Source organism: Spea bombifrons, chromosome 3, assembly GCF_027358695.1.
Source record: "Spea bombifrons isolate aSpeBom1 chromosome 3, aSpeBom1.2.pri, whole genome shotgun sequence".
NCBI classification, from domain to species: domain Eukaryota; kingdom Metazoa; phylum Chordata; class Amphibia; order Anura; family Pelobatidae; genus Spea; species Spea bombifrons.
This window is the reverse complement of record NC_071089.1, coordinates 122,453,940-122,595,634: the sequence shown is the minus strand read 5'-3', so window position 1 is coordinate 122,595,634 and position 141,695 is coordinate 122,453,940. Positions and strand designations below refer to the sequence as shown.

General features: G+C 50.5%; 9 protein-coding genes across 15 annotated transcripts in view; 6 read left to right on the top strand and 3 right to left on the bottom strand.

Annotated features, from left to right (window-relative positions):
• Positions 1 to 2,548, bottom strand: part of LOC128482648 (nuclear apoptosis-inducing factor 1-like) — a 6,917-nt gene extending 4,369 nt beyond the window's left edge. Inside the window, exons 1-2 of the mRNA XM_053458469.1 lie at positions 2,383 to 2,548; positions 2,129 to 2,233 (exon numbers count right to left, since the gene is read on the bottom strand). Of these exons, the coding sequence (XP_053314444.1) occupies positions 2,129 to 2,233; positions 2,383 to 2,503 (226 nt within the window). The 5' untranslated portion in view covers positions 2,504 to 2,548. The remainder of the gene's footprint in view (positions 1 to 2,128; positions 2,234 to 2,382) is intronic.
• Positions 2,549 to 11,014: 8,466 nt separating this feature from the next.
• On the top strand, positions 11,015 to 20,535 carry LOC128482647 (uncharacterized). The gene is made up of 6 exons (XM_053458467.1): positions 11,015 to 11,152; positions 14,097 to 14,158; positions 14,478 to 14,588; positions 14,857 to 14,991; positions 18,133 to 18,603; positions 19,173 to 20,535. The coding sequence occupies exons 2-6, from the start codon at positions 14,125 to 14,127 to the stop codon at positions 19,892 to 19,894; spliced, it is 1,473 nt and encodes a 490-aa protein (XP_053314442.1). The 5' UTR covers positions 11,015 to 11,152; positions 14,097 to 14,124; the 3' UTR covers positions 19,895 to 20,535.
• Positions 20,536 to 57,823: 37,288 nt separating this feature from the next.
• EMILIN1 (elastin microfibril interfacer 1) lies at positions 57,824 to 73,058 on the top strand. Its single transcript, XM_053458466.1, has 8 exons — positions 57,824 to 58,232; positions 66,121 to 66,246; positions 66,522 to 66,736; positions 67,508 to 69,688; positions 70,296 to 70,421; positions 70,886 to 70,903; positions 70,989 to 71,123; positions 72,023 to 73,058. Exons 1-8 carry the CDS (start codon positions 58,066 to 58,068, stop codon positions 72,352 to 72,354), a joined length of 3,300 nt encoding a protein of 1,099 aa, XP_053314441.1. The 5' UTR covers positions 57,824 to 58,065; the 3' UTR covers positions 72,355 to 73,058.
• A 2,930-nt stretch (positions 73,059 to 75,988) lies between these two features.
• On the top strand, positions 75,989 to 85,838 carry KHK (ketohexokinase). Of its 4 annotated transcripts, XM_053458472.1 has the most exons (9): positions 75,989 to 76,041; positions 76,798 to 76,962; positions 79,333 to 79,449; positions 82,533 to 82,667; positions 83,499 to 83,571; positions 83,966 to 84,112; positions 84,600 to 84,688; positions 85,006 to 85,163; positions 85,499 to 85,838. In XM_053458472.1, exons 2-9 carry the CDS (start codon positions 76,871 to 76,873, stop codon positions 85,582 to 85,584), a joined length of 897 nt encoding a protein of 298 aa, XP_053314447.1. In that variant the 5' UTR covers positions 75,989 to 76,041; positions 76,798 to 76,870; the 3' UTR covers positions 85,585 to 85,838. The 4 variants fall into 4 exon arrangements, with proteins under 4 accessions (XP_053314447.1, XP_053314449.1, XP_053314448.1 ...); XM_053458471.1 differs by lacking the exons at positions 75,989 to 76,041; positions 82,533 to 82,667 and adding an exon at positions 81,847 to 81,981 and having other exon boundaries at positions 76,674 to 76,962; XM_053458474.1 differs by lacking the exons at positions 75,989 to 76,041; positions 82,533 to 82,667; positions 83,966 to 84,112 and adding an exon at positions 81,847 to 81,981 and having other exon boundaries at positions 76,669 to 76,962.
• Positions 85,839 to 86,457: 619 nt separating this feature from the next.
• CGREF1 (cell growth regulator with EF-hand domain 1) lies at positions 86,458 to 94,390 on the bottom strand. Of its 2 annotated transcripts, none has more exons than XM_053458476.1 (6): positions 94,328 to 94,390; positions 90,051 to 90,136; positions 89,501 to 89,566; positions 88,830 to 88,900; positions 88,226 to 88,350; positions 86,458 to 87,332 (listed from the first exon to the last, which is right to left on the bottom strand). In XM_053458476.1, the coding sequence occupies exons 2-6, from the start codon at positions 90,128 to 90,130 to the stop codon at positions 86,901 to 86,903; spliced, it is 774 nt and encodes a 257-aa protein (XP_053314451.1). In that variant the 5' UTR covers positions 90,131 to 90,136; positions 94,328 to 94,390; the 3' UTR covers positions 86,458 to 86,900. The 2 variants fall into 2 exon arrangements, with proteins under 2 accessions (XP_053314451.1, XP_053314450.1); XM_053458475.1 differs by lacking the exon at positions 94,328 to 94,390 and adding an exon at positions 94,231 to 94,250.
• Positions 94,391 to 95,730: 1,340 nt separating this feature from the next.
• Positions 95,731 to 102,035, top strand: ABHD1 (abhydrolase domain containing 1). Its single transcript, XM_053459469.1, has 9 exons — positions 95,731 to 95,968; positions 96,280 to 96,440; positions 96,559 to 96,741; positions 96,836 to 96,881; positions 98,281 to 98,393; positions 99,124 to 99,297; positions 99,483 to 99,531; positions 100,192 to 100,357; positions 101,588 to 102,035. Exons 1-9 carry the CDS (start codon positions 95,864 to 95,866, stop codon positions 101,794 to 101,796), a joined length of 1,206 nt encoding a protein of 401 aa, XP_053315444.1. The 5' UTR covers positions 95,731 to 95,863; the 3' UTR covers positions 101,797 to 102,035.
• Positions 102,036 to 102,929: 894 nt separating this feature from the next.
• Positions 102,930 to 106,849, bottom strand: PREB (prolactin regulatory element binding). Of its 3 annotated transcripts, none has more exons than XM_053459123.1 (10): positions 106,779 to 106,849; positions 105,901 to 106,079; positions 105,425 to 105,620; positions 105,088 to 105,302; positions 104,607 to 104,687; positions 104,409 to 104,533; positions 104,155 to 104,328; positions 104,004 to 104,076; positions 103,271 to 103,430; positions 102,930 to 103,063 (listed from the first exon to the last, which is right to left on the bottom strand). In XM_053459123.1, exons 2-10 carry the CDS (start codon positions 106,033 to 106,035, stop codon positions 102,969 to 102,971), a joined length of 1,254 nt encoding a protein of 417 aa, XP_053315098.1. In that variant the 5' UTR covers positions 106,036 to 106,079; positions 106,779 to 106,849; the 3' UTR covers positions 102,930 to 102,968. The 3 variants fall into 3 exon arrangements, with proteins under 3 accessions (XP_053315098.1, XP_053315100.1, XP_053315099.1); XM_053459125.1 differs by having other exon boundaries at positions 105,901 to 106,046; positions 106,779 to 106,839; XM_053459124.1 differs by having other exon boundaries at positions 105,901 to 106,046; positions 106,747 to 106,819.
• A 4,651-nt stretch (positions 106,850 to 111,500) lies between these two features.
• SNX17 (sorting nexin 17) lies at positions 111,501 to 130,804 on the top strand. Its single transcript, XM_053459442.1, has 15 exons — positions 111,501 to 111,799; positions 120,515 to 120,589; positions 120,893 to 121,010; positions 121,339 to 121,403; positions 121,932 to 122,042; positions 124,292 to 124,382; positions 125,162 to 125,249; positions 125,344 to 125,413; positions 125,788 to 125,880; positions 126,240 to 126,443; positions 126,540 to 126,656; positions 127,509 to 127,586; positions 127,781 to 127,855; positions 129,825 to 129,866; positions 129,967 to 130,804. The coding sequence occupies exons 1-15, from the start codon at positions 111,740 to 111,742 to the stop codon at positions 130,084 to 130,086; spliced, it is 1,407 nt and encodes a 468-aa protein (XP_053315417.1). The 5' UTR covers positions 111,501 to 111,739; the 3' UTR covers positions 130,087 to 130,804.
• Positions 130,805 to 131,729: 925 nt separating this feature from the next.
• LOC128483122 (scavenger receptor cysteine-rich domain-containing group B protein-like) lies at positions 131,730 to 139,733 on the top strand. The gene is made up of 7 exons (XM_053459181.1): positions 131,730 to 131,850; positions 133,860 to 134,408; positions 134,574 to 134,891; positions 136,081 to 136,398; positions 138,274 to 138,591; positions 138,977 to 139,291; positions 139,562 to 139,733. The coding sequence occupies exons 1-7, from the start codon at positions 131,796 to 131,798 to the stop codon at positions 139,576 to 139,578; spliced, it is 1,890 nt and encodes a 629-aa protein (XP_053315156.1). The 5' UTR covers positions 131,730 to 131,795; the 3' UTR covers positions 139,579 to 139,733.
• The last annotated feature ends 1,962 nt before the right edge of the window (positions 139,734 to 141,695 follow it).

Genomic DNA, 141,695 nt, shown 5'->3' with positions numbered 1-141,695 from the left:
TCTCCCCCACCTCCCAGATTACTATTAACCCTCTCCCAAACATCCCAGATTACTATTAACCCTCTCCCTCACCTCCCGGATTACTATTAACCCTCTCCCTCATCACTATTAACCCTCTCCCCCACCTCCCGGATTACTATTAACCCTCTCCCTCACCTCCCAGATTACTATTAACCCTCTCCCCGACATCCCGGATTACTATTAACCCTCTCCCCGACATCCCATATTACTATTAACCCTCTCCCTCACCTCCCGGATTACTATTAACCCTCTCCCTCACCTCCCGGATTACTATTAACCCTCTCCCCCACCTCCCATATTACTATTAACCCTCTCCCTCACCTCCCGGATTACTATTAACCCTCTCCCCGACATCCCATATTACTATTAACCCTCTCCCTCACCTCCCAGATTACTATTAACCCTCTCCCTCACCTCCCAGATTACTATTAACCCTCTCCCCCACCTCCCGGATTACTATTAACCCTCTCCCAAACATCCCAGATTACTATTAACCCTCTCCCTCACCTCCCGGATTACTATTAACCCTCTCCCTCATCACTATTAACCCTCTCCCCCACCTCCCGGATTACTATTAACCCTCTCCCTCACCTCCCAGATTACTATTAACCCTCTCCCCGACATCCCGGATTACTATTAACCCTCTCCCCGACATCCCGGATTACTATTAACCCTCTCCCCGACATCCCATATTACTATTAACCCTCTCCCTCACCTCCCGGATTACTATTAACCCTCTCCCTCACCTCCCGGATTACTATTAACCCTCTCCCCCACCTCCCATATTACTATTAACCCTCTCCCTCACCTCCCGGATTACTATTAACCCTCTCCCTCATCTCCCGGATTACTATTAACCCTCTCCCCCATCTCCCAGATTACTATTAACCCTCTCCCCGACATCCCAGATTACTATTAACCCTCTCCCCGACATCCCATATTACTATTAACCCTCTCCCTCACCTCCCATATTACTATTAACCCTCTCCCCGACATCCCATATTACTATTAACCCTCTCCCCGACATCCCATATTACTATTAACCCTCTCCCCCACATCCTGGATTACTATTAAGCCTCTCCCGGACATCCCATATTACTATTAACCCTCTCCCTCACCTCCCAGATTACTATTAACCCTCTCCCCGACATCCCATATTACTATTAACCCTCTTCCCCACCTCCTGGATTACTATTAACCCTCTCCCCGACATCCCATATTACTATTAACCCTCTCCCTCACCTCCCAGATTACTATTAACCCTCTCCCCCACCTCCCGGATTACTATTAACCCTCTCCCCGACATCCCAGATTACTATTAACCCTCTCCCTCACCTCCCAGATTACTATTAACCCTCTCCCTCACCTCCCGGATTACTATTAATCCTCTCCCTCACCTCCCAGATTACTATTAACCCTTTCCCTCACCTCCCAAATTACTATTAACCCTCTCCCCCACCTCCCAGATTACTATTAACCCTCTCCCCGACATCCCAGATTACTATTAACCCTCTCCCCGACATCCCAGACTACTATTAACCCTCTCCCCGACATCCCAGATTATTATTAACCCTCTCCCTCACCTCCCAGATTACTATTAACCCTCTCCCCGACATCCCAGATTACTATTAACCCTCTCCCCGACATCCCAGATTACTATTAACCCTCTCCCCGACATCCCATATTATTATTAACCCTCTCCCTCACCTCCCAGATTACTATTAACCCTCTCCCCAACCTCCCAGATTACTATTAACCCTCTCCCTCACCTCCCAGATTACTATTAACCCTCTCCCTCACCTCCCAGATTACTATTAACCCTCTCCCTCACCTCCCAGATTACTATTAACCCTCTCCCTCACCTCCCAGATTACTATTAACCCTCTCCCCGACATCCAAGATTACTATTAACCCTCTCCCCGACATCCCAGATTACTATTTACCCTCTCCCTCACCTCCCAGATTACTATTAACCCTTTCCCCCACCTCCCAGATTACTATTTACCCTCTCCCCCACCTCCCAGATTACTATTTACCCCCCCGACCCCCCAGATTACTATTTACACTCTCCCCGACCCCCCAGATTACTATTAACCCTCTCCGTTACCTGAGTTTTGTGGGACTTTACATTCTCTCTTTATTTTCGGACACACGCCAGGTTCCCGCACAGATTCATTCTTCAACAGACCCTCTGGGGCAGCGGAATAATTCCCTGTTTATGACAGAAAGTGACTCTGAGACACGTCTGTGTGTCAACTACCCCCCCCAACATCACAGCTCCGTCACCAGGAACATACAATCATTCAGCGCGTCAGCTGCAAAGCACAGAGCGCACTGCAGGACACGTTTTCATCTCCTCACCCAAAGAGTCGAGGACCAAGAAACTTTTCTCCATGGTGGGAGATCCTCCGAGACGAAGCGAGAGAGGAGAGCCTGAAAAACAGGGAATTCTGTTACAATGCGGGCCGAGGTCCCCGGGCATCACCGACCGTGGGACAAGGTCCCGGCGCGTTACACACGTGATCGAGTCAGACGGGGGAGGACGGGGCCAGATGCGGCAGACGCTAAATGCCCCACGTCCGCATATAGTGGAGATGGATGTTGCCCACAATGCACATGGTCTGCTTCCACCAATGTCTCTACTGCCCAATGTTCCCGGAACCCCTGCAGGCGAGCGTGTCCTCACAGACACGTACCCAACCAGCTGAAACGTACCCCACTACTTACACCGCGTTTATCGCCTCCTCACCCGCATCACGTACTTTCACTCAACTGCTGCAACCAGACACCCTCAAATCAACTCCGTACCCCATCATCCAAACACAGCTCCCCAGGACCCCCCCATACCGCACAGGACCCCCTGAACCCCAAAGATTGTAACTCCTCCAATCACACAGACAAGGCTTGCTAGGAGCGTCTACCACGAGCAGAGCGAGACGCGGCCGGCCGGAGAGCTCGGTGACCAGAACATTCCGCGCGACACAAACATCTGGACACAGACCTGGGACAGACAGACCGGCAGAGGAGCCGGCGACGGACCGGGAGCCGTAGGGTCTCATGAGCCCTCTCCTCCGATCCCCCTCACACTCCGTTCGATTAGCAGAGAAGAGAAACATTCATCACGCACGGTTATCTCGCTGCGCTCTGCGGCAGGCTGGGGGCCGGAGGCGATCACAGCAGATGGATGCGTCTCTGGTAATGGATTCCCGTCGAGTCACCAGAGAGAAACGTATCTTTCGTTTACACAGAAATATCAACATAGAGCCACGAAGACCCTTTACCGGGGGGAGGAGGCGGCGGGGAGCCACCGAGACCCTTTACCGGGGGGGGGATAGTCGGCGAGAGCCACCGAGACCCTTTACCGGGGAGGCGGCGAGAGCCACCGAGACCCTTTACCGGGGGGGGGCGGGGTTTGCGGCGAGAGCCACCGAGACCCTTTACCGGGGCGAGGAGCCGCACCCCCAAACTTATATATATCTATACAGCGCGCATAAAGCTGGAACCACCAGCACCCCCTATATATTATGGACCCCCATATATATCCATACAACACGCGAACAGCCTGAACCCCACACACACACAGATATATCCATACAGCGCGCGTACAGCCGAACCCCCCGCACCCCCATACATCTATAATGCGCGTACAGCCGGAACCCCCCGCACCCCCCTATATATATATATATATATATATATATATATATATATATATATATATATATATGCACCCCCACACACACATATATATATCCATACACTGCGCGTACAGCCGGAACCCCCGCACCCCCATACATATATAATGCGCGTACAGCCGGAACCCCCCGCACCCCCTATATATTATATATTCATATATATATATGGACCCCCGCACACACATATATATATATCCATACAGTGCGCGTACAGCCGGAACCCCCGCACCCCCTATTATATTATATATATATATATGCACCCCCCCATATATATATATATATCCATACAGCGCGCGTACAGCCGGAACACCTGCACACCCATACATAATGCGCGTACAGCCAGAACCCCCCGCACCCCCTATATATTCATATTATATATATATATATATATATGGACCCCCCCCCCCCACACACACACACACACATATATATATATATATATATATATATATATATATATCCATACAGCGCGCGTACAGCCGGAACCCCCGCACCCCCTATATATTATATATATATATATATATATATATATATATATATATATATATATATATATATATATATATGGACCCCCACACACACACATATATATATATATCCATACAGTGCGCGTACAGCCCGGAACCCCCGCACCCCCATACATATTGTAACTGAATGTCCTTTAAAGCACAAGGAGTTAGTCAGAGAGCTTTCAGAATCACTTGTCTTCTAGGGTAATATAAAAGCCAATTCCAGATCCAGATAACATTTAAATATTTATTTTCTTCAAATCAGCAGCTAAACAAACAAAAATAAACCCTTGCTCACCTGAGCGCTACCTAAACACAGGGGTTTATTTCCTCTCTAGGTTGGGACGGCTTTCTCCCCCCCCCAAAAAAAAAACCTCCAACCAAACAAAATAAATCCAGCCAGGCTTTTCCCAGCAGCTCGCCCGCCCCGTCCCCAACTCTGTCTAAATCTTCCTGCAAAGAAGAAACATGCAGATTAGTCTGAATTACCCGGCCTCATTTTGTGTCATCAGCAAAACCTGTGACATGGCTCTCAATGCAGCCTGGGAGATCATTTATAAATAAATTAAAAAGAAGAGGACCGAGGAGAGACCCCTGAGGCCTCCACTTAATACCTGCGTACAGACTGAGAAACATCCATTCGCAACAACCCTCTGCATTCTATCTTTCAGCCGATTTCTGATCCACAGACAGACATTTGCCCCGAAGCCTATTTCTGTTCATTTATAGAGTAGCCTTTTATTATTATCTTTTATTTATATAACCTTTAGCAACCCTTGAAATAATTCCCCCACTACCGATGTTAGGCTTACTGGCCGGTAATTGCCCGGTTGAGATTTTGATCCCTTTTTAAATATGGGCACAACATCTGCCTTGCGCCAATCTAATGGAACTATGCCCGAGCTGAAAGAATCCCTAAAGATTAGTAAGAATGGTTGGGCCAGAGTTAGGCTTAACTCCTTCAGTACCCTTGGGTGTTTACCATCCGGCCCAGGGGCCTTGTCTACCTTAACATTATTTAATTGCTTGAGCACTTTTTCTTGTGTCAGCCAATCCCATGTTTGCTGCAACGGTTCCTTAAAATTAGCCAGCAGCGGCTCCGTCATCGGTTCTTCCTTGGTATAAACAGAAGGAAAAAAAGCATTTAAGATGTCGGCTTTCTCTCTGTCCTCACTAACCAAATTTCCAGTTTCAGATCATAAAGGACCAACATTCTCTACCTTTAACTTTTTTCCATTCACATACTTAAAACATTTCTTGGGATTGGTTTTACTTTTCCTGGCAATAAGTTTCTCATTTTCTAGTTTAGCCATTTTAATCTCCTTTTTGCATGCTTTGTATGCCATAAATGATACTACCGACCCCTCGCTTTTATAATGCTTAAACGCCAATTGTTTATTTCTTATTTCCCGTTTCATTTTTCAGGTAAGCCACATTGGTTTTGATTTGTTTCTTTTGTATTTGTTTCCCATAGGTATATATTGGGATGTGTAACTTTGCAATGTGTGCTTACAGGTATTCCATGTGTCCTCTGTGTTTAACCCAGAGAACAATCCATCCCAGTCTATACGTTCCATGGTGGACCTTAGCCTGTCAAAGTTTGCCCTTCTGAATTAAGTGTCATGGTAGAGCAGTTACCCATTTGCTTTTTGGAATTAATCTCAGATGAAGCCATGTTATGGTCACTATTCCCCGAGTGTTCTCTTACTTTAATGTTTGAGATAAGTTCCTCATTGTTAGTTATTACCAGATCCAGACAGGCATCCATTCTGGTTGGGGTCTATACTAATTGCGACATAAATTGGTCATTCAGCAGGTTCAGAAACTTGCTGCCTGTCGTGGAACTAGTTTCACTAATCCAATCTATATCTGGGTAATTAAAATCTCCCATGATTAAAACTTCATTCCTATTTGAAGCCTTTTCAGTTTGAAATAGCAGCTGATCTTCCCCCTCATTACTAATGTTTGGTGGCTTGTAGCATAACCCACAAGTAGTGTGTGACTCTTTCTACTATCTAGGTTAATCGCTACCCACAGCGTCTCCACATTACTACTGTCATCATGCGCAGCTTCCTTAATACTGGGCTTTAGTTTAGGGTTTGCATATAAACATATCCCTCCCCCTTTTCTATTTACTCTGTCCCTTCTAAAAAGTGAATATCCTTGTAAGTTTACTGACCAGTCATGTGTATCATCCCACCGCATTTCCGTGATACCGATCAAGTCATATTGTTCATTACTTACCAATATTTCCAGCTCACCCATTTTGTTTGACAAGCGTCTTTGCTAAAAGACATTTAAGGTTACTACCCATTTCTGGTGTAACAGTTGACAAATAATTCTTGACAGCAGGTTTTGTACTATGCAACACCATATTGTCTGTGCTAACCTCACCAATGCTCTCACCCCCTTTTCCCATAGCTAGACCCCCTTCCCAGTCTACTCTAGCTAGCACTTCATTTCTATCACCCCCCCCCCCCAGAACATAGTTTAAAAGATCCTCAATACCCCTAGCCATCCTCTCCCCTAGCACTGCAGCCCCCTCTTCATTGCGGTGCCGTCCATCCCTGCTGTAGAGTCTGTAGCCGACTGCAAAGTCTGCCCAGTTCTCCAAAAACCCAAATCCCTCTTTCTTACACCACGCTCTTAGCCGCACATTGATCTCCCTAAGCTCCCGCTGTCTCTCTGAAGTAGCGCGTGGTACTGGTAATCTTCCAGAGAACATTACCCTTGGAGGTCCTTTGCCTTAGTTTCTGACCTAGTGCCCTAAAATCATTTTTAAGGACCCCCCACCTGCCCTTAAACTATGTTGTTTGTACCAACATGTACTACGATTGCTGGATCATCTCCAGCCCCTATCTACCCTATCTAACAATCTATCTACCCGGTCCACAATATCTCGAACCCGAGCACCTGGGAGACCGCATTCAGGGTCCTGGCGACAGATTACCCTATCAACCTTCCTTATAATTGAATCCCCTACCACCAGCACCTGTCTAGCCTTCCTAGACTTCTGGCTCCACACTATGCTGGAGAGGCTACTCTCCTGGCTGCTAGGAGAGTCAGCCTGCCCCATATCCATACAGCGCGCGTACAGCCGGAAACCCCCCACACCCCCATACATCATGCGTACAGACAGAAACCCCTGCACTCCCATACATATATATCCATATAACACGCGTACAGCTGGGACACACAAACCTCACAAGAACCATCGCTACCCCAACACACACACAGACCTCACGAGAACCATCGCTACCCCCAACACACACACCTCACGAGAACCATCACATCCCCAACACACACACCTCACGAGAACCATCACACCCCCAACACACCTACACCTCACAAGAACCATCACACCCCCAACACACCTACATCTCACAAGAACCATCACACCCCCAACACACCTACATCTCACAAGAACCATCGCACCCCCAACACACACCTCACGAGAACCATCACACCCCCAACACACACCTCACGAGAACCATCACACCCCCAACACACCCAATCCCAGAATCCCCACATCCCTGCACAAGCCTCACACACTGACCTGCGGTCTGACCCACGGTGCATACCGGGAGCTGTAGTCCCTTGCACAGTCTGTAGCTGTAGGAATGAAAAAACTACAGTTCCCAGCAGCCCTTATACAGGAAACAGAGGGATCAGGAACTATTTCCTGCTATGGGGGAAGGGCTACTGAGACCTTCACTTATCAAGGGTCTCCTTAGGACAAATGCCTTTAACCCCTTCAAGTCAAATAGTATTTCAAATCCTAAAGCCCAGAGCTGCTTAACGTTCCCACCATATTTCTTGCTTTTTTCTGTTTGAAATGATAATCGTACATTTACAACCCAAAAAACTAGGGATGCACTGAAATGAAGATCAGGGACGGAAACCGAAATTTCAGGATTCACTTGGCCGAAACCAAAGATGACCGCCCAACCTTTTTTATAAAATAAAAAAATAAAAAGCCACACTTTTAATAAAAGTAACACACCAAAATTAGACTAAAAATAATAAAAATAATATATATATGGTTAACGGCAATCACACTCCTATCATGCCCAGGCATACCCAGATTCCAGCATGTACTGGCTGATTTGGCATAGGAGTGTGATTACTGTTAATCATATATATCAATATTGTTCTCAAATTTTTCTGTCCAATTTTGGTGTGTTACTTTTAATAAAAGTGTGGTTAACACACCAAAAGGGTCCTGGCTGTGCGAGCAGCTTCTCTGGCCCCGCCCCCAGTGGAAGAAGGAACGGGGCAGAGTCACGTGACGTGCATTCACATGACTCCACTGAGTTCCTGCTTTTCCTGGCTGGTACATTAGACGCTGCTCACACACTGCGCACCCATCGCACAAATAAGCAGCCCGGCCCCTGCGGACGATTATTTTCGGGCGTTTTTTTTTGTTTGTTTGTTTCGGCATTTTGCTGATAATGCCCTTTTCGGCCACCAATATATCGGTGCATCCCTACAAAAAACAAACACATTAAATAGAAACGCTCTACTTTACTCAGAATTTCTTCCAACGAAGAAGAAAACGGAGTCTTTAGTTGATAACATTTATTGGGACGGCATAAAAATATGTTTCCATAAACGTACGGGACCTCAGAGATCTCTTCTTCAGATGGAAAGACTCGACACGAACCGCCGCTTGGCCGGAATAACCCGGGGGGGGGGGGCAGGAATACCCCCCCATATACCGGTTCTCATTGTTACAGAGTTACATATAGTCCATCAAGTTTAACACTTCTACCCAACCTTCCTACTCTTGGTCCAAAAGGCGGCAAAAAAAACCCCTAGTTACGCTAAAAACCCCTAGTTACGCGACTTCGAACTCTGCCATCAGGGGAAAAAAAATTCCTTCTGGACTCCAAAAGGCAATCGGATTTCTCCTCGGATCAAGAAGCTCTAAAATTTTAATGTTATTCTATTTATATCCCTGTATATCGTGCCTTTCTAAGAAAATATCCAGGCCCCTTTAGAAGGCATCTAATGTATCTGATAACCACCTCCCTTGGCAGTGGATTCCGTACCTTTACTGCCCTCACTGTAAAGAATCCCTTCCTTTGTCATCTATGTACACACGTACCCCCCGACACACACTACATATACCACAGATCCACAAACCCCTCCTCCGACACACACACTACATATACCACAGATCCAAACCCCCCCCGACACACACACTACATATACCACAGATCCACAAACCCCCCGACACACACTACATATACCGCGGGTCCACACCCCCCACACACTACATATACCACAGATCCACACCCCACACTACATATACCACAGATCCACAAACACCCCAACACACACTACATATACCACAGATCCACAAGCCCCCCCGACACACACTACATATACCACAGATCCACACCCCCCACACACTACATATACCACAGATCCACAAACACCCCCGACACACACTACATATACCACAGATCCACAAACACCCCCGACACACACTACATATACCACAGATCCACAAACACCCCCGACACACACTACATATACCACAGATCCACAAACACCCCCGACACACACTACATATACCACAGATCCACACCACCCCCCACACACACTACATATACCACAGATCCACAACCCCCCCGACACACACTACATATACCACAGATCCACACCCCACACACACACTACATATACCACAGATCCACACCCCACACACACACTACATATACCACAGATCCACACCCCACACACACTACATATACCACAGATCCACACCCCACACACACACTACATATACCACAGATCCACACCCCACACACACACTACATATACCACAGATCCACACCCCACACACACACTACATATACCACAGATCCACACCACCCCCACACACTACATATACCACAGATCCACACCACCCCCCACACACACTACATATACCACAGATCCACACCCCACACACACACTACATATACCACAGATCCACACCCCACACACAGACACTACATATACCACAGATCCACACCCCACACACTACATATACCACAGATCCACACCCCACACACACACTACATATACCACAGATCCACACCACCCCCACACACTACATATACCACAGATCCACACCACCCCCCACACACACTACATATACCACAGATCCACACCCCACACACACACACACTACATATACCACAGATCCACACCCCACACACACACTACATATACCACAGATCCACACCACCCCCACACACTACATATACCACAGATCCACACCACCCCCACACACTACATATACCACAGATCCACACCACCCCCCACACACTACATATACCACAGATCCACAACCCCCCTCCCCGCACACACACTACATATACCACAGATCCACAAACCTCCCCCAACACACTACATATACCACAGATCCACAACCCCCCCATATACCACGGGGGCCACAGATCCACAGCGCACAGGGTCGCGCTGCGGCCCCCGGCAGACCACAGACTCCCGCCCGCTCCTGAATCAGTGAACCGAGGCCACGCGAAACAGAAAATTCAGCAGGAGGAAAGAAAAAAAAAACACTGTAGAACAAGCCAAAGTACGCGTCTAAACCACTATTATACCTCCTGACCCGAAAACAAGCGACCGCGGGGCCTGATGGGAGATGTAGTTTCTAACCTGGAAGTGATCAACAGCAGGGCATTATGGGAGATGTAGTTTCGGCTCCCTTGTGTTTTAGCTTCCGGTCATCGTGGGGTTTCTAAGCCGGAAGTGACGTTTTGCAAAATGTTGACGGGTCTTGTAGTTAGTTTGCGCGGTTTATAGAGGGCGATAACGAGGCCCGAACTACAAATCCCAGTTATCAGTGAGAGAAAAGCCAGGGACCAGGGTCTGAGCGGGGAGACAGGAGGAGGTGGCGGGGATCCGGCCTGAGGCCAGGTGAGGGGGAGGCACATGTCAGTCAGTCAGTGAGTACAAGTTGGGGGGCTGAGGCAGGGGCTGGTGAGAGGGAGGGGGGGGGCTGAGGCAGGGGCTGGTGAGAGGGAGGGGGGGGGCTGAGGCAGGGGCTGGTGAGAGGGAGGGGGGGGGCTGAGGCAGGGGCTGGTGAGAGGGAGGGGGGGGGCTGAGGCAGGGGCTGGTGAGAGGGAGGGGGGGGCTGAGGCAGGGGCTGGTGAGAGGGAGGGGGGGGCTGAGGCAGGGGCTGGTGAGAGGGAGGGGGGGGCTGAGGCAGGGGCTGGTGAGAGGGAGGGGGGGGGCTGAGGCAGGGGCTGGTGAGAGGGAGGGGGGGGCTGAGGCAGGGGCTGGTGAGAGGGAGGGGGGAGGCTGAGGCAGGGGCTGGTGAGAGGGAGGGGGGGGCTGAGGCAGGGGCTGGTGAGAGGGAGGGGGGGCTGAGGCAGGGGCTGGTGAGAGGGAGGGGGGGCTGAGGCAGGGGCTGGTGAGAGGGAGGGGGGGGCTGAGGCAGGGGCTGGTAAGAGGGGGGGGCTGAGGCAGGGGCTGGTGAGAGGGACGGGCTGGTGAGAGGGAGGGGGGGGCTGAGGCAGGGGCTGGTGAGAGGGGGGGCTGGTGAGAGGGAGGGGGGCTGAGGCGGGGGCTGGTGAGAGGGAGGGGGGGCTGAGGCAGGGGCTGGTGAGAGGGAGGGGGGCTGAGGCAGGGGCTGGTGAGAGGGAGGGGGGGCTGAGGCAGGGGCTGGTGAGAGGGAGGGGGGGGCTGAGGCAGGGGCTGGTGAGAGGCAGGAGGGGCTGAGGCAGGGGCTGGTGGGAGGGGGGCTGAGGCAGGGGCTGGTGAGAGGGAGGGGGGCTGAGGCAGGGGCTGGTGGGAGGGAGGGGGGCTGAGGCAGGGGCTGGTGGGAGGGAGGGGGGCTGAGGCAGGGGCTGGTGAGAGGGAGGGGGGGCTGAGGTAGGGGCTGGTGAGAGGGGGGGCTGAGGCAGGGGCTGGTGAGAGGGAGGGGGGCTGAGACAGGGGCTGGTGAGAGGGAGGGGGGCTGAGGCAGGGGCTGGTGAGAGGGAGGGGGGCTGAGGCAGGGGCTGGTGAGAGGCAGGGGCTGGTGAGAGGGAGGGGGGGGCTGAGGCAGGGGCTGGTGAGAGGGAGGGGGGCTGAGGCAGGGGCTGGTGAGAGGGAGGGGGGCTGAGGCAGGGGCTGGTGGGAGGGAAGGGACAGGGGATGAGGCAGGGGCTGGTGAGTGGGAGGAGGGGATGAGGCAGGGACTGGTGAGTGGGAGAAGGGGATGAGGCAGGGACTGGTGAGTGGGAGGAGAGGATGAGGCAGGGACTGTTGAGTGGGAGGAGAGGATGAGGCAGGGACTGTTGAGTGGGAGGAGGGGATGAGGCAGGGACTGGTGAGTGGGAGGAGAGGATGAGGCAGGGACTGTTGAGTGGGAGGAGGGGATGAGGCAGGGGCTGGTGAGTGGGAGGGGGGCTGAGGCAGGGGCTGGTGAGTGGGAGGAGGGGATGAGGCAGGGGCTGGTGAGTGGGAGGAGGGGATGAGGCAGGGGCAGGTGAGTGGAAGGGAACTGAGACAGAGGCTGGTGAGTGGGAGAGGGGCTGACGCAGGGGCTGGTGAGTGGGAGGGGTGCTGAGGCAGGGGCTGGTGAGTGGGATGGGGGGCTGGTGCGTGGAAGGAGGGGATGAGGCAGGGGCTGGTGAGTGGGAGGAGGGGCTGAGGCAGGCTGCTGGTGAGTGGGAGGGAGGCAAGGGCTGATGAGTGGGAGGAGGGGATGAGGCAGGTGAGTGGAAGGGGGATGAGGCAGGGGCTGGTGAGTGGGAGGAGGGGATGAGGCAGGGGCTGGTGAGTGGGAGGAGGGGATGAGGCAGGGGCTGGTGAGTGGGAGGAGGGGATGAGGCAGGGGCTTGTGAGTGGGAGGGGGCTGAGGCAGGCTGCTGGTGAGTGGGAGGGGGGCTGAGGCAGGGGCTGGTGAGTGGGAGGGGTGCTGAGGCAGGGGCTGGTGAGTGGGATGGAGGGATGAAGCAGAGGCTGGTGAGTGGGATGGGGGGCTGGTGAGTGGGAGGAGGGGATGTGGCAGGGGCTGGTGAGTGGGAGGAGGGGATGAGGCAGGGGCTGGTGAGTGAGAGGAGGGGATGAGGCAGGGGCTGGTGAGTGGGAGGAGGGGATGAGGCAGGGGCTGGTGAGTGGGAGGGGGGCTGAGGCAGGCTGCTGGTGAGTGGGAGGGGGGTTGAGGCAGGGGCTGGTGAGTGGGAGGGGGGCTGAGGCAGGCTGCTGGTGAGTGGGAGGGGGTCTGAGGCAGGGGCTGGTGAGTGGGAGGGGGGCTGAGGCAGGGGCTGGTGAGTGGGATGGGGGGCTGGTGAGTGGGAGGAGGGGATGGGGCAGGGGCTGGTGAGTGGGAGGAGGGGATGAGGCAGGGGCTGGTGAGTGGGAGGAGGGGATGAGGCAGGGGCTGGTGAGTGGGAGGAGTGGATGAGGCAGGGGCTGGTGAGTGGGAGGGGGGCTGAGGCAGGCTGCTGGTGAGTGGGAGGGGGGTTGAGGCAGGGGCTGGTGAGTGGGAGGGGGTCTGAGGCAGGGGCTGGTGAGTGGGAGGGGGCTGAGGCAGGCTGCTGTGAGTGGGAGGGGGGTTGAGGCAGGGGCTGGTGAGTGGGAGGAGGGGATGAGGCAGAGGCTGGTGAGTGGGAGGGGTGCTGAGGCAGGCTTCTGGTGAGTGCGAGGGGGGGTTGAGGCAGGGGCTGGTGAGTGGGAGGAGGGGATGAGGCAGGGGCTGGTGAGTGGGAGGGGGGCTGAGGCAGGCTGCTGGTGAGTGGGAGGGGGGTTGAGGCAGGTGTAATGTGATTACTAGAACCTCGCCGTTCCCGCGTGTAACGCCCCAGAACCTCGTCTCCCTGACGGTCACGCGTGTAATGTGGTCTCTAATGACATGGAATGCGATGTCTTTCAGGCTCTCGTCTCCCGCTTCGTCTCGGAGGATGGAGGACAACTTCCTGTTCCTCGACTCTCTGGGTGAGGAGATGAAAATGTGTTTTGCAGTGCGCTCTGTGCTTTGCCACGGATAGAACGTGGAGACAGTATCCATGTGCAGAGTGCTTCCTCAGGCGAGTGCCGGTACTGTGATCTGTGGAGCTAACTCATGGGCCCCGGTCTCAGGGGCCCCTCTCATATAAGCTGGGGACCCAAGTCTAAAGTGTAAAGGCTGTCCAGACTACCGGGCCCTGTACACTGAATGATTGCATGTCCCTGGTGACGGCACACGGGAGCTGGGATGGGGGGGGGATTAGTTGACACACAGACGTGTCTCAGGGTCACTTTCTGTCATAAACAGGGAATTATTCGGCCGCCCCGGAGGGTCTGGTGAAGAATGAATCTGTGAGGGGATTGGTTGGTTCAGGTCCAAAGACGAAGCGAGAAGTAACTGAGAAACGAGACACTCGAGGTGAGTGATGGGTGAGGCCTGCCTGCCTGGCGCCGTGTGACCCCCTTTGCTGCCTGCCTGGCGCCGTGTGACCCCCTTCGCTGCCTGCCTGGCGCCGTGTGACCCCCTTCGCTGCCTGCCTGGCGCCGTGTGACCCCCTTCGCTGCCTGCCTGGCGCCGTGTGACCCCCTTCGCTGCCTGCCTGGCGCCGTGTGACCCCCTTTCGCTGCCTGCCGCCGTGTGACCCCCTTTCGCTGCCTGCCGTCGTGACCACATGTGTGTCTCGCAGGGTACGAGGTGCTCAGGTCTGGCTATTCCAGTGCTTCCCCGGACATTATAGTGAAAATCGAACCGGAGGATGAACCCTGTGTGTGGGAACCCAAGCTGAACGGAGAGACGGGACTGGCTAGCGAGACCAACACGAGTGAGTTCCTGTCCGTGTATATTGCTGTCTGCGTGTGCCTGGCCTGTCTTCTGTATGTTGCTGTCAGATGAGACTTAACTACACGTTATAAAGGGCATCTCGCTGATTTAACTATACATTATACAGGGGCCGGTCACTGATTTATCTATACATTATACAGGGGTCGGCTCACTGATTAAACTATACATTATACAGGGGCCGGTCACTGATTAAACTATACATTATACAGGGGCCGGTCACTGATTTATCTATACATTATACAGGGGTCGGCTCACTGATTAAACTATACATTATAAAGGGGCCGGTCACTGATTTATCTATACATTATACAGGGGCCGGTCACTGATTTATCTATGCATTATACAGGGGCCGGCTCGCTGATTAAACTATACATTATACAGGGGCCAGTCACTGATTTATCTATACATTATACAGGGGCCGGTCACTGATTTATCTATACATTATACAGAGGCCGGTCACTGATTTATCTATACATTATACAGGGGCCGGTCACTGATTTATCTATACATTATACAGGGGGCCGGTCACTTATTTATCTATACATTATACAGGGGCCGGTCACTGATTTATCTATACATTATACAGGGGGCCGGCTCGCTGATTTATCTATACATTATACAGGGGCGGTTACTGATTAAACTATGCATTATACAGGGGCCGGCTCGCTGATTAAACTATACATTATACAGGGGCCAGTCACTGATTTATCTATGCATTATACAGGGGCCGGCTCACTGGTCTTGTGCTTTAGCTCACTTTAATCTCCTGTGTATATTTTCTCCTGTGTGGCCCCTGCCGATCTCGGTAGATTAACTTGGGGCGCCCTGGCCTCTGCTCTGGTCTGGTACGGTCTGTAAAAGACTTGGTGAGTAACATGCGCTGCTTGTATCTCTGGATCTGGTGACCCGTGGGGTAGTCCTAGGAATTCTGGGGCCTCGCTTCACATTCCTCCTTAAAATGTTGCCTGCTGCCGGCTCGCCCTGTCCGTTAGCCTGCTGCCGGCTCGCCCTGTCCGTTAGCCTGCTGCCGGCTCGCCCTGTCCGTTAGCCTGCTGCCGACTCTCCCTGTCCGTTGGCCTGCTGCCGGCTCGCCCTATCCGTTTAGAGTGTTTGGCGTGATATAAGCGGACTCCGTATAGAGCGTTTGGCGTGATATAAGCGGACTCCGTATAGAGCGTTTGGCGTGATATAAGCGGACTCCGTATAGAGTGTTTGGCGTGATATAAGCGGACTCCGTATAGAGTGTTTCCCGTGATATAAGCGGACTCCGTATAGAGTGTTTGGCGTGATATAAGCGGACTCTGTATAGAGCGTTTGGCGTGATATAAGCGGACTCTGTATAGAGTGTTTGGCGTGATATAAGCGGACTCTGTATAGAGCGTTTGGCGTGATATAAGCGCACTCGGTATAGAGTGTTTGGCGTGATATAAGCGGACTCCGTATAGAGTGTTTCCCGTGATATAAGCGGACTCCGTATAGAGTGGCGTGATATAAGCGGACTCCGTATAGAGTGTTTGGCGTGATATAAGCGGACTCCGTATAGAGTGTTTCCCGTGATATAAGCGGACTCTGTATAGAGTGTTTGGCGTGATATAAGCGGACTCCGTATAGAATGTTTGGCGTGATATAAGTGGACTCCGTATAGAGTGTTTCCCGTGATATAAGCGGACTCCATATAGAGTGTTTCCCGTGATATAAGCGGACTCCGTATAGAGTGTTTCCCGTGATATAAGCGGACTCCGTATAGAGTGTTTCCCGTGATATAAGCGGACTCCGTATAGAGTGTTTGGCGTGATATAAGCGGACTCCGTATAGAGTGTTTGGCGTGATATAAGCCGACTCCGTATAGAGTGTTTGGCGTGATATAAGCGGACTCCGTATAGAGCGTTTGGCGTGATATAAGCGGACTCTGTATAGAGCATTTGGTGTGATATAAGCGGACTCCGTATAGAGTGTTTGGCGTGATATAAGCGGACTCCGTATAGAGTGTTTGGCGTGATATAAGCAGACTCCGTATAGAGTGTTTCCCGTGATATAAGCGGACTCCTTATAGAGTGTTTGGCGTGATATAAGCGGACTCCGTATAGAGTGATATAAGTGGATTCGGTATAGAGCGTTTGGCGTGATATAAGCGGACTCCGTATAGAGCGTTTGGCGTGATATAAGCGGACTCCGTATAGAGCATTTGGCGTGATATAAGCGGACTCCGTATAGAGCGTTTGGCGTGATATAAGCGGACTCTGTATAGAGCGTTTGGCGTGATATAAGCGGACTCGGTATAGAGTGTTTGGCGCGATATAAGCGGACTCCGTATAGAGTGTTTGGCATGATATAAGCGGACTCTGTATAGAGCGTTTGGCGTGATATAAGCGGACTCCGTATAGAGCGTTTGGCGTGATATAAGCGGACTCCGTATAGAGCGTTTGGCGTGATATAAGCGGACTCGGTTTAGAGCCTTTGGCGTGATATAAGCGGACTCGGTATAGAGTGTTTGGCGTGATATAAGCGGACTCCGTATAGAGCGTTTGGCGTGATATAAGCGGAGTCCGTATAGAGTGGCGTGAAATAAGCGGACTCTGTATAGAGCGTTTGGCGTGATATAAGTGGACTCGGTATAGAGTGTTTGGCGTGATATAAGCGGACTCGGTATAGAGCGTTTGGTGTGATATAAGCGGACTCTGTATAGAGCGTTTGGCGTGATATAAGCGGACTCCGTATAGAGTGTTTGGCATGATATAAGGGGACTCCGTATAGAGTGTTTGGCGTGATATAAGCGGACTCCGTATAGAGTGTTTGGCGTGATATAAGTGGACTCCGTATAGAGTGTTTGCCGTGATATAAGTGGACTCCGTATAGAGTGTTTGCCGTGATATAAGTGGACTCCGTATAGAGTGTTTGGCATGATATAAGGGGACTCCGTATAGAGTGTTTCCCGTTAAATAAGGAGGCTCCGAGTGTTGCGCGTGATATATGTTTCGTGTCACGTCAGACCGGGGTGCTGTAGTGTGTGACTGCGCAGTGACTCGCATCGTGTGGCAGCTTGGGTTTGTTTTTTTTCTTTAAAGCCAAACTTTGATGGCGTAGTCTAGCAGTGATCCTGAGACCTAGACATCTTCTCCAGTTCTACAGCATCAGGTGGACGGCGATGACCTTCAGCTGGAGGACCCTTTGCAGGCGCAGCAGGCCGAGCGAGAGCGCCAGCGCAACATCCGCTTCTCCGAAGAGGAGAACGACGTCCTGGTCAATAGCATTATGCCGCATTACGACAGACTGTTCGGCAAACTGGCGGCACGCAACTCGACGGCCATGAAGAACGCTCTGTGGAGAGAGATTGTGTCCGCCGTAAATGCTGTTTCTGCCTACCCCAGGTCAGTGCAAAACTGTAAGAAAAGATACGCAGATATTAAGAGGAAAGTAAAAGACAAACTCAGCAAAATTGCAAAACATCGAAGGGCGACAGGTGGGGGAGCCCCTTTAAACATCTCTTTTTGGCCTTACGAGCGCGTGATGGAGAAGATGATTTCAGCTGACATTGTCGCTGGTGTTCCTGGAGCTACTGATTCCGGGAGGATGATGGATCAGTACTTTGCAGGCAAGTAATTTAAAAAAAAATACCAAGAATTTAAGAAAGTGGGGTAGTAGAGTAGAGGGTTTTGGCGAGGCACGGATGGAAGGGGGGTAATGGGACTGAGGTCAGCGTGTGCAGCCTTGGGGGGGGGGGGGGACGCAGGGCTTAATCGTTTATCTCCCTGTCATTTTTGGTCCAGTTACATTTTGGGAAATTAAATGTATATAGGGGGCGTTGATCCAGTATGAGACCTCCGCAGAGTGGTTGGACCCCCTGAGTCTGGGTGCAGAGAGGTGCCCAGGGCAGCTACCTGGAGGAGGGGGTGGTGATGATACAGTGGATCAGTATGGGATATGGGGGCATGGAGGGGTGGGTTAAACAGACTTACCTTTCATGCATCTCCATAGTGATATCACTGATAAAAATATTAAATCGACCTCTCCAGAACAGCAAAACCAGAAACCCCAACTTCTAAACCACACGAGGGCTGTTGAGCTGTCAGGGTTGAACCGAGACCCGTGCAGGCACAAGGAATGGGTGTAAAAAGGGGTTTCCTCTGCGAAAATCTGTTACTTACCTCATTTTCCTTGTAGGAGGACCATCGGATCATTACATGACTGATCTTCATGATAGCCAAGAGCTCGCCGATGACGATGAGACGGGTGAAGGTGAGGACCTCCAAATGGTCGGTCACGATGACACTAATGACCTGGAGTATGCAGAAGACAACCTTCCTGAAAATGAAGATGCAAGATCAATATTTCAAGAGGAAGCTTTAAGGGAGACAGGACCGGAAACATGTAGGCCGATTACTTCCCAAGAGCAAATGTCTCATGTCAGACGACAAACCCTGAGGGATCACACTACTTTGATTTACGCCGAGCAGAGTCATTTCAGGCGGACGATGGCCAAGAAGCTGGATATCCTGAATAATAACGTTAAAGCGTTAAACAGAAATGTCAAGGCTTTTCAGAGGTCGTTCAACCAAAGCATAGCAGCTCTGTCTCAGACCATGCAGCAGCAGAACAGTATCTTCGAGAAGCTGTCCTCCAATCTGTTGCTTCTTGCAGAGCAGCAGAAAGAGCACAACCAACAGTGCATGAGCAGCACGCAGCGCCTCCTGCGCAGTCTACAGTCTTCCAAGGAGTCTTCCGCTAGTGACAGTCTCAGCGAGACCTCACCGGCACTCACCACAGAGGGTTTGGACCCGTTCAACCCACCAGCACGAAGAGCTCGTAGACGCTGGAGGAGAAGCCGGAGAGGCGTCAGGCCTCAAGATTCATCAGAGCAAATGTCCAAAAAAAGCCGCCACTGACAATGTTTTAGCTACATACTGTTATTAAAGCACTGACTGGTTTAGTTTTGATACTTTTGGGGGAAATTTTTTTACCATTCCAGGATGAAGCTGGCTCTGTGGGGTCACTGGGTCCATGCGCTTTTGTATCTTCACTGTGGTCCTGTTCCTTGGGTGAGAACCATGGGTTCCTTCCCTGCTGCCGGTTGTTCATAGTTGGTGCATTACTGGTAAGCTCTGGCCTCTTTGCATCGTTGGTACATGCAAGTCCCCCACTTTCCAAGGTTTTCGGGATTTGCTCTAGCATCGCTGTGGGGGCACCGCTCTGAGGTACATTCACCCGGACCCCTCATCGCTATGAAATGTCCAGCTGGACGATGACAAAGTGACATTTCATCAGCGCCATATTTCTCTGAAGCTTTTTTGGCCTCACAGCACTGATGCTGCCTTAATGCCTCTTCTCCAATGAATGGCGCTGTTTCCCCCGGGAAGACCCCCTTTTGTTTCATTCTGTCGAATAACTCATCCCTGATTCGTTTGTTTTCATTTTGTTTCCACTCTCTGTTTCCAGAATTTCTTTCCCTGCCCGATTCTCCGTTCTTTTTATAGTCCTGTGCTATACTGTGTGAGTATTAAGCAATACAGTCCCGTTTTCCTGACCATCGATGAGTCCCTGATGATCGTGTGCTCCGTGTCCCTGGTTCCGGACTCCCCGTACTGCCGCTGGGCACACTTTGCAGTCGGCAGGGATGGACAGCGCCTGATGAGGGGGCTGCGGTTTTAGGAGAGATGATGGATAGAGGAATTTTCAAACTAGGTTCTGGGGAGGGCAGAGATGGAGACGTAGTCAAAGACAATTAGAAGGGGCTTCCAGCTTTGGGCAGTGGTGGGATTGGCACAGACTATAAGGAGGGACGTTAAATTAAAGCTGGGTTTGTCAAAGGATGAACAAAACACGGGGAGTGATCTTAAATGTGGGAGAGCTGGAGATGTTACATAGTTACATGGTACATAAGGTTGAAGAAAGTCTATCAAGTTCAACCCTTCTACCTAACCTTCCTACTCTTGATCCAAAAGAAGGCAAAAAACGCTAATTAAGCGACTTCGAATTCTGCCATCAGGGGAAAAAATTCCTGCTTGACTCCAAGAGGCAATCGGATTTCTCCTTGGATCAAGAAGCTCTAAAATATTAATGTTATTCTATTTACATCCCTGTATGTCATGCCTTTCTAAGATAATATTGAGGCCCCTTTAGAAGGCATCTAATGTATCTGATAACCACCTCCCTTGGCAGTGGATTCCGTACCTTTACTGCCCTCACTGTAAAGAATCCCTTCCTTTGTTGTCTGGTAAGTGAGGTTCAGTATGGCAGAAACCTGATGGAATGACTGGTCAGTGAGCTATCGAGGCTACTCACTTCTTAGAAGGGGTGGAGTGAGTGGGATTGTTTATATGCGAACCCTAAATGAATGATGACCCTTTTGTGGAGACACTTTGGCCGGAGATCAGCGCAGAAAGGGTCGCGTGTTAATCCGCTATAAGCCGCCAAACATTGGCGGTGATGCGGAGGATCAGCTCTGATGGCCAACGGAAAAGGCTGCGAATCCAGGTAAAGTTTTAATCACAGATTTTATTTTAACCCGAAATGGTAAAAAAACCCCAAGAAAACGACATTCAGACATTATAAAAGCAACCAAGAAACCAACAATGCCTGCAGAAAGGCGATTATAACGGGAAAATGAGAAACTGATTGCTACGGAGAGAAAAACGAATCCCAAAATGTATGCAAATGGGAAAAAAAATATTGGTTCTTCCCGGGATGGGAACAGAGGGAAAGCCGATAGATTTTTTCTTCTGATTACACCAACGAAGCCCCTCGAGCCCCTGCTAGCTGGTTTTAAGGAACTGTTGCCATCAATGTGGGATTGGCGGATACAGGAAAAAGCGCTTGAGCAATTAAACACCGTTAAGGTAGACAAGACCCCAGGGCCGGATGCTATACATCCAAGGCTACTTAACCCGTTCGTTACCCCGTGGACGTACTGGTAAGTCCATAAAAGTTGTGACAGGATTTCCCGTTGAAAATCACACCTGAGGCAGTCCCGTGAGAACCAATCAGATGATTGAACAGTCATGTGATCGTTGTGATGACCAATCCCAGGGAGCCCATGACTGTTTCATCAGCTTCTGTACCTCTCTCCGCCATCTTTAGTGTCTGGTGGTGAGACAGAGAGCATCAGTCTAAGATTCCTGCAGAAAAACCATCCAGCGCTACCCTCAAATATACCGTTTACCCCCCAACCCCGATCCTTCAAAAAATAGATATCATTTTTAGTGGGGTGTTAGATTGGTGGCTGGTTGGTGGGAATTGGGGTCAGACTAGGCTAGGGAGAGAGAAAATGTTCTTACTTATTTTAATGTTGAGGTAGTTTCATTGGCGGCCAGGCAAAGGTCTGACACCCCACTGACCCTTTCAGAATATATAAAAAATGGGGCGTTTAACCCTAATAATGGGTATTGTTAAAAAAAACCACCTTCTCACCCTGTTCTGTCTGCCCCTCTTTTCCCTTATCTTATCCTGATCTTATGGTTCCTGCTCCAATATCTCCATTTTGATGATAAGACCTGGTGCCTCCCTTGAGGTCACCTAAATTTTGACGGTTTATGTAAATTTAGGCCCATTATGATTTTTTTTGTGACAAATTTTCCCAAATATAACCCCCGAGCAGAATGTCTGTATTGAGGAATCCCTGCGTTTTGTACATTCCCACCAAGCGGTCTCGGCATGGGGCAAACTTTTCTGATCTTTGCGGAAGATGAATGGGATATAAGGTCTCATTTAGGATCTAGGAGGGGTAAGACAGCCATCACCCCACAGCCCCAAACCACGAGTACCGAGAAGGAAGACTTCCTGGCGCTGGGGTACGTCCATGTCCTCTCCCCCATACCCAACGAACACGCGGTGCCAGGGAATGTCGGGGGAGAGGGTGATGCACAGACCCTAAAACCAAAGTGCATCATAGATTATAATAAATACAGGAGGGGTGTCGAGCCTGACCCAGGTCGCACTGTGCTGTACGGGACATACGGACCCCGGAAAGACGTACAGCTTCCTGGGATAAGGATTCAAAGTGCTGCGGAATATCCTCCCCAAACATGGAAGGCGATAATGTCCTGCGTCTTACCGGCAGACATTTTCTTGCACAACCCCCCCACCACCACCACCACAGGTGGCAAACAGACACCTCAGAAAAGATGAGGGTATTAGGAGGGACTCCGGGTACCGCTGCCCCTCACTGCCCCTCTCTGCCAGGACTCTGCATCGATAAGCGTTACATTATAATTATATATGTATTTGTCTTTTATGTTGCGGGGTATTTCAGATTGACACATTCGCATGCGCGGTATTTCAGATTGACACATTCGCATGAGGGGTATTTCAGATTGACACATTCGCATGCGGGGTATTTCAGATTGACACATTCGCATGCGGGGTATTTCAGATTGACACATTCGCATGCGGGGTATTTCAGATTGACACATTCGCATGCGGGGTATTTCAGATTGACACATTCGCATGCGCGGTATTTCAGATTGACACATTCGCATGCGGGGTATTTCAGATTGACACATTCGCATGCGCGGTATTTCAGATTGACACATTCGCATGCGGGGTATTTCAGATTGACACATTCGCATGCGGGGTGTTTCAGATTGACACATTCGCATGCGGGGTATTTCAGATTGACACATTCGCATGCGCGGTATTTCAGATTGACACATTCGCATGCGGGGTATTACAGATTGACACATTCGCATGCGGGGTATTTCAGATTGACACATTCGCATGCGGGGTATTTCAGATTGACACATTCGCATGCGGGGTATTTCAGATTGACACATTCGCATGCGCGGTATTTCAGATTGACACATTCGCATGCGGGGTATTACAGATTGACACATTCGCATGCGGGGTATTTCAGATTGACACATTCGCATGCGGGGTGTTTCAGATTGACACATTCGCATGCGGGGTGTTTCAGATTGACACATTCGCATGCGGGGTATTTCAGATTGACACATTCGCATGCGGGGTATTTCAGATTGACACATTCGCATGCGGGGTATTACAGATTGACACATTCGCATGCGGGGTATTTCAGATTGACACATTCGCATGCGGGGTATTTCAGATTGACACATTCGCATGCGGGGTATTTCAGATTGACACATTCGCATGCGCGGTATTTCAGATTGACACATTCGCATGCGGGGTATTTCAGATTGACACATTCGCATGCGGGGTATTTCAGATTGACACATTCACATGCGCGGTATTTCAGATTGACACATTCGCATGCAGGGTATTTCAGATTGACACATTCGCATGCGGGGTGTTTCAGATTGACACATTCGCATGCGGGGTGTTTCAGATTGACACATTCGCATGCGGGGTATTTCAGATTGACACATTCGCATGCGGGGTATTTCAGATTGACACATTCGCATGCGGGGTGTTTCAGATTGACACATTCGCATGCGGGGTATTTCAGATTGACACATTCGCATGCGGGGTGTTTCAGATTGACACATTCGCATGCGGGGTGTTTCAGATTGACACATTCACATGCGGCTGAACAGGGCTGACAGACTGACAGACAGAGAGACGGACTGATGTATGTATGTATCTGTCTGACGGTTTCTTGGCGTGTCCCGCCGTCAGCGTCCTCCTCGGCATGTCCTGGCGGTTGCTGGTCTGTAATAAGTATCGGAACGTTTTATAAAACGTAGGTTAGAGTTTGACTTTTTTCTAAAGCTATAAAATATGTACAATTCCGACATATCTGACTTTGTCCACCAGGTGGCGCTGTGACCCCAGCTGACCCCGCCGTCCTCTCGCCTCCACGTCGCTCCTTTCATTATAGTTTGGGGGATTTTGGCTCAGAGGCGACCGTTTTACGGCTCTTGTGGCAGACGGCAGATTTTCTCCTTTTTATGTGTTTTTTAGCGTTTTGGCATGCAGGGAATTAGCGTCAGTGAGAGCCGTACGCAGAATAAATCATAAAATACCCGACAAAGTCCCTATACTGAGCCAATCACTGGCAGGGCAATGAGGAGACCGTGGGCCCGCGGGGACACAGGGAGGTCCGTTAAGGGCCAATCAGGCTGTTGCTTCACAAGTTAAAGTATGTTTTGACCGTGGCCCCTGCAGGAGCCACGCATGTTCACCCTCCCCCAGCGTCCTCCTCCGGTTTCTCTCCTAGTTTTATTTATACAGTTTCCCGGGTTGGCCTCGGGACGGGAGGAGGAAGCCATACCAGGGGTTTGTTGGCCGCTCGTTCTTTAGTCCTGAGTTATTTCAGGAAGACGGGTTCCTCAGCGATTCCTGGGATCTCATCCAGATGTTTCCAGGTTCATGTATCTGGGAGGATGATGATGTCATAGTTCAGAGGTTATTGCTCCGGTTGCTGTCATCTGCCAAACGCGTGTCCCCCTCCCCCGATGGGTGAAGCCACCGGTAACGGTGTCACAGAGAGTCTCACCGGTTCCTATAGAAAGGTTAAAGTCTCGCTTGGTGGCCGTGAGCGGGATGCCGGCGTCTCTCTAATCTGACTGCTCCGGGCTGCAGCTGTCTCGGCCCGAGATCCGCTGCCCGGAAAGGGTCGCTGAAAGGATCTGTCACAAAAACCACGAGAAGATCCAAATAGGAAACCCCTTCATGGCCAGAACTCTCACCAACACTCTCGGGGAAGGAAACCGGCTGCACGGAGCGGGGGATGTGCTGACGGACCGAGAATCTGCCCCACACGGACCGAGAATCTGCCCCACACGGACGGGAATCTGCCCCACACGGACGGGGAATCTGCCCCAGACGGACGGGGAATCTGCCCCAGACGGACGGGGAATCTGCCCCAGACGGACGGGGAATCTGCCCCAGACGGACAGACAATCTGCTCCAGACGGACGGGAATCTGCCCCAGACGGACGGGGAAATCTGCCCCAGACGGACGGAGAATCTGCCCCAGACAGACGGAGAATCTGCCCAGACGGATGAAGAATCTGCCCCAGACGGATGAAGAATCTGCCCCAGACAGACGAGGAATCTTCCCCAGACGGACGGGAATCTTCCCCAGACTAACGGGGAATCTGCCCCAGACTGACGGAGAATCTGCCCCAGACTGACGGGGAATCTGTCCGCGGTGCATTGTGGGTCGCTGGAGAGACTGGGGTAGAAGAGGGGTAAATGATGGAGCTGTGGATTCCTGCAGACTATTCCACCTCGTGCCCCACGCTTCTCGCTTCTGCCCCAAACCTTTTCCGAGGCCTCTGTTTTTCTTTCTCTTCCCCCAAATCCTTCTCTTTCTCCATAAAAGGTTGGCTGTCTCTGGCTGTCTCTGGCTGTCTCTGCTGTCAGCATTAATGCAAACCAGGTGCTCCTGGGGGTCTCGGGGGGGGGGGATCTGGGGCAGAACTGAAAGCCCCTGGGAGGGTATTATCAGGAGGTAAATGAACTGATGTCTGGAGAGACGTTCATCCATCTGGCGCCTCAGCCGTGGCCTTAACAATAGCCCCATGGTTCTCCGGACTGATTCAGGGGCATTTCTGGAGCTGAGGGGAATTTCTGGAGCTCGGAGTCCGCTTTGGGGTCCAGTGCTCGGTACCCACTGTCTCTGGATCTATAGCAGGACCTGTCTGTCACAGCGAGATCTCCCCTGAGAACCCACCCGAGCAGTCTCTCGCTGTCACAGAACGTTCAACCACCCCTGACAACCCACCGAGCAGTCTCTCACTGTCACAGAACATTCAACCACCCCTGAGAACCCACCGAGCAGTCTCTCACTGTCACAGAACATTCAACCACCCCTGAGAACCCACCGAGCAGTCTCTCGCTGTCACAGAACGTTCAACCACCCCTGAGAACCCACCGAGCAGTCTCTCACTGTCACAGAACGTTCAACCACCCCTGACAACCCACCCGAGCTGTCTCTCACTGTCACAGAACGTTCAACCACCCCTGAGAACCCACCGAGCAGTCTCTCACTGTCACAGAACGTTCAACCACCCCTGAGAACCCACCGAGCAGTCTCTCACTGTCACAGAACGTTCAACCACCCCTGAGAACCCACCGAGCAGTCTCTCACTGTCACAGAACGTTCAACCACCCCTGAGAACCCACCGAGCTGTCTCTCACTGTCACAGAACGTTCAACCACCCCTGACAACCCACCCGAGCAGTCTCTCACTGTCACAGAACGTTCAACCACCCCTGAGAACCCACCGAGCAGTCTCTCGCTGTCACTTTAAAGAATGCTCACTGCACCCCTGTGAAATCTCAAGCTCTGGCCCATGTTCAGTAAGGAGTTCACTTTCTGCCAAACGCCGACATTGTTAGCGCTCTGTGTTTGGGTTTCCATCCAATGGGATCGCTCGTTGGTCACTTAGCCGAGTTTTTGTTTAGAAAAATCTCCGGGGTCAGCAGCCGATTATCCCCCGAAAAACACATTCACCTTTCTCTCGGCAACCAATGGGTTTCTGTGTAAAGATGACCCCCCCTCCTCCCGGGACCCCCTCCTCCCGGACCCCCCTCCTCCCTAAAATCTGTAAGTATAATGTGTGGACCCCCCGGAGCCCCCCGTTATTGGAAGCTCTCGGAGGTTTCGCTGGAATCAGAGTCTCTACGAAGGAAGGAAGGAAAATGACGAATATTTTCCATAAACAGCGTCACTGAAATACGACGATAACAGACATTTCTATCTAATAACACCAGGTCCATTCAACATGCTGATCGGCCCCGTCCGGCCCCCAGCTAGGCGCCCGTCTCTCCCGCTGTAAAGACTCAAACCTTAATCAGTCGTTGGTCTCGTCTTAGATTCAGGAGCCGTATGTCTATCCCACGCATGTTTAATACCCTCACTGTATTACCCTCTACCACCTCTGCTGGGAGGCTGTTCCACCTATCCACCACCCTCTCAGTAAAGTAAAACGTCCTTCCATTCCGTCTCAGTCTCTGACCCTCTTCCCCATTTCAGATTTCTATCCCTCGCCGGTGACCCCTTGAATCTGCCTGTAGTTCATGAGGCTCCAGGTGACAGTGATGGTGAGTTTTAACCAACTCTGCTCGGCAGAGGCTCCATTTCCATGACAACATTCCTCGATTCACTGAAAGCCCCGATGATCTCCGGGGGGTATCCACCTCCTGCCCCATTCAGCCATAACTATCAAATCCCAGCGCAGACTGGGAGAGATGTGGAGCATAGAATGGATCCAGTCCGTTTGCGAGTGTTATACCCAGGTGGCTAAATGTGGAACTGCAATGAAAACATAAAAGTGGGAGTTCTTCTGGTAGTGGCCCCTCATCATACAGTCATACAGTAGGCAGGGGCCTCTTTGTCAACCATTAGCTGCTTGTTTCCCAGACCTCTGTATTCACAATAATAATAATTTCTGGAAGAGATTCCGACTGCCGGCAGAGGCCTCTGCCCCCCACACACTCCATTAACCGGGCCTTTGTTATTTATTGACTTGTATCGCCAGCATATTCCTGCCCGGTGTTATGGCGGGAGCCCCGGGGCCGCCGCCGGCCGGTAATGTAAACAGTGATTGGAAGCTCACGGGGAGAGTATTTTGGGATCTGTGCTGGAAGTCTCAGATTGGGCTCCTGCCAGCGGGATTTTGGCCCCCGCGTCCCTGGCGCCCGCACACATGATGTCATCGCTCCGACTTTCCTTTTTATGGTCATTTACTCATTCAGATGAGTTTAGTTTCAGATTGGGGATGAGATGTAAATGTTTGAGCCAAAGACTGCTGTGACGTGTGCTTCAGAGATATCGCCGCGGGGGTCTGCGTGAGGGATGCGAAGATCGACCCCCCGGTCAGTTCTCTGGGCTGGACCCATGTGTGTGTCCACGCGTGTGCTGGGGGTCTGGGGCTCCATGCAGGGGTATTTGTGGGGCTCGCCCGCAGTTCACTATTTGCCCCCACGTTCCTGTGATCCGGTGGGACGCGGGGCGGCCCTTCCCGCAGTGACTTATCGGCTTTATCGGGTTTTGTGACAAATCAAATGCTACGGGGCCCCTGAGCAGTCGGAGCGGCGCTCGGATTCGGCCCCCCTCGGACCCTGCGCTCTCCGTTACCCGCCGGCCGTCTCTCCAGCAGCTGGACAAGGAATTCAGAAAATGCGTCTTCGAGAAATAATGTGGAGACGACATGAAAGCGAGGAGAACGTAAATCACCCCCAGCAGGGGCAGAACGTAAATCACCCTCAGCCGGGGCAGAACGTAAATCACCCCCAGCCGGGGCGGCTGCGCATGGAGCAGATCGGGCCCCGCATTCAACACTATGAGGGCCTCAACATCATCCCATTCAGCTGCCTACCCCCTACCGAGCCCCCCCGGACAGCCTCACCCGCAAAACACTCAAACCGACAGCGAGAGCGCCAAACTGCGGCAAAAAAGAGACCCTCTCATCACATCTAAAGAGATCCTCTCACCAGATCTAAAGAGACCCTCTCACCAGATCTAAAGAGACCAGATCCACTCCCCGATCTAAAGAGACTGAATCTGGGATAGAGGATCTAGGATAGAGGATCTGGAATACGGGATCTGGGATAGAGGATCTGGGATAGAGGATCTAGGATAGAGGATCTGGAATACGGGATCTGGGATAGAGGATCTGGGATAGGGGATCTGGGATAGAGGATCTAGGATAGAGGATCTGGAATACGGGATCTGGGATAGAGGATCTGGGATAGAGGATCTAGGATAGAGGATCTGGAATACGGGATCTGGGATAGAGGATCTGGGATAGGGGATCTGGGATAGAGGATCTAGGATAGAGGATCTGGAATACGGGATCTGGGATAGAGGATCTGGGATAGGGGATCTGGGATAGGGGATCTGGGATAGAGGATCTGGAATAGGGGATCTGGGATAGAGGATCTGGGATAGAGGATCTGGGATAGGGGATCTGGGATAGAGGATCTAGGATAGAGGATCTGGAATATGGGATCTGGGATAGAGGATCTGGGATAGGGGATCTGGGATAGAGGATCTGGGATAGGGGATCTGGGATAGAGGATCTAGGATAGAGGATCTGGAATACGGGATCTGGGATAGAGGATCTGGGGTAGGGGATCTGGGATAGGGGATCTGGGATAGAGGATCTGGGATAGAGGATCTGGGATAGGGGATCTGGGATAGAGGATCTGGGATAGAGGATCTGGGATAGGGGATCTGGGATAGGGGATCTGGGATAGAGGATCTAGGATAGAGGATCTGGAATATGGCATCTGGGATAGAGGATCTGGGATAGGGGATCTGGGATAGAGGATCTGGGATAGGGGATCTGGGATAGGGGATCTGGGATAGAGGATCTGGGATAGGGGATCTGGGATAGAGGATCTGGGATAGAGGATCTGGGATAGGGGATCTGGGATCTGGGATAGAGGATCTGGGATAGGGGATCTGGGATAGGGGATCTGGGACAGGGGATCTGGGATAGAGGATCTGGGATAGGGAATCTGGGGTCTGGGATAGAGGATCTGGGATAGAGGATCTGGGATAGAGGATCTGGGATAGGGGATCTGGGATAGGGGATCTGGGACAGGGGATCTGGGATAGAGGATCTGGGATAGGGAATCTGGGATCTGGGATAGAGGATCTGGGATAAGGGATCTGGGATAGGGGATCTGGTGTCTCTGAATCCTTCTGACCTTGCAGTCACAGAGGAGCGCGTTACTTAATTCTGCTGTTATTGGATTCAATGGAATCTGCTTCTAAATCTATTGATAACGAGATTACCGAGACTCGCGGGTAGGAGAGGATCATGGGTAGGAGAGGATCGTGGTTAGGAGAGGATCATGGGTAGGAGAGGATCGTGGTTAGGAGAGGATTGTAGGTAAGAGAGGATCGCGATTAAGAAAGGGTCGCGGGTAGGAGAGGATCGTAGGTAGGAGATGATAGTAGGTAGGAGAGGATCGTGGGTAGGAGATGGTATTGGGTAGGAGATGGTATTGGGTAGGAGAGGATTGTGGGTAGGAGAGGTTTGTGGGTAGGAGAGGATCGCAGGTAGGAGATGATAGTAGGTAGGAGAGGATCGAGGGTAGGAGATGGTATTGGGTAGGAGATGGTATTGGGTAGGAGAGGATCGTGGGTAGGAGAGGATTGTGGGTAGGAGAGGATTGTTAGTTAATGCTCTATTATGAAATGCTTGCGCAGGTTGGTGTGAGGGCCCCTTTAGTAACCAGCGCATCCTATGTCTGAACACCTTGGTCTGTGGATGGGGAGCGTGGGAATCAGGGGCCGGCGGGGAGCTCTTCCCATCATTTTATCTTTTTCCTCCCCAAATCCTGGAAACATCCGTCAAATAAACGAACAGATCTCAGAGCGAGAACTTTCGGTCCTTTCCCTTCGACTCCCCCGCATCCCGTCTCACATTGGTGCCAAATGACATCATGGGCCGACCGGTGGTGATCGGCGGGGTGGGGGGGGTTCGGGGACTATTTTGGGCTTAAATAACTTTATCAGAGCTTTAACCCCGAATACGTCGTTTTGTGAGGAGAGGGCAGATGTTCCGGTGATTGCTTTATCTGCACCGGGGGGGGGGGGAGAGTCAGCGGGGGAGAGAGGGACGGACAGATTAGGATTCGAGCTTTAAACCAGGATGTGTGGCGCCTTTATGGAGTCATCCTGATGCTGGGCTTGTGGTCCGGCTCTGTGCAGATTCAGTGATCCTGTAAGAGAGCGAGCGAGTAAGAGAGCGAGAATTGGGGTAATTGGGGTAATTGATGGAGGGCAGGAATCGGGTGATCTGCAGCATCTGCCCCGTTACCCCTGTCTTATGACGACATGCATTGATGAAGAGGCCCACGTGGTTCGCGGTACCGGTTTATAGTAACGGGTCGTGTGCCGGAGGCCGGTCCCGGGTCAGAGGCGATTAGAGAGCAGATTTGCTGTCTATTACAGTCTCATCTCTCTTTGGCTGAGCCTTGGGGTTACACGGCCACCGAGAGGAGACCCGAGAGACCAAAACCAACGAAGACCCAGAGAACCAACGGGTCGGGTCAGGGAGAGTAAAGAACAAAGTGGGGTCAACTCCTGGAGAACCTGATCACACGGGGAGGAAAAAGGAGCAAACGCGGTAACAGGGTGACAACCTGTTGGGACAGTCTGCTGTCTGGCGGTCTCGCTGCTGGGACAGTCTGCTGTCTGGCGGTCTCGCTGCTGGGACAGTCTGCTGTCTGACGGTCTCGCTGCTGGGACAGTCTGCTGTCTGGCGGTCTCGCTGCTGGGACAGTCTGCTGTCTGACGGTCTCGCTGCTGGGACAGTCTGCTGTCTGACGGTCTCGCTGCTGGGACAGTCTGCTGTCTGGTGGTCTCGCTGTTGGGACAGTCTGCTGTCTGACGGTCTCGCTGCTGGGACAGTCTGCTGTGTGGTGGTCTCGCTGCTGGGACAGTCTGCTGTCTGACGGTCTCGCTGCTGGGACAGTCTGCTGTCTGGGGGTCTCGCTGCTGGGACAGTCTGCTGTCTGACGTTCTCGCTGCTGGGACAGTCTGCTGTCTGGCGGTCTCGCTGCTGGGACAGTCTGCTGTCTGGCGGTCTCGCTGCTGGGACAGTCTGCTGTCTGACGGTCTCGCTGCTGGGACAGTTTGCCGTCTGACGGTCTCGCTGCTGGGACAGTCTGCTGTGTGGTGGTCTCGCTGCTGGGACAGTCTGCTGTCTGGCGGTCTCGCTGCTGGGACAGTTTGCTATCTGGCGGTCTCGCTGCTGGGACAGTCTGCTGTCTGGTGGTCTCGCTGCTGGGACAGTCTGCCGTCTGGCGGTCTCGCTGCTGGGACAGTCTGCTGTCTGGCGGTCTCGCTGCTGGGACAGTCTGCTGTCTGACGTTCTCGCTGCTGGGACAGTTTGCCGTCTGACGGTCTCGCTGCTGGGACAGTCTGCTGTCTGGCGGTCTCGCTGCTGGGACAGTCTGCTGTCTGACGGTCTCGCTGCTGGGACAGTTTGCTGTCTGGCGGTCTCGCTGCTGGGACAGTCTGCTGTCTGGCGGTCTCGCTGCTGGGACAGTCTGCCGTCTGGCGGTCTCGCTGCTGGGACAGTTTGCTGTCTGACGGTCTCGCTGCTGGGACAGTTTGTTGTGTGACGGTCTCGCTGCTGGGACAGTTTGTTGTGTGACGGTCTCGCTGCTGGGACAGTCTGCTGTGTGGTGGTCTCGCTGCTGGGACAGTCTGCTGTCTGGCGGTCTCGCTGCTGGGACAGTTTGCTATCTGGCGGTCTCGCTGCTGGGACAGTCTGCTGTCTGGCGGTCTCGCTGCTGGGACAGTCTGCCGTCTGGCGGTCTCGCTGCTGGGACAGTCTGCTGTCTGGCGGTCTCGCTGTTGGGACAGTCTGCTGTCTGACGTTCTCGCTGCTGGGACAGTTTGCCGTCTGACGGTCTCGCTGCTGGGACAGTCTGCTGTCTGGCGGTCTCGCTGCTGGGACAGTCTGCTGTCTGACGGTCTCGCTGCTGGGACAGTCTGCTGTCTGACGGTCTCGCTGCTGGGACAGTCTGCTGTCTGACGGTCTCGCTGCTGGGACAGTCTGCTGTGTGGTGGTCTCGCTGCTGGGACAGTCTGCTGTGTGGTGGTCTCGCTGCTGGGACAGTCTGCTGTCTGACGGTCTCGCTGCTGGGACAGTCTGCTGTCTGGCGGTCTCGCTGCTGGGACAGTCCGCTGTCTGGCGGTCTCGCTGCTGGGACAGTTTGCTGTGTGGTGGTCTCGCTGCTGGGACAGTTTGTTGTGTGACGGTCTCGCTGCTGGGACAGTCTGCTGTGTGGTGGTCTCGCTGCTGGGACAGTCTGCTGTGTGGTGGTCTCGCTGCCGGGACAGTCTGCTGTGTGGTGGTCTCGCTGCCGGGACACTCCTGTATCACTGTCTAAAAGATTACTTCCATTCCTGCCCCCCCCCCCCTTTGTTTGAAGCCTAAACAGAAACAGAAAAGCAACAAAGAATCCTTGTGAGACAGGGGGTCTCTGCGCGTGCACAGGGGGTCTCTGCGCGTGCACAGTGGGTCTCTGCGCGTGCACAGGGGGTCTCTGCGCGTGCACAGTGGGTCTCTGCGCGTGCACAGTGGGTCTCTGCGCGTGCACAGGGGGTCTCTGCGCGTGCACAGGGGGTCTCTGCGCGTGCACAGGGGGTCTCTGCGCGTGCACAGGGGGTCTTCGTCTCTGTGTGTGCACAGGGGGTCTCGCTCTCCGCACACGTACTGTACCGCACATGCACGGTGAGTCTCGTTGGCGTGCCCCTAGTGGGAGTCCTGGAGGAAGAGACCGATGTGGCCTGGGTTCGTGCCATGACTTGACGTCGGTGGGTTTTTGCCTCCGTTGCCCGGGTCGTAGCGTCGGTTCTTTAGTGTTTATTCCCCCCCCTCAGCTTTCGCCCCCCCCGCCCCCACCTCGTGAGACAGTGGGTCTCTGCGCGTGCACAGGGGGTCTCGGTCTCTGGAGAAAGAGACCGCTGTGGCCTGGGTTCATGCCATGACTTGACGTCAGTGGGTTTTTGCCTCCGTTGCCCGGGTCGTAGCGTCGGTTCTTTAGTGTTTATTCCCCCCCTCAGCTTTCACACCCCCCGCCCCCACCTCGTGAGACAGTGGGTCTCTGCGCGTGCACAGGGGGTCTCGGTCTCTGGAGGAAGAGACCGCTGTGGCCTGGGTTCATGCCATGACTTGACGTCAGTGGGTTTTTGCCTCCGTTGCCCGGGTCGTAGCGTCGGTTCTTTAGTGTTTATTCCCCCCCCTCAGCTTTCGCCCCCCCCACCTCGTGAGACAGTGGGTCTCTGCGCGTGCACAGGGGGTCTCGGTCTCTGGAGGAAGAGACCGCTGTGGCCTGGGTTCGTGCCATGACTTGACATCGGTGGGTTTTTGCCTCCGTTGCCCGGGTCGTAGCGTCGGTTCTTTAGTGTTTATTCCCCGGCCCCCCCGGCCTCCCCCCGCCCCCACCTGGTGCCCACAAACAGATGTTCCGCTGATTTACGGCGCCGGCCCCCTCCGCAGAACGTTTCAATAAAGGTGGGGGATGGGCCCTGGAATAATGCTCTCTATTCACTTGGCGGCCACGCAGACAGTCCACGGACACGACCCACATGCGTGTAAATCATATCGCAGCTTCACCCCAAAGAGAAACCCCCTACACGTGATTCAGGACACGCGTGGCTTACACGTCACTCAGGCTCAGGACACGCGTGGCTCACATGTCATTCAGGTTGTGGACACGCGTGGCCTAAACGTCATTCAGGCTCAGAACACGCGTGTGGGTGATTGTTTCCTGAATACGGGCCGCCTGCGTAGTCTGCGTGTTACACGCGTGTCTCCTGCACAGTGAACGGGACCTCTTGTAACCCGGCGGGTTTAGTGGATAAAGCGGCTGAAACTTCATCTGCGATAATATTTCTTTCCGGATAAAATCTAAATATACACGGAGGGTCAGCGCATTCCTGGGGCGGAATTAGTGGCCCAGCTGTGATCACAAGCGCTTTACACGCTCATTCTCCACTGCCCAGCATAAACCCAGAGGAAAGAAACCACCAAAAGCGCGATAACAAGAGTCCCCCGGGGGCCCCTGATCACTGCGGGGGGGCCCTGATCACTGCGGGGGTCCCTGATCACTAAGGGGGCCCCATGATCACTAAGGGGGCCCCATGATCACTGCGGGGGGCCCTGATGACTGCGGGGGCCCCTGATCACTGCGGGGACCCCATGATCACTGTGGGGGCCCCATGATCACTGCGGGGGGGCCCTGATCACTGCGGGGGGCCCTGATCACTGCAGCTGACCCAATACCACTGCTGCTACATGGCTAGTAACAAGAAAATCGCCGTAACATCATTGGCTGAATAGCAAACAGCCAATGGGAGAGAAGCACACGATCTGCGAGGAGATCATTGGCAGCATGCAGCCCCAGGGGCAAAACCCAGCATTAAACCCCCCCAAACATTAGCAACACAGAACGAGGTGAACACACATCGGCTGGGGCCCCCAACCCAGATCAGAAAAACCCATAGAAGGAGCCCACAAAGGTGACCGTAGTACAACTGGGCCTTGTGTGGTTTATACGCCCCCCCCTTGTGTCCGCGTGTGGAATTGCAGGTTAAAAGTCAGACGCTACGGATCCAGCAGAGGGGGTGATGCCTCCACCCCGTGTTTATATCTTTATTATTAACCACCACCCAGGGGCCCCGTTCTAATCTTATTCACTATTAAGGAGCCGGCCACTGAGAACCTGCCCATCCCCCCAGGGCTTTCAGATGATGATGTGAAGCACTGGGATATGATGTCATAGCCAGGAACACCCTTTGGCATGTTTAGCTCCCCCTCCAGTGTATCTGCCCCCCCTCCAGTGTATCTGCCCCCCTCCAGTGTATCTGCCCCCCCTCAAGTGTATCTGCCCCCCCTCCAGTGTATCTGCCCCCCCCATTCCCTCCCTCGCTGCTCCTGTACTCTGCGATTCCCTCCCTCGCTCCGTCAGGCTCTCCCCTACTTAACCTTAAACCCTCACTAAACCCCCTGTTCCGAGGAGCTTACAATCTATCCTCCTAATATCCTCAGCCAGCATCCTTCCTCCTCACCTTCCAGATCTCCGGCCGCTGACTTCTCCCCATCCCCATCATCCTCAGCCAAGCAGCCCCTCCCCTTCTGTCTCACCCCCCAGTCTCCTAATAGATTGTAAGCTCCTAGGGGCAGCGCCCTGTCGCCCTGTCGCTGTGGATAGGAATCTCAGTGTCTGATTATTACGGCAGAGTTACCGCCGCCATTGTACGGCGCTACGGCGTATGCTCTGTTAACGGGCAGAAAGAAGCCGGGGATTTAAGGTTTATTCCTCCCCTGGGCCGGGTCTCCAGGCTGCGCATGGACTCCGGGGCACAGAGGGCTCTTTGTTGGGATGCGGGAGGAATTCTCCTCGTTCCCCAGGTTTCCAGTCCTTACATCTCCAGACCGACCTGAGAGGGGGTGGGGAGAGGAAAAGGGAGGCCAGGGGAAGGAGGGAGAATGATTGGGGCAAAAAGAGACAGCCGGAGGGGGGCAGAAAGAGGAAGAGTGCCGGAGGGGGCAGAAAGGGACAGCCGGAGGGGGCACAAAGAGACAGCCGGAGGGGGCACAAAGAGACCGAGAGCCGGAGGGGGCAGAAAAAGGCAGAGAGCGGGAGGGGGTGCAGAAAGAGACACGGGCAGAGAGAGAGAGAGTAGAAAGAGACGGAGAGGAAGAGAGGGTTCAGAAAGAGACTCAGGCAGAGAGAGAGAAGAAAGAGACGGAGAGGAAGAGAGGGTTCAGAAAGAGACGGAGAGAGAGAGAGAGAGAGAGAGAGAGAGAGCAGAAAGAGACAGAGAGAGAGAGAGAGCAGAAAGAGACGGAGAGGAAGAGAGGGTTCAGAAAGAGACAGAGAGAGAGAGAGGGTTCAGAAAGAGACAGAGAGAGAGAGAGCAGAAAGAGACAGAGAGAGAGAGAGAGCAGAAAGAGACGGAGAGGAAGAGAGGGTTCAGAAAGAGACGGAGAGAGAGAGAGAGAGAGAGAGAGAGAGAGCAGAAAGAGACAGAGAGAGAGAGAGAGCAGAAAGAGACGGAGAGGAAGAGAGGGTTCAGAAAGAGACAGAGAGAGAGAGAGGGTTCAGAAAGAGACAGAGAGAGAGAGAGCAGAAAGAGACAGAGAGAGAGAGAGCAGAAAGAGACAGAGAGGAAGAGAGGGTTCAGAAAGAGACAGAGAGAGAGAGAGAGAGAGAGAGAGAGAGAGGGATCAGAAAGAGACGGAGAGAGAGAGAGAGAGAGCAGAAAGAGACAGAGAGAGAGAGAGCAGAAAGAGACAGAGAGAGAGAGAGGGTTCAGAAAGAGACAGAGAGAGAGAGAGAGAGAGAGAGAGAGGGATCAGAAAGAGACAGAGAGAGAGAGAGAGTAGAAAGAGACAGAGAGGAAGAGAGGGTTCAGAAAGAGACAGAGAGCTGCCCTGGAATGTTTCTGTAATCATTTCCTTCTGTCTCTTACACAACAATGAACACTTTTAGCCTCGTGGGAAAAAGTGATTATTATTATTATTATTATTATTATTAATTGTTATTATTTATCAATACAACTATCATCATCATCATCATCACCATCATCATCATCATCATCATCATCATCATTATTATTGATGTAATTATTATTATCCCATTGTACAGCGCTACGGAATATGATTGAGCTAAAAAACATTATTATTATTATTATTATTACTATTATTATTACTATTATTATTGTTATTATCTTTTATTTATATAGCGCTTAATACAATCCATATATTCAAGGGGTCTGACAAGACGAGAAGACAAACCGATACATTAGGTGGAGAGACTCGGCTCGCAGGCTTACAATCTAGAGGGAACGGGGTGACAAACATAAGGCACGGGTGAGAGGTAGTGTGGGGGGTATCAGTGACGGGTGAGAGGTAGTGTGGGGGGTATCAGTGACGGGTGAGAGGTAGTGTGGGGGGTATCAGTGACGGGTGAGAGGTAGTGTGGGGGGTATCAGTGACGGGTGAGAGGTAGTGTGGGGGGTATCAGTGACGGGTGAGAGGTAGTGTGGGGGGTATCAGTGACGGGTGAGAGGTAGTGTGGGGGGGTTTCAGTGATGGGTGAGAGGTAGTATGTGGGGGTATCAGTGACGGGTGAGAGGTAGTGTGGGGGGGTATCAGTGATGGGTGAGAGGTAGTGTGGGGGGTATCAGTGACGGGTGAGAGGTAGTGTGGGGGGTATCAGTGACGGGTGAGAGGTAGTGTGGGGGGGTATCAGTGATGGGTGAGAGGTAGTGTGGGGGGTATCAGTGACGGGTGAGAGGTAGTGGGGGGTATCAGTGACGGGTGAGAGGTAGTGTGGGGGGTATCAGTGACGAGTGAGAGGTAGTGTGGGGGGTATCAGTGACGGGTGAGAGGTAGTGTGGGGGGTATCAGTGATGGGTGAGAGGTAGTGTGGGGGGTATCAGTGACGGGTGAGAGGTAGTGGGGGGGTATCAGTGATGGGTGAGAGGTAGGGTGGGGAGTAGCAGTGACGGGGTGAGAGGTAGTGTGGGGGGTATCAGTGACGGGTGAGAGGTAGTGGGGGGTATCAGTGATGGGGTGAGAGGTAGTGTGGGGGGTATCAGTGACGGGGTGAGAGGTAGTGTGGGGGGTATCAGTGACGGGTGAGAGGTAGTGGGGGGTATCAGTGATGGGGTGAGAGGTATTGTGGGGGGTATCAGTGACGGGGTGAGAGGTAGTGTGGGGGGTATCAGTGACGGGGTGAGAGGTGGTGTGGGAGGTATCAGTGACGGGTGAGAGGTAGTATGGGGGGGTATCAGTGAGGGGTGAGAGGTAGTGTGGGGGGTATCAGTGACGGGTGAGAGGTAGTGTGGGGGGTATCAGTGATGGGTGAGAGGTAGTGTGGGGGGTATCAGTGACGGGTGAGAGGTAGTGTGGGGGGTATCAGTGACGGGGTGAGAGGTAGTGTGGGGGGTATCAGTGACGGGTGAGAGGTAGTGTGGGGGGTATCAGTGACGGGTGAGAGGTAGTGTGGGGGGTATCAGTGACGGGTGAGAGGTAGTGTGGGGGGTATCAGTGACGGGTGAGAGGTAGTGTGGGGGGTATCAGTGACGGGTGAGAGGTAGTGCGTCTGGAGCCGCTGCGCACTCTGATGGGGTTATTGTAGTAGATGGTCCGGGGGCTGCTTGTAGCCCCAATACCCAGTTCCTTGTCTTAGAGCAGCCCCTCCATGACTGAAAGAGTTAATTTGCGGTCTCCTACTGTTTATCGCATGTGCTAATATTAGCTCTCCGATAAAGGGGGTCCGCAGGGATCTGGGGTGGGCCGGACTGAAAGATGAAGTCATGTCTGTGGTGGGAGCGCATGTAACCCTTTCCCTGCCAGACCACCTGCCCCCTAATCTTGTTTCTGTGTAGTAAGCGTCCAGAGAACTGTTACCGGATCTGGAGCGAGCGAGCATCCATAACTCTACACATACACACGGTGACACGTCTGCGCACGCACAGGCCAGGATTAGCTCTCCTCTCCAGCTCACCTCTCCAGCTCTCCTCTCCAGTTCCAAATCCCCTCTCCAGCTCCAGATCTCCTGCCCAGTTTCAATCCACAAGTAAGCAAATACCCCAGTTTCTGGATTTCTGAGAATCACGGGATCCGCCACACGTTTCTCCAAACTTAGACGTGAGGATGAGAACGAGACAGAAGTGATCGAGCTGCCAAATAATGTTAAAGTTCATAAAACCTCAATAGTATAAATCCTTAGAGTATATAATATATATATATTATGATTTAATGGGTTATACTGGGCGGAGAGGATATAATATATAATATGAGGAATATACAGGATATAACGGGTTATAAGGACGGGATTAGTTATACGGCCGGAGAGTATATAATATATAATATGAGGAATATACAGGATATAACGGGTTATAAGGACGGGATTAGTTATACGGGGAGGAGAGTATATAATATGAGTAATATACAGGATATAACAGGTTATAAGGACGGGATTAGTTATACGGTCGGAGAATATATAATATATAATATGAGGAATATACAGGATATAACGGGTTATAAGGACGAGATTAGTTATACGGCCGGAGAGTATATAATATATAATATGAGGAATATACAGGATATAACGGGTTATAAGGACGGGATTAGTTATACGGCCAGAGAGTATATAATATATAATATATAATATGAGGAATATACAGGGATATAACGGGTTATAAGGACGGGATTAGTTATACGGTATGGAGAGTATATAATATATAATATGAGGAATATACAGGGATATAACGGGATATAAGGACGGGATTAGTTATACGGCCGGAGAGTATATAATATATAATATGAGGAATATACAGGGATATATTGGGTTATAAGGACGGGATTAGTTATACGGCCGGAGACTATATAATATGAGGAATATACAGGGATATAACGGGTTATAAGGACGGGATTAGTTATACGGGGGGAGAGTATATAATATATCATATGAGGAATATACAGGATATAACGGGTTATAAGGACGGGATTAGTTATACGGCCGGAGAGTATATAATAAATAATATGAGGAATATACAGGGATATAACGGGTTATAAGGACGGGATTAGTTATACGGGGGGAGAGTATATAATATATAATATGAGGAATATACAGGGATATAACGGGTTATAAGGACGGGATTAGTTATACGGTCGGAGAGTATATTATATATAATATGAGGAATATACAGGATATAACGGGTTATAAGGACGGGATTAGTTATACGGGGGGAGAGTATATAATATATAATATGAGGAATATACAGGGATATAACGGGTTATAAGGAAGGGATTAGTTATACGGCCGGAGAGTATATAATATATAATATGAGGAATATACAGGGATATAACGGGTTATAAGGACGGGATTAGTTATACGGCCGGAGAGTGTATAATATATAATATGAGGAATATACAGGGATATAACGGGTTATAAGGACGGGATTAGTTATACGGGGGGGAGAGTATATAATATATAATATGAGGAATATACAGGATATAACGGGTTATAAGGACGGGATTAGTTATACGGCCGGAGAGTATATAATATATAATATGAGGAATATACAGGATATAACGGGTTATAAGGACGGGATTAGTTATACGGCCAGAGAGTATATAATATATAATATGAGGAATATACAGGATATAACGGGTTATAAGAACGGGATTAGTTATACGGGGGGAGAGTATATAATATATAATATGAGGAATATACAGGGATATAACGGGTTATAAGGACGGGATTAGTTATACGGCCGGAGAGTATATAATATATAATATGAGGAATATACAGGGATATAACGGGTTATAAGGATGGGATTAGTTATACGGCCGGAGAGTATATAATATATAATATGAGGAATATACAGGGATATAACGGGTTATAAGGAAGGGATTAGTTATACGGCCGGAGAGTATATAATATATAATATGAGGAATATACAGGATATAACGGGTTATAAGGACGGGATTAGTTATACGGCCAGAGAGTATATAATATATAATATGAGGAATATACAGGATATAACGGGTTATAAGGACGGGATTAGTTATACGGGGGGAGAGTATATAATATATAATATGAGGAATATACAGGGATATAACAGGTTATAAGGACAGGATTAGTTATACGGCCGGAGAGTATATAATATATAATATGAGGAATATACAGGGATATAACGGGTTATAAGGACGGGATTAGTTATACGGCCGGAGAGTATATAATATATAATATGAGGAATATACAGAGATATACTGGGTTATAAGGACGGGATTAGTTATACGGCCGGAGAGAATATAATATATAATATGAGGAATATACAGGATATAACGGGTTATAAGGACGGGGTTAGTTATACGGGGGGAGAGTATATAATATATAATATGAGGAATATACAGGGATATAACAGGTTATAAGGACAGGATTAGTTATACGGCCGGAGAGTATATAATATATAATATGAGGAATATACATGTAACGGGTTATAAGGTCGGGATTAGTTATACGGCCGGAGAGTATATAATATGAGGAATATACAGGATATAACGGGTTATAAGGACAGGATTAGTTATATGGGGGGGAGAGTATATAATATATAATATGAGGAATATACAGGGATATAACGGGTTATAAGGACGGGATTCGTTATACGGCCGGAGAGTATATAATATATAATATGAGGAATATACAGGGATATAACGGGTTATAAAGACGGGATTAGTTATACGGGGAGAGAGTATATAATATATAATATGAGGAATATACAGGATATAACGGGTTATAAGGATGGGATTAGTTATATGGCCGGAAAGTGTATAATATATAATATGAGGAATATACAGGATATAACGGGTTATAAGGATGGGATTAGTTATACGGGGGGAGTATATAATATATAATATGAGGAATATACAGGGATATAACGGGTTATAAGGACGGAATTAGTTATACGGGGGGAGAGTATATAATATATAATATGAGGAATATACAGGATATAACGGGTTATAAGGACGGGATTAGTTATACGGGGGGGAGAGTATATAATATATAATATGAGGAATATACAGGGATATAACGGGTTATAAGGACGGGATTAGTTATACGGGGGGGAGAGTATATAATATATAATATGAGGAATATACAGGGATATAACGGGTTATAAGGACGGGATTAGTTATACGGTTGGAGAGTTTATAATATATAATATGAGGAATATATAGGGATATAACGGGTTATAAGGACGGAATTAGTTATACGGGGGAGAGTATATAATATATAATATGAGGAATATACAGGACATAACCGGGTTATAAGGATGGGATTAGTTATACGGGGGGGAGAGTATATAATATATAATATGAGGAATATACAGGATATAATGGGTTATAAGGACAGGATTAGTTATACGGGGGGGAGAGTATATAATATATAATATGAGGAATATACAGGGATATAACGGGTTATAAGGACGGGATTAGTTATACGGGGGGGAGAGTATATAATATATAATATGAGGAATATACAGGGATATAACGGGTTATAAGGACGGGATTAGTTGTACTGTTGGAGAGTATATAATATATAATATGAGGAATATACAGGGATATAACGGGTTATAAGGACGGGATTAGTTATACGGGGGAGAGTATATAATATATAATATGAGGAATATACAGGATATAACGGGTTATAAGGACGGGATTAGTTATACGGGGGGGAGAGTATATAATAAATAATATGAGGAATTTACAGGATATAACGGGTTATAAGGACGGGATTAGTTATACGGGCCGGAGAGTATATAATATATAATATGAGGAATACACGGGATATAACGGGTTATAAGGACGGGATTAGTTATACGGCCGGAGAGTATATAACATATAATATGAGGAATATACAGGGATATAATGGGTTATAAGGACGGGATTAGTTGTACTGTTGGAGAGTATATAATATATAATATGAGGAATATACAGGGATATAACGGGTTATAAGGACGGGATTAGTTATACGGGGGAGAGTATATAATATATAATATGAGGAATATACAGGATATAACGGGTTATAAGGACGGGATTAGTAATACGGCCGGAGAGTATATAATATATAATATGAGGAATATACAGGATATAACGTGTTATAAAGACGGATTAGTTATACGGGGGGAGAGTATATAATATATAATATGAGGAATACACGGGATATAACGGGTTATAAGGACGGGATTAGTTATACGGGGGGGAGAGTATATAATATATAATATGAGGAATATACAGGATATAACGGGTTATAAGGATGGGATTAGTTATACGGGGGGGAGAGTATATAATATATAATATGAGGAATATACAGGATATAACGGGTTATAAGGACGGGATTAGTTATACGGGCCGGAGAGTATATAATATATAATATGAGGAATACACGGGATATAACGGGTTATAAGGACGGGATTAGTTATACGGCCGGAGAGTATATAATATATAATATGAGGAATATACAGGATATAACGGGTTATAAGGACGGGATTAGTTATACGGCCAGAGAGTGTATAATATATAATATGAGGAATATACAGGGATATAATGGGTTATAAGGACGGGATTAGTTATACGGGCCGGAGAGTATATAATATATAATATGAGGAATACACGGGATATAACGGGTTATAAGGACGGGATTAGTTATACGGCCGGAGAGTATATAACATATAATATGAGGAATATACAGGATATAACGGGTTATAAGGACGGGATTAGTTATACGGCCGGAGAGTATATAATATATAATATGAGGAATATACAGGGATATAACGTGTTATAAGGACGGGATTAGTTATACGGCTGGAGAGTATATAATATATAATATGAGGAATATAAAGGATATAACGGGTTATAAGGACGGGATTAGTTATACGGCCGGAGAGTATATAATATATAATATGAGGAATATACAGGATATAACGGGTTATAAGGACGGGATTAGTTATACGGCCGGAGAGTATATAATAAATAATATGAGGAATATACAGGATATAACGGGTTATAAGGACGGGATTAGTTATACGGCCGGAGAGTATATAATATATAATATGAGGAATATACAGGATATAACGGGTTATAAGGACGGGATTAGTTATACGGGGGGAGAGTATATAATATATAATATGAGGAATATACAGGATATAACGGGTTATAAGGATGGGATTAGTTATACGGGGGAGAGTATGTAATATATAATATGAGGAATATACAGGGATATAACGGGTTATAAGGACGGGATTAGTTATACGGCCGGAGAATATATAATATATAATATGAGGAATATACAGGATATAACGGGTTATAAGGACGGGATTAGTTATACGGCCGGAGAGTATATAATAAATAATATGAGGAATATACAGGATATAACGGGTTATAAGGACGGGATTAGTTATACGGCCGGAGAGTATATAATATATAATATGAGGAATATACAGGATATAACGGGTTATAAGGACGGGATTAGTTATACGGGGGGAGAGTATATAATATATAATATGGGGAATATACAGGGATATAACGGGTTATAAGGACGGGATTAGTTATACGGCCGGAGAGTATATAATATATAATATGAGGAATATACAGGATATAACGGGTTATAAGGACGGGATTAGTTATACGGCCGGAGAGTATATAATATATAATATGAGGAATATACAGGGATATAACGGGTTATAAGGACAGGATTAGTTATACGGCCGGAGAGTATATAATATATAATATGAGGAATATACAGGATATAACGGGTTATAAGGACGGAGTTAGTTATACGGGGGGAGAGTATATAATATATAATATGAGGAATATACAGGATATAACAGGTTATAAGGACGGGGTTAGTTATATGGCCGGAGAGTATATAATATATAATATGAGGAATATACAGGGATATAACGGGTTATAAGGACAGGATTAGTTATACGGCCGGAGAGTATATAATATATAATATGAGGAATATGCAGGGATATAACGGGTTATAAGGACGGGATTAGTTATACGGCCGGAGAGTATATAATAAATAATATGAGGAATATACAGGATATAACGGGTTATAAGGACAGGATTAGTTATACGGCCGGAGAGTATATAATATATAATATGAGGAATATACAGGATATAACGGGTTATAAGGACGGGATTAGTTATACGGCCGGAGAGTATATAATATATAATATGAGGAATATACAGGATATAACGGGTTATATGGACGGGATTAGTTATACGGGGGGAGAGTATATAATATATAATATGAGGAATATACAGGATATAACGGGTTATAAGGAAGGGATTAGTTATACGGGGGGAGAGTATATAATATATAATATGAGGAATATACAGGATATAACGGGTTATAAGGACGGGATTAGTTATACGGCCGGAGAGTATATAATATATAATATGAGGAATATACAGGATATAACGGGTTATAAGGACGGGATTAGTTATACGGGGGGAGAGTATATAATATATAATATGGGGAATATACAGGGATATAATTTGTTATAAGGACGGGATTAGTTATACGGCCGGAGAGTATATAATATATAATATGAGGAATATACAGGATATAACGGGTTATAAGGACGGGATTAGTTATACGGGGGAGAGTATATAATATATAATATGAGGAATATACAGGATATAACGGGTTATAAGGACGGGATTAGTTATACGGCCGGAGAGTTTATAATATTTAATATGAGGAATATACAGGGATATAACGGGTTATAAGGACGGGATTAGTTATACGGCCGGAGAGTATATAATATATAATATGAGGAATATACAGGGATATAACGGGTTATAAGGACGGGATTAGTTATACGGCCGGAGAGTATATAATATATAATATGAGGAATATACAGGATATAACGGGTTATAAGGACGGAGTTAGTTATACGGGGGGAGAGTATATAATATATAATATGAGGAATATACAGGATATAACAGGTTATAAGGACGGGGTTAGTTATATGGCCGGAGAGTATATAATATATAATATGAGGAATATACAGGGATATAACGGGTTATAAGGGCAGGATTAGTTATACGGCCGGAGAGTATATAATATATAATATGAGGAATATACAGGGATATAACGGGTTATAAGGACGGGATTAGTTATACGGCCGGAGAGTATATAATAAATAATATGAGGAATATACAGGATATAACGGGTTATAAGGACAGGATTAGTTATACGGCCGGAGAGTATATAATATATAATATGAGGAATATACAGGATATAACGGGTTATATGGACGGGATTAATTATACGGCCGGAGATTATATAATATATAATATGAGGAATATACAGGATATAACGGGTTATAAGGACGGGATTAGTTATACGGGGGGAGAGTATATAATATATAATATGAGGAATATACAGGATATAACGGGTTATAAGGAAGGGATTAGTTATACGGGGGGAGAGTATATAATATATAATATGAGGAATATACAGGATATAACGGGTTATAAGGACGGGATTAGTTATACGGCCGGAGAGTATATAATATATAATATGAGGAATATACAGGGATATAACGGGTTATAAGGACGGGATTAGTTATACGGGGGAGAGTATATAATATATAATATGAGGAATATACAGGATATAACGGGTTATAAGGAAGGGATTAGTTATACGGGGGGAGAGTATATAATATATAATATGAGGAATATACAGGATATAACGGGTTATAAGGACGGGATTAGTTATACGGCCGGAGAGTATATAATATATAATATGAGGAATATACAGGGATATAACGGGTTATAAGGACGGGATTAGTTATACGGCCGGAGAGTATATAATATATAATATGAGGAATATACAGGGATATAACGGGTTATAAGGACGGGATTAGTTATACGGCCGGAGAGTATATAATAAATAATATGAGGAATATACAGGGATATAATGGGTTATAAGAACGGGATTAGTTATACGGGGGGGGAGAGTATATAATATATAATATGAGGAATATACAGGATATAACGGGTTATAAGGACAGGATTAGTTATACGGCCGGAGAGTATATAATATATAATATGAGGAATATACAGGATATAACGGGTTATAAGGACGGGATTAGTTATACGGCAGGAGAGTATATAATATATAATATGAGGAATATACAGGATATAACGGGTTATAAGGACGGGATTAGTTATACGGCCGGAGAGTATATAATATATAATATGAGGAATATACAGGATATAACGGGTTATAAGGACGGGATTAGTTATACGGGGGAGAGTATATAATATATAATATGAGGAATATACAGGATATAACGGGTTATAAGGACGGGATTAGTTATACGGCCGGAGAGTATATAATATATAATATGAGGAATATACAGGATATAACGGGTTATAAGGACGGGATTAGTTATACGGGGGAGAGTATATAATATATAATATGAGGAATATACAGGATATAACGGGTTATAAGGACAGGATTAGTTATACGGCCGGAGAGTATATAATATATAATATGAGGAATATACAGGGATATAACGGGTTATAAGGACGGGATTAGTTATACGGCCGGAGAGTATATAATATATAATATGAGGAATATACAGGATATAATGGGTTATAAAGACGGGATTAGTTATAGTCTGTTGATCCGGTGAGAAATCAGAGGACATTTTGGAGTCAGGAGTAGATATCCCAATAGAATTGGAAATCACATAAATGTGGGATTTCTGCCTGAACCTAAATACCTGCACCACGGAAAGAAGCTGCATCCGGGGGGGGGTCGCGTAACATGAAGAAAGTGCCCCATGTAGCTGTCGTTATTCGCTCATCGCTGGGACATATTTAGACTACGGCGAGAGTTTAAGTCTTCCCAACACTTTTTCTCCGGGGCTCTTAATAACGTCTTCTACGATTAAATATTTACCTTGTAGACCTGACAGCAGTTCTGGAGTCTGCGGGGAATTTGTGCGATTTGTATAAACTGACGCATAAATCTCTTCAGAAAAATGTATAAGCTTATTAGGTCAAAATCCCGGCTGCCGTTCCCCTCCGCCCAGCCCCATTTTCCATTAAACGTGAGGATCGGATCTTCGTGATGACAATGAGGGCAACGAGACGCGTTCAGCTAGAAAACCTTCCTTAAAGAGGCTGATTTATATCGCCATCATACGCCGCAGCGCTGTACAATGTGTGTTATTATTATTAATATATCGCCGTCATACGCCGCAGCGCTGTACAATGTGTGTTATTATTTATATATCGCCGTCATACTCCGCAGCGCTGTACAATGTGTTATTATTATTTATATATCACCGTCATACTCCGCAGCGCTGTACAATGTGTGTTATTATTATTTATATATCGCCGTCATACTCCGCAGCGCTGTACAATGTGTTATTATTATTTATATATCACCGTCATACTCCGCAGCGCTGTACAATGTGTTATTATTATTTATATATCGCCGTCATACTCCGCAGTGCTGTACAATGTGTGTTATTATTATTATTTATATATCGCCGTCATACTCCGCAGCGCTGTACAATGTGTGTTATTATTTATATATCGCCGTCATACTCCGCAGCGCTGTACAATGTGTTATTATTATTATTTATATATCGCCGTCATACTCCGCAGCGCTGTACAATGTGTTATTATTATTATTTATATATCGCCGTCATACTCCGCAGCGCTGTACAATGTGTGTTATTATTATTTATATATCGCCGTCATACTCCGCAGCGCTGTACAATGTGTTATTATTATTTATATATCGCCGTCATACTCCGCAGCGCTGTACAATGTGTTATTATTATTTATATATCGCCGTCATACTCCGCAGCGCTGTACAATGTGTGTTATTATTATTTATATATCGCCGTCTTACTCCGCAGCGCTGTACAATGTGTTATTATTATTTATATATCGCCGTCATACTCCGCAGCGCTGTACAATGTGTTATTATTATTTATATATCGCCGTCATACTCCGCAGCGCTGTACAATGTGTGTTATTATTATTTATATATCACCGTCATACTCCGCAGCGCTGTATAATGTGTGTTATTATTATTATTTATATATCGCCGTCATACTCCGCAGCGCTGTACAATGTGTTATTATTTATATATCGCCGTCATACTCCGCAGCGCTGTACAATGTGTTATTATTATTTATATATCGCCGTCATACTCCGCAGCGCTGTACAATGTGTGTTATTATTATTTATATATCGCCGTCATACTCCGCAGCGCTGTACAATGTGTGTTATTATTATTTATATATCGCCGTCATACTCCGCAGCGCTGTACAATGTGTGTTATTATTATTATTTATATATCGCCGTCATACTCCGCAGCGCTGTACAATGTGTTATTATTATTTATATATCGCCGCCATACTCCGCAGCGCTGTACAATGTGTGTTATTATTATTTATATATCGCCGTCATACTCCGCAGCGCTGTACAATGTGTGTTATTATTATTTATATATCGCCGTCATACTCCGCAGCGCTGTACAATGTGTGTTATTATTATTATTTATATATCGCCGTCATACTCCGCAGCGCTGTACAATGTGTGTTATTATTATTATTTATATATCGCCGTCATACTCCGCAGCGCTGTACAATGTGTGTTATTATTAATTATATATCGCCGTCATACTCCGCAGCGCTGTACAATGTGTGTTATTATTATTATTTATATATCGCCGTCATACTCCGCAGCGCTGTACAGTGTGTGTTATTATTATTGTTTATATATCGCTGTCATACTCCGCAGCGCTGTACAATGTGTTATTATTATTTATATATCGCCGTCATACTCCGCAGCGCTGTACAATGTGTTATTATTATTTATATATCGCCGTCATACTCCGCAGCGCTGTACAATGTGTTATTATTATTTATATATCACCGTCATACTCCGCAGCGCTGTACAATGTGTGTTATTATTAATTATATATCGCCGTCATACTCCGCAGCGCTGTACAATGTGTGTTATTATTATTATTTATATATCGCCGTCATACTCCGCAGCGCTGTACAGTGTGTGTTATTATTATTGTTTATATATCGCTGTCATACTCCGCAGCGCTGTACAATGTGTGTTATTATTATTAGTTACTTTGAGGGAATTCCAAAATTCCGTTTTTATGTTTGTTCCCAAATCACCCAAATTCCAAGGCGACGTCTTTATTGCCACTTGCAGGGTAACCAACACTGGCTTGTGTGTTAAGGATTGTAGCACTTTGTTATTAACTCTTTAATGATCTAATTACCCCAGAGGCAAACACTTTTCCTGTGTCGGCTTGTATGTCAGCAGCATGTGAAATGTATGTAACTTCCACATTAACCATTTCCCCCCGGGGCAGCTCGTGTCTGCTGTGGCACAGCGTGACCTGCGCGACTTCTGCAGGCCGGGTCGGACTGGACCTTATTATTATTATATAAGTAATAATAACACACATTGTACAGCGCTGCGGAGTATGACGGCGATATATAAATAATAATAACACATTGTACAGCGCCGCGGAGTATGACGGTGATATATAAGTAATAATAACACGCATTGTACAGCGCTGTGGAGTATGACGGCGATATATAAATAATAATAACACACATTGTACAGCGCTGCGGAGTATGACGGTGATATATAAATAATAACACACATTGTACAGCGCTGCGGAGTATGACGGCGATATATAAATAATAATAATAACACATTGTACAGCGCTGTGGAGTATGACGGCGATATATAAATAATAATAACACACATTGTACAGCGCTGCGGAGTATGACGGCGATATATAAATAATAATAACACATTGTACAGCGCTGCGGAGTATGACGGCGATATATAAATAATAATAATAACACACATTGTACAGCGCTGCGGAGTATGACGGCGATATATAAATAATAATAACACACATTGTACAGCGCTGCGGAGTATGACGGCGATATATAAATAATAATAATAACACACATTGTACAGCGCTGCGGAGTATGACGGCGATATATAAATAATAATAATAACACACATTGTACAGCGCTGCGGAGTATGACGGCGATATATAAATAATAATAATAACACACATTGTACAGCGCTGCGGAGTATGACGGCGATATATAAATAATAATAACACACATTGTACAGCGCTGCGGAGTATGACGGCGATATATAAATAATAATAATAACACATTGTACAGCGCTGCGGAGTATGACGGCGATATATAAATAATAATAACACACATTGTACAGCGCTGCGGAGTATGACGGCGATATATAAATAATAACACACATTGTACAGCGCTGCGGAGTATGACGGCGATATATAAATAATAATAACACATTGTACAGCGCTGCGGAGTATGACGGCGATATATAAATAATAATAACACATTGTACAGCGCTGCGGAGTATGACGGCGATATATAAATAATAATAACACATTGTACAGCGCTGCGGAGTATGACGGTGATATATAAATAATAATAACACATTGTACAGCGCTGCGGAGTATGACGGTGATATATAAATAATAATAATAACACACATTGTACAGCGCTGCGGAGTATGACGGCGATATATAAATAATAATAATAACACATTGTACAGCGCTGCGGAGTATGACGGTGATATATAAATAATAATAACACACATTGTACAGCGCTGCGGAGTATGACGGTGATATATAAATAATAATAATAATAACACATTGTACAGCGCTGCGGAGTATGACGGTGATATATAAATAATAATAACACACGTTGTACAGCACTGCGGAGTATGACGGCGATATATAAATAATAATAACACACATTGTACAGCGCTGCGGAGTATGACGGCGATATATAAATAATAATAACACACATTGTACAGCGCTGCGGAGTATGACGGCGATATATAAATAATAATAACACATTGCACAGCGCTGCGGAGTATGACGGTGATATATAAATAATAATAACACACATTGTACAGCGCTGCGGAGTATGACGGCGATATATAAATAATAATAACACATTGTACAGCGCTGCGGAGTATGACGGCGATATATAAATAATAATAACACATTGTACAGCGCTGCGGAGTATGACGGCGATATATAAATAATAATAACACATTGTACAGCGCTGCGGAGTATGACGGCGATATATAAATAATAATAACACACATTGTACAGCGCTGCGGAGTATGACGGTGATATATAAATAATAATAACACATTGTACAGCGCTGCGGAGTATGACAGCGATATATAAATAATAATAACACATTGTACAGCGCTGCGGAGTATGACAGCGATACATTACTAATGATAATATTAACACATTGTCAAAGCCCTTCACTGCCATGTAACCCCTTCACTGCCAGGCTTTGCTTCCTGGGGCGGAATTTTCCTTTCATGTAGATGAAATCTTTCCACCCCTTGATCTGCCCAAACTGGGTCCTTTCATGTTGGATGCTGCCCCATCCCTTTATCTTTGTTTTGCTTTCAACTCAAGGGTCCTTGTGACTTCAGTGAAGGGCGATGCCTGCAGGGGGGGGTCCTAAAGTCCCTTTATACACCGCGTGTCTTAGTGAATGAATGAACAGTTACATTATACAGTGCGTGTCTCTGTGAATGAATGGGCAGTCACATTATACAGTGCGTGTCTCTGTGAATGAATGGCAGTCACATTATACAGTGCGTGTCTCTGTGAATGAATGGGCAGTCACATTATACAGTGTGTGTCTCTGCGAGTGAATGGGCTGTCACATTATATATAGTGTGTCTCTGCGAGTGAACGGACAGTCACATTATATGGTATGTCTGCGAGTGAACGGACAGTCACATTATATGGTATGTCTGCGAGTGAACGGACAGTCACATTATATGGTATGTCTGCGAGTGAATGGACTGTCACATTATACAAAGTGTGTCTCTGCAAGTGAATGGACGGTCACATTATACAAAGTGTGTCTCTGCAAGTGAATGGACGGTCACATTATATATAGTGTGTCTCTGCCAGTGAACGGACGGTCACATTATACAGTGTGTGTCTCTGCGAGTGAATGGACGGCCATATTATGTAGTGTGTGTCTCTGCGAATGAATGGACGGTCACATTATACAAAGTGTGTCTCTGCAAGTGAATGGACGGTCACATTACATATAGTGTGTCTCTGCCAGTGAATGGGCTGTCACATTATATATAGTGTGTCTCTGCGAGTGAACGAACAGTCGCATTATATGGTATGTCTGCGAGTGAACGGACAGTCACAATATATGGTATGTCTGCGAGTTAATGGACGGTCACATTATACAAAGTGTGTCTCTGCAAGTGAATGGACTGTCACATTATATATAGTGTGTCTCTGCCAGTGACTGGACGGTCACATTATACAGTGTGTGTCTCTGCGAGGGAATGGACGGCCATATTATGTAGTGTGTGTCTCTGCGAATGAATGGACGGTCACATTATACAAAGTGTGTCGTTGCAAGTGAATGGACTGTCACATTATATATAGTGTGTCTCTGCGAGTGAATGGACGGTCACATTATATGGTATGTCTGCGAGTGAATGGACGGTCACATTATATATAGTGTGTCTCTGCGAGTGAATGGACGGTCACATTATATGGTATGTCTGCGAGTGAATGGACGGTCACATTATATATAGTGTGTCTCTGCGAGTGAATGGACGGTCACATTATATGGTATGTCTGCGAGTGAATGGACGGTCACATTATATATAGTGTGTCTCTGCGAGTGAATGGACGGTCACATTATTGGGTGTCTCTGTGCTGGAGTTGGAGCGGTCTCATTCCAGCTGTCATGCCTCCTGCTTGTGATTATAATGAATGGTTTGTTAGTGCTCTGGGCCACAGAGCTTCCTCTCTCAGGTCTCAGGAAGATTTAACCGTTTTGATGCTGGAGGGAAGTATGATCCCTGGCGCTGGAGGCAGCAGATCCCTGGCGCTGGAGGCAGCAGATCCCTGGCGCTGGAGGCAGCAGATCCCTGGCGCTGGAGGCAGCAGATCCCTGGCGCTGGAGGCAGCAGATCCCTGGCAGCGGAGGCAGCAGATCCCTGGCGCTGGAGGCAGCAGATCCCTGGCGCTGGAGGCAGCAGATCCCTGGCAGCGGAGGCAGCAGATCCCTGGCAGCGGAGGCCGCAGATCCCTGGCGCTGGAGGCAGCAGATCCCTGGCGCTGGAGGCAGCAGATCCCTGGCAGCGGAGGCAGCAGATCCCTGGCAGCGGAGGCAGCAGATCTCTGGCGCTGGAGACAGCAGATCCCTGGCGCTGGAGACAGCAGATCCCTGGCAGCGGAGACAGCAGATCCCTGGCGCTGGAGGCAGCAGATCCCTGGCAGCGGAGGCAGCAGATCCCTGGCAGCGGAGGCAGCAGATCCCTGGCAGCGGAGGCAGCAGATCCCTGGCAGTGGAGGCCGCAGATCCCTGGCGCTGGAAGCCGCAGATCCCCGGCAGCGGAGGCAGTATATCCCTGGCGCTGGAGGCAGCAGATCCCTGGCAGTGGAGGCCGCAGATCCCTGGCGCTGGAGGCAGCAGATCCCCGGCAGCGGAGGCAGCAGATCCCTGGCACTGGAGAAATCCACCTTCCAGCAGAGACGTGTCTGTGGCCCAGCAGCACGTGGTGTGGAGACGTGGCCTTTTCCTCCCGCTTACTACCGCGCCCCCCCGCCAGCTTGGCCAGAACTGCCCTTTAATTTTACTAAATCCCCTTCACAGGACGATCCAAGGCCAGAGAATCGCCTCCCAGCGAGTCCAGAACAAGAATCACTGCAAAGAAAACATTTCGGGAGACACATTACACCTGTGCTCAAGGAGTATTTTCTGAACACTACACTTTAGAACCCGGATGCGGCTTTTACCCGGAAAAGAACATAAATATTCTTCACCCCCCGCACCACCTCTCACGGTCACTTAACCCTTCTGTGATACCCCTTTCCTTATAACCAGGTGTCATTCCTGCCGTCACCCCACAAGTGTTACACCCCCGGAACGGTTTCAGTTTTTCCTTTTCCTAATACGTCACACACCAATGTACAAATGTGGCTCAAATACTTTACAGTAGATACTTGGAACGTCCTCCCAGCAGAAAAGGTAGAAGCTAATACAGCGAGGGAATTTAAACATACATGGGATTAGAAGTTGTACATTACTGGGATGGTAGTAGATAAGTGGAACAGTCTCCCAGCAGAAGTGGTAGAGGGTAATACAGTGAGGGTATTAAACATGCATGGGATAGACATACGGCTCCTGAATCTAAGACGAGACCAACGACTGATAAAGGTTTGAGTCTTTACAGCAGGAGAAACGGGCGACTAGCCGGGGGCCGGATGGGGCCGATCTGCCGGCGGGTTCTGGGTTTCTAATCTGGATCATGCGCTCGGCGCTGCACACACGCTCTCAGGGAACCAGATCATGCGCTCGGCGCTGCACACACGCCCCCAGGGAACCGGATCATGCGCTCGGCGCTGCACACACACTCTCAGGGAACCGGATCATGCGCTCGGCGCTGCACACACGCTCTCAGGGAACCGGATCATGCGCTCGGCGCTGCACACACACTCTCAGGGAACCGGATCATGCGCTCGGCGCTGCACACACACTCTCAGGGAACCGGATCATGCGCTCGGCGCTGCACACACGCCCCCAGGGAACCGGATCATGCGCTCGGCGCTGCACACACGCCCCCAGGGAACCGGATCATGCGCTCGGCGCTGCACACACGCCCCCAGGGAACCGGATCATGCGCTCGGCGCTGCACACACCCTGTGTACTGGATCATGTTCTCGACACCAATATCTATTGCATCCTCTGTACGCGGCTCTGTACGGCGTGTATGTGGAGACTTAAATATACAGCGAGAGACGTGAACACGCGTTTAACCTATTTATGGGTAATCTGACTCCAAGAGCTTACACTCTGTGCAGGAAGAGCTTAATCAGGACGCGGGACATTTAGGAGGAGAGGAATGAGATCCCTCTGATGCCATTTACCCCCTCGATTACCCCTCTTCCCTCTCTCATCCCCATTCCTCTCTTTCTATGCCTCTCTCCTTCTCTCTCTCCTTCCCTACCCTCTTCCCTCCCCCTCCTTTCCTCTCCCTCTCCTCCCCACCCAGGGTCAGTTTTTTTTGCTGCAGGGGATTCTTTCTTCCCCCATTTCCTTTGGTTGATGGGGCAGCAGTGGGCTGTCCAAGGAGCTTTAAAGGAGGTGATATTTCGCAGAGAAACTGAAAAAAGAGCAGAAGAAAGAAGGGAGTTTGTGCTGCAGGGGGGCAGAAGGAGAGCTGCAGGAGGCAGAGTAGAACCGCCACCTCCGCACGCGGTGTAGATTCCCCCGGGGGACACTAGGAAGGATCCACACAGAGGAGATTCTGTAAGGTTTAGCCCTGATATCGAATCGCCGGCCGGCGGTCAGGCAGACGGGTATTAAAGCTCCTGGGTTGACACGTTTTGTCTTTGTGAATGAGGTCTGAGCAGCTGGACCAACATCTGGAGGAGCTCATCTGGAAAGGGTCTCCGCTTTGACTCTGGACACGGATCCACGGCGTGGAGGACGCCGGCTTCACCGCTGGAGTAACACTTGGAGTTTCCTGTTTGGAAGGGGTTTGGGTCTATTGGGCAATAACTGTGACCGTTCCGACCATCGCGGAGAAACCCTGGGGTCCCCACCGGGCAGACATCTGGGGCAAACTGTCGGGAGAAGGGCTGAAGGTCTGGAAGTTTAACAGCTCAGAGCGTGGAACGCACACGGAAAGCCCCTGGATCCCCGCGGGTGTAACGGTCGGGGAATCTCGCCTGTGACGGTCAGTTCAGAGGAGTCCGGCAGTCGGCATCTGACATAACTCCGGAGAGTCTAATATCTCCGCAGGTCAGGGAGCAGTCTAAACATATCTTTGGCCAGGGAGGCCGCCGCCGCTGCCATTGATCGGAGGATTAGCCGGCTCCAGCTGCCGGGGATTAGGGGTAATTGCGGCAGAATTAGTGACCCTGGGCAATGTCCCAGTGACGAGCTCCAGGCGCTGAATTTCACCCCAGTCTATATTTCTTCTTCTCCCTGAATCCGGATTAAGATGGCCATGACGGTGTGGCTCATTCTCACTAGCCTGCTCTCCGTATATTTGGGGGGTTCAAATGCCACGAATTACCCATCTCGGTACAGCCTGTACACCGGAGGATCCCCCCAGGGCCAGGGGGTGACACAGCCTCAGAATGGGCTCCGAGCCGCCAGCAGACACAGGTAGGCACCCAAAATATCAGCAATCGAGCTGGAGCACAGCTTAAAGTTCAGAGGGTCAGCCATACGGGGGCTCAACATGTCACAGTCAGCACTGGCAGTGTGCCCCGGGATGGAGGGAATCTAATACGGAGGCAGCACATAGTACAGAGGCTACAGTGTATGGAATGAGGAGCAATACAGAGGCTGCAGCAATATCAAGACAGTATGGAGGCTGCAGTGGTTGGGATGACGTACAGTATGGGGGATGCAGTGGTTGGGATGATGTACAGTATGGGGGATGCAGTGGTTGGGATGATGTACAGTATGGAGGCTGCAGTGGTTGGGATGATGTACAGTATGTAGGCTGCAGTGGTTGAGATGATGTACAGTATGGAGGCTGCAGTGGTTGGGATGATGTACAGTATGTAGGCTGCAGTGGTTGGGATGATGTACAGTATGGAGGCTGCAGTGGTTGAGATGATGTACAGTATGGAGGCTGCAGTGGTTGGGATGATGTACAGTATGGGGGATGCAGTGGTTGGGATGATGTACAGTATGGGGGATGCAGTGGTTGGGATGATGTACAGTATGGGGGATGCAGTGGTTGGGATGATGTACAGTATGGGGGATGCAGTGGTTGGGATGATGTACAGTATGGGGGATGCAGTGGTTGGGATGATGTACAGTATGTGGGATGCAGTGGTTGGGATGATGTACAGTATGGGGGATGCAGTGGTTGGGATGATGTACAGTATGGGGGATGCAGTGGTTGGGATGATGTACAGTATGGAGGCTGCAGTGGTTGGGAGGATAGGTTGTGGAGTGGGTCAGGGAGGGGACAAGTTGTGGAGAGGGTTAGGGAGGGGATAGGTTGTGGAGTGGGTCAGGTTGTGGAGTGGGTCAGGGAGGGGACAAGTTGTGGAGAGGGTTAGGGAGGGGATAGGTTGTGGAGTGGGTCAGGTTGTGGAGAGGGTCAGGGAGGGGATAGGTTGTTGAGGTTGTGGAGTAGGTCAGGGTGGGGAGAGGTTGTGGAGTGGGTCATGGAGGGGATAGGTCATGAAGTGGGTCAGGGAGGGGATAGCTTGTGGAGGTTGTGGAGTGGGTCAGGGAGGGGATAGGTTGTGGAGAGGGTCAGGGAGGGGATAGGTTGTTGAGGTTGTGGAGTGGGTCAGGGAGGGGAGAGATTGTGGAGTGGGTCAGGGAGGGGAGTGGTTGTGGATTGGGTCAGGGTGGGCGATAGATTGTGGAGTGGGTCAGAGAGGGGATAGGTCATGGAGTGGGTCAGGGAGGGGATAGCTTGTGGAGGTTGTGGAGTGGGTCAGGGAAGGGATAAATTGTGGAGTGGGTCAGGGAGGGGATAGGTTGTGGAGGTCATGGAGTCGGTCAGGGAGGGGATAGGTTGTGGAGTGGGTCAGAGAAGGGATAGATTGTGGAAGTTGTGGCATGGGTCAGGGGGGTAGGTTGTGGGGGTTGTGGAGTGGGTTATCTCTTCCTGAGTTCCTAAAACATTGAATAACCCCCTAAAGCTAAAGCGGCAAGACCCCTATACACAGAATACTGCCCATGAGGCAGAGCCCCTATACACAGAATACTGCCCATGAGGCAGAGCCCCTATACACAGTATACCTCCCATGAGGCAGAGCCCCTATACACAGAACACCTCCCATGAGGCAGAGCCCCAATACACAGTATACCTCCCATGAGGCAGAACCCCTATACACAGTATACTGCCCATGAGGCAGAGCCCCTATACACAGTATACTGCCCATGAGGCAGAGCCCCTATACACAGAATACTGCCCATGAGGCAGAGCCCCTATACACAGTATACCTCCCATGAGGCAGAGCCCCTATACACAGTATACTACCCATAAGGCAGAGCCCCTATACACAGTATACTGCCCATGAGGCAGAGCCCCTATACACAGTATACCTCCCATGAGGCAGAGCCCCTATACACAGAATACTGCCCATGAGGCAGAGCCCCTATACACAGTATACCTCCCATGAGGCAGAGCCCCTATACACAGAATACTGCCCATGAGGCAGAGCCCCTATACACAGTATACCTCCCATGAGGCAGAGCCCCTATACACAGAACACCTCCCATGACTCACAAACCATGCGCTGTGCGTGGTTAGAAGTATTGATTTGTGGAATTGTGTCCCCCAGGCTGTGTTCCTGCAGCAGGAGAAATATCTTCATTTAGAGTTCCTATGTTCCATTTACAGATCCGTAATACAATCATCTTATCTCTCGGGTCACTCTATATAAGGGGAGGTCATACATGTCACACACATGTAGAATGAGCTGGTATTATCACACGCGGTTACGCCGGCTTTTGCTGCCATCTAGTGGATCATTTAAAAAATGCACCCAGTAGATTTATTTAGGGAACGTTTCAGGGAAAGTTTAACATCCTTCACCCCTCTTTTTAATACACATACAATTTCCCAGTGCTGAAAGGGTTACGCTGCGAATAAACCCCGGCTTATTCCTCCTGGGGTATTTGGAGCAGCTGTTTAGAGATCTTCGTGCAGCCACGGCCCTTCATTCTCACGACATCCGTGACGTGGCTCTCTTTGCTCGATCCGACCTCTCTCACCCTACCATTAGTGTCTCCCCATCTGTCACTTCTCTCCCAGATCGCTCTGTCTCTTTCTCCTCTCCCCGATCTCTCTCTGCCGCTTGTTCCTCTCCCCGATCTCTCTCTGTCGCTTGTTCCTCTCCCCGATCTCTCCCTGTCGCTTGTTCCTCCCCCCGAGCTCTCTCTGCCGCTTGTTCCTCTCCCCGAGCTCTCTCTGCCGCTTGTTCCTCTCCCCGAGCTCTCTCTGCCGCTTGTTCCTCTCCCGATCTCTCTCTGCCGCTTGTTCCTCTCCCCGATCTCTCTCTGCCGCTTGTTCCTCTCCCCGGTCACTTTCTGTCTCTTGTTCCTCTCCCCGAGCTCTCTCTGCCGCTTGTTCCTCTCCCCGATCTCTCTCTGCCGCTTGTTCCTCTCCCCGATCTCTCTCTGCCGCTTGTTCCTCTCCCCAATCTCTCTCTGTCGCTTGTTCCTCTCCCCGATCACTTTCTGTCTCTTGTTTCTCTCCCTGATCTCTCTCTGTCGCTTGTTCCTCTCCCGATCTCTCTCTGTCGCTTGTTCCTCTTCCGAACTCTCTCTGCCGCTTGTTCCTCTCCCCGATCACTTTCTGTCGCTTGTTCCTCTCCCCGATCTCTCTCTGCCGCTTGTTCCTCTCCCCAAGCTCTCTCTGCCGCTTGTTCCTCTCCCCGATCACTTTCTGTCTCTTGTTTCTCTCCCCGATCGCTCTCTCTGTCGCTTGTTCCTCTCCCGATCTCTCTCTGTCGCTTGTTCCTCTCCCCGATCTCTCTCTGCCGCTTGTTCCTCTCCCCGATCTCTCTCTGTCGCTTGTTCCTCTCCCCGATCTCTCTCTGCCGCTTGTTCCTCTCCCCGATCTCTCTCTGCCGCTTGTTCCTCTCCCCGATCTCTCTCTGCCGCTTGTTCCTCTCCCCGAGCTCTCTCTGTCGCTTGTTCCTCTCCCCGATCTCTCTCTGCCGCTTGTTCCTCTCCCCGAGCTCTCTCTGCCGATTGTTCCTCTCCCCGATCTCTCTCTGCCGATTGTTCCTCTCCCCGATCTCTCTCTGCCGCTTGTTCCTCTCCCCAATCTCTCTCTGCCGCTTGTTCCTCTCCCCGAGCTCTCTCTGTCGCTTGTTCCTCTCCCCGATCTCTCTCTGTCGCTTGTTCCTCTCCCCGTTCTCTCTCTGCCGCTTGTTCCTCTCCCCGATCTCTCTCTGCCGCTTGTTCCTCTCCCCGATCTCTCTCTGTCGCTTGTTCCTCTCCCCGATCACTTTCTGTCTCTTGTTTCTCTCCCTGATCTCTCTCTGTCGCTTGTTCCTCTCCCGATCTCTCTCTGTCGCTTGTTCCTCTTCCGAACTCTCTCTGCCGCTTGTTCCTCTCCCCGATCACTTTCTGTCGCTTGTTCCTCTCCCCGATCTCTCTCTGCCGCTTGTTCCTCTCCCCAAGCTCTCTCTGCCGCTTGTTCCTCTCCCCGATCACTTTCTGTCTCTTGTTTCTCTCCCCGATCGCTCTCTCTGTCGCTTGTTCCTCTCCCGATCTCTCTCTGTCGCTTGTTCCTCTCCCCGATCTCTCTCTGCCGCTTGTTCCTCTCCCCGATCTCTCTCTGTCGCTTGTTCCTCTCCCCGATCTCTCTCTGCCGCTTGTTCCTCTCCCCGATCTCTCTCTGCCGCTTGTTCCTCTCCCCGATCTCTCTCTGCCGCTTGTTCCTCTCCCCGAGCTCTCTCTGTCGCTTGTTCCTCTCCCCGATCTCTCTCTGCCGCTTGTTCCTCTCCCCGAGCTCTCTCTGCCGATTGTTCCTCTCCCCGATCTCTCTCTGCCGATTGTTCCTCTCCCCGATCTCTCTCTGCCGCTTGTTCCTCTCCCCAATCTCTCTCTGCCGCTTGTTCCTCTCCCCGAGCTCTCTCTGTCGCTTGTTCCTCTCCCCGATCTCTCTCTGTCGCTTGTTCCTCTCCCCGTTCTCTCTCTGCCGCTTGTTCCTCTCCCCGAGCTCTCTCTGCCGCTTGTTCCTCTCCCCGAGCTCTCTCTGCCGCTTGTTCCTCTCCCCGATCTCTCTCTGCCGCTTGTTCCTCTCCCCGATCTCTCTCTGCCGCTTGTTCCTCTCCCCGAGCTCTCTCTGTCGCTTGTTCCTCTCCCCGAGCTCTCTCTGCCGCTTGTTCCTCTCCCCGAGCTGTCTCTGTCGCTTGTTCCTCTCCCCAATCTCTCTCTGCCGCTTGTTCCTCTCCCCGAGCTCTCTCTGCCGCTTGTTCCTCTCCCCGATCTCTCTCTGCCGCTTGTTCCTCTCCCGATCTATCTCTGTCGCTTGTTCCTCTCCCGATCTTTCTCTGTCGCTTGTTCCTCTCCCCGATCTCTCTCTGCCGCTTGTTCCTCTCCCGATCTCTCTCTGTCGCTTGTTCCTCTCCCGATCTCTCTCTGCCGCTTGTTCCTCTCCCCGATCTCTCTCTGTCGCTTGTTCCTCTCCCCGATCTCTCTCTGTCGCTTGTTCCTCTCCCCGAGCTCTCTCTGCCGCTTGTTCCTCTCCCCGATCTCTCTCTGCCGCTTGTTCCTCTACCCGATCTCTCTCTGCAGCTTGTTCCTCTCCCCGATCTCTCTCTGTCGCTTGTTCCTCTCCCCGATCTCTCTCTGTCGCTTGTTCCTCTCCCCGATCTCTCTCTGTCGCTTGTTCCTCTCCCCGATCTTTCTCTGCCGCTTGTTCCTCTCCCCGAGCTCTCTCTGCCGCTTGTTCCTCTCCCCGATCTCTCTCTGCCGCTTGTTCCTCTCCCCGATCTCTCTCTGCCGCTTGTTCCTCTACCCGATCTCTCTCTGCAGCTTGTTCCTCTACCCGATCTCTCTCTGCAGCTTGTTCCTCTCCCCGATCTCTCTCTGCCGCTTGTTCCTCTCCCCGATCTCTCTCTGTCGCTTGTTCCTCTCCCCGAGCTCTCTCTGTCGCTTGTTCCTCTCACCGATCTCTCTCTGCCGCTTGTTCCTCTCCCGATCTATCTCTGTCGCTTGTTCCTCTCCCGATCTCTCTCTGTCGCTTGTTCCTCTCCCCGATCTCTCTCTGCCGCTTGTTCCTCTCCCCGATCTCTCTCTGCTGCTTGTTCCTCTCCCCGATCGCTCTCTGTCGCTTGTTCCTCTCCCCGATCTCTCTCTGCCGCTTGTTCCTCTCCCCGATCTCTCTCTGCCGCTTGTTCCTCTCCCCGATCGCTCTCTGTCGCTTGTTCCTCTCCCCGATCTCTCTCTGTCGCTTATTCCTCTCCCCGATCTCTCTCTGTCGCTTGTTCCTCTCCCCGATCTCTCTCTGTCGCTTGTTCCTCTCCCCGATCTCTCTCTGCCGCTTGTTCCTCTCCCCGATCACTTTCTGTCTCTTGTTCCTCTCCCTGAGCTCTCTCTGATGCTTTTTCCTCTCCCTTATCTCTCTCTGCCGCATGTTTCTCTCCCCGATCTCTCTCTGCCGCTTGTTCCTCTCCCCGGTCACTTTCTGTCTCTTGTTTCTCTCCCCGATCTCTCTCTGTCGCTTGTTCCTCTCCCCGATCTCTCTCTGCCGCTTGTTCCTCTCCCCGATCTCTCTCTGCCGCTTGTTCCTCTCCCGATCTCTCTCTGCCGCTTGTTCCTCTCCCCGATCTCTCTCTGTCGCTTGTTCCTCTCCCCGATCTCTCTCTGTCGCTTGTTCCTCTCCCCGAGCTCTCTCTGTCGCTTGTTCCTCTCACCGATCTCTCTCTGCCGCTTGTTCCTCTCCCGATCTATCTCTGTCGCTTGTTCCTCTCCCGATCTCTCTCTGTCGCTTGTTCCTCTCCCCGATCTCTCTCTGCCGCTTGTTCCTCTCCCCGATCTCTCTCTGTCGCTTGTTCCTCTCCCCGATCTCTCTCTGCCGCTTGTTCCTCTCCCCGATCTCTCTCTGTCGCTTGTTCCTCTCCCCGATCTCTCTCTGTCGCTTGTTCCTCTCCCCGAGCTCTCTCTGTCGCTTGTTCCTCTCACCGATCTCTCTCTGCCGCTTGTTCCTCTCCCGATCTATCTCTGTTGCTTGTTCCTCTCCCGATCTCTCTCTGTCGCTTGTTCCTCTCCCCGATCTCTCTCTGCCGCTTGTTCCTCTCCCCGATCTCTCTCTGCCGCTTGTTCCTCTCCCCGATCGCTCTCTGCCGCTTGTTCCTCTCCCCGATCTCTCTCTGCCGCTTGTTCCTCTCCCCGATCGCTCTCTGTCGCTTGTTCCTCTCCCCGATCTCTCTCTGTCGCTTGTTCCTCTCCCCGATCGCTCTCTGTCGCTTATTCCTCTCCCCGATCTCTCTCTGTCGCTTGTTCCTCTCCCCGATCTCTGTCGCTTGTTCCTCTCCCCGATCTCTCTCTGCCGCTTGTTCCTCTCCCCGATCACTTTCTGTCTCTTGTTCCTCTCCCCGAGCTCTCTCTGCCGCTTGTTCCTCTACCCGATCTCTCTCTGCCGCTTGTTCCTCTCCCCGATCTCTCTCTGTCGCTTGTTCCTCTCCCCGATCTCTCTCTGCCGCTTGTTCCTCTCCCCGATCTCTCTCTGCCGCTTGTTCCTCTCCCCGAGCTCTCTCTGACGCTTTTTCCTCTCCCTGATCTCTCTCTGCCGCATGTTTCTCTCCCCGATCTCTCTCTGCCGCTTGTTCCTCTCCCCGGTCACTTTCTGTCTCTTGTTTCTCTCCCCGATCTCTCTCTGTCGCTTGTTCCTCTCCCCGATCACTCTCTGTCCCATATTTCTCGCACAGATTGCTCTCTGTCACTTGTTCCTTTCCCCAACCGCTGCCTGTCACTTTCTCTTCTCCCCGATTGCTGTCACTTTCTCCTCTCCCCGATCTCTCTCTGCCGCTTGTTCCTCTCCCTGCTCGCTCTCTGTCCCTTATTCCTCTCATAGATCGCTCTATGTAACTACTCTATCAGTCTGCTGTGGCATATTTACCTCTGTGCCGTTAGGCCTAGGGCAGCGCCGTCTGCAGCCCCTCTGAGCCACAGCCGGAAAGTCCGGTCCATCTTCACGCTCCTTAATCTCTCCCACTCACTGCCCCCACTGTAGCAGTGGTACGGGAGGGCGGCGGATCACACACCTAGCACAGGGGGGGATTTAAACATGCACAGGGCAGGCGTATGGCTTCTGAATCTTCTGCAACAGCCTCCCAGCAGAAGTGGTAGAGGGTAATACAGTGAGGGTATTAAACATGCATGGGATAAACATACGGCTCCTGAATCTAAGACGAGACCAACGACTGATTGAGGTCTTTACAGACTAGAATGCCGGATGGGCCGATCTGCCGGCTGGTTCTGGGTTTCTGTGAGGCTGTCACCGTGATGGGGGATCTTCTTTCATTGAATTGCCCTTCCTCCCTTATCCTTTCACCCTCTGTAGGAACTGGTGCGCGTACGCGGTGACCCGGACGGTCAGCTGTATAGTAGAAGACGGCGCAGAGACGTACGTGAAGCCAGAGTATCAGCCATGTATCTGGGGGCAGATCCAGTGCCCACGAAATCTGGTGTGAGTGTCAGCAGCAACCAAACAGACATTATCCTACAGCCGGGTATTATCACATACAGAGGGGTATTATCACATACAGAGGGGTATTATCATACAGTGGGTTATTATGACATACAACAAGTTATTATCACTCAGAAGGGTATCACTCGGTGAGGTATTATCACATACAATGGGGTATTACCACATTCAGCGAGGTAACATCACATATAGTAGGGTATTATCACATAACAGGACTTTTTCATGCAGTGGCCCCTGGCCCCTTTTCCGTCTCTCAGATACCGCAGCTTTGTGAGGCCCCGTTACAAAGTTTCCTACAAGACGGTGTCAGACATGGAGTGGAAGTGCTGCCAGGGCTACTCAGGGGATGACTGCATGGAAGGGCCGGCCGGAGGGGCTCAAATCACCACTACCAGGCCGAGGCCTAAACCCGGAAGACCCGGCCTGTCAGGATCCAGTGGGGGCAGCAACCTGAGCGGCACCGGCGGAGAAGGTGGGTCTGCGAGGTGCCCATCGGGGTAACAAATACGCAGCTAATGTTACTGGATACAGCCAATAGGCTGCATGCTTGCCTCCCATTGGTTGACCTCAGGATTCTAATATAGAAGATTCGGGTGGAAACACATAAGACCTCAAGGGCAACAAACCGACGGAACATGTAATCTCATCTAACCCCCACCTGGGGTTCCCAGGACACAAATACGGTTCCTTTCCAGTCATTTGCTGTCATTTGGAGGTAAAATCTGCCCCCGTCTCCATACCCCCCCTCTGTATTCTCTATGTTTCTTAGTAACATCTCTTCTGTTTAGAGTCTGCTCTGTTTGTGCACCAAAGGTCTGGGATGCCACCTCTGGGGTATCTTCTGGCACCTGCCTCCTTCCCCCCTACTGAACGCCGCTTCTCGCATCTTCTGGCTCTTGCCCGCTCCGTTTCTTCTCTGACTTGCGTCTCTTGGGCCTCCTCAGCTTCTTCTCTGGCTATCGCTGGCAAAACGTGTCATCTGGATCTATTCTGATCAATAGTCAAGGACTCCATCGACCAAACAGAGAGGTTTGCAGTTAGGAAACTCCCCCCTCCCCCAATACATGTTCAAATATTTCATGAGATATATTAATCATATGTCTCTTCTGTCCATCTCTGATGATGTAAATCCTGAATAATTTGTCTACTCTGACTGTCAACATCAGGTTTTAATATTAATGCAGAAAAGTTGTAATAACCTAAATCACAAATCTTCGGCTAAACTCCCCACTCACCCCCGCAGGTCAAGAAGAATCGGAAAAGGTAAAACAGCTGGAAGACAAGGTGCAGCATTTGACCAAAGAGCTGCAAAACCTGCAAAGTACGATGCAGGGCATGAGCGAGAAGTTCCAGACTGAGATCCAACTCGTCCTGAATGGGAAACAACCTGCGGATTCCGCCAACAACCAACCGGAAATGAAGGAAACCCTCAATGAGATCCAGAGTCGATTGATAGAGCTCGATAATAGGATCACTTTTCACGATGATCAACTGGGCAAAATCAACAATGCCAACGACAAGCAGACGAGCAGCTCAGACAACACAACGAGCCAAAAGATTTCCGAAATACGGGGAGATATTCTGAGAGAGGTGGAAAGGAGGATGCAGCAGTCGTGTTCGGCCTGCCTTTCAGGAGTCGAAGGATTCCGAAACGAGCAGAATGAGGAAAGGGATCGAATCCGAGGGCTTGAAAAGCTGATCAGCTCTGTAGACCAGAGGAACCGGGAGGCCGTGCAGAACATCCAGGCCCACGTGGTCGAGTTGACAACGCGCATGCCTAAGGACTGCTGCTCTGAACTAAATGACCTTCGCAAGCGGGTGAGCGAGACAGAAAGGAAAGCAGATACGCTCTCCGGATCTGTTGTTGCCCTTACAGTTCGTCTGGATGGCAAACTGGATGACAGTGATAAGGACACCATCACCCAGATAGATCAAAATCTCAACAGCCGTCTGGAACACATTGAAGGTAGGATGAACATCACACAGAGGAGTCTAGAAGATCACTATTATCATTATCGGGATGGCATTCAGGATGAGATCAACAAGCTAAAGAATGATTTGGAGGATCGCATCAAAGGCAATGAGGAGAAGGTAAATATGCTCCTGACTGAGCTGGGAAACAGCTCTGGGATTGATGACTCAATCTTTCACACAATTGCCAGCTTTGGCCTGGATGTTAACTCTTTAAAGAACCTGGTGGGTAAAAATGAAGAGGTCCTTGGGACTGTTGTCCAGGACATCGAGAGCCTCAAGAGACAGGTGACCAGCACGATAAACAGTTGCACTGACCAATGCACCACAAGCAGCTTGGAGATGAAGGACACATTCTCTGACCTGGACAGACGGGTGAAATGGAACGAAGACAAGATCCGCATTATCAGCTCAGACATCAATGGCCTTCGATTATCAGGGAACTCTTTGCAAAATACCCTCGGAGGCCTTGAGGGTGAATTAACAAACATTAAGGTGCTGGTGGAGGCTAACGGGGAGTCTTTGACTAAGATGTCTACTGACATGGATGACCTGGAAGGCAGGCTGGCTACCACCATTCTCACAGGGGTGGACACATACGATTCCACAAGTAAAGACATTCAACGTTACCAGAATGAGACCAACAGGAAGATGCTTGATTTGGAAAACGGTATAAGATCACTCACTACCATGATACAGTTTGATTACAAAAGCTGCGGGCAGGTTTGCTCCAATTTACAGGAAGAGGTGGGCAAGTTAAAGGAGCAGGTAGAGGAATGTAAGGGCAGCTGCCAACACGTTCAGAAAAAAGAGGAGGAGGGCAAGGATCACATTGGCTCTAGCAAACCACTGGATGGCTTCAGTGTCTTTGGAGGGAGCTCCAACATAGACTTGAAGTCTATGCAAGGAGAGCTGTCCAACATTATTGTGACCTTCAGCTCCTTGAACGACACCATCAAAGACCTTCAAGAGACTGTTGGAAAACACCAGACAGACATCATTGAGCTAGGAACCACCAAGGACAAAATAATCTCTGAGATCAATAAGATCCAGGAAGAAGTGACAGAGCACATCGAAGACAACTCGGAAAAGTTTGAAAATGTAGAGAAGGAGATCAGAAGATTTGGTAGCACGGTCCTGGAGGAGACACAGGATTGTAGACGTTCTGCTGGAGGGCTGGACGACAGAGTGTCTAAGCTTGAAAATGTCTGCCTTAAACTGGACTCAGTGTCGGGGAGTCTGCACAAGATCAAGGAGAATTTGGGTAAACACGTGTCAGGCCTGTGGAACTGTGTCCAGGAGATGAACAGCACGGTCAGGACGCACAGCGCGTGGTTTGATAAGCTTCACAACAGCCAATTGAACGGGATAAACAAGAGACTGAACAGCCTGAACAGCTCCGTGTTGGTCCTGTCTTCTGAGTTCCAGAACTTCACCGTGCAGGACTTTATGGGTGAGTCCAGGACAGACCTTCTGCTCACGACAGGTGGTGTCTTAGTAAGATGGAAGCAATAAGTGAACGTAGTTAGCAGAAAACGAGAGATAACCAGGGAGCTGAGGGATACTGAACCATTCGGCGAAATGATTGCAAATATTTTATCATGCACCTGCTGCCCATTATATACCCAATTTCAGTTTGATGCATTATTTGTTTCTCACAATATAGTCGGCAAAGTATAGTTAAGTAAAGTTTTAGTTTACTTTAGTAAAGTTTCTATCGTTATAATTAGTAAAGTTTAGTAAAGTTTTTAACCTTTATAATTAGTAAAGTTTAGTAAAGTTTTTAACTTTTATAATTAGTAAAGTTAAGTAAAGTTTCTAACGTTTATAATTAGTAAAGTTAAGTTTAGTAAAGGTTTAGTTTAGTAAAGTTTCTTACGTTTATCATTAGTAAAGTTTAGTTTAGTAAAGTTTTTAACTTTTATAATAAGTAAAGTTAAGTAAAGTTTCTAACGTTTATAATTAGTAAAGTTTAGTTTAGAAAAGGTTTAGTTTAGTAAAGTTTCTAACGTAATAAGTTTAGAGATCAGCAGTGCTCATTGTTCTGATTGCTGTTCTAGGACCCCCAGGTCTTCCTGGCCCACCAGGTCCTATAGGGAAACAAGGACCACCCGGCCCACAAGGTCCACCCGGCCCAGCGGGGAAAGATGGAGCCACAGGAAAGCAGGGACCCGTTGGACCACCTGGTGAGTGTTATAGTTATACTGTAGTGTTATATGGGAGTAACGTAAGGGGAATAAGAGAGAGGGTCAGAGTTTTACAGAGGAAATGAGAAGAAGACCCAGTATTATACAGGACTAATGAGGGAGAGAGATTATTCAGGAATAATGTGAGACACGGGTAACAAGAGGGAGAGCCAGCATCATACGGGGGTAACAACATTTAGTGTCAGCTTTATATAGAAGTAATGAGAGGGTCAGTGTAAACAGCAGTAATGAGAGGGAAAGCCATTATTATACAGGGATAACAAGAATTAGAGTCACTCTAATACAGGGGTAACGAGAGGGTCAGTGTTATACAAGGATAATTATAGGGAAAAGCAGAGATACAGAGGTAATAAAAGGGAGGGTGAGTGTTATACAGGGTAATGAGAGGGGCTGTTACTAGAGGTAACTTTATAGTCAACTCTTCTCTTTTTTTTCTCTTTCAGGGCTGCGAGGGGAACAAGGTAAGTGGAATTTTTGGCCTAAAGTGTCCAATTTTCATGGTTTTTGGAGATGTTTAATGGATGTTACATTCCTTTTCGTCTCCAGGTCCTACAGGTGAGGCTTCCTTAGTGCCACAAATCTCCTTCTCTGCTGCCCTCACCATCCCCCAGGTGGACCCTGGTACCATCACCTTTGACAAGGTTCTGGTGAATGATGGCAACGCTTATGACCCATCAAGTGGTGAGTTTTTTCTCAGCAATAGAGACTTATAATTATATATATTTTCTGTATATAATAATAATTAACCGTGTGGCACGTGTTACATACAAAACACACCATACTAATACCCCTTTTGGTATTTGGTAACACTGCAGCCTAGCATTATGTCTCCAAAATGAGCCCACACCAAGCCCAGTGCTCCACCGGTGGGCAACCACTGCTGTAGTTTGGTACGGATGAGTGCGACACTGTGAATGAGGGAACACGTAAATTCCCCTTTTGTGCCCCTGTTGCAACACAGAACCTTTATGGCTTGACAGTGGCAATGGAAGAGCCATATATTACCCCTGTGGTGGGGTCTGGCCTGAAGGTTGCCTCTAGATGAGATCTCTGGAACACCCATTGACCACAGCTGTGGGTCAAGATACCCTTAGTCTGAGCATAATCTACTTCAGGCTACACAAGAGGCAACAGAAGAAGTCTCTCTAGTTAAGCTGAAGTAGTGAAAGAAGTCATGATGCTTTTCTGCAGAGTGAAAAGAATAAATGGTCAAAGAAGTGAAGGCTATTTCATCAATAATCTCCTGAGATGGGTTAGAGAAGGACCAACTGCCATCTGAGAGATGGTGGACCAAGGCTGAGCTGATAAAAGAGTTCTTGGAGATCCGGGAGAGTTCTTGGACTGTTTGGAGGCTCCCACCTTCTAGGTCCAAGACAAACTGCTGGTGGGTGGCTATGGTACCCCCAGGAAATGCCAGCCAAGGGCAGATTGTCCCCCCAGTCAATGCTACACAAAGAAAAGATGTCCCCCTAAGGGAATGCCAGCCACGGCTAGAGGGTCCCCCCATTGGAACAAATTTGTTTTTACTTCAGATTGTTGTAAAACTGTGTTGATTATTCTCTGCAACCTTCTCTCTCCAGGGATATTCACGGCTCCTGTGGAAGGACGTTATTTTATTAGCGCCATCCTTACCGGCTACAAGGATGAGAAGATGGAAGCAGTGCTCTCCAAATCCAATTACGGCATCGCCCGAGTAGATTCTGCCGGCTATCAGCCCGAGGGCCTGGAGAAAAAGCCTCTGGTGGAGAATAAGACCAGCGCCGGGTCTCTGGGGGTGTTCAACCTTATTCTGCAGCTGGATGCCGGGGACACGGTCTGTATCGACCTGGTGATGGGACGACTGGCGCACTCGGATGAGCCACTCACCATATTCAGCGGGATTTTACTCTACGAAGGGGAGGTGGACATATAGCGGACCTCCTCTGGCCCCTTCAGAACCGTTTATTGAAACAATCTATCTACTTCACCTGCTAATGGAAAGGCGACTTATGTTGAGGATGAGTTTATAAAGGATTTTGTTCACTGCTTTACGGTGGGATGGAGCCCAGATGGAAATGTGGTTCATGTGATTTTACTTTCAGGAGTCTCAACCAGCTGAGGTCACAAAACAATGATTATTCTCTACGTGGAGAACTACTACCACTCAACAGAGCCACATATATTTATTAACAGGGGGGTTATTATTTTTTATTACTATGCCAAAATACTTAAGCTGCGCCAACGTTTCAGGGAAACCCACGATATTTTGGGACTAATGGTTGTCTTTCCAAAGGCTCAGTCTAAAGCTATTTCTGTATTAGAGCGCAGTACGGCGCACTTGGGAGCTGAGCAGCCGCGTGGCCTCAAAGTAACCCCTCTGGGGTGGACCGTGTCAAATGATAAAGGGGTACGGGAAGATGGGGGGCAGATGCTCTGTGGTACTGGGACGGAGATTGAAATGATGAGATAGAAGGAGAGGAAATATCCCCCGGTGAGGGTTGAGACCACCGTGGACAGAGCGGCCGGACTGCGGCACTAAATCGCAGGGCATGCTCACTGCATGGAGTCCATTTAAACACCGCAGGGAAATCCTACATATTACTGTACAGAATTCCTAATAAACCTGTGTAAAGCCGCGTTCAGACTGCAATGATCCATATTAGAGGCCCACTTTACACGCCGTGGTCTGTCCACGGGAGCCGCCATCCCCCGGAGTTACAGCCGCTTTACGGAAGGCTGGTCGTTATATACATTTTATCAACATTTAATTATTAGAAAATATCACTTTTTGCTACTTATAATTAAACCACATAAAAGAAAAAAGACATTTCAAATATTTTAAAGAAGAAGCTGGAGTAGGTGGGGCGCGGTGCTGTGAAATGCGTCGGCCTGTTCAGGGAGGTCAGAGACGCGGCGGAAATTCAATCTGTCCCCAACGAGGCAATGCTTAGTGGCCACGATATTACACTCTTACTTCCCTTATGTGGAATATAACACGTATGTATCACTGAAAACTGTGACTGCCGGTATCGAGTGATGGCTCGTGGCTTCATCGTGGAAAACGAATGATGTGGGTCAAACAGAGACCGCCATGTGCTGTATAATTACCAATATGGAGGAAAACCAGAGCAAAATTACAGATCTTCATCACGGAAATTAAACGCTATAGGCACCAGCCGACTAACAACCCCTAGGTCCTGCCGGCCAGACCTGGACTATCAGAATCAAGATTTACTAGAACCACAACTCAAAGAACTATAACAACTTAGAGATTCGTCATAGAGTACTGTCAGGTACAGGAGATTCAACACAGAGTACCGCCGGGTACTGGAGATCCACAGAAGACTGGCGGGTACTGGAGATCCACAGAAGACTGGGGGGTACTGGAGATCCACCACAGAGTAATGCCAGGGACAGGAGATCCACCACAGAAGACTGCCGGGTACTGGAAATCCACCAAAGAGTACTACTGGATAGTGGAGATCCACCACAGAGTATTGCCAGCAACAGGAGATCCACCACAGAGGACTGCTGGGTACTGGAGATCTACCACGAGGTACTGCCAGGTCCTGGAGATCCTCCACAGAAGACTGCCAAGTACATAAGATCCACCACAGAATACCGCTTTGCACTGAAGATCCACCATTACTTCTAGAAAAACTTGGACAATTACCACTAAATTTCACCGGTTGTTAGAGACCCCGCAGTGCACCGGCAGAGACACTTATCAGGTCCAAACCCGCGATAGAGAAACCCCACAGAGCGGCACCAGGGCTCAGATAATAGCTTATTAGCAGATAGAAGCTGCGCAGGGTGCTGGCAGACGACAGGTTTAATACATACTGATGATCAGAGCAGGTCGGTGACAGATAGGGCCCCAGGCAAGAAGCCCGAGTGACCTCACACACGCAGAACCGCAGAAAAACTTTTTTCCAGGACTTCCAAACAAGAATTATCTGCGAAGTCTGAGGTAAAGAGAGGAAGGTCCAGACGTGTCGTTCTCTGTCATCTGTACAATGTCTCACGTAATGAGAGTGCTCGGTCAGTCCCGTGATCTCCACACGGACCTCCAGCTAGGAGCCGGACTCTTCAAACCCCAAGGTCTGGAACCAGGATCCCAACATAAGGCAGATTACAATGATTATTATTGTGAAATCCCCGGCGGCCAGTAACGCGGCCAGTAACGCAGCCTGTAACGCGGCCAGTAACGCGGCCTGTAACGCGGCCTGTAACGCGGCCAGTAACGCGGCCTGTAACGCAGCCTGTAACGCGGCCAGTAACGCGGCCTGTAACGCGGCCTGTAACGCGGCCTGTCGCTTCCAGCGTGTAAAATGCCTTTATAATGAATAAACAATCACTGTGTTTACGGAACTCTGAGAAACGTTTCTATTTTCGTCCCATTAAGGACCGATAAGTGTTTTTTTTGCTGAATTTCTGCCAAACACCATGTTGTAGAGACAGCTTAGGACTTAGGGGTTCTATAGGAGAACGGCACCCTGCTGAGGTGCGCTGCCAGTACAGAGCGCTATGTCAGCTGTGCCACAGGGGTGTAGTTAGAAACCACAGGGCCCTGATGAGAAAGAGTTATAAGAAGCCCGTCGGGGTCATATACACGCGTAACGCGGTAGGGGGATCATATACACGCGTTACGCGGTACGGAGACATATACACGCGTAACGCGGTACGGAGATCAGATACACGCGTAACGCGGTACGGAGATCAGATACACGCGTAACGCGGTATAAGGATTATAAGAAGCCCGTCGGGGTCATATACACGCGTAACGCGGTAGGGGGATCATATACACGCGTAACGCGGTATAAGGATTATAAGAAGCCTGTTGGGGTCATATACACGCGTAACGCGGTATAAGGATTATAAGAAGCCTGTTGGGGTCATATACACGCGTAACGCGGTAGGGGGATCATATACACGCGTAACGCGGTATAAGGATTATAAGAAGCCCGTCGGGATCATACACACGTGTAACGCGGTAGGCGGTTCGTATACACGCGTAACGCGGTATAAGGATTATACATCATATTATGTGTATATTTCTTACATCGTATGGAAAGCTCTATGTGTTTGTGTTTTATCTCTCTTTCATGTGAAAAGCTGCGACTTTGGTCAAGCCATGGACCTGAATTGGGAAGAAAAGCCCTTTATATTCACTCCATCCGACTGCATAGAAATACCAATAACAGTAAAGAGCCAGCGCGGTAACTCTACCAATTACTTTATAACGCAAATAAAGGCCTCAAACACGCAGCATACGAGCGGCTTAAACAATAACCGAAACAAACCGAAGGAACGAATGAAAGTCACGAATCTCTTGGCCGACTTAACATCGCTGCGGGGGGAGAGAATGTCACTGACGTCACCAGGAGCTTCCCCTCAACATCAGCTCCCATTGTCTGCTTTGCTGTTTGTCAATAAAGTTTCGGAAGTTATAAACTCTGGAGCCTCGGGCCTTTCCTTGCGCTCGCAGCTCGGGTACCGCTCGGTTGTGTCTCTTGCGTTTGAAGCTCTGATAGGTCATAGCGTCACATGTCCCGTGGAAGGGGGTGTGTTCAGTGTCACATGACTAAGGAAGCGCCGGTCGGAGTCACGTGAGTCCCTGGTATGTTGCAGTCTTGCAGAGTCGTATAGAAGCTGAGGGTACCTACCAACTGCCTTCCTTTTGTTTGCCAAGTCTCTCCTGTGGACCCATATCTAAGTCATGTAAACTTCTTTTTAAAACCCCGCCCCCTAGTCACACCTAGAGCCACACCCCTAAAGCAGAAGTTCCCCCTTTGGGGCAGGTTTGGTTTAGTGTAGGGTTATTGCGCTGCCCCCGGCTGCTGGGGGTATTTTGCGGTAACTGTAGGGCGACCCACCAGCCATGCTTTTCTGGATGTTCACATATTTCTGCCCCCAAGTGAAGTGCTGCCCCCAAGTGAAGTGCTGCCCCTGCAGGGTGTGGGGGTATAAACCAGTTATACCCCCACAGTTAACCTGCCGTTACCTGGCTGTGCTGAGCCGGACCCCAACGTTCTGTACGTGATCTTGGGCTGATTTGTGTGTGTAGTAGGTACCGGCTCCGTGATCTCAGCTGCCGCTATTACATTATGAAACGAGGGGAACTTTCTGCAGAGCTGTGAGCTGTGGCCCCCAGACGGGGAGTGAGGGCCTGCGGCTGTTTTGGGGTCTCATAGGATCTATTACCACCTCCCAGGCCCCCATAAATATGTAGACGGAGTACAGGGTGCGGGGCCTTTTCTGTACCGCTGCACCCCCCTGTGGGTCCTTCAGATAAGTGCTTGTCTCTCGCGGGTTGTTTGGGGGGCCCGGGGCCCTCACGGCGTCCCCTTTAACCTGTTACGTTCTGATTACTCAGCGAGATCACGGAGCAAAGTTCACATTCCAGCAGCGAGCGAGGCGTGAAGTCCGTGCTCCCGCAGGCAGGCGTCATGGAGGAGAAGCGCATCCTGTGCATCGGCCTCGTCTGTCTGGATATCATCAGCGTGGTGGATAAATACCCGCAGGAGGACTCCGATACCAGGTACTTACCCCCTGGGGTGTGAGCAAGGGGCAGGAAGACTCCGATACCAGGTACTTACCCCCTGGGGTGTGAGCGAGGGGCAGGAAGACCCCCAATACCAGGTACTTACCCCCTGGGGTGTGAGCCAGGGTCAGGAAGACTCCGATACCAGGTACTTACCCCCTGGGGTGTGAGCGAGGGGCAGGAAGACTCCGATACCAGCTACTTACCCCCTGGGGTGTGAGCGAGGGGCAGGAAGACCCCGATACCAGCTACTTACCCCCTGGGGTGTGAGCGAGGGGCAGGAAGGGTCCGGTACCAGGTACTTACCCCCTGGGGTGTGAGCGAGGGGCAGGAAGACTCCCATACCAGGTACTTACCCCCTGGGGTGTGAGCGAGGGGCAGGAAGACCCCGATACCAGATACTTACCCCTTGGGGTGTGAGCGAGGGGCAGGAAGACTCCAATACCTATCCTGTCTCTGTGTGTTTGCTGCGGTTCTAGATACTTTCTCTTGTCTCTCTGTGTGTTTGCTGCGGTTCTAGATACTTTCTCTTGTCTCTGTCTGTTTCCGGCAGTTCTAGATACTTTCTCCTGTCTCTGTGTGTTTCCTACGGTTCTAGATACTTTCTCCTGTCTCTCTGTGTGTTTGCTGCGGTTCTAGATACTTTCTCCTGTCTCTCTGCGTGTTTGCTGCGGTTCTAGATACTTTCTCCTGTCTCTCTGCGTGTTTGCTGCGGTTCTATATACTTTCTCCTGTATCTGTGTGTTTGCTGTGGTTCTAGATACTTTCTCCTGTCTCTCTGTGTGTTTGCCGCGGTTCTAGATAATTTCTCCTGTCTCTCTGTGTGTTTGCCGTGGCTCTAGATACTTTCTCCTGTCTCTCTGTGTGTTTGCTGTGGTTCTAGATACTTTCTCCTGTCTCTCTGTGTGTTTGCCGCGGTTCTAGATAATTTCTCCTGTCTCTCTGTGTGTTTGCCGTGGCTCTAGATACTTTCTCCTGTCTCTCTGTGTGTTTGCTGTGGTTCTAGATACTTTCTCCTGTCTCTCTGTGTGTTTGCCGCGGTTCTAGATAATTTCTCCTGTCTCTCTGTGTGTTTGCCGTGGCTCTAGATACTTTCTCCTGTCTCTCTGTGTGTTTGCTGTGGTTCTAGATACTTTCTCCTGTCTCGCTGTGTTTCCCGTGGTTCTAGACTCTTTCTCCTGTCTTTGTGTGGTTGCTGCGGTTCTAGATTCTTTCTCCTGTCTCTCTGTGTTTGCCGCGGTTCTAGATACTTTCTCCCGTCTCTCTGTGTGTTTGCTGCGGTTCTAGATACTTTCTCCTGTCTCTGTGTGTTTGCTGCGGTTCTAGATACTTTCTCCTGTCTCTCTGTGTGTTTGCCGCGGTTCTAGATAATTTCTCCTGTCTCTCTGTGTGTTTGCCGTGGCTCTAGATACTTTCTCCTGTCTCTCTGTGTGTTTTCTGTGGTTCTAGATACTTTCTCCTGTCTCTCTGTGTGTTTCCCGCAGCTCTAGATACTTTCTCCTGTCTCTGTGTGTTTGCCGCGATTCTAGATACTTTCTCCTGTCTCTGTGTGTTTGTTGCAGTTCTAGATACTTTCTCCTGTCTCTCTGTGTGTTTGCCGTGGCTCTAGATACTTTCTCCTGTCTCTCTGTGTGTTTGCTGTGGTTCTAGATACTTTCTCCTGTCTCTCTGTGTGTTTCCCGCAGCTCTAGATACTTTCTCCTGTCTCTGTGTGTTTGCCGCGATTCTAGATACTTTCTCCTGTCTCTGTGTGTTTGTTGCGGTTCTAGATACTTTCTCTTGTCTCTCTGTGTGTTTGCCGTGGTTCTAGATTCTTTCTCCTGTCTCTCTGTGTGTTTGCCGCGGTTCTAGATTCTTTCTCCTGTCTCTCTGCGTGTTTGCCGCAGTTCTAGATACTTTCTCTTGTCTCTCTGCGTGTTTCCCACGGTTCTAGATACTTTCTCCTGTCTCTGTCTGTTTCCTGTGGTTCTAGATTCTTTCTCCTGTCTTTGTGTGTTTGCTGCGGTTCTATATTCTTTCTCCCTGTGTGTTTGCCGCGGTTCTAGATACTTTCTCCTGTCTCTCTGTGCGTTTGCCACGGCTCTAGATACTTTCTCCTGTCTCTCTGTGTGTTTGCTGCAGCTCTAGATACTTTCTCCTGTCTCTCTGTGTGTTTGCTGCGGTTCTAGATACTTTCTCCTGTCTCTGTGTGTTTGCCGCAGCTCTAGATACTTTCTCCTGTCTCTCTGTGTGTTTGCCACGGCTCTAGATACTTTCTCCTGTCTCTCTGTGTGTTTGCCACGGCTCTAGACACGCTCCCCGTGTCTCTGTGTGTTTCCTGCGGTTCTAGACACTCTCCTCGTCACACCGTTTGTTCTGCCCTTGCAGGTGTCTGTCTCAGCGCTGGCAGCGAGGGGGAAATGCCTCCAATTCCTGCACGGTTCTGGCTTTACTGGGGGCCCCGTCTGCATTTATGGGATCTCTGGCCCCGGGACACATAGCAGAGTGAGTACCGAACCGTGACCGGCCCCGAAAGAGTTCTAGCAAGTAGGGATGCACCGAAATGAAAATTCTGGACTGAAAATTCAGGATTCACTTGGCCGAAACAGAAACCGACGCCCCACCCCCCACCTTTAAAAATAAACACAACCACACTTTTATTACAAGTAACCCACCGGAACTGGACAAAAGAATTCAATAACATAATATATATATGATTAACAGCAATCACACTCCTATCATGCCATGTCAGCCAATACATGCTGGAACCTGGCTAGCTGCCCCTCTCGTGTATTGATGCTGCCAGCAGTATGGGGTCTGCACATCACTCACAGCCTCCCGGTGCCAAGCTCCCACACACTCTCATTCATTTACTCATTCACAAACATTCATTCACAACTACTAATCATTCACACATACTCATTCATTCCCTCATTCACACATACTCATTCATTCCCTCATTCACACATACTCATTCATTCCCTCATTCACACATAATCGTTCATTCACACATACTCGTTGATTCCCTCATTCACACATACTCGTTGATTCCCTCATTCACACATACTCGTTGATTCCCTCATTCACACATATTCCCTCATTCACACATACTCATTCATTCCCTCATTCACACATACTCATTCCTTCCCTCATTCACACATACTCGTTCATACACCCTCCCCCACCCCTTTACCTAAACTGCAGATTTCCTGGTGCCACTTGCAGACTTCTGCAGGGGCCGCTGCTTCCCTCTGTGTTGCTCGCACTTCTCTTGCCCCACCCAGGGGAAGCAGGAAAGGTGCAGAGTCATGTGACCTGACGTTAATGCACGTGACTCCGATGGGTTCTTGTTTCCCCTGGCCGGTACAAGAGACGCTGCTCTCACAGAGCAGTACACAGGTAAGCAGCAGGGCCCCTGCAGACGATAGTTTTCGGACGTTTTTTTTATTTTGCCGATAATGCCCTTTTTGGCTGATCTATTTCGGCCACCGGTATATCGGTGCATCCCTACTAGCAAGAGGTATTACTGGTGAGGCAGATGCAGGGGGTATTAGTACTGGTGGGGGGATGCAGGGTGTGTTAGTACTGGTGGGGGGATGCAGGGTGTGTTAGTACTGGTGGGAGGGAGATGCAGGGGTTATCGTACTGGTTGGGGGGATGCAGGGAGTATTAGAACTGGTTTGGGGAGATGCAGGGGGTATTAGTACTGGTGGGGGGGAGATGCAAGGGGTATTAGTACTGGTGGGGGGGTATGCAGGGGGTATTAGTACTGGTGGGGGGGTATGCAGGGGGTATTAGTACTGGTGGGGGAAGATGCAGGGGGTGTTAGTACTGGTGGGGGGAGATGCAGGGGGTGTTAGTACTGGTGGGGGGAGATGCAGGGGGTGTTAGTACTGGTGGGGGGAGATGCAGGGGGTGTTAGTACTGGTGGGGGGAGATGCAGGGGGTGTTAGTACTGGTGGGGGGAGATGCAGGGGGTGTTAGTACTGGTGGGGGGAGATGCAGGGGGTGTTAGTACTGGTGGGGGGGAGATGCAGGGGGTATTAGTACTGGTGGGGGGATGCAGGGGGTGTTAGTACTGGTGGGAGGGAGATGCAGGGGGTCTTAGTACTGGTGGGGGGGAGATGCAGGGGGTGTTAGTACTGGTGGGAGGGAGATGCAGGGGGTGTTAGTACTGGTGAGGGGGTTTGCAGGGGGTCTTAGTAGTGGTGGGGGGGAGATGCAGGGGGTGTTAGTACTGGTGGGGGGGAGATGCAGGGGGTGTTAGTACTGGTGGGGGGGAGATGCAGGGGGTGTTAGTACTGGTGGGGGGGAGATGCAGGGGGTATTAGTACTGGTGGGGGGATGCAGGGGGTGTTAGTACTGGTGGGAGGGAGATGCAGGGGGTGTTAGTACTGGTGGGAGGGAGATGCAGGGGGTGTTAGTACTGGTGGGAGGGAGATGCAGGGGGTGTTAGTACTGGTGGGGGGGGTATGCAGGGGGTCTTAGTACTGGTGGGGGGGAGATGCAGGGGGTGTTAGTACTAGTGAGTAATGTACTGTCAATACTATTGATGGTTTGTAATGAAGAGAGGAAGCTGAGTGTGACCAGGGGCTTTATTTACCCCAAGTACCCCCGGCCTGCTAGGGGGTAATAACCCTTCTCCTGCGGTGCTCTGTTGTCCTGAGAGGCTGTTCATTGCATGCAGCCAACGAGTGATGACCGCTGCTCCACCAATGAAACTCTAATGTGTGACGCCTCCTTGCATGGCAGTCTCTTGCCGTGCGCTCTCTCTTCTCCGTCCTCCATTCCTGCCCTCCTCTCGCTCCCGCTTCTTCCTGTTTATTTTACGCTTGCTGTCTATGTTTCTGCTCTGTAATTAAACATTAATTGCCCCGTTCTGCCCCTCCCTCTCTCTGGAAGTTTCACGCTGGGTGACTTGCGCAGTTATGGAATAGATGTGAGTCACGTGATCCCCCGGACAGGATGTTCCTTCCCGGCCTCCATAGTCATCAGCAACGTGACCAACGGAAGCCGCACCATTCTGCACATGAACAGGTCAGGTGTGTGTCGTGTGCAGGACGGGCGTGAGTGGCGTGTGCCCGTGAGGGGCACGTGAGCGTGGGAGGACAGGCGTGAGCATGAGTGGACTGTCCCCCCCCCGGTGCTGCCCTCTGATGCCCTGTCTGGGAGTGGCACATTGGGCCCCAGGAGACCCGTCTCTATGACCCGTCGTCCCCTGGGCTTCACTCTGTGCTCAGCAGCAGGGCTCACTCAGAATGATAGAGCGCATCCCACCCCGGGCTTCACTCTGTGCTCAGCAGCAAGGCTCACTCAGGATGATAGAGCGCATCCCACCCCGGGCTTCACTCTGTGCTCAGCAGCAAGGCTCACTCAGGATGGTAGAGCCCCCCCCCAGGCTTCACTCTGTGCTCAGCAGCAAGGCTCACTCAGGATGATGGAGCGAAGCCAAAGCCCCCCCCCCCCCCGGCTTCACTCTGTGCTCAGCAGCAAGGCACGCATTCAGCTTCCTTCTCCGTCCTGTGATTGGAGGATCTCCGCTCTCACGCCATTTGTTTATCCTGCACCGCCCTCCATTCCACTCCCAGTTTCATCGTATCAGACTTTAGGAAGAGGGGCATCGACGCTTCCACCGTGAGCTGGCAGTCCTGGGGGGACACGCCGTGCGCCTGCTGCCTGGTCAACATCTCCAACGGCTCAAGGACGGTGACTCTGTATGACACGTAAGAACCGGGGACTCTCCTGGTACCGTCGCTGTGTGACATGTAAGGGACGGGCTGCTCCCCCCAGTACCCTCTCTGACATGTAAGGAACGGGTCACTCCCCCCGGTACCCTCTCTATGATATGTAAGGAACGGGTCACTCCCCCCGGTACCCTCTCTATGACATGTAAGGAATGGGTCACTCCCCCCGGTACCCTCTCTATGATATGTAAGGAACGGGTCACTCCCCCCGGTACCCTCTCTATGACATGTAAGGAATGGGTCACTCCCCCCGGTACCCTCTCTATGACATGTAAGGAATAGGTCACTCCCCCCGGTACCCTCTCTATGACATGTAAGGAATAGGTCACTCCCCCCGGTACCCTCTCTATGACATGTAAGGAATGGGTCACTCCCCCCGGTACCCTCTCTATGACATTTAAGGAATGGGTCACTCCACCCGGTACCCTCTCTATGATATGTAAGTAACGAGTCCCTCCCCCCGGTACCCCCCTATGTTGGGCATCGCTCAGGTGGGGAGGCTGTTTCCCCGCTCATGGGCCGCGTCGCTGTCGGAATGCGTCCAGTCCAGTTTGTTAAATGGGGGAAGCCTTTAATAAAGTGATGGACGCATATCTTTTTTCAGCCTAAATAACTATTTAACTATGTAACTATGATCTGTTGGCCCTGAAGGGCCATTTCTTATTGTTTGGGCGGTAATTATAGACAATGGCCAAGGTTTGCCCGTCTCTAAGAAGAGCTGTGCAGAGTATTTCACATAGAAATGCTCTGCAGGGCAGGAGGAGCTGCCACCTACTAACTAGTTACACCAGCCCTGTGTTAACCCTGTAGGAACCTTCCTGATGTGACAGCCGAGGACTTTCAGAAAGTGGACCTGGCCCAATATAAATGGATCCACTGGGAGGTAAGATCTGGAGTGGCCCCTATGGCCATAGAGTGAAGAGACCTCTTGGCTGAGGGTTGTTCGTGCGCAGGTTGCAGCTTTCCGAGTGTACAGCGCTACGGAATTTGATGGCGCTATATAAAACAATAAATAATAATAATGGACCAGTGGCTGGTAGCCATTCAGTGGCCTGGCGTGTGGATTGGTGGCTGCCATTGAAACCAGCAGATGTCCGGCTGAGCATTATGGGAGTTGTAGTTCACTGTAAATTTCTTGATATATGTGCGTGCCAGTAACTAAATGGGGCAGTTAATCAGGGATCTGATTAAATATTTTCCCCCGATGCAGCCGTTTAATAGACAAGCGCCCAGAGAGATTTGATCGAAGCCCCCTGCCCCCTGCTGTTTGTTTCTAGGGCAGGAACGCCGAGGAGCAGGTGAAGATGATCTTAAGAGTGGAGGAACATAACAGGAGCTCCCCGAAGGAGCAGCAGATCACCATCTCCGTGGAGATTGAGAAGGAGAGAGAGGACCTCTACCAGCTCTTCCCGCTCGGTGATCTGGTGAGACAGCGATATCATCTAATTTTTTTTAAAGTGACACGCCCCCTGTCAGCAATCTGGGCACGCCCCCCCTGTCAGCGATCGGGGCACGCCCCCCCCTGTCAGCGATCGGGGCACGCCCCCCCTGTCAGCGATCGGGGCACGCCCCCCCTGTCAGCGATCGGGGCACGCCCCCCCCTGTCAGCGATCGGGGCACGCCCCCCCCTGTCAGCGATCGGGGCACGCCCCCCCTGTCAGCGATCGGGGCACGCCCCCCCTGTCAGCGATCGGGGCACGCCCCCCCCTGTCAGCGATCGGGGCATGCCCCCCCTGTCAGCGATCGGGGAATGCCCCCCCTGTCAGCGATCGGGGCACGCCCCCTCTGTCAGCGATCGGGGCACACTTCCTCATCATGCTCAGAACACATCCCCTCTGTCAGAGATCAGGACACGCCTCCCCATGATGCTCAGGACACGCCTCCTCACTAAAGGTCTATTTTTCCTGGTAGGTCTTTGTCAGTAAAGACGTGGCCAGGAGTTTGGGTTTCTCCTCGGCAGCCGAGGCTGTGGTCGGACTCTATCCTCGCGTGAAGAAAGGGTGAGACTCCTCGTTTCTTCTTATTTCTACCAAAACCTTAAATATAGTTATTTCTGGAACCGGAGCCCTCCGCGCCGGGGGGTCTACGGCCTGGATTTGTAGTCCTCCGCACCGGGGGTCTCCAGCTTGACTCGCTAAACAGCGGTTTCTGAGGCGTCTAACGCTTTGTAAATTGGAAAATATAAAAAATATAAGTTATTTTCCAAACTCTCACGAAATAAAGAGACGCGGGCCTTAGGGGCAGTCTCCGCAGTTGTCAGGGAATTTTTGTGCCGTGTAGTGATGTAACGGGTGTGACTTCCTGCTGTTTCGTTTAGGGCCCATATAGTGTGTGCCTGGGCGGAGGAAGGCGCCGACGCGCTGGGGCCCGATGAGACGGTCGTTCATTCCGACTCCTTTCCACCAGAAACCGTCGTGGACACCCTGGGAGCCGGAGATACCTTCAACGCCTCAGTGATATTCTCACTGTCCAGAGGTATATGATCCAGAGGGGTATTTATGCACTAGGAGTAGGAGAGGTATTGGGGGTATTTATGCGCTAGGAGTAGGAGAGGTACGGGGTTAATTATGCTCTAGGATTAAGAGAGGTACGGGTTAATTATGCGCTAGGAGTAGGAGAGGTACTGGGTTATTTATACTCTAGGATTAAGGGAGGTACGGGGTTAATTATGCGCTCCTCCATCAGTGTCTGGCTCCTCCGCCCCCGCGGCCCCCGTCTGGCTCCTCCGCCCCGCGCCTGTATTTTCCATGGCGTGGCTGCGTGGAAAGTCTGCCTCGGAGCTCTGAATGAAGTCTCTGCTCCCTTCCCAGGTCAGACCATGCAGGAAGCGCTCACATTTGGCTGTCGCGTGGCTGGGAAAAAGTGTGGAATTCAAGGATATGATGGGATCATCTAAGGACTTATCTCTGCATCCGGGGCCAACGGTGACAGCCAAGAGACCTCAGATCCCTGCCGAGATCACCCCAGGGGGCCACCGGTGGCATCGTTTCACTCTTATTCCCATAACTTTAGTAGGAGACACAGAGCAACGAATCGCCAGCAGAGAGATCCCCAGATCTTACACGCTTTACACGACACATATTAGGACCAAACGTGTGATACAAGCTTAATCCGCGCAAGCTCACTGCGTGAATAAACCTCGGCCAACCATCAGAGCTCCTTGTAATCTCATCGTGATTCGGGAAAAAATAACGCCCCAGGGAGGGGCAGTGGATATCTGCTATCCGGGTTCAGTAAGAAATAATACCCCAGGGAGGAGCAGTGGATATCTGCTATCCGGGTTCAGTAAGAAATAATACCCCAGGGAGGGGCAGTGGATATCTGCTATCCGGGTTCAGTAAGAAATAATACCCCAGGGAGGGGCAGTGGATATCTCCTATCCGGGTTCAGTAACAAATAATACCCCAGGGAGGGGCAGTGGATATCTCCTATCCAGATTCGGTAAGAAATAATACCCCAGGGAGGGCAGTAGATATCTCCTATCCGGGTTCAGTAACAAATAATACCCCAGGGAGGAGCAGTGGATATCTGCTATCCGGGTTCAGTAAGAAATAATACCCCAGGGAGGGGCAGTAGATATCTCTTATCCGGGTTCAGTAAGAAATAATACCCCAGGAAGGGGCAGTAGATATCTCCTATCCAGGTTCAGTAAGAAATAATACCCCAGGGAGGGGCAGTGGATATCTCCTATCCACGTCACGGAACGATCCCCACCGGGCGATCCTACAAACTGCACAACAAGAAGAAACGAGAACCCCAACTTAACAGAGACGAAAAGACTTTATTCCAGAAAAGCCAGAGACACGCCTGTAGTGGTTGTGAAGCGGGGGATGGTGGAACGTGTCCCTGATCCATACGTGGTTTTCGATGATTGGTTGCCCCGTGTAGGGTCTATATACTGTGTATAATACCCCGGATGGAGGTCTAGTGGTCCGGTTTTTATACTCGGATAATCTCAGGCGGTCAGAGTCTTTCCTCGTTTCATTGTGATTAAGCGGAGTGAGAGGACAGGAGGCTCTGCTTGAAGCACAGGGAGTGTAACCGGGATCAGGAAAAGTCTCGGCGCCGGGCCATCGACCCAGCTCCACTGAGAAGGGGTATAGCGAGAGCTCCTTAGTAACGCCGCAGGGTGTCCGCTCCATTTCACCGGGCCGGGCGCAGGCGGGCTCCTGGATGCAGAAGACGGGAGCAGCGCTTTCCGGGATACATCCGTTACACGTCGTCCTCGGTCACAACCGCTTCATGGATTTCCTCTTCTCCCTGTTCTTCCTCCTCTTCTACCTTCTCGGGGAGGGTCTCATCATTCAGTTCTTCGTTCTCTTCTGCTCCAGGCTCCTTCGGAGTGTCCCCGTTGGCTTCTGCAGGTGAGGGAGTCCGATCATCACTTTGGCCGTTGGTATCCTGTGGCGGGCTGTCCTGGTCTCCAGCCTGTAGGACCTCCACCAGATTCTCCTGAGCCTCCAGCGTCCCATCTTCCAAGGTGCCTTGAGGAGGGGGTATGGCCACATGGATAGTGTCTGTTGATGGATCTTCAGTTAGGGATTGAGAGGCGTAAACAGGGGGCACCAGGAGCTCGGGGGCACTCAGTAGGCCGTCTCTGTTTAGATCTTGTTTCTCTAAGACTTCGTCAACCAGAAAAATGACCTGGATAGAAAGAGGCAGGATAGATTGTAAGCTCACGCGAGCAACGTCCTCTTCTCCTTCTCTATCATTATGTCTTAACGGGTGCTGATCTTATCGAAAAGAAATCCACCAAGCGAGAGGAAGTGATGCTGCCTGACGGAACTTCACTTACTTAAATAGTTTCTATGGCGATCTCTCCAAATGTACTTCTTGGCCCTCAAAATCTCATATTTTTCCCCATGGTCCAAACTGGAAGGAGACTGAAACAAACCATGCGGGAGAGCACAACCCCCCAGGTCCCCGCCACGTCTATTCACTAAAGAATGGAGTCAGGGAGGTGAAAGTCACCTGCGGCCTCCTCCTCTGTCACGCATATCCTGATCCGTTTAACCATTTACACACCACACTTTAGATCTGATCCCTATCAGGCACCCCTCAAACTACATCGAATCTGTATCAGGCACCCCTCAAATTAGATTGACTCTATGTCAGACACCTCTACTCTAGATTGAATCCATATCAGGCACCCCTCAAACTAGATCGAATCCGTATCAGACTCCCCTCAAACTAGATCGAGTCTGTATCAGACACCCTTTACTTTACATCAAATATGTATCATGCATCCCTCAAACGAGATTGAATCCAATCTAGATCTGATTCTTATCAGGCACCCCTTACTCCAGATCGAATCCATACCAGAAACCCCCAACTTGAGACTGAATCCGTCTCAGGCACCCCTCAAACTAGATCACATCCTTATGAGCCGCCCCTTACTCTAGATTGAATCCGTATCAGACGCTCCCTCACTCTAGATTGAATCCGTATCAGCCGCCCCTCACTCTAGATTGAATCCGTATCAGACGCTCCCTCACTCTAGATCCTATTACCCCCCCCATAGGGCTTTAGACATTTACAGATTTAGAAGGCGGTCGGCCGCGTTCACGTTCAGACAGGATCCCGCTCAGCAGCTGCATGAGCTCCAAGCCGTCGAGGTGTCCGCTCTTGTCGTAATCGTGGAGAAGGAAGATATGGAGGATCGCTGGAAGCAGAACACAGAGTGGGGTCAGAGCCGGCGGATTTACCCCTGGCCAAACGGATTGCAGAATTCCTTGCTCCTGCGCAGACACGGCTCCTGCACACACTCAGACACACGCTGCAAACTCATTCATTCGCATTTATAGATGATTTGGCCGTTCTGTACCTTCCCTGCGGTGATCAACCTCCACATATCAGTTTAAAGATGAAGAATGTAAAATCTTTTTTACTTTACTGAGCGGGTGGTAGATAAACGGAGCAGCCTCCCAGCAGAAGTGGTAGAGGGTGATACAGTGAGGGTATTAAACATGCATGGGATAGGAGTATGGCTCCTAAATCGAAGACGAGACCAACATCTGATTAAGGTTTGAGTCTTTACAGCAGAAGAAACATGGTAATTTCTCTTGTGAGACGTCTCTCAGTCTATGACATGCGCTCTCGGTATCCACTCATCAGTTTTAGGCTGAAAAAGAGATGGGGTACCTGTCTCTCTCTTGAGGCTCGATGCGTTTTCCTGGCTCAAGTCGCTGTGTTTCAGATATTGTTGTAAAATCCTGCAGACAGAAACAAGAACACAATGATGACATCTCGTGGAGCGGAGACCATGCGCGCGGAGGACATGCGCATCTATATCTGCAACTAGATCAAGAAATACCAGGCCAGGTGTCAGAAGGTGAGAGAAAAGGGCTAATCCGTATGGAGCGTGGAGGAACGAGGAGGAGCGCGGGGCAATGGGGTTTAATGAGGAGGAGTGCGGGGCAATGGGGTGTAACGAGGAGGAGCGCGGGGCAATGGGGTTTAATGAGGAGGAGCGCGGGGCAATGGGGTGTAACGAGGAGGAGCGCGGGGCAATGGGGTGTAACAAGGAGGAGCGTGGGGCAATGGGGTGTAACGAGGAGGAGCGTGGGGCAATGGGGTGTAACGAGGAGGAGCGTGGGGCAATGGGGTGTAACGAGGAGGAGCGTGGGGAAATGGGGTGTAACGAGGAGGAGCGTGGGGTAATGGGGTGTAACGAGGAGGAGCGTGGGGAAATGGGGTGTAACAGGGAGGAACGCAGGGGAATGGAGAGGAGCGTGGAGGAACAGGAAGGAAGGCAGGGGAGGCGCAGAGGTCGTCTTCATATTAAATGGGACAAGGCGAGAATAAGCTCTCACTTCAGCTGTTCCGGGCCTGAAGAGAAGGGGTTCTGGGTCTCACCATCATCATCAGATTCTCCTGATCTGGAAAAGAAACATGAATGATTAGAAGATACAGCTCCCCCAGCCATGGGCAGAGGCCCCCGGGCCCCGCTCCTGCGCATCACCTCACGTGTCACATAACGTCATTAATGGAGGACGTTTCCTTTACTTCCCTTTTTATAATGTAGTGAAACAAGCCCAGCGGTGGGCCAACCAGAACCTCCTGAGGACTCGCCAATAGGCTGGCAGATTTAACCATGTACCCGCCGCCTGCATGCGTGGCTGTTACTGGGGGTGGGCAACTGGTGTCTGGTTGGAAACATGGGGGAAACGCTTAAGAAGTGTTTGTGGTGCAAATGTTTAAACAGGTTGTTATCACTATGACAACCAATGCAATATTCCTACAGGTTGGATCATTGAACCGACCATTAGTTGGGTTGTTATGGTTACCAGATGACATGATGAGTGCCACTTTTTCTCCATTATCCCCAAAGTACAGAACGGGGTCTTGAACGTCATCACTTACCTGCCCCTGTGGGCCGAGCTGGGAGCCCCCAGAGACTGACATAGAAACAGCAGGAGCAGAAACTGCACGGAGACCAACATGGCCGTCTGGGAGAGAGAACACGCGTCATATTTAACTGAATTGCACAACAGCCACGCCGGAGTATATAACACAACAGCCACACAGGGGTATATAACACAATCACACAACAGCCACACAGGAGTATATAACACAACAGCCACACAGGAGTGTATAACACAACAGCCACACAGGAGTATATAACACAACAGCCACACAGGAGTGTATAACACAACAGCCACACAGGAGTGTATAGCACAACAGCCACACAGGAGTGTATAACACAACCACCCAGGGGTAAATATAACACAACAGCCACACAGGGGTATATAACACAATCACACAACAGCCACACAGGAGTATATAACACAACAGCCACACAGGAGTGTATAACACAACAGCCACACAGGAGTGTATAACACAACAGCCACACAGGAGTGTATAGCACAACAGCCACACAGGAGTGTATAACACAACCACCCAGGGGTAAATATAACACAACAGCCACACAGGAGTGTATAACACAACCACCCAGGTGCATATATAACACAACAGCCACACAGAAGTATATAACACAACAGCCACACAGGGGTAATTAATGCAATAACACAACAGCCAGACACTCTGCAGGTATATAACACAATAACTGGCAAACAACGAGCTCCATACACAACACTCCCAGCGCGTGGCCGCCAGCGGTGGGCTAACAATAGGGTAAATGGCGCGTTTGCCCCGGGGTCTCTGGTGGTGAGGAGAATACAGTAGTTGTGTCGGGCGATGCGGGAGGTCAGATGGGGAACTCGGTGTACCGGTGTATGGGAGTGATGTGCGATATAAGAGGGGTGCAGTGATGAGGATATCAGGGATGAGTGAGTACGTGTTACAGTGAGTGCGTGTTACAGTGAGTGCGTGTTACAGTGAGTGCGCGTTACAGTGAGTGCGCGTCCATTAGTAAGCTGGGGGCTGGGGGCACCTCCGGCTTTTCCCGGCCCAGGGCCAGAAGGTGCCAGCCCTCCCCTGCTTCTGTGTATATAGATATCTATTGCGCACAACTACGCACACTGTATGTGCATAGGTAGGGAAACACACACAATAACCACACAGCGATACCCAGAGACATACACAACACGCACATATACAGCCACACAGACACACAATGCATGTGGCGAGACACGCAGACACACACAACACGAACATATATACAGCCACACAGACACACAATGCATGTGGTGAGACACGCACATATACAGCCATACAGACACACAATGAATGTGGTGAGACACGCACATATACAGCCATACAGACACACAATGCATGTGGTGAGACACGCACATATACAGCCATACAGACACACAATGCATGTGGTGAGACACGCACATATACAGCCATACAGACACACAATGCATGTGGTGAGACACGCACATATATAGCCATACAGACACACAATGAATGTGGTGAGACACGCACATATACAGCCATACAGACACACAATGCATGTGGTGAGACACGCACATATACAGCCATACAGACACACAATGCATGTGGTGAGACACGCAGACACACAACACGAACATATACAGACACACAGACACACAATGCATGTGGTCAGACACGCACACACATATACAGACATGTAGACTGTTACAGGGTCTCCGTACCTAAGGCTGGGTCCCCCTGTTTGAGGGCTGAGGAATCACCAGTCAGTCCCTCATACGGATAGCACTCAGCTATCCACGGATCAATCAGACCGCCATTCACAGTAAAACAAGAACTTTATTTACAAACACACAGAACTTTATATATAATCTCAATTCAATGAGCACCGAACCCAACCCCCAATCCCATCACTCACATCCCTCACAAATCCCATCAGTATACAGGGGATGTATCAGGTGAGGGGATTAAGGGATACAATGGGTTCCCCCACCTGTGTTACCCCCCCTGTAGTGCGGGGGCCGGCGGGGCCGACAGGGCTGTGCTGGCTGATTAAGAGCCCCAGCCGGGTTACCTGATCGTCTCTTTGAAGGCCGGAGCTGCAGCCACATTCAGTCTGTGGGCCGGTTACACAATAAATACACAATATAATATATTACCGGTCACGGAACCGGACACAAAAGCTCTCCGTGACCCGGCTACACTTCACATGACACATGAGCCAGCTAGCCCGGTCCTGTCACATAGACACACATAATTTACAAATAACAAGCCACACGTTATACACGGACTCAGCTGGCACACATAGAGCCGCACACTCACACAGCTCACTCACTCCAAACCAATAACTGTCTACATACAGATGCAGCTGGACTTGCACTCACTGACGCAAGGGTGACACTAGGATAAGTGGCACCGGGGCGCAGTAATTCTTCCCCACACACACTCATGCTAACACCATACACTTACACACACACGCTAACACCATACACTTACGCACACACACGCTAACACCATACACTTACACTGTGTGAGTGTGGCTGTATTAGCATGAGTGTGTCTGTGTAAATGTGTGTTTGTTGGCATGAGTGTGTGAATGTGTATTGAGTGTATGTTAATGTATGTATGTTTGTAGCATGAGTGTGTGAATGTGTGTTGGGTGTATGTTAATGTATGTATGTTTGTAGCATGAGTGTGTGAATGTGTGTTGGGTGTATGTTTATGTATGTATTTTTGTAGCATGAGTGTGTATGTGTTTGTGAAAGTGTGTAATTTGTGTGTAAGTGTGTGTGTTACCTGCTGGAGGGCACCGAACTGTACGGTCTAATCAGCATATCACACCCGAGAGAGCCGGCACCATACACTAACACCCACACACACACTGACACCATACACTAACACCCACATACACACTGACACCATACACTAACACCCACACACACACTGACACCATACACTAACACCCACATACACACTGACACCATACACTAACACCCACATACACACTGACACCATACACTAACACCCACACACACACTGACACCATACACTAACACCCACACACACACTGACACCATACACTAACACCCACACACACACTGACACCATACACTAACACCCACACACACACTGACACCATACACTAACACCCACACACACACTGACACCATACACTAACACCCACACACACACTGACACCATACACTAACACCCACACACACACTGACACCATACACTAACACCCACATACACACTGACACCATACACTAACACCCACATACACACTGACACCATACACTAACACCCACATACACACTGACACCATACACTAACACCCACATACACACTGACACCATACACTAACACCCACACACACACTGACACCATACACTAACACCCACACACACACTGACACCATACACTAACACCCACATACACACTGACACCATACACTAACACCCACATACACACTGACACCATACACTAACACCCACACACACACTGACACCATACACTAACACCCACATACACACTAACACCATACACTAACACCCACACACACACTGACACCATACACTAACACCCACATACACACTGACACCATACACTAACACCCACACACACACTGACACCATACACTAACACCCACATACACACTAACACCATACACTAACACCCACACACACACTGACACCATACACTAACACCTACATACACACACTGACACCATACACTAACACCCCCACATGCTAACACAATATAATAACACCTACATACACACTGACACCCACCCACACGCTAACACCAACCATACAATAACACCCACACATGCTAACACCATACAATAACACCCACACACATGCTAACACCATACACTAACATACACACACTCATGTTAGCACCATTCATGCTAACATCATACATTGACACACACACACTATAATCAAATAGTAACACACACACTCATGTTAGTACAATACACACATTCACACACATACTAACACACAGCTAGACTCACAGCACCCACTCACTGACACAGTTGGACTCACACTCACTGGCGTAGATATAGGTACACTCACTGCAAACACTCACTGACACAGCTTCACTCACGCTTACTCAACACACGCTGACTGACACTTACTCTACACACTAACTGAGACAGGTAGACTCACAACACACACTCACTGACATAGCACATTGTGATTGACACAGCTGTACTCACACTCACTGCACACACTGACACAGCTGGACTTGCAATCACTGAGCACTGTATTCGTGGCACTCACCTCATCTGCCTGAGCCAGGATCTGTCACCGAGATCCGCAGCCCCCCCCCTGCAGTGTGAGCACCGCCCGCTGCACCACGTGTAACCCTCGCACTGCCGCACACTGCGTGTAACCCTCACACTGCCGCACACTGCGTGTAACCCTCGCACTGCGTGTAACCCTCGCACTGCCACACACTGTGTGTAACCCTCACACTACCGTACACTGCGTGTAACCCTCGCACTACCGTACACTGCGTGTAACCCTCGCACTACCGTACACTGCGTGTAACCCTCGCACTACCGTACGCTGCGTGTAACCCTCACACTGCCGCACACCGCGTGTAACCCTCACACTGTGTGTAACCCTCGCACTGCCACACACTGTGTGTAACCCTCACACTGCGTGTAACCCTCACACTACCGTACACTGCGTGTAACCCTCGCACTGCCGCACACCGCGTGTAACCCTCACACTGCCGCACACTGCGTGTAACCATCGTACTGCCACACACTGCGTGTAACCCTCGCACTGCGTGTAACCCTTGCACTGCCACACACTGTGTGTAACCCTCGCAGTGCCGCACACTGCGTGTAACCCTCGCACTGCCGCACACTGCGTGTAGCCCCCACACTGCTTGTAACCCTCGCACTGCCGCACACTGCTTGTAACCCTCCCACTGCCGCACACCGCATGTAACCTTCGCACTAGTCGTGGTGTTATGTGATACAATAAGTCTTATATCCTGTGTACCTGTGTTACAGCAAAACCATAAATGGGTCAGTGTGTGTGTGTGATACGTGTACAGTGTGTGTGTGTGATACGTGAACTGTGGGTCACTGTGTGTGATACGTGTACAGTGTGTGTGTGTGATACGTGTACTGTGGGTCACTGTGTGTGTGTAATACGTGTACAGTGTGTGTGTGGGATACGTGTACTGTGGGTCACTGTGTGTGCTACGTGTACAGTGTGTGTGTGTGTGTGATACGTGTACTGTGGGTCACTGTGTGTGTGTGATACGTGTACAGTGTGTGTGTGTGTGTGGTACTGTGGGTCAGTGTCACGGACACGCACTAGGTGGGCATTTAATGCTGATTGTGGCCCCCCTGTGTCTGTGATCAGCAGATTCCCTGACTTTGGTCTTGTGGCTTTAGGGGTGGGGAAGAGGCAGTGATGGGCGTGTTTATATGATAACCCCGCCCACACAGGAAGAGCACAAGAAAGGCACTTGGTATATTGTGTCACATTGTGTTAGCCGTGGTTTGTGTGTTACACTGCATAAGCTGTGGTGTGTGTGTCGCTCTGTGTGTTTCACACTGTGTCGCTGTGTTTGTGCTCTTTGCAGTGTGTGTTGCACTGTGTGTCACACTGTGTCGCTGTGTGCGTCGCACTGTGTCGCGCTGTGTGTGTGTCAGTGTGTGTGTCGCACTGTGTTGCTGTGTGTGACGCACTGTGTTGCTGTGTGTGACGCACTGTGTTGCTGTGTGTGTCGCACTGCTTTGCTGTGTGTGTCGCACTGTGGTGCGTGGCATTGTGACAGTGGCATTGTTGTATGACATGCAGGAGGGGGACCTCCGTCAGAGCCGGACCCCGGCTGTGTCCTGCGTCCTTTTGGGGATCGGCGCAGCGTGTCTGTATTACTACTTCAGACGCGTCTGCAAGGTGAGTGCGTGTGAAACGGGGTCCGTGGGCAACAGGGTCGGTGAAACACTGATTCCCTCCGAATTGTGGTCTGTCAGGGAAGGGGGCAGCGTGGTCTGTCAGAGAAGGGAGTGGCTTGGTCTGTCAGGAAAAGCCCCCTCCCCTGCCAGCCCCCGCTGCCCCCCTCCCCGACAGATCCCGCTGCCCCCTCCCTTGACAGACCCCACTGCCCCCTCCCCTGACAGACCCCGCTGCCCCCCTTCCCTGACAGACCCCGCCACCCCCCCTCACCTGACTGAGAGTAATATGACCAACTATTTCTTTGATTGTAGGTGCCACGGCTCGTTTGCGCATCTCCATTGCGTAACTTCCTGGAAACTCACTGCCCGGTGCTAAAGGACGAGTATCGGCCAACATTTTGGTGCCATGAAGGTCGCTTGCAAACAGTTTTCCGTGTCCTTTTTGTGTCCAGGCCACACGTGTCCTACAGGAAGTAAGTAGATCACGCAGTAAGGTACAGCCCGGGACTCGTGCTTTTCACGTGGCTTGGGTTCAGGCCACTGAATAACAGTCTGGGTTTCTAGTCCTAATCAGTCATTTTCTCTCTTTAGTGAAATTCTTCCCACCTCTGACGGGGGGCAGATCTCCCTGGACTGGGTTGATAACCGTGGCAGCTGTCAGTTCCCTGACGGCTCCTCTCGTCCTACCATCATCTTTCTACCCGGACTCACGGGAAGCAGCCACCAAACATACATGTTGCACTTGGTGATCCAGGCCAGCCGTGACGGATACCGGTGAGGAGGGAGAGTGCGTGGCTCTGCGAGCCCCGTGTGGCCCTGCTTGGCCCTTTATTGGTTTTGCGTCATTTTGTCCCCTCTGTCTCTGCAGATCTGTTGTTTTTAATAACCGTGGCTTTGGGGGAGAAAAGCTGCTGGTGAGTTGGGGATTTTCAGGGCGTGGGTTTGTACAGGGCTGTACCCACTCAGAGGGTAATGGGGTACCCCTGCCACCATTTAAAGCTGCTAGGTGCGGGTAATACCCCCAGCTGGTGGCACAGAGAGCTTATAGATCACTCCTGGGTGATGTATGTGACTGATCCAGCGGACAGGAAGTGACATCACATCCACTTCCTGCATGCTGTCTCGGTCTTCACACAGCATGGAGGAGACGCACCACTCCTGCAGGCAATTGGTGTGGACCGGTGCACGGGCGGGATTTTTGGGGTGTTGAAGTACAAAGATGGCACAGGCAGGCTGTTTGGGGGTTGGTTTGTACAGGGGGTATATAGAGGTTTGTTGGTTGAATTAATGGTCGAATTCTCAGAAAGAGTTTTCCTTTATTTAGATCATGCGCAGAATCGAGACGAGGCACACAACACACATACATCGACGCGTTGTCTGATTACATGTTTGGATTACATGGTTTATATAGCATCTTATCTACTTCTAATAGCATGCATCATTCTGATTGGTTACTTTTCAAGCAGGTTACGCCTCTTAAGCTGCATAATTAAGAATGGCCTAGACTTGACCCTTTGCACATATATATATATATATATAGAATAACATAGAGTAGGCGTGTTGGCGGGAACTCGTCCATATATCATAGACTAGACATTTTCTGCTTTCTGATGTCTTTGTCAGCAAATAATATTTACGATAACGCAAGCATTTTTCTAACAAGGTTTTTCTGTTCACTGGAGGCAGTTAGTTCAGGGCGTACAGGGCTTTTCACGTGTCAGGGTGGAGATGGGATGGGGGTTATTGGTCTCACTAGGAATGGGATAGCCGTGGCCACAAAGGCATGATCCCTGCCAGAGATCACTGGCGCTATGAGTTCGTCTAACACTGGCCCCTAGGGCCATTTTCTTCACTTTTTGTGTTTCTAGCCTCCTGTTCCTCCCCATCTGCCCTAAGCCTTGCCGTCCTCCCACCGTCTCTCCGAGCCTCCTGTTTTCCCCCCCCGGCCGCTCGGAGATTCCTGTTCCTCACCCCCATCCGCTTCGAGCCTCCTGCTTCTCCCCCCCGGCCGCTCGGAGCTTCCTGTTCCTCACCCCCATCCGCTTCGAGCCTCCTGCTTCTCCCCACCGGCCGCTCGGAGCTTCCTGTTCCTCACCCCCATCCACTTCGAGCCTCCTGTCCCCCCCCCCATCCGCTTCGAGCCTCCTGTCCCCCCCCCATCCGCTTCGAGCTTCCGGCCCCCCCCCGTCCGCTTCGAGCCTCCTGCTTCTCCCCCCGGCCGCTCGGAGCTTCCTGCCACCCCCGTCCTCCACTGTCCGCTATGGTCCTCCATCTTTTTCCCAGTCTGCTCTGAACTTCGCGTTCTTCCGACAGACTCCTCGTACTTTCTGTGCGGCCAACACTGAGGACCTGCACAGGGTGATCGGCCACGTCCGCTGCACTCTGCCGGCTGCTCCCCTCCTGGCCGTCGGAGTGTCCTTGGGAGGGTAAGACACAATGTTTCAGTAAAGTAACCCGTGGACGTGGTGAAATGCACAGTATGTAGTGCCCTCTTTTGGTGGTTGTGTGGACTGCTCTTTGCGTGTAGAGGTGAGAGGGTGTGTTGGGGAGGGTGTGCCGGCACGGTAGTCCAGCTGTGGCTGGTGGTAGATAATTTGTGGTCAGATATGTCTGTTCAAGTATCCGCCAACCCCTCGTCCGTCTCAGAGGGGATATGATTACATTATACAAATATATGCAGGGCCAATATAAAGAGCTCTTCGGTGACCTGTTCATTAACAGAAATATACAAAGAACAAGAGGTCGCCCTCTGAGACTGGAAGAGCGCAGGTTTCATAGACGACAAAGGAAGGGATTCTTTACAGTGAGGGCAGTAAAGGTACGGAATTCACTGCCAAGGGAGGTAGAGTTATCCGATACATTAGATACCTTCAAAAGGGGCCTGGATATTTTCTTAGAAAGGCACGATATACAGGGATATAAATAGAATAACATTAATATTTTAGAGCTTCTTGATCCAGGGAGAAATCTGATTGCCTCTTGGAGTCAAGAAGTATTTTATTTCCCCTGATGGCAGAATTTGAAGTCGCTTAATTAGGGTTTTTTGCCTTCTTTTGGATCAAGAATAGGAAGCTTAGGTAGAAGGGTTGAACTTGGTGGATTTAGGTCTTTTTTCAACCTTATGAACTATGTAACTATGTAACTATATGTCTGCAGGATGACTCTCCTGAATTACCTGTCAGCCACGGGTGACGCCTCGCAGCTCTGTGCCGCCATCTCCGTGTCCACGCCGTGGAATGTTTTTGTGTCCACTGAGTCCCTGGAGAAGCCTCTGAATTACCTTCTCTTTAACCAAACGCTCGTCAGGGGAATAAAGAGAACCGTGGAAAAGTGCGTGAGCCGTTCAACGTGCAACACTGCGCACGTCACACAGTGACTCTCCCCTGTCTAAACCTCTCACACAGTGACTCTCCTCTCCCCTGTCTAAACCTCTCACACAGTGACTCTCCTCTCCCCTGTCTATCTCCCTCACATGGTGACTCTCCCCTCCCCTGTCTACCCCCTCTCTCTTGCAGACACCGTGATGTTATTGGGCAGGTGGTGGACGTGGATTATGTGCTGCAGGTAAGTGGTCTTGTTCCTTCTGCTTGACGGGTCACTGAATCCCCTCCATGCCCTGAGCCGGCTTCGCTGTTCCCTGTACCCTACGTGGCGCTTCCTCCTCTCACATTCAGAGGGCAGATAATCCCCGGCTGTAAAACACCCAACCTTACTCTGTGCCCCACATTTCAGGACACATTAGCTGGGGGTGTGGCTGGAGGAGAGAGTGGGTGTGGCAGATGGGGGGGTTGTTGCAGTGACCTTACAGCTCCCTCGGAAGACCCCCCCATGGCCCATGACCCCTCCCCCTAACCGGCCCACGGTCCTCAATGGCTGCATGTATACAAAAGATATAACCACAACATTTTATGCAAATTCCCCTTTGTTTCCCATGATCCCTCGGAATTCTCCCGTCAGCCCGAGCAGGAAGTTGGAAGCCGCTTCCTGTTCTCTCCCCGGATTATTTTAGCGGACTGCGCATGAGCCTTCAGAGCTAGAGATTGCTTCTGTATTGCTATTATCACAAATATCTCAGAGCAGGGGGTGAGTTATACCCTGTGACGGGGCAGAAGGGAATGGTGTTTTAAGAATCAGTACCGGGATAAACTGGCGGCGGTTCCCCTCTCCGTATAAATTAGAGCGCGGGTGAGACGCGCTGACTGGACTCTCCCCTCCTCCCCGCAGTCTCGCTCCATCCGGGAGTTTGATGAACGCTTCACGGCCCCGCTCTTCGGCTTCCAGTCCTGCGATGAGTATTACCGGAACGCGAGTCCTTGCCACAAGCTCGGTGGCATCTCCACGCCGACGCTCTGTCTCAACGCTTCCGATGACCCGTTTTCCCCCCGGGAAGGTTAGTGTGCGGCGGGCGCGATGTATTTATTACGCGAAGAAACCGCGCCCACTAACTACCGCCGTGAGATACGGGGCTTCTGGCTCATCTCCACGGTAACGTAACTTCATCTCAGCCTCTGACCCTCTAGCCAGGAGCCGTATGTCTATCCTGTGCATGTTTAATTCCCTCACTGTATTACCCTCTACCACTTCTGCCGGGAGGCTGTTCCACTTATCTACCACCCTCTCAGTAAAGTACAACTTCCTTCCGATCCGTCTCAGATCCTCTAGTGTTAGATTCCAATTTCTTGGTGTAACTTGTTTCCTCCTATAAACCCCCTTTATGTGTTTACCCATCTCTCACCCTCTCTCTCGCCCCCATCCTCCATCTCTCTCTTCTCTCCCATCCCCGTCCATCTCTTCTCTCCCCCGTCCATCTCTCCCATGTCCATCTGTTCCATCCCCTCTTCTCTCTCATCCTCATCCCTCCCCCCCCCCCGGATGTATTGAGATCCCTCATGCTTTTCGGTGCCCCACTTTAGTCGCCTCCTCTGCACTCTCTCCAGAAAGTCAATATCCTTCTGGTGATGAGGACTCCAGCACTGTACCCACTACTACCAGAGATCTGTAAAGGGGCAGAACCATATCACTTCTCTGCCTTTTTCTAAGACCAAGTAAGCCCCTGTGGGAGATGAACAGCTTGGAGCCGTGAGGTGTGCCTGGAGCCCCCTGTCCAAACCCGGGTGCATCTCGGGCCGTCCGCTTTTGTTTCTGGCTCAGCGGGGAGGCGCGGCCGGCTCGTCACGGACTCTGGCTGCAGCGCTTCGCTACGGAGCACTTTGTGTGCTTTTCTGGCCCCCGCATCTCCCGTTGTAAAGACTCAAACCTTTATCAGTCGTTGGTCTCGTCTTAGATTCAGGAGCCGTATGTCTATCCTATGCATGTTTAATACCCTCACTGTATTACCCTCTACCACTTCTGCTGGGAGGCTGTTCCACTTATCAACTACCCCCTTAACAATATTTTCTTTTAGTTCAGTTTCCATTCATTTCCTAGTTACTGGTCTGTAGTCGGCTGAGTCTTCTCTGCTGCCTTTTATTTGTGAAATGGATCCTCTGGATCGGCTCCTGTTTTCCCCCTCACCCTGCTGCTGCAGCCTCATCTTGCCCCCTCACCCTGCTGCTGCAACTTCATCTTGCCCCCTCACCCTGCTGCTACAGCCTCATGTTGTCCCAACTTCTTGTTGCAGCTCTACCCCTGGACGCCGTCTCCAGTCACCCCAGTGTTGCGCTGCTGATCACACGCCACGGAGGCCACATCGGGTTCCTGGAGGGTCTCTTCCCGAACCACCAGAGGTACATGGACCGCGTGTTCAGCCAGTTCGCGGAGTCCGTGTTCCGGCACGGGGAGGAGCTGAGCGCAGTCACCACGCGGCTACCGGGAGAGCACCCTTTATAACCTGTCCGAGCCGAACCCCCTGCGCCTGGAACTCAACGCGGCTCACTGCGTGGCAACAAGGCGGAGCTTACTGACACGCCCACCGCTATAAGGGCCCATGCCTGGTAACCCCGATTTCCTGCGGGAACCCGTTAATTCCACGCACTGCGTGTAAGACGCGTCGGTCGCTTTCTCCAAGTCCTACCTCACTCTCCTATACGGTAATTGAACAAGCGTTAATAAATATGTACTAGACCCCTCCCCCCGTGCATCTGTATAATGGGAGCCACCGTCTTAACTTCCTGTTCTCAGGATCTGGAGGATTATTCCTCCCCATTAAGTTCGCTCTCTCCTGTTGAGTTGCTGACTGTTGCTGGTGCCGCCGTCTGTCTAACTGGGAAGAACTTGCCCCACTTTCGTGGTTCCGAATTGAACTTTTTGTGGTTTATTAATATAAATCTGAAGATCAGAACCCTGAGCATCCAGGCAGTGGCATTAACCCCTTCCTGACGGTAAACTGTCAGCCTTACGCCAGAGTGGTGGACCGGTCCATAGAACAGCCTGGGCCCTGGAGCCGGCGCTCTGGGTCTTTGGTAAATGAAACGACGTTGGACACAATAGATATCGGGGCACGTGGCGCTCTCCTGGTCGCCGACCGCACGGCCGGATAATATATCAGCCAATCGCGCGGCTCTATAAAAACAGGGCATTTGGGGCGAGGGTAAAGTTTATGGTAGCGTGCAGGCTACACACGGAGCGTGGCCGCTCAGAAATCGCGGCAACCGCCATCCGGCCCCCGGGGGACACGTAAACCGGGAGAAATCCACGTGAAGGACGTTACCGGCCCCCAGGGGAGAACGACTGCAGCATCCGCTTCACGGGTTTGTGGCTGGGGGGCTTCCAATAATCTCTGGCCAAGTTCAAGTGGATGAAAAAGTGACAGGGAGGAGAGCAGCTTCTCGCTTTCCCTCCATTACGTGGCTCATTAATAAGATGGTGGCGAGCGATGAACACGAGGGCTTCCTGCAGTCTGAGCTCCACGCTGCCCGCTGTGATAACCCCCACGGGGTAGAAGCTCCTACATCTTCTCCATAAAAGGACCCTGTCAGGGTCGACATATCACTGCCGTGGCTCACTGTTTGATATTTGGTCCTTCCGTTCCACCGTGGGATTTCCGAGTGCGTTCCGCGCGTCTATAAGAGGCCCGGGAAGGCGTACTGAAGCGAGAGGACCACACACACTACCATCACCAAGCAGAGGAGGACCACCAGCCACAGCGGGAACGTACCTGAGGAAGCATAAGACATCAGCGGACGGCACCAAAAATGCCTCAGCCCCGCCCAGCCACTCGCGAAGGCCACTCACACCGCGCCCCATCAGCCCCACAAAGGCCACTCACACCTCCGCCCACCGCAAAGGCCCCCGACCCGTCCACGAGGGCCACTCACACATCCGCCCACCGCCCGTCCACAAAGGCCACTCACACCTTACTTACGTCTGTTGGGCACCGTATGAAGCAAGCAGCGGCTGTCCACGGCGACACTAAGCAGGGCCGTCTCATTGTCCCCACGTAGCGCTCGTCCTTGGGGGGTTTCAGGGAGGAAAGCCAAGTCAGTCACCACAATGCCGTGGGCTTCCTCCACGTAGTACAGTTTCTGTAATCAGGAACCAGGATGGAATCAGAAGAGGTCACCGTATACAGAGACCGCATTGGACGGCAGCGTGAACCCCTGGCTGGAGACCACGCTGCCGTCCAATGCCGTGGCGTTGGACAGCAGCGTGAACCCCTGGCTGGAGGCCGCCGCGGCGTTGGACAGCAGCGTGAACCCCTGGCTGGAGACCGCCGCGGCATTGGACGGCAGCGTTAACCCCTGGCTGGAGGCCGCAGCGGCGTTGGACGGCAGCGTGAACTCCTGGCTGGAGACCGCCGCGGCGTTGGGCGGCAGCGTTAACCCCTGGCTGGAGGCATTGGAAAGAACACGTCACCAATAAACGCGATCGTCGCACGGCTGCGGCCGGCCGGGTCGTATCCGGTACATCAGGTTATTATTAAGGTGAGTACGTGGTTACCGTCGGGGGGGGGGTATTAGGGTTGGTCAAGGTGGTACTGAGCCCCGCTGGGGTTTAACTCTGTGAAACATGGACACGCGACACATATTTCCAGCTTTGCGTGTTCACATGTGGCACAGTTAACACGTGGGAGGGGGCTGAGCCTGACGGATACTAACCTGCAGCGAGAAGGAGATGTAAATCGCCACCGAACCGGTTATTGTGCCAAGCCCAAGGAACGTCCCGCAGTCACTGGGGGGGGAATAAAGAGAACATTACCCAGAGACCCCGATGGCGCTGCCAGGAGTCCAAAGCTAGATTTCCACGCACCTGACAGTCAGACACGATATCACCTCCTTGCCACAAGACTGGGTGAGGAGCGGCAGAAACCGCTGCCCATCCCACTTGGTGATGTAGCACGGCGGGGGGCGCCGCTCCCTCTTATGGGGGATCTGTACGGTATAGAGACAGAGAGCGTCCTTCCGGTCCTCCACCCTTCCAAACCTGGGAAGACGAGACGAGTGAGTGTGAAAGACTTGGCACATGGTGGGGGTGGGGCATAGAGAAAGGGGGGCACATCTCACCGGCATGCGCGATAGCGGTACATTTTATCAGGGATGTTGGGCAGATTTTCGTTCCAGTGAAGGTCCGTAAGCAGCTGATCTCCTTCCCACACCGAGCAGCGAAAATCCTGCCCCACGGTCACCACCTAGGGGCAGACACACCATGTATAGCGTACAGCAACACCTTGTCACCCACCAAGACCACCACACCAGGAGTACCTTCTTCCCGGGACTGGCCGCGATGTCCTCGACTTCACCCTCGTGGGCCTTAAAGTCCAGCAGCTTCTTCATTCCAGGGAACTGCGCCAAAAATGACGAGGAGTGAGAATAGGTTATGGCGATTATCGAATGGCACGCGGCCGGCCCAGCATCGCATTAACCGTCTGCCAGGAGAGCGCTTGGCACATTTACCCAAAGGTTTACAGTAGGCCGGGCATCGCCACGACAACCCCTGACGGCTTACAGGAGGCCGGGCATCGCCGCGAAAACCCCCAGCCGTTTACAGGAGGCCGGGCATCGCCACCACCCCCCTGGCAGCTTACAGGGGGAAGGGCATCCCCACGACCCCCCCCGTGGCTTACAGGAGGCCGGGCATCGCCGCGGGACTCCTGGTAACTAATGATTAAACAGATGCGGTTTTACATGCCATCTACACGCCATCAACACGCTATCACTGGATAAGGACACACTTTGGACATACCTCCCACACACGCAGATGTCCGTCTACTCCCCCCGTCAGTAACTTGGTACCATCCTGGTTGAAGCAAACAGCCTTCTGCAGGTTGTCGGGGCTGAAGTCGGTCTGTACCACCTGAAGGGTCTGAAGGGAGATCTCCGGAGTCTGGTTCTTGGTGAGATTAGACGCCTCCTCCGTGCCGCTCTTAGACGGCCTCCTCTTGCGCGCTCCGCCGCTCTCTGAGAGAGAAACGCGCGTTTATCACCCGCTGACCAGCGGCAGACGGCTTACACGTAACCTCCAACTGCCCTGCCTGAAACCTTCCAAAGCCACCGGCGGGTCGGCCATTCCCTGTACCCACCATCTTTCTCACGGCTGCCGATTTTCTGTCCGTGGGGCCGGATCTGGAAGCGTAGAATTTGGCAAGTGGCATCCTGTCCCGCGGCCAGCGTGTCCCCGTGTAACGCCATGGTCATCGTGGCTCTGGCGTCCGTGTCGTGCGAATGCAGCAGCGAGGCGCTGAGCTTCCCCGAGATGCGCTCCAGCCGCAGGAAGTGCTGTCAGATAGACAGGAAGTGAGTAACCAGCAGCCTCCAAACCGGAGTACCCAGAACCCGCTAGCAAATCGGCCCCATCCGGCCCCCGTCTGGTCTATACAAACCTTAATCAGTCGTTGGTCTCATCTTAGATTCAGGAGCCGTACGTCTGTCCCATGAATGTTTAATACCCTCTACCACCTCTGCTGGGAGGCTGTTCAACTTATCTACCAACCGTTCAGTACAGAACCAAACAGCGTAAACACGTATCAGCCACTTGTATGAGCCCCCCCCCCCTCACCATGGCGTTCTTGATGCCGGTTTTGGAGGCTCCTCCGCCTCCGGCGGTTACGACGAGGCCGGTTTCGGGGTGCGTCCGGATGGTGTATAAGGGGAACGGGGCCCGGTACAGATCGGGGAGCCGGCGTCTGCCCATCTCGGCGAATGCTGGGGAGCGAAGTCAATCAAATCACCCGCGTCCTGGAACAGAAGTCTCTTCATCAGATCTCCACATGTGGCCGCCGCCTCACCAGTGTGCCCCAGCAAACCCGTACCCACCGCGCCTGTGTGCCCCAATAAACCCGTACCCACCACACCAGTGCACCCCAGCATACCCATACCCGCTGCGCCAGTGTGCCCCAGTAAACCCGTACCCGCCATGCCATTGTGCCCCAGTAAACAAGTAACCGCTGCGCCAGTGTGCCCCAGCAAACCCGTACCCACCGCGCCTGTGTGCCCCAATAAACCCGTACCCACCACACCAGTGCACCCCAGCATACCCATACCCACCGTGCCAGTGCGCCCCAGTAAACCCGTATCCACTATGCCAGTGTGGCCCAGTAAACCCGTACCCACCACACCAGTGCACCCCAGCAAACCTGTACCCACCACACCAGTGCGCCCCAGTAAACCCATACCCACCACACCAGTGCGCCCCAGCAAACCCGTACACGCCGCGCCAGTAAACCCGTACCCTCCGGGCCAGTGTGCCCCAATAAGCCCGTACCCTCCTCACCAATATATCTCAGTAAGTACGTATCCCCCGCACCAGTATAACCCAGTAAAACCGTATCCCCCGCACCAACGTTACCCAGTAAAACCGTATCCCCCGCACCAGTATAACCCAGTAAAACCGTATCCCCCGCACCAGTATGTCCCAGTCCCTCGGTATGCCGTTACCGGTACGCCCCAGTCTTCCGTGCCAGGTTTTGCTTCAAAATCTGCCAGCTGGTACCAGCACAGCGCATGCGCCACCCGACAGGACATAAGGCGCGCACTTCCGCGAAGCAGAAAGCTCCGTGTCCCGAGAGCAGCACAGCTTTTGGCTACAAGACCATCGTACTTTACGGCGCTCGCAGATTCCGCACATGCGCACAGCAAACGCCCCCCCCCTCCGACACGTCAGCTGTCCGTGGTCACGTGATCTCGCTGGCTGAGCCGTGTACTGCGCGCCCCCTGCTGGGGAAATTAGGTCTTTGCAGGGGGATAAATAAAATGTGATCCAAGCGCTGGAATCACCATGGTAACCAATGGACTGTTCAGTCATTCTTTGGTTGTTATGGTGCTGAAAGCACTTTCCAAACAATTTTATAAATACCCCCGCCAGCGTGTGAGCTCTGGGGGGCCAAACACACTGCAATTCTACCCCCTGGGGTTTGGGACATTTCATGGAATGCCATACAGCCCCCCAATGTGACCTATCCAGTCCCTCCATACTAGGGTGACCAGATTTTGTATTCAGGAACATAATATATATATACTATATATACTATATATATGCGTTAGACGTGCATTTTTAACTCCATAATATGTACTTTTCTCTTTGAAGTAAAAACCTTGATTGAAATATGATTTCAAAATGATAACCGCTGAACTGGCAGTTAGTTTTCATTCTTTTATATTAGCCCCTGCTGCCGATATATATTAATATCAGCCCCTGCTGCCAATATATATATATTAATATTAGCCCCTGCTGACGATTTATATATTAATATTAGCCCCTGCTGCCAATATATATATTAATATTAGCCCCTGCTGCCAATATATATATTAATATTAGCCCCTGCTGCCAATATATATATTAATATTAGCCCCTGCTGCCAATATATATTAATATTAGCCCCTGCTGCCAATAAATATATATATATATATATATATCAGCCCCTGCTGCCAATATATATATTAATATTAGACCCTGTTGATGATTTATATTATCAGCCCCTGTTGCCAATCTATATATTAATATTAGCCCCTGCTGCCAATATATATTAATATCAGCCCCTGCTGCCAATATATATATATTAATATCAGCCCCTGCTGCCAATATATATATTAATATTAGACCCTGTTGATGATTTATATTATCAGCCCCTGTTGCCAATCTATATATTAATGATATCTTAGAAGCCGGCTAATTCAATTTATTCCATCAAACCATATATTTTTGAAAACAAGACACCCCAAGGTATTTCAAATGGTAGTATTTAACCCTTTCCATGCATGAGATTCTACCACCAGCCTTTGCCACAGTTTGTGGCATTTTTTTTCCCACTCAAATTGTATTTTGGGTATAAATTTACAGCTCCTGGTATCCGTCACTATCAAACAAGACCCCAATGTGTGTTCAGTAACATCTCCTGAGTACACTGATACCCCCATTGCCTGGGTTTGTTGGGTTGTTTGGGAAGGAAAACCCCACATTTAGGAAGTGCGCATTTTTTGACTTGGAACTTTTACATCTGGTCCTACTGCCCCCATGTGCATGATACCCCACATGCGGGGGTTTGTCTGGTGTTTGGGGTTAAAAGGCCACATTTGGGAAGGGCGCTCCCCCCCATTTTGGTCAGTCTGGGCCTATGCCCTATCTTTGAGCCCGGCCGCTCCAATTTACCCCATCAAACCATTCATTTTTTCGGTATTTGAAATGCTTTTACTTTAACTCTTTCCATGTCAAGATTTTTGGGAAGATACAGCGCAAATTTTATCACTTGCTCAGAATAATAAACTTTATTTACCGTATTTGCTCGATTATAAAACAAGGTTTTTTTCAGAGAAAATGCGCTGATAAATACCCCTCGTCTTATAATCGGGGTCGTCTTCTAATCAGACCTCAAATAGGTCTGACTATGAGACTAAGATCCAGATCCCCCGCAGCGCTGCAGGGGACCTGGATCCTCCTGTCTGGTAACCTCAGCTGCTGCCGGGACTTACACCGGGCGTCTATCACCGAGTGCCGGCGAAAGTGCCAGCAGCATCGGGGGTTGTCTTCGCGCATCGCACAGACCTTCCCCAGCTGCCAGAGAGGCGAATTCCCTGCAGCGCATTCTTTTCTCTGCCATCCAGCGAACGTCCGCTCGATGAACGCAGACAACCCCCGCTGCTGCTTGTACTTGCGCCGTTGCTTTGATGATGAAGCACCGGTGCCACATGACCTTCCGGTGCTCATAGAAGTTCCGGTGGAACACCCGCTGCCCCACCAGACACCAGGGAGTCAAAAACACTGGCAAGTTGGGGGGGGGTTTGTATGGGTGGCATAAGCCTTTTCTGGAGGCAGAGTGCCCCATGATATGGTTAAAGGCATATAGTAGGGTATAAGGCATATCAGGGAGGTAGAGTGGCATATAATATCAGGGAGGCAGAGGGGCAAGCTTGGGGGCAGATGTGCACAACTGGGGGGAGGCAGGTTGGCCAATAAAAGGAAATAAAAACAAAAAATATATATTTCATATTTTATTAGCTAATCATAGCTTTTATTAAATATGAAAAAATACTTTACATGAATAAATATTTACTGGTAAAACTTTTTTCCTATAGGGTCATTTTATATTCAGGCGCCCCTCACCCCAAAAGCTAAAGTGCCCCCACCAAGCCCATCACTTCACCCAAAAAGCTAAAGCACCCCTGCCACGCCCCTCACCCCAAAAGTGAAAGTGCTCCCGTCACACCCCTCACCCCAAACGTGAAAGCGCTCCCGTCACGCCCCTCACCCCAAAAGCGAATGCACCCCGGCCACGCCCCTCACTTCATCCCAAACGCTAAATTGCCCCCTGCACTAATACTGCTAAAATTACTTTTAACCCCAACGGATCCCCATTGGTGTGAGTTCACAAATACGTCCGCCAGGAGCATGCGCCCCCATGTCCTGCAACCATGCCCTGCATCCCGCGAGCATGCGCCGTCCCCTGCAACCCCCTGCATCCTGCGAGCATGCGCCCTCCCCTGCAAGCCGCCCGCATCCTGCGAGCATGCTCCCTCCCCTGCAACCCCCTCCCTTCAGTATAACTCTGTCCATACACACTGGCGGGTGACACCGCGGAGACGGCCCCAGATCATGAATCAAATATAAAATGCTTTATTTATACCAGCCTTGTGTGCGTCAGTTATGTGTCCCCCCTCAACCATGTGTGTGTCAATTATTACTATCCCCCACCCTGTGTGTCAGTTATTACTATCCCCCACCCTGTGTGTCAGTTATTACTACCCCCGACCCCGTGTGTATCAGTTATTACTATCCCCCACCCTGTATTTCAGTTATTACTACCCCCGACCCAGTGTGTATCAGTTATTACTACCCCCGACCCTGAGTGTGTATCAGTTATTACTACCCCCGACCCAGTGTGTGTATCAGTTATTTCTACCCCCAACCCTGTGTGTGTTTCAGTTATTACTACCCCCGACCCAGTGTGTATCAGTTATTAGTACCCCCGGCCCTTTGTGTATCAGTTATTACTACCCCCGACCCAGTGCGTGTGTCAGTTATTACTATCCCCGGCCCTGTGTGTATCAGTTATAAGTACCCCCGGCCCTTTGTGTATCAGTTATTACTACCCCCGACCCAGTGTGTATCAGTTATTACTACCCCCGACCCCGTGTGTATCAGTTATTACTATCCCCCACCCTGTGTGTCAGTTATTACTACCCCCGACCCAGTGTGTATCAGTTATTACTACCCCCGGCCCAGTGTGTATCAGTTATTACTACCCCCGACCCAGTGTGTGTGTGTCAGTTATTACTACCCCCAGCCCTGTGTGTGTATCAGTTATTATTACCCCAACCCAGTGTGTGTATCAGTTATTACTACCCCCATCCCTGTGTGTATCAGTTATTACTACCCCCAGCCCTGTGTGTGTCAGTTATTACTACCCCCAGCCCTGTGTGTGTCAGTTATTACTACCCCCAGCCTTGTGTGTATCAGTTATTTCTACCCCCGACCCTGTGTGTGTGTGTCAGTTACTACTACCCCCAGCCCTGTGTGTTTCCGTTATTTCTACCCCCGACCCTGTGTGTGTTTCCGTTATTACTACCCCGGCCCTGTGTGTATCAGTTATTACTACCCCCGGCCCTGTGTGTATCAGTTATTACTACCTCCCAACCCCGTGTCTGTGTCAGATTTTAATACCTCCCAACCCCGTGTGCGTATAATGTATAAGCATCTCCTCAGCCCTGTTTGTGTCAGTTATTAGTACCCCCAAGTTGCCCCAACCCTGTGTATCAGATATAAGCGTCCCCTCAGCCTTGTTTGTTTCACTTATTACTATCCCCGACCCCGCGTGTGTGTATCAGTTATTACTACCCCCGACCCCGCGTGTGTGTCAGTTATTACTACCCCCCGACGCCGTGTGTGTGAGATATAAGCGTCCCCTCAGCCGTATGTGTGACAGTTATTAGTGCCCGGGTATTAGTGTCCCCGGCACCAATATGTAGCTTACGTGGTGCAGGTCGGTCAGTATTGTCGGATGCACTGTTCTCCGCGGCCTCGGGCTGGATGTTGTTTCCGGAGGGAGAATTTGCTGGCAGCTGGTACTGGAGGATGTCGGAGTGACACCTGCCTGGGGTATCTCTGTGAGCTCTGTTCTCTGAGTTTGGTTAATACCCCAGAGGTTAGATGCTGGACCCCCCCCCGATCTCTGAGTTTGGTTAATACCCCAGGGGTTAGATGCTGGTTTTGCCCCCCTGATCTCTGAATTTGGTTAATACCCCAGGGGTTAGATGCTGGTTTTGCCCCCTGATCTCTGAGTTTGGTTAATACCCCAGGGGTTAGATGCTGGTTTTGCCCCCTGATCTCTGAGTTTGGTTAGTAGCCCTTTTGAGGTAGCACCCGGGCACTTTCTGCCTCTGTGTTTGGCTAGTTGCCCCAGACCATGCATTTCTCCATTCCTGAGACAGAGTCGTGCAGCGCGGAGAACGGAGCCCCCTATGTGGTGAGTAACGTCTTCCTGTTTGTTTTGGGCCCCCTGCCCCCCATTACCCCTGCCCCCCATTACCCCATTTCTGTTTCTTTGTGGAGAGAAGAGAGAGCGACGAATCCCACTGCTGACACCAGCGCCTCGGGGGGGTCCGTCCCGGCGTGTGGCTATGGGCCCCTCTGCTCCAGCCGCTGTACCGGTTAGTGAGCTATAGGGTTTTTCCTTCAGCGTGGGGTAAAAAGGTTTGGGCACTGGCCTTCTCGTCATGGCGACTAATGTATTTAACCCGCTGATTGGACCATTCCATTGGTTGCTATGGTGATACTACCCCTTTTTAAGATTTGCGCCAGAATCAGTTTTTCTACACAACCCCCCCCCCCCCGCTAAGCTGCAGGGCACTTCCTGTCCCCCCCCCCCGAGTTTACTGCGTGGATCGGACATTGACTTCCTGTGTGAGGAAGGAAGCGATTTAATGCTGCGTGCGCTGAACTGCCGGTGCCGCCGACTATAGCTGTATAACGGTGCCGAGTATCTATACTCACCCCGTTCCCTCAAGATTGTAAGCCTGCGGGCCGAGTCTCTCCACCTAATGTATCGGTTTCTCTTCTCGTCTTGTCAGACCCCTTGAATATATGGATTGTATTAAGCGCTATATAAATAAAAGATAATAATTATATACGGTGCGGCTGGCAGTAATGTGACGAGTATCATCTGTACGTTACTCTGCGGCTGGCAGTAATGTGACGAGTATCATCTGTACGTTACTCCGCGGCTGGCAGTAACGTGACGAGTATCATCTGTACGTTACTCCGCGGCTGTAATGTGACGAGTATCATCTGTACGTTACTCCGCGCCTGTAATGTGCCGAGTATCATCTGTACGTTACTCCGCGGCTGGCTGTAATGTGACGAGTATCATCTGTACGTTACTCCGCGGCTGGCTGTAATGTGACGAGTATCATCTGTACTTTACTCCGCGGCTGTAATGTGACGAGTATCATCTGTACGTTACTCTGCGGCTGGCTGTAATGTGACGAGTATCATCTGTACGTTACTCCGCGGCTGGCAGTAACGTGACGAGTATCATCTGTACGTTACTCCGCGGCTGTAATGTGACGAGTATCATCTGTACGTTATTCCGCGCCTGTAATGTGCCGAGTATCATCTGTACGTTACTCCGCGGCTGTAATGTGACGAGTATCATCTGTACGTTACTCCGCGGCTGGCTGTAATGTGACGAGTATCATCTGTACGTTATTCCGCGGCTGTAATGTGACGAGTATCATCTGTATGTTACTCCGCGGCTGGCTGTAATGTGACGAGTATCATCTGTACGTTACTCCGCGGCTGGCAGTAATGTGACGAGTATCATCTGTACGTTACTCCGCGGCTGTAATGTGCCGAGTATCATCTGTACGTTACTCCGCGGCTGGCTGTAATGTGACGAGTATCATCTGTACGTTACTCCGCGGCTGTAATGTGACGAGCATCATCTGTACGTTACTCCGCGCCTGTAATGTGCCGAGTATCATCTGTAGGTTACTCTGCGGCTGGCTGTAATGTGACGAGTATCATCTGTACGTTACTCCGCGGCTGTAATGTGACGAGTATCATCTGTACGTTACTCCGCGGCTGGCTGTAATGTGACGAGTATCATCTGTACGTTATTCCGCGCCTGTAACGTGCCGAGTATCATCTGTACGTTACTCCGCGGCTGTAATGTGACGAGTATCATCTGTACGTTACTCCGCGGCTGGCTGTAATGTGACGAGTATCATCTGTACGTTATTCCGCGGCTGTAATGTGACGAGTATCATCTGTATGTTACTCCGCGGCTGGCTGTAATGTGACGAGTATCATCTGTACGTTACTCCGCGGCTGGCAGTAATGTGACGAGTATCATCTGTACGTTACTCGGCGGCTGGCAGTAACGTGATGAGTATCATCTGTACGTTACTCCGCGGCTGTAATGTGACGAGTATCATCTGTACGTTACTCCGCGCCTGTAATGTGCCGAGTATCATCTGTAGGTTACTCTGCGGCTGGCTGTAATGTGACGAGTATCATCTGTACGTTACTCCGCGGCTGTAATGTGACGAGTATCATCTGTACGTTACTCCGCGGCTGGCTGTAATGTGACGAGTATCATCTGTACGTTATTCCGCGGCTGTAATGTGACGAGTATCATCTGTAAGTTACTCCGCGGCTGTAATGTGACGAGTATCATCTGTACGTTACTCCGCGGCTGGCTGTAATGTAACGAGTCTCATCTGTAGGTTATTCCGCAGCTGTAATGTGACGAGTATCATCTGTACGTTACTCCGCGGCTGGCTGTAACGTGACGAGTATCATCTGTAGGTTATTCCGTGGCTGTAATGTGACGAGTATCATCTGTACGTTACTCCGCGGCTGGCTGTAATGTGACGAGTATCATCTGTACGTTAATCCGCGGCTGGCTGTAATGTGACGAGTATCGTCTGTACGTTACTCCGCGGCTGTAATGTGACGAGTATCATCTGTACGTTACTCAGCGGCTGTAATGTGACGAGTATCATCTGTACGTTACTCCGCGGCTGTAATGTGACGAGTATCATCTGTACTTTACTCCGCGGCTGGCTGTAATGTGACGAGTATCATCTGTACGTTACTCCGCGGCTGGCTGTAATGTGACGAGTATCATCTGTACTTTACTCCGCGGCTGGCTGTAATGTGACGAGTATCATCTGTAGGTTATTCCGCAGCTGTAATGTGACGAGTATCATCTGTACGTTACTCTGCGGCTGGCTGTAACGTGACGAGTATCATCTGTACGTTACTCCGCGGCTGGCTGTAATGTGACGAGTATCATTTGTAGGTTACTCCGCGGCTGTAATGTGACGAGTATCATCTGTACGTTATTCCACGGCTGTAATGTGACGAGTATCATCTGTACGTTACTCTGCGGCTGGCTGTAATGTGACGAGTATCATCTGTACGTTACTCCGCGGCTGGCTGTAATGTGACGAGTATCATCTGTACGTTACTCCGCGGCTGTAATGTGACGAGTATCGTCTGTACGTTACTCCGCGGCTGGCTGTAATGTGACGAGTATCATCTGTACGTTACTCCGCGGCTGTAATGTGACGAGTATCGTCTGTACGTTACTCCGCGGCTGGCTGTAATGTGACGAGTATCATCTGTACGTTACTCCGCGGCTGTAATGTGACGAGTATCATCTGTACGTTACTCCGCGGCTGGCTGTAATGTGACGAGTATCATCTGTACGTTACTCCGCGGCTGTAATGTGACGAGTATCGTCTGTACGTTACTCCGCGTCTGGCTGTAATGTGACGAGTATCATCTGTACGTTACTCCACGGCTGTAATGTGACGAGTATCGTCTGTACGTTACTCCGCGGCTGGCTGTAATGTGACGAGTATCATCTGTACGTTACTCCGCGGCTGTAATGTGACGAGTATCATCTGTACGTTACTCCGCGGCTGGCTGTAATGTGCCGAGTATCGTCTGTACGTTACTCCGCGGCTGTAATGTGACGAGTATCGTCTGTACGTTACTCCGCGGCTGGCTGTAATGTGACGAGTATCATCTGTACGTTACTCCGCGGCTGTAATGTGACGAGTATCATCTGTACGTTACTCCGCGGCTGTAATGTGACGAGTATCATCTGTACGTTACTCTGCGGCTGGCTGTAATGTGCCGAGTATCATCTGTACGTTACTTCGCGGCTGTAATGTGACGAGTAGGGCTGCAACTAACGATTATTTTAATAATCGATTAGTTGGCCGATTATTTTTTCGATTAATCGGATAAAAAAATGAATGTAAATTTTTCATTTATTTAAAATAATTTACTAAACAAATGATGTTAAATACAAACAGCAGAATAAAAAAACTTTGATAATACATTTCTTGTCTTTATTTCCCAACCAGCCCCCCAATATATGCACATTTGAGCCCAGGCTTGCTACGCTGCCTCCCAGACATGCCATGCTGCCCCCCCACATATGCCACGCTGCCTACCACAGCACTCCACGCTGCCTCCCACATATACCACACCACCTCCTACATCTGCCACTCCACGCTGCCTCCCACATATGCCACTCCACGCTGCCTCCCACATATGCCACTCCACGCTGCCTCCCACATATGCCACTCCACGCTGCCTCCCACATCTGCCACCCCACGCTGCCTCCCACATCTGCCACTCCACTCTACCCCCCACATGCCACTGTGCCTGATACGCCTTATACCCCCTGAAACACCACTCCATCCTCCCCAGACATGCCACCCTGCCCTCCCCACATATGCCACGCCATGCTGCCTCCCGAATCTGCCACTCCACAATGCCTCCCACATATGCCACGCTGCCTCCCACATCTGCCACTCCACGCTGCCTCCCACATCTGCCACTGTGCCTGATACGCCTTATATCCCCTGATACCCCACTCCATCCTCCCCAGACATGCCACCCTGCCTCCCAGACATGCCACTTCCCTACCCCCAGATAAGCCACTCTACCCCCAGATATGCCTTATACACCCTGATACACCACTCCGTCCTCCCCAGACATGCCACACTGCCCTCCCCACATATGCCTTATATACTGTATATGCCTTATACCCCCAGATATGTCACTTCACTGCCCCCAGGATTTAGATTCCCCTAAATTAACCCTAAACTCCCCATTAACCATAACTGCCCCTAAATTAACCCTTAACACCCCCTTAACCACAGCATCCCCTAAATTAACCCTAAAGACCCCATCAACCACAGCATCCCCTAAATTAACCCTAAACACACCATTAACCACAACTGCCTCAAATTAACCCCAAACACCCCATTAACCATAGCTGCTCCTAAATTAACCCTAAACACCCTATTAACATAACTGCCCCTAAATTAACCCTAAACACCCAATTAACCATAACTGCCCCTAAATTAACCCTAAACACCCCACTAACCATAACTGCCCCTAAATTAACCCCCACCTCCCCTAACTTTCAGTAGCCCAAATATATATATATATAGATATATACATATATATATATATATATATACACACATATATACATATACTTACAGTTAGATGAGTGTCACAGCCATGTTGTTCTGGCCTGGAGAAGGAAGGGACGGGGCCAGTTGTCACAGTGATTACAGGGAGGGGGAGTAAGTAGGAGCTGCTGCTGTGAGACGGTGAGTCAGACTAAACGGATTATATAATGAGGGGGATTTTTCAGAGCGTTTGCTCTGAAAAAACCCTCATTTTATAATCGATAATAATCGATTCAACTAATCGATAATGAAATTCGTTGCCAACGAATTTCATTATCGATTATTATCGATTTTATCGATTAGTTGTTGCAGCCCTAGTGACGAGTATCATCTGTACGTTACTCCGCGGCTGTAATGTGACGAGTATCATCTGTACGTTACTCCGCGGCTGGCTGTAATGTGACGAGTATCATCTGTAGGTTACTCCGCGGCTGTAATGTGACGAGTATCATCTGTACGTTACTCCGCGGCTGGCTGTAATGTGACGAGTATCATCTGTACGTTACTCCGCGGCTGGCTGTAATGTGACGAGTATCATCTGTACGTTACTCCGCGGCTGGATGTAATGTGACGAGTCTCATCTGTAGGTTATTCCGTGGCTGTAATGTGACGAGTATCATCTGTACGTTACTCTGCGGCTGGCTGTAATGTGACGAGTATCATCTGTATGTTACTCCGCGGCTGGCTGTAATGTGACGAGTATCATCTGTACGTTACTCCGCGGCTGTAATGTGACGAGTATCATCTGTACGTTATTCCGCGGCTGTAATGTGCCGAGTATCATCTGTATGTTACTCCGCGGCTGGCTGTAATGTGACGAGTATCATCTGTACGTTACTCCGCGGCTGGCTGTAATGTGACGAGTATCATCTGTACGTTATTCCGCGGCTGTAATGTGACGAGTATCATCTGTAAGTTACTCCGCGGCTGTAATGTGACGAGTATCATCTGTACGTTACTCCGCGGCTGGCTGTAACGTGACGAGTATCATCTGTACGTTACTCCGCGGCTGGCTGTAATGTGACGAGTATCGTCTGTACGTTACTCCGCGGCTGTAATGTGACGAGTATCATCTGTACGTTACTCCGCGGCTGTAATGTGACGAGTATCATCTGTACTTTATTCCGGGGCTGGCTGTAATGTGACGAGTATCATCTGTACGTTACTCTGCGGCTGGCTGTAATGTGACAAGTATCATCTGTACTTTACTCCGCGGCTGGCTGTAATGTGACGAGTATCATCTGTAGGTTATTCCGCAGCTGTAATGTGACGAGTATCATCTGTACGTTACTCCGCGGCTGTAATGTGACGAGTATCATCTGTACGTTACTCCGCGGCCGTAATGTGACGAGTATCATCTGTACGTTACTCCGTGGCTGTAATGTGACGAGTATCATCTGTACGTTACTCCGCGGCTGGCTGTAACGTGACGAGTATCATCTGTAGGTTATTCAGCGGCTGTAATGTGACGAGTATCATCTGTACGTTACTCCGCGGCTGGCTGTAATGTGACGAGTATCATCTGTACGTTACTCCGCGGCTGTAATGTGACGAGTATCATCTGTACGTTATTCTGCGGCTGGCTGTAATGTGACGAGTATCATCTGTATGTTACTCCGCGGCTGGCTGTAACGTGACGAGTATCATCTGTACGTTACTCCGCGGCTGTAATGTGACGAGTATCATCTGTACTTTACTCCGCGTCTGGCTGTAATGTGACTAGTATCGTCTGTACGTTACTCCGCGGCTGTAATGTGACGAGTATCGTCTGTACGTTACTCCGTGGCTGTAATGTGACGAGTATCATCTGTACGTTACTCCGCGGCTGTAATGTGACGAGTATCATCTGTACGTTACTCCGCGGCTGGCTGTAATGTGACGAGTATCATCTGTACGTTACTCCGCGGCTGTAATGTGACGAGTATCATCTGTACGTTACTCCGCGGCTGTAATGTGACGAGTATCATCTGTACGTTACTCCGCGGCTGTAATGTGACGAGTATCATCTGTAGGTTACTCCGCGGCTGTAATGTGACGACTATTGTCTGTACGTTACTCGTCACATTACAGCCACGGAGTAACGTACAGATGATACTCGTCACATTACAGCCGCGGAGTATCATCTGTACGTTACTCTGCGGCTGTAATGTGACGAGTATCATCTGTACTTTACTCCGCGGCTGTAATGTGACGATTATCATCTGTACGTTACTCCGCGGCTGTAATGTGACGAGTATCGTCTGTACGTTACTTCGCGGCTGTAATGTGACGAGTATCATCTGTACGTTACTCCGCGGCTGGCTGTAATGTGACGAGTATCATCTGTACGTTACTCCGCGGCTGGCTGTAATGTGACGAGTATCATCTGTACGTTACTCCGCGGCTGGCTGTAATGTGCCGAGTATCGTCTGTAGGGCTGCAACTAACTATTATTTTCATAATCGATTAGTTTGCCGATTATTTTTTCGATTAATCGATGAATCGGATAAAAAATTTTCACATTTTCATTTATTTAAAATAATTTAATAAAGTAACGTAGGATGTAAGAAACAAACGGCAGAATAAAAAAAACTGATAACAATGCATTTCTTGTTTTTATTTCCCAACCTGACCCCCCCGCAGTTATGCACATTTGAGCCCAGACATACCACACTGCCCTCCCCACATATGTCTTATATAGCCTATATGCCTTATACCCCCAGATATGTCACTCCGTCCTCCCAAGGTATGCCGTATACCCCCCCTATGCCATAGTGCACTCATAGATTTGCAGACTCGTTCACAGACAATACTTTTATAAATAAATACAGGGTTCACTGCCCCCAGGATTTAGATTCCCCTCAGTTTTCCCCCCTTTAGCTCTAACTGCACCTTAAGTTAACTTTATTTAATAACAACTGCCCCTAAATTAACCCTAAACACCCCATCAACCACAACTGCCCCTAAATTAACCCTAAACACCCCATTAACTATAACAGCCCTTAAATTAACCCTAAACACCCCACTAACTATAACTGCCCCTAAATTAACCCTAAACACCCCACTAACTATAACAGCCCTTAAATTAACCCTAAACACCCCACTAACTATAACTGCCCCTAAATTAACCCTAAACACCCCATTAACTATAACTGCCCCTAACTTTCAGCAGCCCCCTTTCTTTCTCCCTGTCCCTCCCTGCAGTCACTGCCGATTGGCCCCGCCCCCTTCTCCCTGTCCTTCCTTGCAGCCAATCGGCAGTGACTGCAGGGAGGGACTGGAAAAAGGAAGTGGGCGGGCCAATCGGCAGTGACTGCAGGGAGGGACTGTAAGTAGGAGCTGCTGCTGTGAGTCAGACACTAAACGGATTATAAAACGAGGGATATTTTTCAGAGCATTTGCTCTGAAAAAACCCTCATTTTATAATCGATAAAAATCGATTCAACTAATCGATAATGAAATTCGTTGGCATTATCGATTATTATCGATTTTATCGATTAGTTGTTGCAGCCTTAATCGTCTGTACGTTATTCCGCGGCTGGCTGTAATGGTGCAGACTGCAGAGTATCGCCTGTACGTTGCTCCCCGGCTGGCTGTGATGGCGCCGGTCTCCCATTGGTTGTATAAAATGTGGGCGGATCATACGGGCCCAGCACCGCGGGATGTTCGCATTTAAACTCTTTTCTGGTCTTCTGTTCCAGGCCTACAACATCCACGTGAACGGCGTCCTGCACTGCCGCGTGCGCTACAGCCAGCTGCTGGGACTCCACGAACAGGTGCGGGGAACGGGTGCGGCCCAGCATCCCGCCAAAACGGGTATCCCCCTCCTCACCGCGCGCGAGAGACCCCAGAAAGGGGCATCCCCCTCTCCACCGAGAGAGAGACCAGAGAAAGGGGGATCCCCCTACGAGAGACCCCAGGTAGTGGGGCGATCCCGTCCCCACCTAGAAAGAGACCCCAGAAAGTGGGACCCCCCCCAAGAGGAATTCTAGAAAGTGTGAATCCTGTCCCCAGAGACCACAGGCAGGTAGATCTCCCCGCATGGCTGGGAAAATAAATGCTAATTCCTCCTTTTCCAGCTTCGCAAAGAGTATGGGAGCAGCGTGGTCCCAGCCTTCCCTCCCAAGAAACTCTTCACCCTCACCCCAGCAGAGGTGGAGCTGAGGAGAGAGCAGCTGGAGAAATACATGCAAGCAGGTGTGCCACCAGAGCTGCACAACACAGAGCCGGCCACTCCCACTGCAGGGTGACACGGACTGGAGGGAGATATGGGACACGGACTGGAGGGAGATATGGGACACGGAGCCGGCCACTCCCACTGCAGGGTGACACTGACTGGACGGAGATAAGGGACACGGAGCCGGCCACTCCCACTGCAGGGTGACACTGACTGGACGGAGATAAGGGACACGGAGCCGGCCACTCCCACTGCAGGGTGACAGACAGGAGGGAGCTGTTTTAGCTACAGACCATCCCCGTGGCCCCTGCCTCGTTCTCCTGACTGTCTCTTCTTATCTCCTCGCAGTGCGTCAGGACCCGGCCCTGGGATCCAGCGAAACGTTCAACAGCTTCCTGCGTCACGCGCAGCAGGTCAGAGACGCTTCCGTGACATAATCTGTGTGCCCTGCGCGCTTGTATAGGGGTGCGTGTGTTGGGTTAAGCCCGTGTGCGGTGCGCGTGTGTTGGGTTAAGCCCGTGTGCGGTGCGCGTGTGTTGGGTTAAGCCCGTGTGCGGTGCGCGTGTGTTGGGTTAAGCCCGTGTGCGGTGCGCGTGTGTTGGATTAAGCCCGTGTGCGGTGCGCGTGTGTTGGATTAAGCCCGTGTGCGGTGCGCGTGTGTTGGGTTAAGCCCGTGTGCGGTGCGCGTGTGTTGGGTTACGGCCGTGTGCGGTGCACGTGTGTTGGGTTACGCCCGTGTGCGGTGCGCGTGTGTTGGGTTACGCCCGTGTGCGGTGCGGTGCGCTTGTGTTATGTTACCCCTTGGCTGCGTGTGTGGGGTGTTACGCCCGTGTGTGGGGTGTTACGCCCGTGTGTGGGGTGTTACGCCCGGCAGCGCGTAGCCTTTCTAATACTGTTACTTTGGGGCCACTGGACTTTGTAAAATGTATTTCTGCCCCCAGGAGACCCAGCAGATCCCTACCGAGGAGGTCCAGCTGGAGGTCTTCCTTTCCAACGGGCAGAAGGTTAAAGTGAATATCCTGACCTCCGATCAGACAGAGGATGTGCTGGAGGTAAGAGGGGGCCCCGGGCCCCAGCGCTACATACTGGGCACCCTATTAGGAGTTTGAGAGTGGCACTAAGTGGTCAGTGCCACGTTCCCTGCACAGCGGGCGGGCTCAGGGTGGCATGCTGGTGGCGCAGACAGGCTCGGGGTTGCGTGCCACAGACTGGCACTATGAGTCGGATCCTTTGGTCTCTTATGGTTTATTGCGGATATAGAGGCCCTTCCCAGGGCCGGCCCAAGACATTGTGCTGCCTGGGGCGAAGTGTGAAATGCTGCCCCCCATATGTGTGGTGTATAGTCCCCTCTATAGTGCCCCCCCCGTATGTGTGGTGTACAGCCCCCTCTATAATGAAATCAGCAAATGTGTTTCACAAACACCGAAGAACCAATTTAAGTTTCCTTTTTCTTAATATATTCAGATTGAAATAGTAAATAACACAATACCTTCGCTTTTCCTCACACTGATTTCTGGAGTTTTGTCCTTTGAAGTGACTAGAAATTCAGGAAGGCGTTTTATCTCTGGAAAAATAAAAATTACAAAGTTCTATTTATCCCTACAGTAAGTAAAGTGCCAGGAAACAGATAACGAAACACACAAACCAGGACATGCTCTGCCACATCGACACCCAGACACACACACCAGGACAGGCTCTGCCACACTGACACCCAGACAAACACACACCAGGACAGGCTCTGCCACATCGACACCCAAACACACACACCAGGACATGCTCTGCCACATCAACACCCAAACACACACACCAGGACAGGCTCTGCCACATCGACACCCAAACACACACACACCAGGACAGGCTCTGCCACATCGACACCCAAACACACACACCAGGACAGGCTCTGCCACATCGACACCCAAACACACACACACCAGGACAGGCTCTGCCACATCGACACCCAAACACACACCAGGACATGCTCTGCCACATCGACACCCAGACACACACACACACACCAGGACAGGCTCTGCCACATCGACACCCAAACACACACACACCAGGACAGGCTCTGCCACATCGACACCCAAACACACACACCAGGACAGGCTCTGCCACACTGACACCCAGACAAACACACACACACCAGGACAGGCTCTGCCACATCGACACCCAAACACACAAACCAGGACATGCTCTGCCACATCGACACCCAAACACACACACCAGGACAGGCTCTGCCACATCGACACCCAGACAAACACACACACCAGGACAGGCTCTGCCACATCGACACCCAAACACACACACCAGGACAGGCTCTGCCACACTGACACCCAGACAAACACACACACACACCAGGACAGGCTCTGCCACATCGACACCCAAACACACAAACCAGGACATGCTCTGCCACATCGACACCCAAACACACACACCAGGACAGGCTCTGCCACATCGACACCCAGACAAACACACACACCAGGACAGGCTCTGCCACATCGACACCCAGACAAACACACACACCAGGACAGGCTCTGCCACATCGACACCCAAACACACACACCAGGACAGGCTCTGCCACATCGACACCCAGACAAACACACACACCAGGACAGGCTCTGCCACATCGACACCCAAACACACACCAGGACAGGGATAAGCTACTAAGAGCATAAAAAATGCTTTCCACATTGCTGCTTGTTGTGTGTTTGCCACCTTTGTGTATCTGTGCCCCCAGCCAGGCCCCTTGGTGCATTTTGCCCCAACACACCCCTGTCTATTGATTTATTTGATACCCCATACCCATGTGTATTACCCCCCCTCCCCTTTGTGTATAGATTGTCCTAATCACCCTGTTGTGTACTTATGTCCCCAGCCACCCTCTAGGGGCATGAATATGTCTCTCCATGACTCCGTCCGTCCGTCTATCACCTCAATTATTTATTTTTTTTTTAAATACTTTTTCTGCTGGCTTTCTTACACTGACGTGCTCTTCTCCCTCGAGATCTTCTCCTTGTCACACGGTGACGAGCAACTGTTCTGCGTGAGCCCGCCCCCTTGAGCGTCACGGCGCATATTCGAGGGGGCGGGGCGAAGAGCCGAACTGATCAGCATGCAGGCAAGCCGACCGCTTTCAAAGAAATTAAACGGAGGCGCTTGTACAGTAGTTTTAAAACTGGTAGCAGCTTCGGATGCGGAAAAAAAAAACGGCGCTTGGGGCAGCAATTGCCCCAGTCTGCTCCATGGTAGGGCCGGCCCTGGCCCTTCCTGATCACTGGGTCACCTTTTCGGTTTCCCGCAGGCCGTCGCGAGCAAGCTGGACCTTCCGGAGGATCTGGTGGGATATTTCAGCCTCTATCTCGTGAAGGACAGAAGTGACGGCTCCTTTTCCTGTGAGTAATGGGCTCATTAAAACTACACGTGGCTCTCCCTCACCCACTCCTTCCGCCCTCGGTGTTGCCACACCCCTTCCTTTCTCCCCCCTCGGTGTCGCCGCTCCCCTTCCTTTCTCCCCCTCGGTGTCTCCGCACCCCTTCCTCCCCCCCCCCTCGGTGTCTCTGCACCCCTTTCTTTCTCCCCCCCTCGGTGTCGCCGCACCCCTTCCTTTCTCCCCCCCCCTCGGTGTCTCCGCACCCCTTCCTCACCCCCCTCGGTGTCTCTGCACCCCTTTCTTTCTCCCCCCCTCGGTGTCGCCGCACCCCTTCCTTTCTCCCCCCCCCCTCGGTGTCTCCGCACCCCTTCCTTTTTCCCCCCCCCTCGCTGTCTCCGCACCCCTTCCCCCCCCTCGGTGTCTCTGCACCCCTTTCTCCCCCCCCTCGGTGTCTCCGCACCCCTCCCCCCCCCCTCGGTGTCTACGCACCACTTTCTTTCTCCCCCCCTCGGTGTCGCCGCACCCCTTCCCCCCCCCCCCTCGGTGTCGCCGCACCCTTCCTTTCTCCCCCACCCCTCGGTGTCGCCGCACCCTTCCTACCCCCCCTCGGTGTCGCCGCACCCCTTCCTTTCTCCCCCCCCCTCGGTGTCGCCGCACCCTTCCTTTCTCCCCCACCCCTCGGTGTCGCCGCACCCGTCCTTCCCCCCCCCCTCTCGGTGTCGCCGCACCCCTTCCTTTCTCCCCCATTGTCTGTTGTGATCCCACTTCCCGGTGGAACCTTCCTTGTCTGTTTCGTGGTAGTTGTGAGAAAGCTGCAGGAGTTTGAGTTGCCCTACGTGTCGGTTACCAGCCTGCGGAATCGCGATTACAAGATCATCCTTCGCAAGAGGTGAGAGCCGTGAATGCGCTGGGGGGGCTGGCGCGGTGTAATTAATAATTACTGTAATAACACGTAGAACTCACACGCGTGGATCTGTTTGCAGTTACTGGGACTCTTCGTATGATGACGATGTGATGGAGAGTAGAGTCGGCCTGAACCTGTTGTACGCGCAGGTGGGTCCCTGGGATTGGCGCTGCCTATGGCCGGAAACAAACCCCCCCCCCACGCTGGCTCTGCGTGTATAACCTCAGTGTGCTGGCTCTGCGCATGTATAATCCCCCCCCCCCCCGCTGACTCTGCGCGTGTATATTCCCCACCCCCCGCTGGCTCTGCGCGTGTATATTCCCCCCCCCCCGCTGGCTCTGCGCGTGTATACCCCCCCTTGCTGGCTCTGCGCGTGTATAACACAACACCCCACCCACACCCCCGCTGGCTGTGCGGGTGTATAAGTATCCCCCGCTGACTTTGCGTGTGTCTGGATTATTTATGGCTAGGTTCTCTCCGGGGGGTCTCCGCGATGTTAATATGGGCTTCCTTTGTCCTTCAGACCGTCTGTGACATAGATCGTGGGTGGGTGCAGGTCACCAAGGACCAGCTCCGGCAGCTGAAGTCCCTGCAGGAGAAGGTGTCCAAGAAGGAGGTATCGTTTCCTTGACAACACGCTGATTTTATTTAATATTGTTCCAATAAACCACAAAACTGGGGGGCCCATTGCTATCAGTCATGTGACATTTTGGGTGACTTTCCCGGCTCAAACCCCACACTGAGCTGATGCTTTATGGCAATGCTAATGAAGTCCCTTCCTCCATAGACTTTCAGGTACTTTATGTTTGTTTTTTAGCCGGACTTTCATCAGAATGGAATTCCGCCGCAATGTTTTTAAAGACCTTTACTAACAGGAAATGGCGGGAGTTCTGTTCCCACCAGGGTTGGCCCCTCTAGCAGCGGATGTGTGGATTCCATGCTGAATAACAGACCTCTTCGGTCTCTCTCTCCAAGTTCATTCAGCTGGCGCAGACCCTGAAGTATTACGGTTACCTGAAGTTTGAGGCGTGCGTCACAGACTTCCCCGAGAAAGGCTGCCACGTGATCGTCAGCGCCGGAAACAACGAGCTCAACTTCCAGGTCAAGCTGCCCAACGATCAAATGAAAGAGGGCAGCTTTAAGGTGACGCGCATGAGATGCTGGCGCGTTACCTCATCGGTGAGTGGCGGGGCCTGGCACCCCCTGACTCGTGGTGGGTGTCGGCAGGGGCAGGTAGAGGGAACAATCTTCAGCGTGTCGTTTGGTTGTAAGCAGGTCCCGTTCGCTAACGGCACGGGGAGCCCCAACAAGAACGAAGCGAGGCTGGAACTGGCCTTCGAGTATTTGATGAGTAAGGACCGTCTGCAGTGGATAACCATCTCCAGCCCGCAGGTGAGACGTCTTCAGATCGCGTCCCGTCAACTCCGAGGTCGCACCACCTTCTAGGTTTTGGCTGGTTTTCTTTTATTGTTATTATTAGATTAGATTTAAAGAAGTTTAACTTTATTGGGTTGGTGATAGATAAGTAGAACAGCCTCCCAGCAGAAGTGGTAGAGGGTAATACAGTGAGGGTATTAAACATGCATGGGATAGGCATATGGCTCCTGGATCTGAGACGAGACTGACGACTGATTAAGGTTTGAGTCTTTACAGACTAGACGGTCCGTTGTGGGCCGGTCTGCCGGTGGGTTCCGGGTTTATATTAATTTTTGTGTATTTAGATATTTCCAGCAGATAAGGGCCGGTCTGTCCTTCCTGGCTGCGCTCCCAGCCGTAGGTCACTGCAGCTCTTCTGGATATAACGCTGGGCCGGGAACCCTCGGGCCGCTCTTTGTGAATATATTTTTCTTCCCACTTGAGTTTTATTAATGTTACGCTCCATCTTATTTGCTTTTTTACCCAAGGTGGATTTCCCCCCCTTTAGGCCTTCTTGGGGCTTTGTTCCCCTCTGGCTCTGGTGGGAAGGCTTGTGTTGCCTCCTCTTGGCATCTATTTTCTGCCATTGCCTTCCCCTCAACATCCAGTAATATTAATGTGCCCACCAGCTGGTTCAGTGTCTTTTCTGGTAGGGGGCAGCAGGAGAACATGGTGGGGGGGGGGTAGCACCGGCATCCTGCCTCGCCCCAGGTAGAGCTTCCATTTGACATCATGTCCTAGCTTCCTCCATGCTGTGACCTCACTGCGCAGGCTCTGTGTCTGCATCTTGCAGGGTCACCCATGGTCTTCTCGTTGTGTCTCTCTCAGGCCATAATGATGAGTATCTGTCTGCAGTCCATGGTGGACGAGCTGATGGTCAAGAAATCCGGAGGAAGCATCAAAAAGGTAAACGGGAAACCTATGTGCACCAAGTACAGGGACCTGCCTGCCCGCCTCCCTGCCTCCCTCCCTGCCCGCGCCGCCTGCCTCCCTCCCCGCCCATGTTAACATCCTGTGTCACATCACCAGCTGGCCCCCTCCTTGTCCGTGCCGGTGTTGTTGTCGTATTCTCAATGTGTATAAATTCTTCTCTCCTCCAGATGCTGCGGAAGAAGCAGAGCTGTCTAGTGCGGCGTTCAGACAGTCAGCAGGCAGTGAAGTCTCCACCTTTACTGGTAAACTTCAGAGAGATACTCTAAACCGATCTCTGTCCTCTCTCTCTCTCTCTCTGCACGCTCTGTCCTCTCTCTCTGCACGCTCTGTCCTCTCTCTCTCTCTCTCTCTCTCTCTCTCTCTGTCCTCTCTCTCTGCACGCTCTGTCCTCTCTCTCGCTCTGCACGCTCTGTCCTCTCTCTCGCTCTGCACGCTCTGTCCTCTCTCTCGCTCTGCACGCTCTGTCCTCTCTCTCGCTCTGCACGCTCTGTCCTCTCTCTCGCTCTGCACGCTCTGTCCTCTCTCTCTCTCTCTCTCTCTCTCTGCACGCTCTGTCCTCTCTCTCTCTCTCTCTCTCGCTCTGTCCTCTCTCTCTGCACGCTCTGTCCTCTCTCTCTCTGCACGCTCTGTCCTCTCTCTCTCTCTCTGCACGCTCTGTCCTCTCTCTCTCTCTGCACGCTCTGTCCTCTCTCTCGCTCTGCACGCTCTGTCCTCTCTCTCGCTCTGCACGCTCTGTCCTCTCTCTCGCTCTGCACGCTCTGTCCTCTCTCTCTCTGCACGCTCTGTCCTCTCTCTCTCTCTGCACGCTCTGTCCTCTCTCTCTCTCTGCACGCTCTGTCCTCTCTCTCTCTGCACGCTCTGTCCTCTCTCTCTCTGCACGCTCTGTCCTCTCTCTCTCTCTCGTTCTCTCTATCTCTCTGCACGCTCTGTCCTCTCTCTCTCTCTCTCTCTCTCTCTCTCTCTCCCTCTCTCTCTGCACGCTCTGTCCTCTCTCTCTCTGCACGCTCTGTCCTCTCTCTCTCTCTGCACGCTCTGTCCTCTCTCTCTCTCTGCACGCTCTGTCCTCTCTCTCTCTCTGCACGCTCTGTCCTCTCTCTCTCTCTCTGCACGCTCTGTCCTCTCTCTCTCTGCACGCTCTGTCCTCTCTCTCTCTGCACGCTCTGTCCTCTCTCTCTCTCTCTTTCTCTCTATCTCTCTGCACGCTCTGTCCTCTCTCTCTCTCTGGACGCTCTGTCCTCTCTCTCTCTCTATCTCTCTGCACGCTCTGTCCTCTCTCTCTCTGCACGCTCTGTCCTCTCTCTCTGCACGCTCTGTCCTCTCTCTCTCTCTCTCTCTCTGCACGCTCTGTCCCCTCTCTCTCTCTCTCTCTGCACGCTCTGTCCTCTCTCTCTCTCTCTCTCTCTCTGCACGCTCTGTCCTCTCTCTCTCTGCACGCTCTGTCCTCTCTCTCTCTCTCTCTCTGCACGCTCTGTCCTCTCTCTCTCTCTCTCTGCACGCTCTGTCCTCTCTCTCTCTGCACGCTCTGTCCTCTCTCTCTCTGCACGCTGTGTCCTCTCTCTCTCTCTCTCTCTCTCTCTCTCTCTCTCTCTCTCTGCACGCTCTGTCCTCTCTCTCTCTGCACGCTCTGTCCTCTCTCTCTCTCTCTGCACGCTCTGTCCTCTCTCTCTGCACGCTCTGTCCTCTCTCTCTCTCTCTCTCTCTGCACGCTCTGTCCTCTCTCTCTCTCTCTCTCTCTCTCTCTCTCTCTCTCTCTCTCTCTCTCTCTCTCTCTCTCTGCACGCTCTGTCCTCTCTCTCTCTGCACGCTCTGTCCTCTCTCTCTCTCTCTCTGCACGCTCTGTCCTCTCTCTCTCTCTCTCTCTCTCTGCACGCTCTGTCCTCTCTCTCTGCACGCTCTGTCCTCTCTCTCTCTTTCTCTCTATCTCTCTGCACGCTCTGTCCTCTCTCTCTCTCTCTCTCTCTCTCTCTCTCTCTCTCTCTCTCTCTCTCTGCACGCTCTGTCCTCTCTCCTCTCTCTTCTGTCTCTCCACGCTCTGTCCTCTCCCTCTCTCTTCCAGTCTTCTTTGCACACTTGTCTGTGCGGTCTCTCTGCATTGCCGTTTGCTCTCTCCCTCCACGCTCTTGTCTCTTCTATAGTTTCTTCTATGTCCACGTTGTGTGTCTTTTTCCTGATCTGACCGTTTCTCTCTCTCTCTCTGTCCCGTCTCCTCAGGATTCCCCTGATTCCACCAGGGAGCCCATTGTCAAGCTGTCGGTGAGTAGTCGCTGTGACCGAGCTCTTTGGGCTCCATAGTCGGCCACAGAGTGAGCGCGCTCATCGAGCGGTGAGTCTGACTGCCCTGCTTTCCCTGCAGAGTAAGCTCAGCTCCGTCAGCCTCCGGGGGATCAGCAACTCCAGCTCCGCCAACGACATGAGTGCCGAAGACTTCCACGGCAACTACGCTTTTGAGGGGATCGGCGACGACGACTTGTGAAGAGCCGTGCGGCGGACGGACCGGTGGTCTCTACCTCCGGCGGCTGCCGAGGGGATCCGCGTTACACACCAGCATCGAGGGAACGCGAGGCGCTCGCTCGTTTCTATGCTTAATCTAGCGCTCAGTGATTGAAATGCTTCAGCTAGCGATCGGCTTGCACCATGATCCCGGAGATTTGCACGGCACCGGCAGCGGCTCATCGGAAGCCCTCTGTGCCAATTTAACCCGTTAGAAACCAATGAAGTATTTACAGATCTTCAATCGGCGCCTTTCACTTTTCTTCCAAAACGTCAGGGCGTCCATGAACTTAAAGCCTCTCGCGTCTCCGGCGGGCAGGGCTCTCTGCACCTTCGCCGCCCTGATGTCTTCTGACCAAATCCTGACCGATGGGTGACCACGACACGCCGTACGCGGCCTGAAATTACCGTTAAGGGCCAAACGATGAAACCCGAAGCCAAGCAGCATTTCCCCGGAACGCGCTGCTTGCACCGTGGGATTTGCCTGTACATAGTATACATACGTATATATATAGTGTATACATATATATTATATACAGTTATTCTTTGCACACCAATCAATGTAAGTGAAACACTTTTCTATGGAGGCGCATATTGATCCACGTGCTTCTTACACAGAATGTAGATTGGCCGTTGCTATGTTTACAGATTGATATCTTCCAATAATCCAGCTGTTTACCATTAAAGAGGATTGTACCCGACCTGTCTCGCCGGTCACTGATCCGTGTGCCACGCGTGTCTAGTGACGTTCAGGGAGCGTGTGCGGGGCTGTATCCTGCGCTAGGGCAGAACATTCAGCCCCTGGTCCTCGAGACGATGCCCGTATTGGGAGTGTATCCTCCGAGTGTACCTTTTATTCAGCGTTACGCTTATTTATATAGAACCGGCAGGTTCCGTAGCGCTGTTACAATAGGGGACAATATGTAATTTGCTGATGACGCACATAAGATGGTACAAAAAGAAGAGGGCTCGAGAGCTTACAATCTATTAGAGTGAGACAGAAGGACAGGGGCCGCTTGGCTGAGGATGATGCAATCGTAGCAAGTGGGGTGCAGAGAAGTCGGTGGCTTGAGATCTCTACCATGGAGACGCGGGTGAGGGGGGAAAAGGTGGTAATAGATGAGGAATAAGAGGTATAGGGGAAGCTGGGGCTGTTACAGGCTCTGCGGGGCTGTTGCAGGGGGAGCGGGGGCTGTTACAGGCTCTGCGGGTCAGGGGGAGCGGGGCTGTTGCAGGGGGAGCGGGGGCTGTTACAGGCTCTGCGGGTCAGGGGGAGTGGGGCTGTTGCAGGGGGAGCGGGGGCTGTTACAGGCTCTGCAGGGCAGGTAATTGCTCAGGAGTTTGAATTTAATTGTGGAGGGGTAAGAGGGATGAGTGGAAGGATTGGCCCCAGGGGGCAGAAGATTAAAAGCGATGGGGTAAGAAAATAACCCAGTTGGAAGTGTTCAGGAGGGATTGGAGAGGGGGAGGCAGCTACGTGGGGAGCTGCAATAGTCCAGATGGGAAATCTCAGGGGAGTGTGTTTCCGGGGGGGGGGGGGACTCAGTGTGAGTGCGCTTCTCTCTCGTGGTTTGAATTCCCCTTTTACGCGTGTAAATAGTGGCGTTCCGACCCTTGATCCCAGTGAAGTTTGTCTCTTCTCGGAATAAAGGTGTTTGCCAGTCCCTGCAGCCCATCTGCCGGTCTGCCGACATGAAGTATCTGATTCTGCTCGCCGTTCTCCCGTGGGTCGCGGCTCAGCATACAGGTGGGTATTTCCAGACACCGGGGGTAGGATAATGTGTGGCAGCCAGAGAAAGAAAAAGAGCAAAGTTGGTAAAAATTAATCTTTATTGGCTAACTGAAGCCTAGTAGACATGCAGCGGCCCTGGTGTCGTAACGGTCTGCTGCTCTGAAAGTCAAATAAGCCCTGACAGGGAGGATGAAAGTAATCCCACGTCTCCTATCCATAACCTCCTCCAAATTCATCCGGGGAATAAAAACCAAAAGGTGCTGCACTCTCTCCCCCATTCTTCTAACATTAAACTGCAGCCGCCGCGCTCTCCCCCATTCTCCTAACGTTAAACTGCAGCCGCTGCGCTCTCCCCCATTCTTCTAACATTAAACTGCAGCCGCCGCGCTCTCCCCCATTCTTCTAACATTAAACTGCAGCCGCCACGCTCTCCCCATTCCTCTAACATTAAACTGCAGCCGCCGCGCTCTCCCCCATTCTTCTAACATTAAACTGCAGCCGCCGCGCTCTCCCCATTCTTCTAACATTAAACTGCAGCCGCCGCGCTCTCCCCCATTCTACTAACATTAAACTGCAGCCGCCGCGCTCTCCCCCATTCTTCTAACATTAAACTGCAGCCATTGCGCTCTCCCCCATTCTTCTAACATTAAACTGCAGCCGCCGCGCTCTCCCCCATTCTTCTAACATTAAACAGCAGCTGCCGCGGTCTCCCCCATTCTCCTAACATTAAACTGCAGCAGCCGCGCTCTCCCCCATTCTTCTAACATTAAACTGCAGCTGCTGAGCTCTCCCCCATTCTCCTAACATTAAACTGCAGCCGCCGCGCTCTCCCTCATTCTTCTAACATTAAACTGCAGCCGCCGCGCTCTCCCCCATTCTCCTAACATTAAACTGCAGCCGCCGCGCTCTCCCCCATTCTTCTAACATTAAACTGCAGCCATCGCGCTCTCCCCCATTCTTCTAACATTAAACTGCAGCCGCCGCGCTCTCCCCCATTCTTCTTACATTAAACTGCAGCCGCCGCACTCTCCCCCATTCTTCTAGCATTAAACTGCAGCCGCCGCTCTCTCCCCCGTTCTCCTAACATTAAACTGCAGCCGCCGCGCTCTCCCCCGTTCTCCTAACATTAAACTGCAGCCGCCGCTCTCTCCCCCGTTCTTCTAACATTAAACTGCAGCCGCCGCGCTCTCCCCCGTTCTTCTAACATTAAACTGCAGCCGCCGTGCTCTCCCCCATTCTTCTAACATTAAACTGCAGCCGCCGCGCTCTCCCCCATTCTACTAACATTATACTGCAGCCGCCGTGCTCTCCCCCATTCTTCTAATTATTATTTTATTTACCTGGTGACATAAAATTAAAATTAATTCGACGCAATCTTCCTGCAGTAAACGGCGAGCCGTTTCTCATCTTGCCAACCATTTGCATCCAGATATTTAACAATCCTCTCCTTCTACCTCTGCCCTCTTACCCTGTGCAATACTCCTTTCCTTCTGCCCCTGCTCCCTTACCCTGTGCACTACCCCTCGCCTTCCGCCCCTGCTTCCTTACCCTGTGCAATACGCCTCTCCTTCTACCCCTGCTCGCTTACCTCTTCTTCTGGCCCTGCCCCCTTACCCTGTGCAATACTCCTCTCCTTCTGCCCCTGCTCCCTTACCCTGTGCAATACTCCTCTCCTTCTGCCCCTGCTCCCTTACCCTGTGCAATACTCCTCTCCTTCTGCCCCTGCTCCCTTACCCTGTGCAATACTCCTCTCCTTCTGCCCCTGCTCCCTTACCCTGTGCAATACTCCTCGCCTTCTATCCCGGTTCCTCCTTTGCTGGGCCACTAAGTGTAAATGGGAAGAACTGTAATTGTGGACGCCAAATATGTGAGGTAAATGAAGACGACGAGAAATGCCCCTGTTTGTAGCTGCTGCTGTCTGGCTCCCCTTTAGTCTCGATGTATTCTGGAAGTAGATGCCTCCTCTGCCGGTCTCTCCCTCTGTAAGCGACCTAAATCCCCCGAAATTCTCTGGCTTCCTCCAGGCTGCTCCCACGGCGTCGCCAGCTCCGCACAAATTGCAATAGCGAGCGACAGATTCCGTTATTCAGACCATCTGCATGAACTCGGACACCTGCAGAACCTGATCGAGAACTTTAGGAAGCAGAACTATAACGTCCACCTGTTCCTCACTCATTACTCGTTTGTGACGAAGAAGCCGCACGTGGACCACGTGAATTACACGCTAAAGAACCAAGGAATCCCAGAGTTTACCAAAACATCGGTGTGGGATTTCTTCCGCGGAACTCCCCGTTCCGGCAAAAAACCTGCCCAGATCTATATTATTCTGAGTTCTTTTACCTCTTACGGGTTCCACGCCCCGGTCTGGGAGCTGCGGAGACAGGGGATCGAAATCTTCACCGTACAATACGACAAAATCAAAGATGTAGAGAGGGAGAAGGTGGCCTCCTTCCCACCGGACACCCACGTCTACAGCTGGCGCCACCATGACCATCCAGAGACGCTCGTATCAGAATTAACCCGAGCCGTCTGCATGAGCATCGAACGGAACGAACGCAAAGCAAAGAAAGCACGTGAGTAGCGTGCCCGGCACACGCGACACCTGCCATGCATTTCAAATGTCCTTGTTCCCCAGCTTTTATATCCTAGGACCCCAGGGCCAGGCGTGGCGCGGGTACTTTATCTGTCCATTCTCTCCGAGCGTTTGCTTCAGTCCCAGCTGTTTATTCCCATCTCAGTTTTGCCCCAGGTCAGGCTGGTGAATGGTACGGGCCCCTGTGACGGGAGAGTGGGAGTGCTGTACAATGGCACCTGGGGCTGGCTGAGTGACGAGGACTGGACGAGACGGAGCGCCGACGTGGTCTGCAGACAGCTTCGTTGTGGTCCCTCTGTGGAAGCCCTGAAAGGAGACGCGTTCGGATCCGGAGGTGGCCACATTCTACAAGCGGTGGCTTGCACTGGGTACGAGAAAGATATTTCTCAGTGTCTGCTGGGAGTCTGGGCCGAGGAAGCCCCAGGAAGCCATGGAAGGGCAGGTGTGGTCTGCTTGCCTTCAGGTGGGTTTGCTCCAGGTGGAGTTTGTGTGTGTTGGGGGTGCGTTACAAGCACATGAGGCTGCTCTGCAGGGGTTTAGTCTCCAAACTCCATCGCATGGTGGGAAGACATGTCCGTGGTACAGAAAGACAACGGCCAGTTACTGAAGGCCTAGAACGTGGAAAAGGGCCAAATATAGTCAGGGAAGTTCTCATGAGAAGAGCCAGCAGAACACTCTGGGGCAAAAGGGAGATTATACCCCAGTATAACTATTCACACGTAAATCTCTGTTCACACTTAAATCATATGGGGGCTGAATTGCCACCCTCTGGAATAATCCCCCGTATTTACCCCACACAATGTCCCCACCCTGACGCCATGGAACCTGTAAACGCGTATGTATTGGGCAAGCAGCATCGATAACACAGGCATAACCTTGGCCCTGGTGCCCAGATGCATTTCCAGGGAAGTTCATTCCGCCTGCTGGACGTCCTCCTCCAGCTGAAATGTTCACAAGTTTCACCCAAACTCAAAGTGGCCTCACAAATGCATAGTGTCTGCCTCCCAGCAGAAGTGGTAGAGGCCAATACAGTGAGTGAAAGGCACTGCATGGGATAGGCATACGGCTCCTGAATCTAAGACAAGACCAAAGACTGATTAAGATTTACTTTACTGAGAAGGTAGTAGATAAGTGGAGCAGCCTCCCAGCATAAGTGGTAGTGGTAAATACAGCGAGAGGAAAAACATGCATGGGATAGGCATATGGGGTGGGAACTAAATAATATTTTTAAAAATGTACTTAAACTCCTAAAACTCTTTAAAACGTCTTTCAGTATTTGGAGGTGTATGGAGTGACCCGTTTGGGCCTGACTGGGGTGGAATAATTCTTTTCTTCATGGTGGATTCTTTCATTCAGTCACTGGCAGGTTTCACAATGTAACAGCCGCACGGTGCATTGTGGCACCCACCTCCAGGTACAAATTGTTGGCCAGATCAGGTTTTAAAAATGAACCTATAACCTACAGCGCTACGGAATATGATGGCGCTACATAAAACAATAAATAGTAATCTAATCAATCCTGCGCCCCCTCCCCCCCACATGGCCAACCGTGCATAAACTATCATTAACCGTAACAGCAGCAGTTGTCAGAGGCCCACTAAGCTGTAGAACATTATGGAGTAACGTGGCCTTGTTTTGCGCATGTTCCTCAGGGGTTGGTGATGTTAGTCTGGTGAATGGTTCTGGTCCCTGCGATGGGATAGTAGAAGTTTCACTCAATAACCACCCCAGTAGAGTCTGTAGTTGGAACTTTGACCTGCTGGAGGCTGCGATAATCTGCCGGCAGCTGGGATGCGGATCCCTGCAACACGTCCAAATGTATCGGGCCGAACCCGACGCCAATATCATAACCGTGGAGAAGCTGATCTGCTCCGGTTCAGAGTCCAAGCTGTCGGAATGCGGGGCCAGCCTGTGGAGACCCGAGACCTGCTACCTGAACATCCACGCAGGGATTACCTGCTCTCCATCAGGTACAAAGCCAAAATATTCATAGTTATAATATAAAGCAGAAAAACATGGGGTGGACTGAGCTGCAGCGACGAGGATCACGGGTTCCTGATAAAGACGGAGGGCCAGGGAGTTTAGGATAGAGCTGCACAAAAATAGATATAGCTGTATTGGCCCCGGGGTCCTCCGAAGTTCAGAATACCTTTTACCAGTCAACATAAGATGCAGAGTGATGTCATGTCCCTTCATGCTCATAGAATAAGATGCAGAGTGATGTCATGTCCCTTCATGCTCATAGAATAAGATGCAGAGTGACGTCATGTCCCTTCATGCTCATAGAATAAGATGCAGAGTGACGTCATGTCCCTTCATGTTCATAGAATAAGATGCAGAGTGACGTCATGTCCCTTCATGCTCATAGAATAAGATGCAGAGTGACGTCATTTCCCTTCATGCTCATAGAATAAGATGCAGAGTGATGTCATGTCCCTTCATGCTCATAGAATAAGATGCAGAGTGACGTCATGTCCCTTCATGCTCATAGAATAAGATGCAGAGTGACGTCATTTCCCTTCATGCTCATAGAATAAGATGCAGAGTGACGTCATGTCCCTTCATGCTCATAGAATAAGATGCAGAGTGACGTCATGTCCCTTCATGCTCATAGAATAAGATGCAGAGTGACGTCATGTCCCTTCATGTTCATAGAATAAGATGCAGAGTGACGTCATGTCCCTTCATGCTCATAGAATAAGATGCAGAGTGACGTCATTTCCCTTCATGCTCATAGAATAAGATGCAGAGTGATGTCATGTCCCTTCATGCTCATAGAATAAGATGCAGAGTGATGTCATGTCCCTTCATGCTCATAGAATAAAATGCAGAGTGATGTCATGTCCCTTCATGCTCATAGAATAAGATGCAGAGTGATGTCATGTCCCTTCATGCTCATAGAATAAGATGCAGAGTGATGTCATGTCCCTTCATGCTCATAGAATAAGATGCAGAGTGATGTCATGTCCCTTCATGTTCATAGAATAAGATGCAGAGTGACGTCATGTCCCTTCATGCTCATAGAATAAGATGCAGAGTGACGTCATGTCCCTTCATGCTCATAGAATAAGATGCAGAGTGACGTCATGTCCCTTCATGCTCATAGAATAAGATGCAGAGTGATGTCATGTCCCTTCATGCTCATAGAATAAGATGCAGAGTGACGTCATGTCCCTTCATGTTCATAGAATAAGATGCAGAGTGACGTCATGTCCCTTCATGCTCATAGAATAAGATGCAGAGTGACGTCATGTCCCTTCATGTTCATAGAATAAGATGCAGAGTGACGTCATGTCCCTTCATGCTCATAGAATAAGATGCAGAGTGACGTCATGTCCCTTCATGCTCATAGAATAAGATGCAGAGTGATGTCATGTCCCTTCATGCTCATAGAATAAGATGCAGAGTGATGTCATGTCCCTTCATGTTCATAGAATAAGATGCAGAGTGACGTCATGTCCCTTCATGCTCATAGAATAAGATGCAGAGTGATGTCATGTCCCTTCATGCTCATAGAATAAGATGCAGAGTGATGTCATGTCCCTTCATGTTCATAGAATAAGATGCAGAGTGACGTCATGTCCCTTCATGTTCATAGAATAAGATGCAGAGTGATGTCATGTCCCTTCATGCTCATAGAATAAGATGCAGAGTGACGTCATGTCCCTTCATGTTCATAGAATAAGATGCAGAGTGATGTCATGTCCCTTCATGTTCATAGAATAAGATGCAGAGTGATGTCATGTCCCTTCTACAGCCAAGGATTAGGTTTTGGGATACAATTGGGGATACAGGGATTAAGATTCAGGGATTTGATCAGATGCTCAGCTCTTCGTCTCTTTAAGACCTCACAGGGGTTCGTTTAGTCGGTGGCAGCAGCACCTGCTCCGGCCGAGTGAAGGTTCAGATCAACGGCACCAGTGGCCCTCTCTGTGCAGACGACTGGACCCTGGCAGAAGATGTTGTGGTTTGCCGGGAAGCAGGATGTGGTCCAGCGATAAAAATGAAGCAGAAGTGGATAACGCGGCCCCCGAAGGCCAGGGCCAACCTGCAGAGATTGTTTTGTGCTGGGAATGAGCCCAATCTGTCACGCTGTGCGGCCGTGGCCTCCAAGGGGTATGACTGTGACTTCCTGGAAGCCGAGGTCCTGTGTTCGCAGTCAGGTAACAGGACTTATAATGTCCTCCTTACAGCCCCACGGGGTACGTCACGCATACCGCGCCAATTTAGTCACTAAATTGGATTTGGCTAAAGCTGTGAGCTGTTGGGGCCGGTAAAATGTTGTGAGCTTAAGATGACAAATGTCAAAAGTAAACAAGTAAGTAATGGCTGCGTCAGAGGGGAAACGTAAATAGCCCCAAATTACCTTTATCCCTTCTGGAGCACCCTAGAATCTCCCCACCATTCACCAGCCGAAGGGTACGGACAGAAGCATCTTAGTGGCACTCGCTCCGCGGCAGCCCCTCGCCATTTTCATAGATCTCACCTTTTCCATGGCCGGCTAATCAATCTGCTTATGTCTGCAATCTGACTTTGTCTCCATCACAGGAATCTCCAACGTGACCTTGGTGCAGGGGAATAGTCCGTGCGAGGGCCGGGTGGAGGTTTATCACAAGGGGCAATGGGGCACAATCTGCGATGAGGAGTGGGACTTGGGGGACGCCAATGTGGTGTGTCGACAGGTGGGATGTGGATCGGCACTGGTGGCACCTAAAGGAGCTGTCTTTGGCCAAGGATCAGGACCTGTGTGGCTGGAGAAAGTTTTCTGTAACGGTTCCGAGTCTCTCTTGTCCCATTGCGGGGCCCTGATATCAAGAGTAGGTGGTTGTGACCATGCGCAAGATTCCAGCGTTATATGTGCAGGTGAGTGGGGATACTCCACGTGATATATGTGGCGGTATACACAATGTGGTATGTGGAGGTGACTAGGGGATATAACAGGTGAGAAGTTGGAGAGGAGAGGGGGGAAATGCCATGTGATCTGTGTGGGAGGATATGCCATGTCATGTGTGGAGAGGGGCAGGGGACACGCCACGTGATATATGTAGAGGATACGGCATGTGCGGTAAGTGGGGTATATCTGCTGAGATTTCCCCCTCTATCTGCATGTTATCTTGTTTTTACATTTAACAGAAAGGATAAAGCCGTGACCTCACAAGAGCCGCTGCGTGACGCACTGCCTGGGCGCTGATTTCCTGCACGCAACTTCTGGTCTCGTTCAACCAAGGCAGAAAACTAGCTTTACATGTCAGCGGCATTTACATGATTGTCATACATGATAAACTGTCAATCACGGATAAAACTGTCAATCACTGATGAAACTGCAATAAAGCAATAAGCAGAAACTTGGTTTAGTCAACGAGCTCCCTGCAGCGTAACGGTCTGGAGTGAATTAACTAAAATGTATGGGGTCACGCTCCGGACCCCCTCTCCCATACACAGCAACCTCTCACCCTGTAATTCCCTCAACAGTCACGTGAAACAATACCCAGCACCCGGAATATGTCTCCTCTCCCATACATAGCAACCTCTCACCCTGTAATCCCCTCAACAGTCACGTGAAACAATACCCAGCACCCGGAATATGTCTCCTCTCCCATACATAGCAACCTCTCACCCTGTAATCCCCTCAACAGTCACGTGAAACAATACCCAGCACCCGGAATATGTCTCCTCTCCCATACATAGCAACCTCTCACCCTGTAATCCCCTCAACAGTCACGTGAAACAATACCCAGCACCCGGAATATGTCTCCTCTCCCATACATAGCAACCTCTCACCCTGTAATTCCCTCAAAAGTCACGTGAAACAATACCCAGCACCCGGAATATGTCTCCTCTCCCATACATAGCAACCTCTCACCCTGTAATTCCCTCAAAAGTCACGTGAAACAATACCCAGCACCCGGAATATGTCTCCTCTCCTCTACATAGCAACCTCTCATCCTGTAATTCCCTCAACAGTCACGTGAAACTTTACCCAGCACCCAGAATATGTCTCCTCTCCCATACATAGAAACCTCTCACCCTGTAATCCCCTCAACAGTCACGTGAAACAATACCCAGCACCCGGAATATGTCTCCTCTCCCATACATAGCAACCTCTCACCCTGTAATCCCCTCAACAGTCACGTGAAACAATACCCAGCACCCGGAATATGTCTCCTCTCCCATACATAGCAACCTCTCACCCTGTAATCCCCTCAACAGTCACGTGAAACAATACCCAGCACCCGGAATATGTCTCCTCTCCCATACATAGCAACCTCTCACCCTGTAATTCCCTCAAAAGTCACGTGAAACAATACCCAGCACCCGGAATATGTCTCCTCTCCTCTACATAGCAACCTCTCATCCTGTAATTCCCTCAACAGTCACGTGAAACTTTACCCAGCACCCAGAATATGTCTCCTCTCCCATACATAGCAACCTCTCACCCTGTAATCCCCTCAACAGTCACGTGAAACAATACCCAGCACCCGGAATATGTCTCCTCTCCCATACATAGCAACCTCTCACCCTGTAATCCCCTCAACAGTCACGTGAAACAATACCCAGCACCCGGAATATGTCTCCTCTCCTCTACATAGCAACCTCTCATCCTGTAATTTCCACAAAAGTCACGTGAAACATTACCCAGCACCCGGAATATGTCCCCTCTCCTCTACATAGCAACCTCTCATCCTGTAATTCCCTCAACAGTCACGTGAAACTTTACCCAGCACCCAGAATATGCCCTGTGACAGGAATGACTTGATACACCCGCCAGACGATCTTTCCTTCTTCCCATGGCCACCAGGAACACGAAACTTCAACCGTCAGGCAGGACCAGCATCAAAAACAGCAGGAAACATAGCTCTTTGGGAACCTCGGCAGCGCTGTAAAATGAGCAATACAGTGCTTTACCGCCCTGACAAGGGCAGCACAGAGGCTTTTTTTCTTGAAGCCCCGAGGTCAGTGCTTCGCTGTGAAGATATAATATAAAAAGTACCGAGTGCCGTATGGCCACAGTGGACACCAGGTCCCCTTCTTCATTTTCTTCTGGGCTCGCACTCCCAAAGGATATGCGGCCCCTTCCCTCCCCAGACAAAAGGAGGGGAGGCAACTCAGAAGAGTTACCTAACTGCCCTCCTCACCAGAAAAAACGGACCTTTTCAGTGAATCAAAAATCATATACTGTGTCAATCCGCTTGTGCACAAAACAATGCAAATCGTGTGAAACAAAAAGCTATCAACATGGTGCCCCCAAGGAAACCCAGCCTTCCGG

Excerpts from the sequence above, each read along its gene's own strand:
- KHK (XM_053458472.1), top strand. The coding sequence starts at position 76,871 with ATGGAGGAGAAGCGCATCCTGTGCATCGGCCTCGTCTGTCTGGATATC. Across the intron at positions 76,963-79,332 it reads CAGGAGGACTCCGATACCAG|GTGTCTGTCTCAGCGCTGGC; the intron begins GTACTTACCCCC and ends CTGCCCTTGCAG. Across the intron at positions 79,450-82,532 it reads GCCCCGGGACACATAGCAGA|TTTCATCGTATCAGACTTTA; the intron begins GTGAGTACCGAA and ends TTCCACTCCCAG.
- LOC128482647 (XM_053458467.1), top strand. The coding sequence starts at position 14,125 with ATGGAGGACAACTTCCTGTTCCTCGACTCTCTGG. Across the intron at positions 14,159-14,477 it reads CCTGTTCCTCGACTCTCTGG|GGAATTATTCGGCCGCCCCG; the intron begins GTGAGGAGATGA and ends TGTCATAAACAG. Across the intron at positions 18,604-19,172 it reads GATGGATCAGTACTTTGCAG|GAGGACCATCGGATCATTAC; the intron begins GCAAGTAATTTA and ends TTTTCCTTGTAG.
- SNX17 (XM_053459442.1), top strand. The coding sequence starts at position 111,740 with ATGCATTTCTCCATTCCTGAGACAGAGTCGTGCAGCGCGGAGAACGGA. Across the intron at positions 125,250-125,343 it reads AAGATCATCCTTCGCAAGAG|TTACTGGGACTCTTCGTATG; the intron begins GTGAGAGCCGTG and ends ATCTGTTTGCAG. Across the intron at positions 127,856-129,824 it reads TGAAGTCTCCACCTTTACTG|GATTCCCCTGATTCCACCAG; the intron begins GTAAACTTCAGA and ends CCGTCTCCTCAG.
- ABHD1 (XM_053459469.1), top strand. The coding sequence starts at position 95,864 with ATGCAGGAGGGGGACCTCCGTCAGAGCCGGACCCCGGCTGTGTCCTGC. Across the intron at positions 95,969-96,279 it reads ACTTCAGACGCGTCTGCAAG|GTGCCACGGCTCGTTTGCGC; the intron begins GTGAGTGCGTGT and ends CTTTGATTGTAG. Across the intron at positions 99,532-100,191 it reads ACGTGGATTATGTGCTGCAG|TCTCGCTCCATCCGGGAGTT; the intron begins GTAAGTGGTCTT and ends TCCTCCCCGCAG.
- PREB (XM_053459123.1), bottom strand. The coding sequence starts at position 106,035 with ATGGGCAGACGCCGGCTCCCCGATCTGTACCGGGCCCCGTTCCCCTTA. Across the intron at positions 105,621-105,900 it reads CCGGCATCAAGAACGCCATG|CACTTCCTGCGGCTGGAGCG; the intron begins GTGAGGGGGGGG and ends TCTATCTGACAG. Across the intron at positions 105,303-105,424 it reads CGGCAGCCGTGAGAAAGATG|AGAGCGGCGGAGCGCGCAAG; the intron begins GTGGGTACAGGG and ends TTTCTCTCTCAG.
- CGREF1 (XM_053458475.1), bottom strand. Across the intron at positions 88,901-89,500 it reads TCAGGCCCGGAACAGCTGAA|GATTTTACAACAATATCTGA; the intron begins GTGAGAGCTTAT and ends TTCTGTCTGCAG. Across the intron at positions 87,333-88,225 it reads GCCGACCGCCTTCTAAATCT|GTCATTTTTCTGGTTGACGA; the intron begins GTAAATGTCTAA and ends CTTTCTATCCAG.
- LOC128483122 (XM_053459181.1), top strand. The coding sequence starts at position 131,796 with ATGAAGTATCTGATTCTGCTCGCCGTTCTCCCGTGGGTCGCGGCTCAG. Across the intron at positions 131,851-133,859 it reads GGTCGCGGCTCAGCATACAG|GCTGCTCCCACGGCGTCGCC; the intron begins GTGGGTATTTCC and ends GGCTTCCTCCAG. Across the intron at positions 134,409-134,573 it reads ACGCAAAGCAAAGAAAGCAC|TTTTGCCCCAGGTCAGGCTG; the intron begins GTGAGTAGCGTG and ends TTCCCATCTCAG.
- EMILIN1 (XM_053458466.1), top strand. The coding sequence starts at position 58,066 with ATGGCCATGACGGTGTGGCTCATTCTCACTAGCCTGCTCTCCGTATAT. Across the intron at positions 69,689-70,295 it reads CACCGTGCAGGACTTTATGG|GACCCCCAGGTCTTCCTGGC; the intron begins GTGAGTCCAGGA and ends TTGCTGTTCTAG. Across the intron at positions 71,124-72,022 it reads CGCTTATGACCCATCAAGTG|GGATATTCACGGCTCCTGTG; the intron begins GTGAGTTTTTTC and ends TTCTCTCTCCAG.